Source organism: Leopardus geoffroyi, chromosome B2 (genome assembly GCF_018350155.1).
Source record: "Leopardus geoffroyi isolate Oge1 chromosome B2, O.geoffroyi_Oge1_pat1.0, whole genome shotgun sequence".
In the NCBI taxonomy this organism is placed as follows: domain Eukaryota; kingdom Metazoa; phylum Chordata; class Mammalia; order Carnivora; family Felidae; genus Leopardus; species Leopardus geoffroyi.
This window is the reverse complement of record NC_059332.1, coordinates 140,046,947-140,191,125: the sequence shown is the minus strand read 5'-3', so window position 1 is coordinate 140,191,125 and position 144,179 is coordinate 140,046,947. Positions and strand designations below refer to the sequence as shown.

General features: G+C 40.8%; 1 protein-coding gene across 1 annotated transcript; it reads left to right on the top strand.

Annotated features, from left to right (window-relative positions):
• Positions 1-80,028: 80,028 nt before the first annotated feature.
• On the top strand, positions 80,029-143,220 carry NOX3 (NADPH oxidase 3). The gene is made up of 13 exons (XM_045500121.1): positions 80,029-80,073; positions 80,705-80,800; positions 80,905-81,015; positions 82,058-82,142; positions 91,710-91,855; positions 95,120-95,301; positions 98,518-98,647; positions 103,929-104,021; positions 106,492-106,745; positions 114,109-114,268; positions 126,787-126,933; positions 131,293-131,417; positions 142,129-143,220. Exons 1-13 carry the CDS (start codon positions 80,029-80,031, stop codon positions 142,253-142,255), a joined length of 1,701 nt encoding a protein of 566 aa, XP_045356077.1. The 3' UTR covers positions 142,256-143,220.
• Positions 143,221-144,179: the final 959 nt, after the last annotated feature.

Here is a 144,179-nt window from a genome sequence, read left to right as displayed (position 1 = left end):
TACCAAGTTGCATGTGTAATAATAGGACATTTTCAAAAGCAACTTTTATAATGTAGCCTAAAAGCATATTAGTAAAAAATATTTTTGGTGTCATCAATATGATGAAAAAAATTAAGATGATTTTCTGATAATCGCTTCTAAGAGAATTACTGTAATGCAAGGATAATTAAGGCCAACCAGGGAGATAAAAACCTTCAGATTCAAGATGTGAAGAAATGTCAGAGGGTGTGAAACAATTGTTCTAATTTTTTCTCATTTGTAAATTCATTTTATGCCTCCAAGTGCAATATAAATTATTTACCAAAATTAGCTGTAATCACTTACAGGGACAAGTGCAAGCAGGTTCACACATAAACCTGTATAGTTGCTTTATTTGCATGTAAACTGTGCTAATGTCTAATTAGAAAGGTAACTATAGAAGTAAACAATGCTTAATGTTGTAAAAAATCTCTACTCGCCCCTTCCTCTGATTTAAGGAAAAGATAATGAGAAAATAGCCAGTGGCGCAAGGTTAAAAACATATTCTTATTTAAAAACATCTTCAGAAACTGTGTTTCAAGATAGAATCACATATTACTTTTATCCAGTTTCTAATTCTCTGCATCAATTATCATTCAGGTTTATGAAATGTGCTAGAAACGTTATTTTAGCCTTGAACACACACTCTGAAAAGTATGGCCACAGACAAAACACTGTATCTTATGAGTTTGAGATCTTCTCTTTTCCTCCACCTGAGCTGCTGGTCCCGTGTCTCCCCTTTGACATTAGGCACAGTCTCAGACCTTACGTGATGCTCTTGGACAAGGACAAGGACAACTTGTGAGCCAACCGATAAGGTACCATGAAAACTGCCTGAAATTAACCAGCTGAGCACTCCACTCAGTTATTTGCTCATTTATCCTTCCTGATCTATCTGCTTCCGAAGGAGCCTTCCCCCTTTTTCCAAGCCAGGACAGGTAGGAACGGTACCCAGTCTGGAATACATATCCATATGCATTCCTTATTTAATTGTTAGTGCATCTTTTATGTGAACATAAATGCAAGAGACTTGGAATCGTGGAGCATTGTCCATATGGCGTTGGAGGCAGATCTATGATGAGACGATGCTTTCTGAAATCAAACTGATATCTGATTGCATTACTCCATGGCCACATCTACAAATGCCCCTGGGAAACAAGCTCCAGGTACTGTGGTCAAACCTTGGAAATCTCCTATTGTAATAAAAGCAACTCCTTTGCCTGTCTCTCAGGGCAGTGCCCTACCAGAAGGGAGTCAGAAGAGATGGCATTGGAGAGACTGTTAGCACACCCAATGCACTTCTGCAGATGAGAAATTGAAGGTGTCTGATGTATTCTTGGCAAAGCCTAATTTCTAATCTCAGACGCAAATAGAGAAATCTAACCCTTATCCTACATTATATATGCTTCACATGCACCAGAACTTGATAAAGCTTGTGTTCAACGAGACAATTAAAATAACTGTTGTTATTTTTCGTGTTTGCCCTTGGATGTCCATTTTCCGAGGTCATTATGTCCGTGTGTGTATGCACACACAAACACACACACACACACACACGTACCCAGAACGTGTATAAATGCATACTTGATGTTGATGATGCTTTTGGTTGTTAAGCTCTTCCTGGTGACTATCATTCTCAGGATAACCTCAAGTTCAGCAAGCCGCAGACATACAAGGATGGTGGACCCTGCATGCAGCCAGTGTTAAAACCTAAGTCAATTTATAAGCACTGCCATGCCTGCGTCTTTAACTTTGCCTGTAGCTGTAGGCTAGACTGCATTTCAATCAGTTCGAGTTCAGCTGTCTGTTTTATTACACCCAGGCCAGTAACACTTTGGGGATTTTTAGTCCCTTCAATGACAAATGTATATTCAACTACTGCTGTGAGCAGCAGCCCTCAATGCAGGTCACCAAAGGACAACAAACTGAGTAGGTATGTCAGAGAAATGTTCAGAAAAATATCTCCATAGGCATCTGCAATTGCCTTACCTTCAATCTTTTCAATCTTCCAGAAGCATGTAAAGTTGTTTTATTTCTAAGCCTTATACCCCCAAAAAAATATCCTGCCTCTTTTAAAAAGGAGTATCTAGATTGCCGAAGACATTTCTAGTAAAACTTTATACAAATTTAACTCATTCAGATGACAGACAGAGACAAGAGTTTTATGCTACCTAATGTGGTGGTTGGTTGGGTGTGATGTTTTTCAATACAAATCAAGAAAGTCTATTCACAGATGCCACTCTGAGATTCTCCTTTCACAAAGCTGAAATAAATGTCCTTAAATGGTACAATGCATCAGCGATGCTTAGTGAGACACTGAGAGAAATTCACCCCCATTGTGTTGTCACTTAGCCAACACAATTGAGAGAAAAACACCTTCCTGGGAGAGAAGTGTCAGATGTGCTGATTCAGAAAAGACATTGACATGGCCCTCATACATTTTTACCTTGATGCCTGTGCCCATTGTGAAGGCCAGAACTGCACGGATATACCCGAGTTATCTTTGTGAAGTTCTTTTATTATATAAAGGAGCCGGAAATTTTCACCAAGTCTCATCAATCAACTGAAACTTTCTTTCTGCTGACCCTAGATCCGGCTCCATCTGTTATAAAATTCCAATTAATTTGTGCAAGATGCAAATTTTATTTAACTGGAAGAAACTCTGTGAAATTTTAATTGTTGGGCTTCACTTATGGTCCTCCCACCACAAAATCCCACCTCCAATTACATCTTTTGAGAGAGTTTAGCACAGCGATGACTTTTGACTTACTTATCTCAATCCTTCTGCCGGTAACACCAGGAGCTAATCACTTGACAGCTGATGTCAGGACATCAGAGAATAAATGTTTTTTTATGTCAGAAGGCTTTTTTTTTTTTTTTGACTAGTTTGTGACAGGCATACTTTTTCCTGTTCTATATTATCTCTGGGACCTAAGAAATAAAGCAGGGTATTTTCCACATAAGGTTTACCTTTAGGACCACTTGGCAAAAGCCACGTAACCAGATTTGTCTTAATCAAATCCAGATAAGGATCAGCCTCCTCAGAGTACAATCCAAGATGGTTTGACTTTCAAATATAAAATCCACGATGGACAGTAAGATCATAGCCAAATCGATACTCTTTAATATCACATTTGTTCCCAGCAATAAACATTAAAAGGAGGCATTGAGTGTTAATTTGTCGGAGCCCAAAATGAGTGTGTACATATCTGGAAGTGTTATAAATATGTATACTCTATGCGTTATCTGGTATTTGTCTTGCTTGTTGCTTTTGCCCGAGCTTGGCAACACTTCAAACAATTAGGGAAAGAAAAAAAAATCTCTTTAGGGAATATCCTTCAATACTATTTTGTTTGAGGCACATGCAATTCGCGTGACATGGCTTCCCTTCTTTTTTTAAAAAAAACTTTTTTAACATTTATTTATTTTTGAGACAGAGAGAGACAGAGCATGAACGGGGGAGGGTCAGAGAGAGGGAGACACAGAATCTGAAGCAAGCTCCAGGCTCTGAGCTGTCAGCACAGATCCTGACGCGGGGCTCGAACTCACGGACCACGAGATGGTGAGTCATTCACTCAACCGACTGAGCCACCCAGGCGCCCCTTGGCTTCCCTTCTTAAAACCTCTGCAGGACACAGTGCTCAAAGCTGCAGAGATAGATCTGTATGTTGGTGTATCGCCGTATCATTTAAAATATCCCTCTGTCTTGTGAATTGTTCATTGTTTTTTTTAAAGAACGCTGTGCACCTACTGCCTTAAACGCATGGTTGAAACCCCTGGAAACTCTTTACCATCATTCCATTTTGTGGTGGGAACCCCCCCCCGAAACATGTGCATCCTCATAAATAACGCATGCAGTGCCTAAATTAGACTTTTTATGTCATCACCCCTTATTCTTGTCCTGTCCCCCCAAAACTACCACCTTATTCCTTAGAAAATTCCTCTCTCTCTCAGCTGTCTCTCGTCACGGAAAAAATTATCTAATAAATTCATTTGTTCCATATGTTAGTTATTAATCTGTCACAACCATCAAGGACGTTTGCCCGGTTCATGCAGTTTTTCGAGAAATGTTACTGTAGCGTCCATTCTGCCAGGGATCTTGCTGCTCATCGAAAACAGAGCCCTGAGCAAGATTCACGAAGCTGATCTTCTACCGAAGCTATTCCTACACACATCTCGTCATTCCAAATACTCTCTGGTTTTGCTTTTCGCCTTCTCTTTCTTTTCTCTTGATCTTCCTTGCCAAGGTTTTTTCTATGTTGTTAGTCTTTTAAAAGGAACAGTTTGTAGTTCCATCAATGCTATCTATTTGCCTTTTTTCCCTTTTATTAATTGCAAATGTCATACTTTTTTTTTCCTTCTGCGCTCTCTGCATGTGCCCTACTGTCCCTTTGTTGGACTTGTTGGGTTTCCTGCTTGGCCCTTTAATATTCAGTCTTTCTAAGAGTCGTATTTGGAACTTGTACATTTCCTTCTAAGAGCTGATTGACTTGTATTCCGCAAGTTTTGATATGTGGCATTTCCATTAATTTTTTAGTGGTTTTTTTTTGGGGGGGGGTGTTGTTTGTTTGTTTATTTTAGTTATTTAGAAGGGCACGTTTTACTATCTAGCCTTTTTGAGTTCCAACTTGATCAGTCAGAGAATATGGCCCACATGATACTGATTCTTTAGTATTGGATGATGCTGTCATGTGGTCCGATGAGTGATGGTTTCACACATGTTTCATGTATGTTTGGAGGTATATTCTGTAACCATAAGATGCCTAAGGTTCTACACACATCCGTGACATGTAGCTTGTCCATTGGTTCTGTTTCAAGTTCTATGGCCTTATTAAGTTTTTGCCTCACGCGTTAAAACACCTCTGATGCATTCATTCCAGTATGATTATGGATATGTCCCTCTGGAACTTCTGACAGTTTTACATCATAAAATTGGAGGCTGTGTGGCCTGCTACGTACAATTGCAGGATCGTTATCTATTTTGTACAAGAATTTCCCTCTTACCGTTCTGGAACACTCATCACTATTCCTGATAAAGTTTTTGCCTTAAAGTCTGTATTGTTCTGATATTAACCTAGTCACTCTACCTTTATTCTTCTTAGTGTTTCCCTGCATGTATTTTCTAATTTCCTTTCACTCTCATTCTTTGTAGTGACATCTTAAATATGCTGCTTGTAAGCAGCATATCTGTGACTTTTTGAGAGAATCTCTGTGTTCTAACTGGCACGTTTTGTCTGTGTACATTTACTGAAGACTGCTGATACAGTAAGGGATACGGGTGGCTAAGGAACATAGATTTTATATAACAGTGTAGAAGTAGCAGAATGAAAGGGGGGAATAGGAGGACAACGGGGGGAAAGGTGAAGAGGTAAAATATGTTTGCTGACTGCCTCCTATTGTCCACTCAGAGGACCTAGAAGGATGGTTGCCCCAGCAGTAATGAGTTTCCTTTAATATAAGGATTCTCATCTTTAATATAATTCATGACTAAGAGAAACAAGGACCCTTGAGGAAATGGCTGAGCGCAAGCCAGAGTAAAGAAGGTACAATGTGAGCCTAGAATATCTTGTTCTTCCAAAAAGCAAAAGCATTTTCAAGATTAATGGGGTCTGTCAGAAGGACACAGGAGCCAACTTGAAGGGGCTGTTCAGTGGCCAGAATTATGTCAATTGGAGCATCAAAAAGAATAATGACTGTGGTTGATTGAAGCACTTAGCATCTATGAAAATCCATGTATCTAAAATAACTCTAAAAAAAGAGAAAAGAAAAAAAAACATTTGTTACCCATTGAGATCCCTCTTCAAGCAGCTCCTTGTTTTCAAAAGTGTTAAATAAAGGGAAGAAGCTAAGCATTTACTCTGCCTTTCAAGCAAGAACTTTCCTTTGGGATAACCAAATAGTCTCAGTTGAGGAAGCGGAAAACACTCTTTGGTAGAAGAATGCCAGATAATATATTTAGAAGAAATGATGGAATTCGGAATTCATCCCTTTACAACTTTAATTTATTCAAAACAAGATTATCGATTGTTGTTAACATTAAGTAAATGTTTGGCAGGAAATAGAATGTTTGTTGTTTTGTTTTGTTTTGGTTTTTGATGCCAAAGGAACATGAGACAGTCACAAAGAAAACATCAGATTCTATAAGGGAAAAGTAAAAAACAACTCTAAAGGACTTTTTGTAACAAGTAAGCAGAATGAGTATCAAGAGATATTAAGGAATCATTACCATGTGAGATCATGTTATTTGGATATATAGAGAAATGTTACCACTTTTTAAGAAGTATAAAAAATAATAAAATGATGACTGTATAAATGAAATGCAAGATATCCATCATGTCTTAAATTTGTCATATCAGTCTGTTTTGCTACAAGAGTAACTTACAGTTCTTTAGGGGAAAAAATGATTACTTTATGCAAATATATACACACACATCTGTTTCTTTTCTATTATTAGTTCTTAACGTTTTAATATTCACAATAAAATGTATTAAATAAATAAACATAACAAAGTCTAAAGTTAGTTTATCCACACTCTCACTCTAGCAGAAGCTTTACACTAATCGTAGCCCTTGGATCTTACATGCTACTGTTGCTCTGTATTTTTAGTTAAACTCTGTTTATACCCTACTAAATCAATTACCGTCATCATCATCATTGGTTTCCCACATGTTTACATTTTGCGGGTTTATCACCGCTTCTTGTATCCCACACAAGAGGGAGCATGCAATTCTTTCCATACTTCGTCCTTTGATAATTCTTTCAATTTTGTTCCATGAGTGGTAGATTTTCCCGATCTTTTTTTGTCCAAAAATGTCTTTATCTAACCCTCATTCCTAAATCATAATTGAGTTGGGTATAGAACTATAGTTGAAGATTATTTCTCAAACCTCTTTGAAATCTTAGTACTTTGTTTTCTCCTTGCTTTTGTTGCGATTGGAAAGTGTGCAGACAACTTAGTTGCTGTTAATTTGGAAGTATTCTCTTTTGGTGTTATTATTGTTTTTCTAGATCTGAAACTTCCTTTATTCTGCCATGGATTCATTGTGCTCCTTGAATCTAAAAAAAGTCTGGTAACTCTTTCATGTGGTACCGTTGAGTATTACCTTTCCCCTAGTCTCACTAGTCTGTTTTTCTGCATCTGCTATTTCATGTGTTGAAATTTGTCATTCTGATCTCCATATCTCTTAACTGCTCCTCATATTTCCATCTTTTTATCTCTTTGCACTGAACATTGCACCGTTCCTTCAAATATATCTTTTACTTCGCTAAGTCTATGTCCAGCTGTTTAACGTGTCTACTAGACTTTTTGCTTTAAAGATTGTTTTTAATTTCATGAAAATGTATTAGTTCCATTTTCTAAAAGGACTATCCTTTATAGCCACCAAACATATTTGCTTTATATTTCATATTATATGTTACAACCTTATTATCTCAAGTTTTGATGTTTAACATTCTTGTTTACCTTATATGCTAGTTTTCTCCCATCGGGGACTGTTGGATCTTGAGTTTTGAAATACTGGATTGTGCGCTCATTATTTGGCAGATGGGACCTCCGTCAATAAAACTTCTTATGGTCTGGGTTATAAAAGTATTTCTAGTGATTTTTTTTTCTTCCTGCAAGGAGCCTCAGGGCTATCACTAGCCCAGAACTATTTCATGTTAATTTCTCAATTTAAGAATTCCCAGGTAATTCAGAAAACGTAAGTTCAGTCCCCAAATTAAGGTAGGGCTATGTCTGTATGTATCAATTCTCAGAATCCAGGCTGAGACACACAATCATCATTGTCATCTTTCCCAACTGGTGTGCAGAAACTCCCCAAGATGCCCGTTTAGTGCACATGTAGCCCTTTGAGGGTCTTGGCTTACACACTTACCACAGTGGTTTTCATTTCACTGTTCCTTTTTGTCTCCCATACCATATGGTCCCATTGCAGTTCAGCTCTACATTTCACATAATTTGTATATTTCATCCCACATTCCTAGTTGTTAGTTGCAAGCGAGCTTTCGGATCGCCTGGTTTACCGTATTGCCACAAACGGAAGCAGTGATTCTTTTTTTCTTTTAAACCTTACGTGATATCACTGTTCCTCATCACCTTTTACCACTTTTACTCAAATTCCAGCAGAAGAAAAAATGAATTTATTCATACTAACATTTGAGTCTTCTTTCATGAATGTCTCTCAGGATAAGTTATGTTCCTCTGAAATTCCTGTGTGCAAACCTTCAAAATCTCCTACTGTTATTTCATTGACCTACATTTGGCCAATAAATTTATTCCTGAAGAAAGCAATTAGGCAAGGGGAGCACTGTCTTTCATTTGATATGTTCCTGGCTTTCATATGTTCATCTTTATTATTGTCAACTTTAATCTCTTTGATATTGCTGTCTTTTCTATTCCTTGGGAATTGTACTTGATTCGTCTCCTATTTGTCAGAGAGCTTCTCCTGTACCTATATGCTCTCTTATTCTTACCTATCCCACTGAAAGTTAGACCTTCTGGTTTCTTTTTGAGTCAATGATCCAGGAAGCTCTTTTCCTCTCCTGATCCCTCTCATGTACCTAAATGACCTTGTCTCTTCCTAATCCGTTCCTAATGGACTTACTGCCTCAGACTCAATATTTTTGACTTTTTACAGGACCCATTGCACTTTTTGTTCATCACCACATGTTTAAAATCCTGCTATTTCTTTCTACAGAATAGTAGCAACCATTCTAGGGTACCAATAAATTGTCTTTTGGAGACAGAGTCTTTGGATGCTTAAGGTCCTGAGGTCCCCACTCTCTTCTCTCTTCAATCTCTGCCTCGTGTGTGTACCAATGTGTATGATTACAACTTTCTAGGTTAAATTTCCAGAATTCTGAATTCAAGATTTCCCATTAATTACAACTTCTTCCTTTCCTTCTTTTTCCCTTCCCTTCAAATTCAGGCTTATAGAATACCTTAACACGATGGTTATTTTGATGTTGCCAAATAAAAAAAAACTTTTTTATTGGAAGATGTCACCAATATCAATCATTAGCACCATTCCAGAGCTAAATGGGAAGGAATAACTATGATCATCTCTTCTTCCCTATACCCTATCATAATTACATATCCCCGTCCTCCTTATCCCTGCCATATGTATAAAATTATTTTTATTATCTTTATTTTATCAGATAAGCATTGTCTAGAATAAAAGCAATCTCCATATCCTTAGTTGTATCAAGGGAGCATTTCTGAGAGCCTTAATAAAAGGAGATTCAGAAGACAAATCAATTAATAAGTATAAATTATAATTAATATTTGGCCAGCACCATGCTACCTAGGGTAGAATTCCTACCCTAAAGGGTCCTACAATTCTTATAATGAAAGGAATATGGCATGAGAGACAGGACAATGAATTACTGCAGGTGTGTGTGTGCACATGCGTGCGCGTGTGTGTGTATTTAAACAAATAGTACCATGAATGGCAATCAGAAACATTTTCAGAAATTTAAAATAAGGTGCATAAGACGAACACCATATGATTTCACTCATATGTGGAATTTAAGAAATGAAACAGATTAACATGGGGGGAAAAGAGAGATGCAAACCATAAAACAGATTTTTAACTATAGACAGCAAACTGAGGGTTACTGGAGGGGAGGTGGGGGGTGGGGGAAGGGCTAGACAGGCGATGGGTATTAAGGAGGGCACTTGCTGTGATGAGCGCTGGGTGTCATATGTAAGTGATGAATTGCTAAATTCTATGCTTGCAACTAATATCACACTACATGTTAACTAACTGGAACTTACATTAAAACTTGAAACTAAAAAAAAAAATGTATAAAAATACATTTTATTTTGTTTCAAGAATCCTGAAAACTTTCTAAATACCTTCTTGTATCTCCTTTGCCAGGACACTTCAGAGAGGTAACAGAGGACATTGGGTAAATGTTGTAATGGTTTGTTGTTGTGGAAATGAAGCAGAACGGGGCCAATGTTCATTCTGTGCAATCTCATTGTTACTGAATTCAGGTAGCTGCCCACTCTATATCAGTCATTCGAGGTTAAAAGATGATTTACTTTTTCTAAAATTGATTTTTGACAGGTGAGTATTCTTTGAGGCCCTGTGACTCCAATTCATCCTCCCACATTCAAAAGATGTATTTGAAAGGCTATTGTGAACATGGCCTCAACCTCACAGCTTGTTAATGAGCGCGCAGTCTGAGCCTGAACATGTCCCGTCATCCAGAATCCACAAGATGGCAGTAGCGGTCACTTTTTGTTTCCCTCTCTAAGAAGTTAATTTTATGACTCACTTATCTGGGTTTTTTTTTTTAAGAAAAAGAAAAAGATATCTCTTCTTCTGAGATATTCTTTAATATGATTAATAACAATCAATTTGATATCTCTGAAAATGCTTCAAATAATGGAAAAGTGCCTGCTTACATCTTATTCTTTGGGTCAGTGTTTATAAAGTTGATCGCCTCATTCCTCAAATTTCTCTATCTCAAACTTCTACTTTCAGATGCTGATACTGTGCAGTGAAGTACAGCAGTCACTAGTAGCCATGTGTGCAATTGAAATTTAAGTTAATTAAAGTTAACTAAAATTTAAAATCCAGCTCTTCAATTGCACCTGCCGTATTCTATGGGTTCAATAGTCGCATGAGGCTAGTGGCGGCCATATTGCGCAAGGCAGATAGAAAGCATTGCCGTCGCCACAGAAAGTTCTACTCGAGAGCACTGCCTGAGGGATAATGGCTCAAAGATATGAATGTACTTCCAGAAATTGATATGTACAAATTGTATCCCTTGTCAGTGCCTTTCTCTGTGAGGCTGACATTCTGAAATGGAAATAAAGGGGAATCGAAAATTGGGATTAAAATGCAGACTTTCACACTCATTTGTGTACGATGTGAACTGGGAATATTACTGCATCCTCTAAAATATTCACATGACGACCATGTGTTTAGAGTGTATAATTTTGGACATCTTCAGAGCAGCTATTAGCATCCTCTTTCTTTCTTTCTTTCTTTCTTTCTTTCTTTCTTTCTTTTCTTTTCTTTTTTTTAACTCTACTTACATCATTGAAGCCCAGTGTGGTCATGGCTTTCAGAAATACAAAAACAAAAGTAGTTGAACTGGAAAGGAACCTGGAGATCATCTGGTCCAGCCTCCTTGTGCGATTTAACAGGACACAGGACCAAAGAATGAGACAAGCTGTGTAACAGGCAGTCCCCTAGTGCAGGAAACGTGAAACAAATTTGATTCTGGGTGATCTTGGTTGAACTTTTCTTTACCTAACTTGCATTACAAGGAAAATGAAGGATTGGGAAAGGTCATATCCAAGTTTGCTTTCAGTTCTAAATTTCTCTTTTGTAACACATTTAGTATTAAGAATTAAAGGGGTTTCAAAGTCACAGGATAAAGACAGAACATCTACCTTGAGTATTAATTTTATTCAAAGAATTGAGGAGAAGGGATTTAATAGTTTGGCTGGCAAGTGATTTAAAAATTATCTTTTTATCTTTAAAAAATGCAGATACTATGGGAGAGATAAAACATGAAGCTACAAAGGAATGTGATGCCTGGAGTGGGCTATTTGAGATACACTCCCAAATCCCTGAAGGATTCTCATTCATTCTTTCTGCCTTTAAGGACAGTTTTTATGTATTTGAGAGAAGCTTCCATAGGCAACTGCACATGAGTGAAAGCCTTCCAATGTGACAAGTTTGGAGACCTGATCATGAGTTGATAAGGTCTGTTAAGTCCAGAAATGTCATTGGTGAAATCTGTGATAGGGTTAAAGTTAGTTCACAATAAAATACAAATTAAAAGTGTAATGCTTAATAGTGGCGAAGATGGTAATTATATCAGAAAACTGAACTAAGAAATATAATGAAGTTTTATAAAAGTGTATAATCTGAGATCCCTAAAGGCGAAGTAAAAAGTAAATAGAATGAGTGGTATCCTTCTCATTTTATAATAAATGAAGGAAATATTATATAAGCAAAGAAGGCAAACCGATCCAAATTTAGAAAAATCAGAGGGATAGAATGCAAGCTTTTTGTTTGTTTGTTTGTCTGTTTTAATCAGGAACATTAGGCTTATATAACAAACATTGCATTCAATAGCAATTTAACGAATGATGGAAAAGTACTCTTCATAAAGTCATTTCTTAGGTTGACCTTGGATCAAGATGAAAAACATGTTGCTGTTCTGGAAATTTGTCAAACTGCTTTTACAGAAGGCTGAACACCAATATTTTCTAGTTATATTATCTAGTTATAGTTTCTATTTCTAGTGACCTAACTTGATACAAGGTAGATCTTAGAGAATATGGACAAATGAATGTCTTCAGCGATCACTTCTTTTCTCAGTAGTACATGCTTTATTTTCTTATCTTGCATAGCAAAAGAACGCCAATTCCATATGAAAGCTATATTATACTAAAAGAAGGGAGTTCAGACATATCCTTAAATATCAGTTGTTTAAAGCAGAAGCGACATAAAAGAAGCATCTACAGAGATGATGTGTATCCCTCAAAAGAAACAACCAGCAAATATTATTTATCCACGAGCCTGTTGTAAACTAAGAGTGGAAATACCTTGTTAATTCTTGTCTTAGATATTCAATTGGTAATGTCGATTACATACCAATCAGTGGATGACTTTTCTCTGGATATTTTTTATTGCAGTAAAAGAAAACATAACAGTAAACTTCCCATCTTAACCATTTTAAGTGTTGAGTTCAGAAATGTCAAGTATATTCTCATTGTGCAACAAATTTCTAGAGCTTTTTTATCTTGCAAAACTAAAATGTTATACGCAATGAACACTAATTCTCCTCCCTCCCTTCAACCCTTGACAGCCACCTTTCTACTTTCTGTTTCTATGACTTCGACTACTTCAAATATTTCATATGAGTGGAATCACTTGTCCTTCTGTGACTGGCTTGCTTCACTTAGCATAATGTCCTCAAGCTTCACCCATGTTGTAGTTTATGACAGGATTTCCTGCTTCTTTGAGATTGAATAATATTCCACCATATGTATATACCACATTTTCTTTATCCATTCACCCATCGATGAACATTTGAGCTGCTTCAACCTCTTGGCTATTGTGAGTAATGCCGTAATAAACATGAGTATGCAAATGGCTCTTTCAAATCCTTTGAGTTACTTTGAATATATACTCAGAAGTAGGAGTGCTAGGTCATATGGTAATTTTTAATGTACCTAGTTTAAAATTTTTGAGGATCCTCCCTTCTGTTTTCCACAATGGCTCCACCATTTTACATTCCCACCAACAGTGCACAAGGGCTTAAAATTCTTCACCTCTTCATCCACACTGGACATTTTCTTTTGATAATAGCCATCCTAATAGACAATGATCACTTACATGTTGCCTCATTGAATTCAACTGTGACGGCCAGGCTTTTAACAGGAATCTTTATAGCAAGCAATTCAAGATGGAGGGTTGCTTGGATGACCTGAGTCACAGAATTGTAAGCGTTGCAACATCCTTACATCTTTATATTTAATTAATGAGTAATGTAATAATAGCGAGGAGTCCAATAGCAGTGCCCACAGTATGCAGCTGTAGTCTTCGCTGATGCAATATAGTTCTATCAAAAGAAGACAGTTTTGTTTCCCAATCTTGCTCCTGCCGGTATCAAATTGTGAATCATGGGAAAATACTTAACCGCTCCGAGCTCATTTTCCACATTTGTGAATCAGGAATAACAATATCTACTGCACTGCACATTATTGGCATGAGGATTAAATGAAAGGATGTACATAAAATGTCTGGCACATAATAGGCTATCAACAAATGTTAGCTTCTTTTCCCTTAATCCCCAAATTTATTTCTCATGCAACTTAATATATGGAGAGATCAAGACCTGAATTTTTAACAGAAGTCTGATGGGAAGTTCCAGGAGACCTTCAGAAACTACCCTAATTTTTAGGATTTTCTACAGTAATTTGCACCAAACGTTCAAACTGAATTACCCTACATGAAGAGAAGTCTACTACTCAAAATAAATTCAAGTAATGGTTTTTCCTAAACCATAAGCTAAATCATGTCACACCTCCACTCAAACCCTCCCATGGCTTCCTACTAAAAGCTGTTAAGCCATAGATGGCAGTTATTTCTGGCCATTCTGATCACTGCTGTAGACCCAGTACATAGAATAATGCCAAACAGATAGCAGGTCCTGAATAACTATTTACTGAAAGAATACATAAATGAGCTAAGGACTAAATGAAGTTGTCAAATTGAAGGAATTTCCATATGGTCCCCCCGAGTTCTGTCCAAATGTCCTATTTATTTTTCGAGGCCTTTCTTCACTTCCAACCAGGGTCCTTGAAATGGGGTCAGTAGACCAGTCACTCCCTAGTAATGGAAGTTGTCATTCGCCCTCTGATGTTTGGCTCTACAATGAGAACAGGTGGCTCTTCCGATGCTGTAAACTCCATTTCTCTTCTCCCCTGGAAAAGAGACCTCACTCCAGCTCATCCTTCACGGCAGTGTAAAAACTCAGAGCATTAGCATTAGAGGCTGAGTGAGTCTAAGACACAGTGAGTATTTTCAAACCCATCTAACGCACCCTTCTCACAGATGGAGGCACACAAGGGTCATCAATAATATTTGGCTCTTTCTATATAAATAAGGTTACCCTGAGACTTATTGTCATGGTTTCACTTAACTGTGTTGAGCTGTAGTTATGCATTTGAGCAAACATTTCTCTCTTTGGATGACATATCATTGTAAGAACAATGGCCTATTGGTAAACACTTTTCCTAAGCCAGGTAATCTAGCAATAAAATTTTATTAGAGCCACTTCTAATCTTTCATCCAGGTTCCTAAAATTACTGTGTCAATTACAGTGTGCCTCAAACATAATGTTTAACCAGACCTGTACTTGGAACTAGAAAACTGGATTTTCACATACTCAATGGCAGTGTGTGTGGCTGTGTGTGTGTGGGGGGGGGGGTGTATGGTAGACAGAGACAGGGAGAGACACAGAGTGCTGAGAACTGGTTTCCCAAATAGTCAACTAAGAATTTAGAAATAGATTCTCATTGGTTTGCATTCAGATATTTTCAACATGGTCTGATACTCTAATCAGTGTGACCAAGAAGTCCTGAACTCAACTAAATGTATGTGGTTGGGTGATATTCCCTCAAAGACCCAGAAAGAAAAAATATATATGTAAGGAGAGAAAACAGGTTACTAGATTGAAGTATTAATGAGTGAAATTTGGAAAAATAGACTTAATGCCTTAGAATATTGTTTTCAAAATTAAAGTGTATACATATCACCTGAGAATCCTGTTTAAAATGCAAGCTTTTTTTCATGAGGCCTGGACTGCGATCAAGATTCCGCATTTTTAACTAGTCCAAGGGGATGCTGAAGCCGCTGGTCCACAGTCCACACTGAGTAACAGCATTTTCAAACATGCTAACCAAAAGCCTAGTTCCTCAAATTGATAAAGAAGCCATCCACACAATGTAAGTAAATGCCAAAAGTGATTTTAGAAGGTTCTTGAATCATTGTTAGTTCATTGATGGGATCATGATCACATTATGGGAAGGGATCATTATTTTATTAGTGTGCTGTAACTCAAGTTCTCTTCATCCCACGGTGTGAATCATTGATGCGTACCCTGCGGTTGTTGCCGTGAGTCTTTACTGCTTGAATTCAAGAGCTACAGGATGAGTCTTGTCTTAAACACTTCCCACACTTGTAAGAAAATGAAACAGAATCATATGTGGCAACACTGTATCAAACTCAGTGATCGGAATGATTGACATAAATAGGGAGAAGCCGAGATCCAATAAAAGCTCTGTTAAAAGTTCATCTGTAGGGGCTCCTGGGTGGCTCAGTCAGTTGCGCGTCCGCCTTTGACTCAGGTCATGATCTTCCACTCATGGGTTTGAGTCCCGCGTCAGGCTCTGTGCCAACAGCTCAAACCTGCTTCGGATTCTGTGTCTCCCTCTGTCTCTGACCCTCCCTAGTTTATGCTCTGTCTCTCTCTGTCTCAAAAATATCTGAAAAATAAAATAAAACATTAAAAAAAATTTTTTTAAATGTTCATCTGTGGACAAGGTTTCTTTACTCAAGGTTTCTTTACTTAGCCTTGAACTTTAGGAAAAGCTCTAAAGAGTGATGAGGCATGTAGAAAGACCTGGAGATGCTCTGCATCACTTGGAGGACAGCAGCTTGCTGCTTACTTGTCTCCTCAGTCTCTGTAGTCCCCCTGCCTCCTCCTACCACCAGTGCCAAGAAACCATGCTGGGCCATTGTAAGCATCCACATCTCTCTCCAGGGAACATTCGGCGTCAGAGGCTAGGCATTAACAACATGGAACAAAAGAAAGGAGACATTATATGAAAAAGCCAGAGTGGAAATACCAAATAAGACCATTCAGTATGTGAATAAAATTCATTTACTTTTGAACCTTCCCTACAGAGTTCTCTGGGATACCCTGTTGTGCTGCATCCAGAAACAAAGCAAAGTCGGAGAGTCATTTTCCTAACTGAACAGAAATAGAAGTTGGAGTAGTTGGGAGTATATTCAGAAATAGCAGATTCATCCACCTACAGCAGAGAGAAGACTCACAGACCTTTGAATTTGGCAGTTCCATGGTTTGACTCACTTGTTTAAATAACAAAACATAATTTATGTGCCTCATAATGTCAGAGCTCTAGACAAAATGATTTTGGCTATGACACATCAAATTGAATACCAAGGAGAAAAAATGACTTATTCTTTACTCAACAGGTGTCAAGGTCAGTGTGACTTGCCTGAATATTAAAGCACACGTTTGGCAGGCAAGATGGGCACATTATGATGGGTTGAGCCATATTGGTATTAGAGTAAAATAGGTGTGAGATTGCGAGCCTAAGGGATGTAGCTATGGAAGAAAGTATAAAGAAAGGAAGACAGAGAGCCAATGACTTAACCATGGAGAAATTTTACACTTAGAGACAGGTAGAGAGAGAAGAGCCATGAAAGATCTATTAAAGGAGTCACAGTTGAATGTGTTGGCCAACGATAAGAGAATGGCTCAGGACAGGGATGGAGGTATCCGACGTCATTAAACGTGGGACAAAGTTCAAGAAGTATGAGCGCTGACAAAAGTCACTGGATTTCGCCTGTAGCTGATCATTGTTTTACCTTGGGTATAGCATAGCCAATGAAGACGAGATTAGAAAGTGTTAAAGCCAATGAAGATGAGGTTAGAAAGTGTTAAATTTACAGGATAAAGTAAATGGAAACAGAGGAGTTTCACCTTGTATGAAAAAAGATTAAAAACAGCAGGATAGAGAGAAGACACTTACATCGACATAACATGGGGGATCCATGCCTGGGCGTCAGTGTCCTACCCAGAGTAGATGTTGGCAGTGTCTTTTCTGAGAAGGGTAAGTGGAACTGAAGCTCTACAATAGTGTGCTTGTTCTGAAACGGTTGGGGAGGTAACATGAGCAGAACACAAAGACTTCCAAGAAAAACATAAGCACGTGTAAAGTTGGCACAGTTTAGCACTACGCTGATCTCAAAATTCACTTTTTAAAAAACCACTGCCCATCTCTTTGATGACTTTAAGTTCCTCATTTCCGTCCTGAGAATCCCTAGGGAAGCAAATTTTGCCACTCCAAGATAGGTCTCTTTGGCATATTGATCATTCTGCACTGGTCATTTTTAGGAAAGTGCAGACACAGGAGAAGCCCTGAAAACTGAGCAGAAGTCATCTTTTTGTAAGAGACATTTACATGTATGAGGGAAATCTCTATTTGTAAGGTTGTCTGCCTCAGTACCAGGAAGAGGGTGATGACTCTAAATCTCTAGAACCTGTTATCAGTGGAGAAGGCCTAAACTTAAATCCGCATGACCTGTGCTGACCACACTTTTCCTGGTAACCTCCCATAACTTGTCCCATACCCCCAACATCTTATTTTTCCTTTAGCTAGAGATGGTATTTAAGGTGATGGCTTCGCCTCTTTTGAGGAGTTATCCAGTATCTTCCATGGATACAGGAAGTAGACATGTTATTAAACTTGTGTGATTTTCTCCTGTCAGTCTACCTCATGTCAATTTAATTCTTAGACCAGCTAGAAGAACTTGAATAGGTATGGTAAGTTTTTTTTCCTCCCCAACACTAGTGGACAAAGAGCTGAGGTTCAGAATCCAAGTGAATAGGTCAAGGTGGTTTGGGCTGGCTGATCACTCAAAGCAAAACAACAAGGAAAATGTGCAGCCAGAAAGGAAGACAATAAGAGAGACATTTACAGGCTTCATAAGTAGCAAGGAGAATCTATGGCTGAAGTGGAGTTTCACCAGAGCTAGAAAGTTACTCCTAGGGACAGTGTCAATTTTTGCTGCAAAAAAACACATTAAAAATTCCTGGTTTCAGGCAATATCCATTGAGTATATAGGCCCATTGGGCAGTCATTTCTGATGATCTGAACCAGGCTCAGTCGATCTTGGCTGAGCTCCCTCATGTGTCTGTGGCCAGCTGATGTGTTATCTGAGGGTTGGCTGTTTCTTGGATGGCCTCACCTCGGAAGACTCATCTCTCCTCCAGATAGGTTATCTTATCTGTCCAGATAGTCTTATCTCTCCAGCAGGTTAAGCTGGGTATGTTCTTATGGTGAGATACCAAAAAAGAAGATATGCAAGCAATTTTTTAAGTCTTTGCTCACATCTAGATGACTGCTTCCCATTGGTCAAGGCAAGTCACATGGTTAAGCCCAGAGCCAGTATGGGAGGGTCCAACCAAAAAAAGGGTGCAAATTGAAACCACCAATGCAATCAGCATACCACAATAAGGAGCCCAAATCAGGGCATTGGTAGTTTGCAGCTAAGTGACAAGAACACCTTAAGTGCATATACCTTCTGATAAAGAAAAACCTGTGGACAAACACATAGAAAGGAAATATTTAGCCTGTAAACACTTGCTCAAAAGTAATTAAAGAAATAAAGACCATTTAAATCCTGGCCGCACGTTTCTACCTGCTAAGGTTTAAGAATTCAGTGTGGGAGCTTCAGGCTAGATATAAAGAAAATCTTGCTGACAATGAGAGTTGTTAAACACTGAAATGCATTACCAAAGGAAACTGTAATTTCCTTTCCTTTTATATACTTAAAATCAGACTAGCTACCTAGTTATCTGGTATGTGTTCTTGGACAGAAGCAGAAAAATGAACTAATTGACCTTTTAGAGTTCCTCCAGATCTATTATTGTCATGCCGAACCCATTCACATGGTGGAAAAAATAGTAACAGCTTGCCTTTTATTCCTACACTTAACACACATTTATTACAACCCTCTCTGTGCTTGGCACTCTGCTTGGTGCTAGGAATGTAATACCCACTCTTGAAGGAGATCACAGTCTTTGGCCAAAAGGGGGAACAAAAATGTTCCATCTACATAAGTGTTAACATATAGGGGTGATAGAAGATGCTATTTAAAACAGTGAATGTCTTCAAAGGACAAAGCCTACTGTGAAAGGGAAGATCCGTTGCCCTGGGTCTCTGCCTATCTTTTGAGCTGCCCAAGAGAACAGAAGAATCTTTTGTTCAACTGCGTCCATTGATGGGCTTGAGAGAAACATAGAAACTTAGAGCAGAGTTATAGGTTAGGGGCCAGAGAGAGCAGAGTTCTCTGCATAATTAACTGACAATGTGTTATTCTCTAGAAAACCTGGGTGAAAATGGGGGTGGAATAGAGACGGAAAAATGAAGGCAAGAGTCCAGACACCGCATAGCCAGTGAGAAATCCCTTGTTCTGTGCTAGCTAAAAAATATCTAAGAATCTGACAATCTAGCTTTAAAAAATCTAACAAGAGAGACTTCTGTCCAAATAAACTAGCTGGTATAGAGTAGTTGCCCTGTTCCCCCCCTGCTAAGTACAATATTAATCCCAACAATAATGCAGGAGAAAGTCAAGGAGAACTCTGAGAAGTGGTAAGAGGGAGGCAAGTTGATTAAGGAGCCAAGCTAGAGAAACAATATAATGTTGGGACCTTCTTACAAACTACCGAAGGCCTAATGGAATAAGGCAATTCAGGCCTGGCATTTCCCAGACCCCAAAACTAACAACAGAACATGACCCAGGTAGTCATAATAACAATGGGATCTAACGGGAGTTCTGTCCACAGAACTACCACAGGGGATGGCTCTGAAGTCCAGGTGAGAATAAGCCACCAGGGGAAACTCTCCTTCTCTGTGGATCCTGAGACTCTCCCCTTTTACACAAAGACACGACCTTGTGGGGACATTGAACACCTACAAGGAGGACTTTGCCACAACAAGCACCTGCACAGGGAGGGCTCTCTGTCCCCATGGCCAGAGACTCCGTTCCCTCACCTAGAGGATTACATGAGGTGACAGCCTGGTGTCATTTTTCCCAACTCTTCAAGCAGCACCAGAAGGGAACGGTTGGAGACCAGCAGTCTACCTTAAAAAAAAAATGGTTAAAGGAAGTTCCTCAAATATAAATAAAGTGAAAAAAGCACATATCCATGCCATGAAGAAGGAAGAAAAAAATAGTAAGGAAAGCAATACAACAGACAGTCCTTTTCCTCATGAGTTTTTGAAAATACATGCTATGATAGAAATAAAATTATGATACCATCTAATACTTAAGACAATGATATTTAAAAGTTAGAGAGGCAAAGGGAAGTAGGAGTGAGGTTTCCACATTTAACTTGAAGTGATGAAATGTTGACACCAGTAGTCTCTGATAAAGCATGTATGGATACTGTTAACACCCAGAGCAACCACTAGGAAATATACACTGTGATACTCTCAAATATGCTATAAATATATCAAGGAAGAGCCCTTAAAAAATGTTCAACCAACCCACAGAAAAGCAATGAAAGAAAAAACGAAGAACGGGAAACAGAAGAAATAAGCATAAAATAATATTACAATGTTAGATTTAAGCTCCAACATATCAGTAATTACTTTAAGGGTTAAATGGTTTAAATATGCCAACTGGAAGGCAGAAATCGACAGAGTTTAAAAAACAAAAATAAATAATCCAACTACATACTGTTTACAGGAAATTTACTTCAAATTCAATGGCATAGGTAGGTTAAAAGAGAAAGGATGAAAGCAGAGATACATTATTTTCTTTATAAAAAAGCATTCAGGGGCGCCTGGGTGGCTCAGTCGGTTGAGCGACCGACTTCGGCTCAGGTCATGATCTCGTGGTCTGTGAGTTCGAGCCCCGCGTCGGGCTCTGTGCTTACAGCTTGGAGCCTGGAGCCTGCTTCGGATTCTGTCTGTCTCCCTCTCTCTCTGCCCCTCCCTCACTCATGCTCTGTCTCTCTCTGTCTCAGAAATAAACAAACATTAAAAAAGAAAAAAAGCATTCACATACATACATAGGCCTGTATATATATTAAAATGTTCTAGAAGGTTACAATAAATTGCTAACAGTAGTTACTTCTGAGGAGGGCAACTGGGGATCTGGTATGAGAATATTTTTCATAGTATACCCTTCCATGCTATTTTAAAAAATTGACACATGCACTAATTAGTTTAAGTTTATATACAAATAAGTTGAGGAAAATAATTTTGGTTCTAAAAGGTCAGGGCTACCTAAAAGACAATTTTACATTATTTACTGTAATAATATGATGATGAACCCTCTCATCAAGGCAAACTACAAATCATTAGTAAAAGTCCTACTATATGTGATCAATCTACATTAATGTTGCTCTAGAACAGAGTAGGGATCAAGGAGAAGGATTTGTGTTCTTCTCTCTTGGTGTCAACACCAGGATTGCCACGTGGGAACAGCCATGAGGTAAAGAATGAAGAACAATAGTTCAGCAGAGGCAAAAATAGGGGCCAAGTTGACCAAAACACATGTCCCACTCACTCTCCTGCCTCCACCCAGTAGAGAGTCACAGAAATCTGGATGCAGTTGTTGGAACTCTACACAGCCCGTGTGGTTGTTCAAGCTCATTTCATTTGCATCTCAAAGAACAGAGTTCCCTAACTGCCCACTAGATGACAGCAGCATGACCTTGGCCTACGCCACTCATGTGACAGGATTAAATGGCTTGACCAAAAATTACATATCCAGGGTTCTCAAAATTTTCAATGATGATGCCTGCTGACAAGACTTATTATTTTAATTACTTAAGTATTATTTCTAAGTTGTAACAAAGAGTTCTATTTCTGACATACAAATTACTTAAAGTACCTACAGCATGTTTGAAACACAGCGGCCACCAGTTTCAAATCCAGAAAGGGAATGCCCCGCGAAATGAACCCCTGATGACAAATTTTGTTCCTTTTCTCATGACAGTAGCAGTGGGTGAGACAGATGACTCAGTGCTTTCATACATTACAATGTTCCCCATTAGCTATTTATAGGGAAATCTTTTAAAAATGTATATGCTTAAAAGTTTAAAGTGTGCTACTCAGGACGGTACATTGACAAATGGATATGCTGGAGGTTACTTAATTCTCCCACCCAAACTTAATTTTATTGCCAAAAGAAACAGAATATGTAGAATGTTTCAAGTTCCTGATCAAAACTCTAGAATTAAAAAACAAAAACAAAAACAAAAACCTAGATAAAATATAATAGTGTCCAAAATCCTTAAATAAAAGGACAGGAATTTTTCCCTGGAAATTACCAGTACAAGAAAATAAATTTGTAAGGGTGATTCAGATGTAGCACAGGAATGTTCTTTGGAGAGAGAGGAAGAATATTTACATTAAATGGAAGGCATGATAAGAAAAATTCCAAAAGAAAAGTCTTATGGACCCAGGTGGCTATCTTTGTCACCTGGTCTCTTTCTGTCTGGTGGCCCGAGCAGTGGCACAACAGTGAAGGGCTATCATAGTACAATTCCTTCTGTATCATTATGAAGTGAAGTTCATTTGATTCCTATGGATAAGTAAGGTGCATTAGTCAGCACATGGAAACGGAGAGGGGTTCTCTACACAGTCAAATGAACTGTTAATGACCAAATCATTATTTTATCCTCGACCAAGTACCTTTAGCCTATACATGTCTAACGATAAGAAAAAGCGGACCAGGTCTTGCACTGCCATTCACCAGAATCCTTAAGCTTCTTAGGATTGACTCCGTCTTCTTGGAGCCAAGAATACCGTCTTCCACTTGGCCTCCAGCCAGGAAAGCCCAAACTCATGGCCTAATGCTGCAACTTATTTTGAGTGATGGCCCTCTCCTTATTCCATACTTAAATTCCTGTACCAAAGTAGAGACAGGAGGCAGTTGGGAATATTTCTACTCTTGTAGATCATATCATTTAAACCTAGAAAACCAAAGTGCCCCAAACCGGTGCATGAAAAATATATACAAGTATTTGAAGATCCAAATTTCTTTTTTTTAAGTCAATGTATTATTTCCTTTTTTGCTTCTACTGTAGTACTAGAGACATCTGGGGAACCCCAATCTAAAAGAGTTCAGAAGAGCAGAACGTAGTAAGATCGCCTTTATTCAGCAGTTATGAGAAAAGTCTAAAGATCTGTTCCAAAAATTTTTGTATATACAAAACCGAACTCAGCTGACTTCCCAGAATATTTTCCCTATCTTCAAAGAATTTGTCACTGGGTAGTGTAACCAGCACAACACATTGTTCAGGGATACAAATGATTACAAGGAGAAGAACAGAGGAAAAGAAGAGTAAGAAACACGAATCACCACCGGAGAAAGGTAGCAATGAGGTACATGGAATCTTCGGCCTGGGGATGTCCTACCCTCTAAGACTGGCTGTGCACTGTAAAATCCTGTTTGAAGCCATGGCCTATACTCTGGAGAATCAGTCCTACGAAAAAGAATAGTGGATTAACAGCAAGGTAAGATAAACTTTGTAATGCTAGCTGACACTGAATGTGTGACCCTGTCATTCAGTTTTTTATGTCTTAATTTCCTCATCTGTTTTTTTTTTAATTTTATTTTAATTTCCTCATCTATTCAATGAAGCCCTTGGACTGGAATTACTTCTAAGTTCTACATCACAAGAAACAAGTTTTTGAAGTATTAAATGCCAAAAGATCTTAAGTATACATTTTGGAAGAAGTAACACATTGACTAAATGTTGCTTTCTTTGAAAATGTTTTTGATATTTTGCAAAAATCACCTTTATGAAATATAAGACACTTAGGATTTCTTTTTTGAAAAGATTCTTGTGTTATTAAAGTTGGAAAGGCAGGTGTGACTTTTCTGCGTAATGACTATCTCTAAGAAATTTTTTTTTAATTATCTAGTTTTCAAACATGCCGGTAGTAGTTTATCTTAAAAATATCTCGAGATGTGCTATCTGAAGACAGAATACCCACGAAGATCTTTCTTTCAACTGTAAGGCGATACAAAATATAAATATCACCATTGTTATTAGTGTTAGTGTTAGAAAATTCCACACATGCTGCCATTGCGTTCTTAGGCTTATGGCTTATGGCTTACTCCTTTTCATTTTTAGTGATAATAAAATCTAGATGTGAAATCGTAGGCAAGTTTCTAAGACGAACAATTCGTGGGAATGGTCTTTCTCCCTAGCTTTTAGAATATTTGGTAAACCCAGATCTGATTTATGATTCTCCCACAGTTTTATTCAAACACTAGTACTGATTTTAACTGAAGAAGCTATCTAGTGTCACTCATGTAGCTCTGGCTGAATGAGTTTTAATTTGACCCTCAAGAGTCAATCTAGCCAAATAATAACAATGAAAATGCATGAGAACAGCAATTTCAACCTGGCTATTTCACAGACAAGCTTATTTTATGCATCAATAGCAAATAAATCAAGAAATTGGATGGACTTGCTGAATGTCTTTCACTGCTCTAAGTAAATCCATCTAGCTAGCGTAACAAGCAGTTCTGAAGATTGGAGTGTAAGCAGAGAAGAAATATTGATTGATTGCTTTATTTAGAGGAGAACTGTAACACCACCTATGCAAGGAATTTAGCATATAGAGCTCGGCACTATCATCTTGTTGCTATAAACTTAACCGCAAGATAGATTAGACGCTGGTGTGGGGAGTCTGGTCCCATAACTTAAAGCCATCTCTGGTAGCAAAACAGCTCCTACTAAATGCATTAGCTTTTGGAACATGTAAGTGACCGCCGGCTGGCACATTCGATTTCCAGAATGCCACACTACAGGGTAGCTGAGCATCTGTGGGAATGTCAAAATTCACGTGCCGGAGTGCGCTGTTTCCCATCGACCTTGTAGACGGTTTAAGGAGGAAGAATGCCCTACATCAAAGACCTAACTTCCACATGTATGCTCCATTTTGGAGGCATAGACATTGTTATGTAAGCGTCACAAGGCACCCTCGAGAGAAACCTCTCTTCCCCTGCCGGCAACCCTTGTTGTTTTTGTAATTATTATTTCACAAATAGGAATAACACAGATAAACCCCGGCCCGCAGTCTGAGCCCTGACAGACATCCTACTGAGATGGAAAGAACGCTAAAGAATTAATAGGAAGCACCTGCTTCGGCAACATACCTGCCCTGGTGGCAAACGGACGTGTTTGCTGCGTGATCTGCAGCCTTGTAACGACAGCACCATGCCTGAAAACGCTGGGGAAAATATGTACCAAGCTCATGAATTTCTGGGTTAACCTGCAAGATTATCCAGATCACCACCCCCCCCATTTCCCACCTGATGTTTCTCTGGGATTTACCGTTACATATTTTGAAGGCTTGCCTGACCAGCTTCCAGCCAGTACTCCCCTCATGCTCCAACACGCATGCTGCGTGCCCGGGATTTTAGGGTACCCCTGATGCTCCGCCACCGTCACCCACATGCGTGGAGTTGATATCAACACTCACTCCTCAGGGAAACCCAACCATGGGGCCAAGAAACTTGAAGAGGAGACCATTTGAAAAGTCAAACACCTGGCTATTTGATGCTGAAAAATCAAATTGCCCTTAGTAATATAGTAATTCCCGGGGCACCTGGGTGGCTCAGTCAGCTAAGCTTCCGACTTCGGCTCAGATCATGAGCTGTTCGTGGGTTCGAGCCCCGGTTAGTGGGTTCGAGCCCCCGTTTGTGGGTTCGAGTCTCCGCATTGGGTTCTGTGCCGACAACTCAGAGCCTGGCGCCTGCTTCAGATTCTGTGTTTTCCTCTGTCTCTGCCCCTCCCCACTCACACTTTCTCTCTCTCTGTCTCTCTCAAAAATAAACATTAAAAAATATTTTAAAAAACGTAGTAAGTCTTGACATTCAGGGAGAGCTAAATCCCAACATTTGTGTCTCCACAAATCAACATAACAGCACTGCAGCTTTTAAATTCTTCAACGTGATGAAATGGGTTTTCTGTGAAAAAATCAATTCAAATGGCATCCTCAATCCCTCCAAAGAGAGTTATCTTGAATATGAAAACCAGTAGAGAAAAGCAAAGCAGTATGCAGATTTAGGGTGGTCAGCTAGACTCCCTCCGTCGTTAGATCACCTGCCCCGCAGATGTAACAATACATGCGACTTCCAGCTGCCTTTTTTAGGAAAATGACAAAAAATTGCTACGGATCTGAGGCCTGGAGGAGAGTCCCTTGGAAATGTGACTACTCACACTTCTTTTGCCACTGCGTCCAAACTTTTGGGTGTTTTTAGCAGAAGGAAGTTATCTATTGTCACAAATAACTTGATAAAAATCGGTTGTAATGTGATTCAGCAGTTGAACCATTCGTTATATTTGATGCAAAAATCAAGGGAACGTGTTCAAGTATGTGTGTATTGCAACCAAATCATAGTAGTTTTATAATTTTTAAAGAAGAATGTGATCATAATTCTTTTTAAGGGCTCACAGATTAGAAGACTCGGTGTTGTTAAAATGCTCACACTACCCAAAGCCATCTGCAAATTCAATGCAACCCCTAGCAAAATTCCAAAAAACATTTTTCAAAAAAAAAAAATTCTAAAATTCGTATGGAACAACAAAAAAAGAAATAGCCTTGAAGATCAAAGCAATCCTGAGAAAGAGGAACAAACCTAGAGGCATCACCATCTTAAACCACACACAAAAATTAACTCAAAATGTATTAAAGACTTAAATGTACTTGAAGCTATAAAACTAGAAGAAAGCATAGGCAATCAGCTCCTCAGTTTCAGTGTTGGCAATGATTTTTTTTAATCTGACACCAAAAGCAAAAGCAACAAAAGCAAAAATAAACAGGTGGGACTACATCAAACTAGAAAGATTCTGCCCAGCGGAGGAGACCATCAACAAAATGAGAAAGTAACCTACTGAAGGGAAGAAAATATTTACAAATCATCTATCTGATGAGGGGCAAATGTCCAAAATACGTAAAGAATTCAAAAAACTTACTAGTGAAACCAACCAACCAACCAACCAACAATCCAATTTTTAAAGAGGATAGATCTGAATGGACATTCCTCCAAAGACGACATACAGAGGACCAACAAGTACATGAAAAAATGCTCATCATTACCCGTCAGAGAAATGCAAATCAGAACCACCACAGGACATCACTCGACATCTGTTAGAATGGTTACTATAAAAAAAAAAAAAAAAAAAAAAAAAAAAAAAAAAAAAAAAAAAACAAGAAATAACAAGTGTTGGCAAGGATGTGGATAAAAGGGAACCCTTGTACACTGTTGGTGAGAACGGAAATGGGTATTGACACTGCATAAAGTATAAAGGTTCCTCAAAGAATTAAAAATAGAACTACCATATGATAGCTATTCCACTTTTGAGCATTTATCTGAAAAAAACAAAAACCCTAACTGAAAAGATACATTCACCTCTGTTTTCATTGCAGCACTATTTACAATAGCCAAAAAATGGAAACAACCTAAGCGCCATTGAAGAATAAATGGATGAATAAATTGTGGTATACACACACACACACACACACACACACACCACAGAGACACACATACACACAACAGAATATTATTCAGCAATTAAAAAGAATGAAATTTTGCCATTTGCAACAACATTGACGGACCTCAAGGGTATAATGCTAAGGGAAATAAGTCAGACAGAGAAGTACAAATACTATATGATCTCTCTTATATGTGGACTCTAAGAAAAACCAAGCTCATAGATACAAAGAACAGATTGGTGGTTGCCAGAGGTTGGTGGGGGGAGGGAAGGGCGGGTAGGAGGAAGATCTGGGTGAAGGGAGTATAAATTTGTTAAATAGAAACAAAAACATAAAGTCTTGGTTTACAAATATCTGATCCAATATCCTTCCGAGACTTTCCTGTGACTTGCTATTTGTCTACCTTTTACTCTGCAGTGACAGTGCTACAGCAAATCCATCCCTGCACGCCTTCTTTAAACACCACGGTTCTTCCACTGGAGGCTTGCAGAAATAAGTGATACATTCTCCTTCTGAATTTCACAGCTTTCACTTGGTTGCAGTGATATCAAAGCAGAGGAGGATTACTTTTATGGATATTGTGTAGCTATCTGGGGCATCTCTGCTCTGTGAGAATATGTCCCTCCTTCATGCTCTTGCTCTATCCTGGCACATAGCCCCCCAGGGTTGATATCACCTGACTACCATGAGAATGGAGAATAAGCTCCACAAAAGTAGGAGTTTTCTATTATTCATCTCGGTGTCCCCAACCGCAAGCAATAGCGCATGTCACGTAGAAGTTCATACAGCATGTGTTGACTAGTTACACTGAATAGTGACCAGGCATTTGGCCATGTTCACTTTCGATTTCCAATGACTGATAGTCTCCCACATTTTTTCTCATTTTTTCTCATTTGGTTAGAAGCATAACCAACCCCTTGGCCGCAGCTCATAAGACTCCTTGGTTCTCCGGTGACGGAAGAGAAAGCCTAAATGGAAGATTTTTAGCAGGGAAGCTGGTATAGCTCTACACACAATGCCTAAAGGCAATCTGAGTGCATCTCTGTGAGATGTTGAAATGAGAATAGCCTCGTATATCACCTCGTATAAACAGAAAAATGAACACAATTACTCTCATTTCTTACAGTGCCATATGAAAACAAATTGAATAAATACCCTTGATGCCCAAATCACTAGGTTTCATACTTGAAATGATTGAGTGAAAAGAGAGAGTCTCAGGAAAGGTATTTCTAAAATGGGACTGCTTAAGCAGCTTGCTTCCTCAAGCAAAACTACAAATTTTGATTTATAAAGTGCAAGTCGTTGTGAAGGCAACTTAGAAAAAGCTCCTTATACTCTTGGAAGAAGGAATTCGATTATGCCAGTTGGTTATTCTTCCAGAGAAAATGCTATCTCCAACCTGTTGAGCTTGTGCTGTCCTGTAGGAAACTACTTTCTCCCATCAGGGAGAATCTCCTCACTAAGTGAAAAGGAAGGAAAATTCAATTCTCTTGAGCCTTCCTTCTTCTGGCCTCAGAGAAGAGACCTCTAGAAGTCTGCGCGAAGCTGGTGCAGCTCTCCACTTCTCCCTGTGGTCTTGGTGGTGTTGGCTTTTGACTCTGAAGGAACAAGGTGTCCCATGGCCAGTCATTTCATCCAGGGTTTCTGTCCTCTAACGAAGATGAGGACAAACCCTTTTGTCTGTTCTAGATTTCTCTAGCAGTGATTTTCCTGTCCCTATCCTATTTGGATTGACCATTCTCTTCTTTCACAAAACATGCCATAGATTCATTTCTAAGGCCAAGGAGAAGAGTAATCTGTTTATATGAAATGGTGACTTTGATAATTCAACAGTTTTACCCATTTTATTTTTTTTTTTCAACGTTTATTTATTTTTGGGACAGAGAGAGACAGAGCATGAACGGGGGAGGGGCAGAGAGAGAGGGAGACACAGAATCGGAAACAGGCTCCAGGCTCTGAGCCATCAGCCCAGAGCCTGACGCGGGGCTCGAACTCCCGGACCGTGAGATCGTGACCTGGCTGAAGTCGGACGCTTAACCGACTGCGCCACCCAGGCGCCCCAGTTTTACCCATTTTAAACTCCACTCTACTTTATGAATTTTCCGGTCCCAGTAAAGGACTAAGTGAGCACTTTTTGCTTTTTAGCTTCATTTTGTAAATGGGAAAGAAAGGTTTTAAAGTCTTCTCTACAGTTGGCAGGAACATAAAAATAAAATCCGTTCAAGACACTAAAATGAAGAATAAATTAATGAGATTTCAGAAAACCTTTTTCAAGTTCCTTAAACAGCTCTAGCTAAGAAAAATACAGATTCAACTTTCTAGTCTGAAAATTCTTTCATGAGAAATAATTAAGGTTTGGAGAATGAAGTTTAAGAAAGGAAGAGAAAGTCATTCTTCCACTGTGGAGACTAATTTCTAAGGGGACATCATTCATTCACTCATGTACAAAATGGCACTAAAAATTTATATGGACAACTTCTATAGCTACATAATAAAGAAAGCATCATCAAAGTTTCCACTCATGAGGGATTAACTGCTATGGGAATTGCCACTTGCTATACATAACTGGAAAAAAAAACAGAAAAAATATAGAAAAAAAATGTTTCCAGACAGTGAAAAACAGGAGATGAATGTCAGGGGTTCTTCAGAGAAGGGGGAAATTGAAGTAAATCCTACAATTACCCCAGTTTACCACCTGCAGGCAGTTTCTAGGACCCAGCAGCGAGACAGAAAACAAAGAGAGGTAGGAGTTTCTGAGTTGAAGAAACAGAGTTTATAGTTGGGAGAAGCCAGAGTGTCTCACATTTGCAGGACAGGGTAGTGGACAAGAGGGAGCTACTCAGAAACAGCTCCGCGACCTGCAGATGTATCCACTCAAATTGTTGCCTGAACATTTATGTGTACCTGTGTAAGGTTAAACTCCTGAATGCCTGGGAAAGAACCAGAAAGCCGTAGGATAAGAAACTGAGAAAAGGCAGGGAAAGCAGGAGGAAAAAAAAAAAAAAAGATGAGACAAATAGATAACAATTCGCAAAATGGTAGATGTAACCCAAAACATATGGATAATTATGTTGAATAGAAGTAGTCTAAAGACTAATTAAGAAACCAATTGTCAGATTTAATAAAAATGCAAAACCCAGCAATATGCTGTCTCCAGGAAGGCAATTTTAAATATAGAGACTTAGGTAGATTAAAGGTAAAAGAATGAGAAAAGAGATATCATGAAAAATAATCAGAAGAAAGCCAGACTGACTGTATTTACACCAGGAAGACTAGACGTCAGAACAATGAATATTACCAGGAATTAAGAGGAACATTGCATCATGATAAAGGTGTATGTACTTGATAACAGACTCTCAAAATATATGAAGCAAATATTGATGGAACTGAAGAGAGATATAGGTAAATCCAAAATTACTGCTAGATATGTCAATAATATTTTCTCAGTAATTGAAAAAATAAGTAGAGAGAAAAATCACTAAAATATTGAAGGCCTGAGGAACAATATGACCGATCAACTTGACCAAATTGACATTTATAGAACACTCCACCCCAAAACAGAAGAATATGTATTCTTTTCAAGTGTATATGGAGCATTCACCAAGACAGACCATATATCAATCATGTCTCAATAAATTGAAATAGACTGAAATCATACGAAGTATGTTCTTTTATCACAGTAGGATTAACTAAAAATCTTAAATATATATATAATCCAGAAAATCCCTATTTGAAAATTTAATAACATACTCTAAATAAGCCATAGGTCAAAAAATCCAAAGGAAATGAGAAAATATTTTAAACTAAATGAAAATGAAAATATAACATATCAATATTTGTGGGATGTGGCCAATATAGTGCCTAGAGGGAAATTTATAGCTTTAAATACTTACAATAAGAAAGAAAAGCATGGGGCACCTGGGCGGCTCAGTCAGTTGAGCATCTGACTCTTGATTTTGGCACAAGTCATGATCTCAGGGTCATGGGATCCAGCCTGGTATCGAGCTCTTCACTGAGCATGAAGCCCGCTTGAGATTCTCCCTCTCTTTCTCTCTCTTTCCCTCTGCCCACCCCCATCTCTAAAAGAAAAAAGAAAAAGAAAGGAAAATAGTCTAAAAATAATTATCTAAGAAATTAAACCCAAAGTTAGCAGAAGGAAGGAAATAATAAGAAAAGGGACTACAAAATAGAAATTGGATAAACAATAGAGAAAAATCAAGGTCACCAAAAACTGGTTATCTGAAAAAAAGGAAGATATAAATTACCAATATCAGGAATAAAAGAAGCAAAATCACTACTGATTCCATGCACACTAAAAGAATGATAAGAAAATATTACAAACATATTTATATCATTTAATTTGACAGCTTAGATAAAATGGAAAAATTCCATGAAAGACAAAAAAAAATACAAAACAAAAAAAGTCCACTCAAAAAGAAATAAGCTTAAAGATCTGTATCTACTGAAGAAACTGAATTCGTGGTTTAAAAATCATCCCATAAAGAAAACCCCAAGCTTCCATGGTCCTATTGGTAGGACCAAATATGTAAGGTGAAAAAAACACCAAAGCTTCCAGAAAATAGAAGCAAAAAACCAGAATTATTCTGATTCTGAAATAAGACAAAAAGTATTATAAGAAAACTACAGTTGAAGATCTTTTATAAACTAAAGGCAAAAGCCTTAACAAAATATTAGCAAATTACACTCAGCCATATATAAAAAGGCAATGCATCATGACCAAGTGGGATTCATCTCAGGAATGCAACGTTCAAAAATCAGTATATTTCACCATATTAGGAGGCAAAAAGAAAATCAGCATAATTATTGCAACAGATGTAGAAAAAGTATCTGAAAAATTTCAGTACCTACTCACAATAAAAACTCAGTGAACTACCAACAGAAAGAAACTTCCTCAACTTGATAAAAGACACATACCAAAAAAAAAAATCTACAACTACTACCATAATCAATAGTGAAAAATGAAATAATTTACTCTTAAGATTGAGAATAAGACAAAGATATCTTCCCTTACCACTCCTACTCAACATTATACTGGATTCCTCATTGGTCCAATAAGGCAAGTAAAAGGAAATAAAATGCATACAGATAGGAAAAGGAAAAAAAAATAAAATTGTTTTTATTTTCTGACAACATGATCATCAATTTAGAAAATTCTAAGGAACCTAAGAAAGCTAAGAAATGGTCTTAGCAAGGTTACAAGAGGAAAAATCAGTATGAAAACACCAATTGTATTCCTTTGTATGAACAAGAGACTATTGAAAATTGATTTTTCAAAAGAAAGAAACACTACCACTGTAATACCATTAAAATTTAAACATTCGAGGATAAATTTAACATAATTTATATACGACCTATACACTGAAAACTACAAAACGTTGCTGAGAGAAATTAAAGAAAACTTAGATTACGGAAGAGGTACATCAAGTGAGTGGATTGAAAGAAAGACTTAATATTACCAAAGCAGAGCCATGGGTTCAACACAGTAAAAATCAAGATCCACAGAGGCTTTTCAACAGAAATTGACAAGCTGCTTCTACAATGTATATGGAATTGCAAAATCTTTAGAAGAGTCAAACCAATTTTTAAAAAGAATAACAAACTTAGAAAACTTACTGATTCCAAAAGTTGTTGTGACAGTGAGGTGTGGGTAAAAGGATAGATGTATAGCACAGTTGAACTAGAGAGTCCAGAAATAGACCATATAGATAGCCAATTGCTTTTCAACATTAATGCCAGGGTAATTCAATAAGGAAATGACATACTTTTCAACAAATAGTGCTACAACTGGATATCCATATGCCCAAAAAAAAAAAAAAAAAAACAAAAAACTTTTACTTTACACCACAGACAAAAAATGACTCAACGTGAATGATAATCCCATATGAACTTCTGCACTAAAGCACAGAAGGAAGTCTGTGACCCTGGGCTAGGCAAAGATTTCTTAAGACACAAAAAATACAAACCACAAGAAATATGTAAATTGGACTTCACGATGTTTAACAAACAAACATTGCTCATCAAAAGACACTGTTAAGAAAATTAAAAGATAACCTATAGACTTGGAGTAAATATTTCCAAAACATATATCTGATAAAGGACTTCTACCCAAGGACTCCAAAGAACTCATAATTCATACTAAGTCAAACAACTCAAAAAAGGCTGGGTAAAACATGTGGGCTCTTCTTAAAAATGTATATATACCAATGGCATGTAAGTACATAAATGGGTGTTCAATATCACTAGTCATTCAGGAAATACAAATACTATGACACCCGCTCAATTGGCTAGAATTAAAAAGAGGAACTCTACAAAGTATGGATGGAGATAGGGATTAACTGACCTTTCATACATCACTTCACTGTATAAATAAAATTAAAAAATGGGGCGCCTGTGTGGCTCAGTCCATTAAGCATCTGACTCTTGACTTCAGCTCAGGTCAGGATCCCAGGGTCGTGGGATTGAGCCCCACATGGGGCTCCACACTAGGCATGGAGTCTGCTTAAGATTCTCTCTCTCACACTCAAAAAAAAAAAAAAAGAAAAAAAAAAAGAGACAAATTGCCATGACCACTTCACAGGAAAGTTCGACAGCTTCTTACAACACTAAAAGTGCATTTACCATGCTACCCAGAAATCCCACTCCTACATATTTTCTTAAGAGAACTGAAAATATGCCATGCAGAGACTTATATCTGAAGGTTCCTAACAGTTTTATTCCTAATAGCCCCAAACTGAAAGCAAACCAAATGTGCCTCAGGTAGTGAATGAATAAACAAATGGCATAGCCCTATAAGGGAACAACTACTCAGTCATAAAAGGAAATGCACTCCTGATAGACTCAAAGCATAGATGATTCTCAAATGAATTTTATAAATGAAAGAAGCCAAACACAAAGAACTACATACTATATGACAAAGACAAAACTATGATAGTGGAAAGATCAGTAGTCGCCAGGGGCCAGGCAAAGGAAAGGAAAACTAAATGCAAAGGGTCACAGGAGAATTTTTAGGGCTGATAAAAACACTTTATATTTTGATTGTGGTGATGCTTACTTAGCTGCATCCATTTGTCAAAACTATGCATTAAAATTGGTTAATTTACATGTAAAATTATACATTTATTAAGATTATCTTTTAAAAAGATTAGAAGTAGGGGCGCCTGGGTGGCCCAGTCGGTTAAGCGTCCGACTTCGGCCAGGTCACGATCTCGCGGTCCGTGAGTTCAAGCCCCGCGTCAGGCTCTGGGCTGATGGCTCAGAGACTGGAGCCTGTTTCCAATTCTGTGTCTCCCTCTCTCTCTGCCCCTCCCCCGTTCATGCTCTGTCTCTCTCTGTCCCAAAAATAAATAAACATTGAAAAAAAAATTTAAAAAAAAAAATAAATAAATAAATAAAAAGATTAGAAGTAAATATATAAAAAGAAACCATCATCATTTATTAGAAATCCTGCATTGAAAGAAATCGCTCTGGCTTCCGATCATTCAGCGTCCTGATGTGTGTTGTATCTTCTAATGAGCAGGGAGAAATCAAGCTACTTAAAACTGAAGTTGACTATGTGGAGAGATCATCAAACGGTATGAATGAATTTATACTAAAATTAGCGAAATTTGTAGTCACTGGTAGTTTTTTAAGATGTATTTCAGAGTACAAAGAAGACATATGGATTCTTATCTTCATTGTGACTTATTAAGGAGTTTGAGGTATCTACACAAATGTCGTTATTTACTACTTTCAGTATCTCGTTTGAATTATAGCTCCGTTTAGAGCATTCTGATTGTTATAACAATAAGTCATTGCTCCTTACATACAATCATAATAAAAAAGCATCAGGATAGTATCATGTTTACCCTTTGGCAGTTTCACTCCTAGACTCTTTTGTCAAAATTTGAAAAACAAATTCATTGATGGGAATAGATTTTCCCTGCTTGGCTTTCAAATTCATTGTAATCAATCCTGTAACATTAGGCACATTTCCTCATCAATATGAAAATTAAACTTCAGGGACTGACCTTATAAATAGATCAGAGAAAGCAGAAGGACATTGAGAATAAGCTAACGACATTTCCAGATAATCAAGCCCAATAAAAATGTTGTGTTTAAATGTGCAATGTGCAGAATAAATCAAATTCTAAGGTGCATCCTAAGACTTTAAATACCCTGTGCTGAATAAGAAAAGAGCAACCTGATAAGCCCTGATCACCTTAAACTGGCAGCATCTTGAATGCCCTCTGCTGAAGGGGTAAGTGTTGAACACACACACACACACACACACACACACACACACACCCCACACACACACACCACACACACACACTCACACCATGAATTCATTATCAAATCAAGTATAATAATATTGAATTAAACAAAAGCCAGTTTCAGGACTTCTCAGAACCTTTAGTATGTTAATCTGCACTGTGAATCACGTTGGAGAAAGATACAGGCTCCACAAATGATTTGGCCATAAATCATTTTATTAAGGAGGAACTACTGAAATTTGTGTTTGAAAAACAAACTTTGGGAAAGCTGTCTTAAAGTGGTATTTATTTTCCCAGAGGAATCCTTTCTTAAATATGTGAGCATAGATAGTTCCCTAAACCACATCTCACTTAATCTTTTGATAGGTATGTTGCTTCATTTGTTCTGCTTAGTAAATGTCAGAAATAATTAGTTTGTTGCTTGTTTTTACATAATCTCTTGGAAAGTGTTTTTTTGTGTAAGTGTGTATATTTCTGCATTTATTTTCAATAAGTAAATAATTATGAAGTGAATGTATATAATTTTGATCATTATAAATGGCTCTAACTTATTTTCCAAACCTAGGCAAAGCTAGACTGGTTTATATCAGATAGGCATGCCCACTTATCTCCAAAAGGACACTTTTAAAACAAGAAGCAGTTGTTAGAAAGCAATTCTCCATGGGTCTCTTACATTTTTGCATGCCTTATGGCCAGCAAAGTGCTTGTAGCAGCTTTTTTTTCAGGACCGCCTTTGAATGACATTTGTAAACAGCCTCAGAAGATACAGAGCCTCCCTCTGGAGCACAGGGCTCCAGACAAAGGTTGTACAGGTTTGTTAGCAGCTCCCTTTAAGCCCCCTTGAAAGAATAGTTCCTGAGCTACCTTTAAAAGTTCAGGGCTTCTCGGAGCGCTAAGGTGGCTCAGTCGATTGAGCGTCCAACTCTTGATTTCCGTTCAGCTCATGATTTCACGGTTTCGTGAGTTCGAGCCCTGTATCGGGTTCTGTGTTGGCAGCACAACACCTGCCTGGGATGCTCTCCCTCTCCCTCTCTCTTTGCTCCTCCCCCACTCATGCTGTCTGGGTCTCTCTCAAAATAAATACATAGACTTTAAAAAAAGAATAAAATAAAACAAAAGTTCAGGGTTTCTCAGCCATGAGACAAACCCACTCATCCGCATCATACCCATGGGTCTCAGGGTACAAAGGAAATATCATAAGCATAAAGTTCATGCTTCTTGCTGTGCCGTGAGTAATAACATCCTCTGTCTCTGACCCAGGAGTCTCATATCTTCTGCAAGCATCCATAAAACTGTAACAGGCTAACTTATTAGCTTGCAAATAGGATAAGATCTCAGACTTTTCATAGTTCTTGGCAGCTGTAACATTTACAGTGAGGTGACACCTTCAGATAAATATCTTTCCATGTAATAGCAGGAAAGGTTTGAAGGTGTCAGTGGAGGATTGAATGACACAAATGGAGAAGGGATGTAGAGGCTTAGTCTTTTTGAAGGGACCAAATTCATAGCATTGGTTTCTAGGGACTGTCAATGTAAGATACAATGACAAAGAAAGAACATGATAGAGGCAGAATTTCAGAACACAGTGATTTTGTTTTCATGGTCCATACCCTCCACACAGTTTATGGAGTTCACAAACAGAAAGGGTTGGCAGGGAGCCAGAATCAGGGAGGGTTGGGACAAGTATATTTTATAAGTCTGCAAAAAAAAAAAAAACAAAAAAACAAACAAAATACACACACACACACACACACACACACTGTGACCATATAATGTCAATACCTTTCTAATCCTTTCTCCCATTTTTAAATTGCAAGCATGCAGTATATATTCTGATCATGCCAGGACATATAGATAGATATAGACATAGATGTAGATGTAGATGTAGATATAGATATATCTAAAGTAGTTCTACATGTAAACCATAACCTCTTTTTTATTTTGGTTGTCCTGGCATGATCAGAATATATATTGCATGCTTGCAATTCAAGAATGGAAGAAAGGATTAGAAAGGTACTTTTGTAGGGACAAACTGTAAAGCACAATATTCCAGAAAAATAAATGCTGTGGAATTGGAAAAATAAGTTGCACTGTCTACACTCATGATTAGCACCTAACAGGGTGTCCCTATATCATGTGTTCATTTTGTTCTTTTAAGACAAAAAAAAAATACCAAGATTTTGGATTATGAAACTCCTTGTCTTGTACTCAATACTATAATAGGCAGAATAATAACCCCTTATACATGCCATGCCTTAATCCCCAGAACCTATATAAAAGCTGTAATTCATGGCAAAAGAGACTTGCTAATATACTCAAGGTTTCAAACTTAAAAAAAAAATTTAATGTTTATTTTTGAGAGAGAAAGAACGTGAGCAGGGAAGGGGCGGCGGCGGGGGCGGGGGGGCGGGTGGGTAGGCACAGAGGATCCAAAGCAGGCTTTGTGCTGACAGCAGCTATCCTGATGTGGGGCTTGAACTCACTCACGAACCGTGAGTTCATGCCCTGAGCCAAAGTCGGATGCTTAACCAGCTGAGCCACCCAGGCACCCCAAGGTTTCAAACTGTTAAATGGGGAGATTATTCTGGATTATTTGGGGGGACCTATCTAATTGCACCAGCCCCTAAAAGCAGAGAACTTTTTTAGCTAGAGGCAGGAAAGATGCAACAGAGGAGAAGTGAAGGAGATTTGAAGCACGGAAGGGATTCCATTCATTGTTGCTGGAAAGGCACCGCGTGGAGCACTCAAGAAACAATGCGGGCAGCCTCTAGGAGCAAAGGCTGGCGAGGAGTAAAGACTTTGCTGAAAGTCAGCAAGAAAATAGAGACCTCAGTCCCACAACCACATGGAGCTGAGTTTAGCCATGAGTGAAACAAGTTCAGAAGTGGACTCATCCCCAGAGTCCCCAGAAAAGAGTACAACCCTGCCATCATGTTGATTTCTGCTTTATAGTACTCGAAGCAGAGGACCCAGCTACACTAAGCTTCACTGGGACTTCTGACCCACAGAACTGTTCGCTAATAAATGTGTGTTGTTTTAAGTGCTAGATTTGCGGGAACTTGTTATGGCAGCAGTAGAAACGCATACAAATACCAAATACAAGGACTCCCTCTACAACCGCTGGTACACAATTTGTATGAGGCTTTCATATTTGAGGGTTTAAGCAGTGATGACCCGATAAGCAAACCTACAGAGATGTTGCCAGTTTTTAATTCCAGTGTCATTTATTTGCCTACAGACATTTGTATAGTAAATGAAATAACTTGATGAATAATTGAAACTTTGCTATTTGATACCTTTTCAATTATTCAATAACAAAGGAGAATAAGAGTATCACTGCCAGAGAGTTTAAATAAATATTTCTCTCCTGAATTTATTTAGCTCTTACACTGTGACCATACAATGTCAAGGCTACTGCACTGGTAGTGAAGATTGGAAACTTCATTTGAATTACTCTTGTCGGCATTGAACATAAGGTCATTGTAGGTTAGGGGACCACATAAGTTAGTGTTTGCATCTTGTTCAGCAAATGACCTCATCCTTCTAAAAGGATCCTGTGGGGGTGCCTGGGTGGCTTAGTCGTTTGAGCGCCCGACTTCGGCTCAGGTCATGATCTTGCATTTGTGGGTTTGAGCCCCGCATCAAGCTCTGTGTGACAGCTCAGAACCTGGACCCTGCTTTGGATTCTGTGTCTCCCTCTCTCTCTGCCCCTCCCCTGCTTGCACTCCATCTCTCTCTGTCTCTCAAAAAATAAAATAAAACAGTAAAAATTTTTTAATAATAAAATAAAATAAAAGGATCCTGTTACTTTGAGCTAAGGAAGCTAACTTTACCTTGAGAATAAAATTCTTTGACAATCTAAACAGCCACAAGATTGGAGTATTGTAATCTGCACTGTGGAGAGATGATAATATAACTGATCATTAGTTAACTCACAGCAAGATTATCTTTACTAACATACTACAAGAATAATACTAAAGAACTGCAAAGAGAGGAGGCGTGTCTCTGGGGTGCAGTGGATGATTTGGAAAGATCACATTTATTTATTTGGTAACTGAGTGAATACTCCAGAGGAGGGAATGAATTTCTGGATCATTAACAAGGTCTTAGCTTTTCACATGGCTTATCCCCAGGCTTTGATTCAATATTAAGGTAGAGTGGCTAATAGCAACAAATACCAATTCCCTCCTTCTTAAGGTAAATATTTCAGAGGCAAGGAGATTCAGCCCACTTTCAGTCATTTGATATCAACAACCACCAAGCTAGAATAGAGAAAGTGCTGGTACCTCCCTAGAGAACATTCTGCGATAGCAGAACTCGCTAGCGAGAACTGCACCCCTGCAATGAAATCCAGTAAAGGAATATCAGAGAAATTTAGAGGGAAATTGTCATATTGAGTCAAGTATTTCTAAAATTTCACGTGGACATCAGTAAAGGGCAAACTCAAAGGGGAGCTTACGGACCGAAGTCATGTAATCCTTCCTCTTCTCCACAACACCGACACCATCTCAGGCAGATAAAAACTTTTCCTGTTTGAAAAAGCCCTCCAGAAAGAGGAATTTCACAGTGTCTTATGACAACCCATATATCAATATGGCATTTTCAGAATTTTTATTTTCATATATAACTCCTCTGTTGAAGTCTGCTGCTTCTTGAAAAGTCATGCAATAAATATTTATTAAGTATCTACCATGGTCTCATTCTCTCTTTCCTTTATTTTCACAACTTTATTGAACTATAATTCATATACCAAAAATTCACCCATTTCAAGTGTTTTTAAAGTGGTTTTAGTATATTCGGGGTTGTATAACCATCACCCATAATCTGCTTATGTATAACCATCACCCCTAATCATCGCTCCAGAAAGAAACACATTAACTGTCATTCCATCATTCTTCCCTCCCCCTAGCCCCGGGCAACAATCAATCTGCTTTCTGTATCTATACATTTGTTTATTTTGGATATTTGATAAACATATGAAATCCCACAAGATGTGGCCTTTTATCATTTTTTTTCACTTAGCCTAATGTATCAAGGTTCACCTGTGTTGTGGTACGTATCGGTACCACATTTCATTTTTAGAGCTGCATCACATTCTATTATATAAATATGCTACCTTTTATTTACCATTTATCGAATCGATGGGCATTTGGGGTAATTTCCTTTTTTGATCATTATGAATAATACAGCTGTAATCGTTCATGTACAAGTTTTGTTAGACATATGTTTTCATTCCTCTTAGGTATATACTAGGAGTGAAATAATAGATCATATAGTATGGCTAACATGTTGAGGACTACCACACTGTTTTCTAAAGTGGTTGCATGATGTGACATTCCCACCAGCAATGTCCTACACATTTTTATCACACCTGCTCTTATCTTTTTTTTTTTTATTATAGCTATGTTGGTCAAAAGGAAATATCTCATTGTGGGTTTAATTGGCATTTTTGAAGTTAATAATTACGTTGATCATCTCTTCATGTGCTAATTAGCCATGATATATCTTCTTTGGAGAACTGTCTATACCTTCTGCTATTCTGAGTTCCTTGAGATTCCATATGGGTTTTGGGATCACCTTGTCAACGTCTAGAAAATAAAAAGTGGTTTTTGATAGATTTTTGATAGTGATTACATTGAATCGATAGATCAATTTGGAGAGTATTGACGTTTAACAATATTAAGTCTTCCAATCCATGAATATGGGATATCTTTCTTCATTCATTTAGATCTTCTTCAATTCCTTTCAGCAGTGGTTTGTGGTCTTCAGTGCACAACTTTTGCACTTTTTCTGTTAATTTGCCTTACTTTAATTTCCCTAATCATTTTTAAGTTATTTATTATTTCATGTAATAGCCTTTTAAATCATCAGTCCTGTAAATTAACTGCCACTATACCAACTAGCCAGGTAGTTTGAAGTGTTATATATAAAAGCTCTTTAGGGACAAGAATTTTCTTTTCTATTGACTTTGAGTCTCTCTCTCTCACAGTATGCAAAGTAAAAGGTACTCTACAGGAAGCTAATTTGTAAGTGCTGAATGAATAATTTTTACTGAAGGTTAATTTATTATAAATTGCAGGAACTGAATGACTGTGAACATGGAAATTAAGATAATATGCCAAGAGATATGGGGGAAAGTCACCCCACAAATGGCTGTGGAAGACGTAAAATCTGCAGTCCCTGACTTACAAATGACCTTTGGCTGTATAGCAAGTTCTTTAGTGTATAAATCTCTTTTTCCCTTCCAGCAACATGCATATGCATGACAGTCAGGGGCTTAGTCACAAGAAGGCCCTTCAGTCAACAACAGTGAGCAGCATTTTCGTTTTCAGATAGCAAATATTTTAGACACTGTGGCTATCAGTTCTCTGTTACAATTACCCAACTCTGCCATTATATATGGCACAAAAGCAGCCATAGACAATATATAAGTAAATGAGTGTGCCTGTATTCCAATAAAACTTTATCTATGAAAACAGGCAACGGAGCCGATTTGGGCCACAGAACGTAGTTAGTCAACCTGGTCTCTTCAGGATGTGCCTATAACACCCTACGGTCCTTATTGACCTGTAGAACTAAATGCCACATGCAGGGGTGGTGTTTCAGGAAAGAAAAAAAAACTGTTTCATTCTTACAACACAGAGTATTAGAAGCACCTGTCCACCAGGCATCCAGCAGACCAAGAGGAAGACACACTGCCAACCCTATACATTTGGTGATGACCAGCTCCTGAGAGGGGAGCAGGTTCATGCGACCAGAGAAAGAGGAGTCATGTCTTTTCAAGCCCAGATTAGTCTGCGAGGGCGGTCATCGCAAAGTGCCACAGACTGCGGGCTGAAACAACAGAAATTTGTTTTCTCACAATTTTGGAAGTTCAAGATCAAGGTGATCAAGATCAGGGTGATCAAGGTGATCAAAGCGGTGTCTGTTTCTTCTGAGGCATCTCTCCTTGGCTCGTAGACGACGGTTTTTCTCCCCGGGACTTTACATGGTTTTCCCTCTGGGCGTGTCTGTCTCACAATTTCCTCTTCTTAGAATGACACTAGTCGTATTGGGTTAGGGCCCATGCTAATGACTTCGTGCTGATTTAATCATCACGTTTTCAAAGACCCTATCCCCAAACACAGTCACATTCTGAGATACTTGGGGTTAGCACTTCAATATGTGAATTTGGAGCTGGCACAATTCAGCCTATAATAGCCTTCTCTTAGAGACCACTCAGAAATGCTGAAATCTAAAGCCTAAGTTCCCCTTTTATTTTTGTTTCACCTGTCCCTGGACCTATACATCCCATGTCCCTTTCCATGGCCACCACCAGCTGTGTAGAATCGTGATTTCCTCCTACTCTACTCTGCCAAAGTACAGATACACCCTGCCAGCTTCCCTCTGATTTCTCTAGCCCATAAAGCACACTTAAGGCCATCTGAAGATTTTTAAAGGTTTAAAGTAGCAGGTAATAAATGCCCTTTCCCTCTTCCATAACTTAAATCTTGTTAGGATAGATACAGTCATACCAAGAGAGGTCATTCTATATATAATGGACCAAAGAGTTGCCTATTTTACTGCTAATGACAGTAATTCACATTAACGTAGAACATTACCACCGAAGTATGTATGTAGCATCACTATTGATCCTGTCAACCTAAAAATTAAAAGCAACAGTGAGAGATAAACAAGCATTTCTTTGGGATTAAAGAATTGTAATTCTTGGGGTGCCTGGGTGGCTCAGTCGGTTAAGCATCAGACTCTAGGTTTCAGCTCAGGTCGTGACCTCATGGTTTTGTGAGTTCCACCCATTTCGGGCTCTGCTCTGACGGTACAGAACCCACTTGGGATTCTCTGTCTCTTTCTGCCCCTCCCCTACTCATGCTGTCTCTGTCTCTCTCAAAATAAATGAATAAACTTAAAAAAAAAAAGAATTGTAACTCAGGGAACACAGACTCAGGTCGAAACCCAGATAGTGTCTTACTTATAGGTAAAAGCAAGGAGTTTTATGAGGAAAGGGTGGGGACAATCACCTGAGTTGAAGAAAAGGAAAAAAGTTCTCTATGGGTGTTAACAAGTTAAGCTACTCAGTTATACATTGATTGGCTGCTGATTTTATCTTCAGAAAGCCCACAACTATCAGACTCTGATCAGAATGTCTGTTCTCCTGCTGACTTCTCAAGCAGTGGCTTAAAAAGTTGCCACTTGGCCCAGTCCGAAGACTTTGGCCCAGTTCGAAGACTTTGGCCCAGTTCAAAGGAGGGCAGGGCAGGGCAGGGCAGGTTTTCTGCAGTGGCCCGTCCGCCATTTTAAAATGGCTCCATTCATGTCAGTTTTTCATAATCCCCATGGTAGCCGTGAGGAACTAGTAAATCGGACCTCCCCAGTATACCAATGTGAAAGCTAGCTTTAGAGAATTTCAGTGATTTTGCCCTAGGATATGCGGCTAGGTTACACAACCAGAAAGATGCAGGGCTCTGACTCCGATTTGGGGTTATTGGGTCCTGATGTTGCCCACAGAGTGTAAACTTCGGCCTCCTTATTTTAAATGACAGTGAGGGTGTGGCATTGCTAATCGGGATAAAGGAAATGAGGGTGGAGGGTAGACTCACTGAAGATTCAGTCCTTGGAGAAGGGAGAGAAGGTAAGTAAGGTAAGTAGGCTGAAATGTTCAGGAAGCACCAAACCCCAATCATGAGAGGGACAAGTGCTGTTCTCCTCCCTCCACATCTGCTAGGTTGATGGTCACCAGACAGAAGTCTGACATACTAGCTTAGAACAAAAGGTGGGGGAGAAGATATATAGAGCTGCCTGGGCTCCCCAGAACCATTCCCTGAGAGGAAAGATGACAGAAGACTAGCCCAAGAGGTAGCTGTCTGCATGACTACAGGAGAGCAGGCTAGGAGAGCTATTTCAGACATGCCCACCTAGCTAATGTTTCTTTTTTTTCTTTTCATTTTTTAAGTTTATTTATTAATTTAGAGAGAGAGAGTGCACGAGCAGGGGAGGGGCAGAGAAAGGAGGAGAGAGAATCCCAAGCCGGCTCTGCACCGTCAGCTCCAGGCTTGACCTGGTGCTCGAACCCCCAAACCACGAGATCATGAACCTGAGCCGAAGCCAAGAGGCTGTCGCTTAACCGACTGAGCCACCCAGGTGCTCCCCGGCTGATGTTTCTTAATGTGCAGCCTTCACAGGCACATGTTAGGCACAAGTCAGCCTGGGTCTGCCTGTAGCCTGTTTACAGAAGAAATGGTCTGTGGGGGACAAGACCTAAGGAGAAATCCTCACATCAGAATACCTTATGTCAAAAAGAAATTGTACAATCCTTCCCTCCCTATCTTTCAGAAAAGGCTTTTTTTTTTTTTTTTTCCTAAAGGGCACGATGCTTAAATCGTTCCAACCAAGACTGTGCAGAGCTCTTCAAAGGGGCTTCTATGGCTGCCCTTGGGAGATAGTGCCAAAACACATTAGATTGTGAAGCTCTAATTTGAAAAAATGTTTCTAATTCAGATCCTACAGTTTCCTTTAGTAAATTTCATGGTATTATTTCTCGTTATACTTCCTCTTGGCACTATATATAATCCTACCCTTCTTTTTACCCTTCAGATGGCAGTCAAGAGTTATTGTGTCTCTCCAATTCATCACTTAGCTAAGACATATAAAGCATATTGAGTTATTTTAGCCACCTTCTTCAGGCTTAAGCCCTTAATATGATCTCTTTATCGTCCCCAGCACTCTGCTGGCAAAAGATCTCAAAAATGTGGAGGAATTTTAAAGATCACCTCAGTCCAGCCACGTAATTAATATCTAAACCCTGTTCCAGCAGACCAGTAAAAAGAACCCCGAATAGCTATTCAGCCTGCAGGTAACTCAGAATCTTATGAGTCAATCTTTTCTTTATTTGCACAACGGAAGGAAATCTATTTTCTTGGGGTTTGTCATTGCTGTTACTTTTGTTCTAGTGGCAAAAAAAAAAAAAAAAAAAAATCTGTGGCTTCCAACTGTTGTTCTGGGTTCTCAGAGCAAAACAGATATTTAGTTTTCACATATGAAGCTGAGCAAATAGTGAAAATCACCTTCAAGTCCACTGAAGTCTCCAAGCCTCTAGCTATAGTCAGGGAGTTAGGGTATACATTAGGTTGAATTATGAATCAAGCAATTTGTTTCCCTACCTGCTCATCAGCTTGACCAGAGAACACAAAGAAAGCATCGAAGTGCCATTTCCTGAATTTCCATCCCACCCATGCCTTTTTCTGTCTCTGCCTTGCTTCTTCCTCCAGAAGAGCCCTTACTTTACACATTTCCCCAATATTCACCTATATTTCCCCTAAGATCCCACTAGGGGATTGGTGAAAACTCTAACATGTGAATTCAGACCAAAAGTGAACGGGGCAGAGGACTTAGCCTTTTCTGGCCACATCATTACATGTTCCAGAGACCATCGAGATATAACGTGACTAAGTACATGATGTTGCAAACATCAGATGACCTAGCAGTCTGAAAGGAGTAAGACCTTAAGATCTGGAAAGTGCTTTTGATCCTTTTAAAGTAAACTTTCTTTGTCTAGCCTAGGGCCCAGTGCTGGAGATTAATAGTAATATGTCTCGGATTCTAGAGCAAACCTACATTTCAATGTTGAAAGAATCGCTTATGCAATTTGTTTTGGGAGATGACTCAACACTTCTGGCATAAGCTGCAAATCAGCTCAGCTGAACTGCATTTGCATCTGGGAAGTAAGAAGCTTACCATAAGCGTTCTCCTGTGATTACTCATATATTCAAGGGAAGAAAATTCTTTACCCTCATTTCTAGAAATCCCTTCATTCTATGGATGGAGAGGCCCGTTAGCTCAGCTGTCTATCAGGGCAGAACCCCTAAACCCTTTCTGACTGATGAGAAGTTAGAGGTCTCCCAGCAAGGAAATGCCACTGTATCTTTTGTTTATTTTCACCAATGTGGCCGAAGACATTATTTAACATATCATTATTGAATAAATATTATTGAAAAATAAGGCACATCCCCCCGCCCTTCTCACCCTGATTCCAAACCCCCTGAGTCTCCCCGCCTTTTTCTGTTCTTCCAGGAATGACACTTTCACTCTACAGGAACTGTCAAGCCAGCACCGATCTGCTTAAAGAACTCCAGTGGTCACATGTGCTTCCAGAATGAAAGCCCAACTCTAAACTGGGAATCCAGGTTCTTCATGAGCCATCTGACTCCTCCTTTTCTGGGCTGACCGCCCACATTTCTTCCATAAACCCTCTGAGCAAGGCAAAGCTACGCATTGTACCCGCCTCTGCAAACACACAGAAACCTTTTCATACCAGCGTTGACGTCCGCTGGGTCCGCTACTGTTTCCAAATGAATAGGTCCTACCTTCCTTCAGAGCCTAACACAGGCGCCGCCGTGGAGATTTCTTTGAAACTGCTCATCACCCCTGCTTCTAAACTCTCTGGGAACTCGTGTGATTGCTCTCTTGTGGCGGTCGTAGTCTAACACGTACTGTGTTCTCATCTTCCTCCCCGCCCCTCGGAATGTCCTATGCCAGAGCCTAGTACCGTGTTCGACTCCCGCGCCCCTCAGTGTTTATCAGATGGCATCAAACCTAGGCCAGGAACAAGTTTACTCGTCAACTCACATGCCACTGAAAAGGAAACCAAAAGAGAACGGATATATACATCGCATCCATGGATATATACATCGCATCCATACACGTTCATTTTAGGCCCAAGGCCAGCGTTTTAGAATACTGACCTTGGGCACTTGATCCAAGGCATGTGGGTGATTATCACCGGGTCTTTTGTTATGTACGTCTGTTGCTCTTAGAAGAAAATGAAAAGAAAAAAAAAAAAAAAAAAAAAAAGCTCCTGAGTTGCTCTCATCAAGCTCAGGTCCTGATGAACCATCCTGGAGGCTGCTTTGCATTTCATTCACTGCTGGCTCCTTGACAGCTTTTATTCCACTGCAATGCCTCTTGCTTGCGTTCCTCCTAACATATCTGGGTCTTTCCCTTAAAGCCTTTGGAGTTGTTGCAGAATCTCATTTTGTCTTGTCATCTTGAGAAAAATGGGACGATTCAATTTCCTACCAACGTACCTGGGTAATCCCCCTTTGCCGCTAATTCTGAAAAGGACCAGAGAGCGCAAAGAAAACATCCAAGTGCTATTTCCTGAAATAATTTTGTTCTCCCCAGTGCCTTCTCAAAAGTGACAGCAGAAGCAGAAGAAACAAGGTGCGGCTTCCAGAAGCTAATGACAGTGCCGCCATCCAGGAGGCAATAATTGAGTTTTAATGTCCTGAGCCGTTGCTGGTCATAAATCCTCTATATGTAAAACTCAAGCCTCTGCTAGGCAAGATTGATGGTTAGCAGTGTATATAATATTTATTAAACCTCTTTTTATGTTGCTTGGCAATCTGTGCACCATCAAACAAGTCGAAATAATTGACATTTAGCACATCAACCTCCTTTTGACTGAGAAGCATGACATTCATGTAGATAGTAAACATTTGGCAATTGCTGTAAATGTCTCCAAATTTAACGTCATGACCTTTTCTCAGGTAAATGTTTTTGGATAAAATGTAAATAATGATTCACTGTATGTCAAATACCACAGTATGTCAAATACTGTGCAATGTCAAGTTTACTGTCTTGCTACCCTCCAGAGGTTCATAGATTGGTTGACCTGTTGCATCTTTCAGTGAGTTTTATATTAAGACTCGCTATTATTTATTATAATCCCTCGGCTTTCCAAACTTCCCCCCCCCCCCACACACACGATATTTCTGACTAAGAAGAAGTGTGGTTTGGGTTTCATTGTTCAGTTAAATGAAACTTGGCATTTAAAAAAAATCCATACTCCAGCGTGGAAACGTGAATTCTATTTACAGGAAGGACGCATAGATGCCTCAGCATCCCTAGAAGAGGTGGGTGGCTTCGAACCATCCAGTAGAGAGTGAGACTAAAGAATTCAAGGGGCCCACCCTTTCACCTTCCAACATCTCTGGGTTCTGCCACCACATAACAATTGCCAATGTTATCAAAGCGCAATATAACTGTGTCTCGTTGAGCTGGTCTGTAAAAATTCCTCCTCATTGATCAATGTGAAAAAGGATCACTCTGATTAATAATCCAGAAGGTCCTTCTAACTGCACCACTGCATTTAAATGGTTTCCCCAAGAGGAGCTAGACATCTCCAATGATATTCAGTCTCCACATGCCAAGTGCAGATGGAATTCTTCACGCACCCACCAGCTCCTTGACGTTCACCAGGTACTCTAGGCAGAGCATTTTGCAACTGTCGAAGTGGTTCCATTAGAGTATTTTAATATGACAGTAGAAAAAGATATGCATTGTTGTGCTAAGAATAAAACTGTCGATGTACATTTTTTCTGATGTTGACCGATTAGACATAAAGCTTATCTGCTGGGGGAAGCTTTATGTTATATGTGTGCCTTCTCTTTTTTTCCATCATATGCCAAGTCACAATCAGAGCTATCGGGAACTTAGAGACCATTTCTTCCAACACCGTCATTTGGTGCATAGAGAACGCAAATGTTCCCAGGATTTGTCTGTAGTCCCAGGATTTCTCTATGACTTGTCCAAAGCTGTATTCTTCAGTGACAGAGTGAAATTGAGACCCAAGTTCTCCTGCCTCCTAGGGGGTTTGTGATCCTCCCTCACACCACTGAATTCATTCTCCAGTTCATTTAAAATTAAATTACCAGTGTCGTTGCATACAAAAGTTTGAAAACAATCATCTGACTCTCATGAAGTTGCCACTATAGGCAAATCCAAACACTGTGTACATATGTGAATATCTCTTGGAAGAGTGGTGGATTGTGGTTAAAAATAATGACGACGATGATGATGATATCCAACCTGTTTATGATGCGTACTACCTTCCGGACACATTTCTAAGCCCTTTACCTATACGAACACCTTTAATCCTCATGGCAATATGATTATACAAGCGCTGTTATTATCCCCACTTTACAAATGAAAAAACAAAAATGAAGCACGGAGAAATAAAGGAACTTGCTGTTAAATAAAATGTTCATCAAGTTAATGAGTCATTGCAGCTATTAGAAAGAATGAGCTTTCCATGTATATTCATGCTATAAGGCTTCCAGAGAATATTTCTAAGTGAAAAATATTCATTTATCTGTGTTCGTGTATGCACACATGCATTGCTGTTGTTTGTTTTGTTTTATTTTATTTTATTTTATTTTTATTTTTTTTTTCAACATTTATTTATTTTTGGGACAGAGAGAGACAGAGCATGAACGGGGGAGGGGCAGAGAGAGAGGGAGACACAGAATTGGAAACAGGCTCCAGGCTCTGAGCCATCAGCCCAGAGCCTGACGCAGGGCTTGAACTCACGGACTGCGAAATCGTGACCTGGCTGAAGTCGGACGCTTAACTGACTGCGCCACCCAGGCGCCCCTGTTTTGTTTTAATCATTTGTCAAAATATACTTTCCACGGTCCTGATCCTAAACTACCAAATCAGGATATCTCTCCATAGGGTCTACACTATGGATTACAAAGAGATGATTGATATGAGCACTCTTGGTTAAGATTGCCTGCTTCCTGCTATTGAACTCAGCAGAGAGGCAGAGTTCTAATTAGCAGGTTAGAACAAGTTATGTTAAGTTGTGAAATCCAAAAACCTTAAGTCCTCAAGACATTTACATTTTTATAAAGGAACAAATATATCCCACCTCCTGAGCTGGCAAAATACACACGAGCAGGAGAAGAGCCTGGAGCCTTTGCTAACAGTAAGCATCCATGAAATCTCTCCTATCACCAATAAGCCCGAAAAACAGCATTCAGAATTTTAATTGTTAATCCTTGATTTAGACCATTGAACTGCAATGCCCTTTAAGGCTAAACCAAATTTTAAATTGAATTCACTTGAAGGAGTTCATTGGTGACCTTTGAGAAATCAATTGGATAGTATCCCAGGAAAATAGATGATCTAACTTCCCTATGAACTGATGACCTTAAGAGACATGAGCTGTCCCTACCAAATATGGGAGAGCACTTTTCACAGATTTTGATGACAGCCTGTTACGTCCTGATGGGAAACTTTGAGTCCCCACAAAAAGAAAGAGCAAAGGGATGGACAGCTCTGAATTTGGTAGTTGGCAGAAATACTGAGCAATTTTCTTAAGTACTTATTTTCGCCTTACCCACTCATTGTTTTGACTACTTGAATAAAAATTAAAGTCACTTTTGGGGCACTTGGGTGGCTCAGTCGTTAAGTGTCCGATTTCAGCTCAGGTCATGATCTTGTAGTCCGTGAGTTCGGGCCCCACATGGGGCTCTCTGCTGACAGCTCAGAGCCTGGAGCCTGCTTCGGATGCTGTGTCTGCCTCTCTCCCTGCCCTTCCCCTGCTTGCATTCTCTCTCTGTTTCTCAAAAATAAGCATTAAAAAAATGTAAAAAAGTTAAAGTCACTTTTATATGTTTTTATTTTAATTCCAGTGAGTTAACATACACTGTAATATTAGTTTCAGGTGTACAATATAGTGATTCAACACTCCCTATACATCACCCGGTGCTTATCTCATCACAAGTGCACTCCTTAATATCCATCACTTATTCACCCATGCTCCCTCTCCCCTCCCCTCTGGGAACCATCAGTTTGCTTCCTATAAAGTATTTTCTGTATTGAAACCTTTATTGTATTTTTAAAAAATATTTATGTATTTATTACTTATTTATTTTGAGAGAGAGGAAGAGTGCCCATATGTGTTAGCAGGAGAGGGGCAGAGAGAGAGGGAGAGAGAGAATCTCAAGCAGGCTCCATGCTGCCAGTGCAGAGCCCGACGCAGGACTCGATCTCGAGGTCACAGATTGTAAGATCATGACCTGAGCCAAAATCAAGAGTCAGATGCTTAACCGACTGAGCCACCCAGACACCCAAAATCTTTATTTTAAAAGCAATACATTTTCTTTTCTAAAAAAGATGGAAGGCATTTGTACATAGGCAAACACTAGAGGTAGTCATGGAAATGAAATTTTCAGAGTGTAGATACAAAACATAGTAGCTATCACCATGAATTGTCGTACCTATCCAGTGAATACACCTCCCATGAGTGGCCCTAGCCTGACCCTGTGTTCTTTCTGTCAGGGGCCCAGGATCCCTGAATATCCAGATTCAAGAGTCGCTTTCTAGTGACTGAACCTTATTTCCATTCTATTTCTCACCGATGGCGATGGACCTCTCTAAATGCTATACAACTTATTGCTGAAAATCCCCATCTTTAGAGACCCCTGACCTCCCAAGCAGCCCTAGATCCCTGGAAGCCCAAATCAGGCTCCAGTGCTTTAATCCGAGACAGAGGCGGGACTTCCAAATACCTCTGTGACTGACTGCAACCGTTGGTTCCTAATTTTTGTGACATTTATTCATTTAATATATTTACCAATAAGTTTAGACAGAACAATGAGTTGACTCTTGCCGATCTGTGAGATCAGCAGAATCTTGGAGGTAAACTGAGAACTTGTCCGGAAGATAATGACAGAGGTGTTAAGATGTCCCCCACTCCCTTGGCTTTCAAAAAAGTGTTTGTCAGTCACCCTCTGACTCTCAGTAAGCAACGACCCGGGTCCCAACTCTTATCTGCCTAGGCGGCAGAGTTAAACACTGCTTCTCAGGACAGCCTTATATAAATAAGTTATGGACAATATATTGCCAGCTTCCACCACCTAATAACATCATGTATTTTTTATGTATTGTTGGGATTGGTGAGTTGGAGGCATATCCATTGAGATGGATAATGGTTGTCCTCTTTTATTTTATGCACTTAAGCCTTCTTATTGAGAACTGCATTAATCTTGTGCTTTATAATGGTGGATGCCAAAGAGGTGTCTCTCCCTCTCTGTTAAAAAAATTTTTTGCTTTTGTTTCTAAAGTACTTGCTACTTCTGTTTATCCCCTGCTTAGACATTTTTATTAGTATAATTGTTTTTGGAAGCATAAAGCAAAAGCTGGAACCTACAGAGACCAAACTCCTGTGGAGCAGATTTATGATCCAATACAAAAAACTCCTGTACTTTGAAATGCAGTCCCCAAAGTCAAGAAGGATTTGATGTCAGAGCGTTTTTAAATCATTTCCTAGAGGAGATCTAATGCAAGCGCCTGGAGATTGCAAGGTTCCAACAAATGGAGTTAAATTTCCGATTAATTTGCATTGATATCAAGGAGTATTAGGTGATTTCACCATCATTAGCTTCAAATTGTTATACAGATTAAATAGCTATTTTACTCTAAATGCAAACACAGTGGCAAAACACAGAGCTCTGATTTAATTGGTTTAAATAGATTGTAATTTTGAGTATTTCTAGTATGACAGATTTTCCCAACCTGTCTCAGATAGGCGATGCTGCAAATGTGAGAGAGCGAGCACCAGTCAGTATAAACACACCGTTACACTGTAGGAGAGAGAGCCGGAGCAGACATGGGGAACTTGGCAACTGCAAATCTGCCCTGACTTTCTGACCAGTGTCCCAGCTTACAGGACATCGGCAGTACAGGGACCCTTAAAGATGCTGGAGACTGGCGCTTTTATTTTGTAGCAGACAAACCTGAGTAGGTAACTGCCTTACCACACAGCTGTTTAGAGGAAGAGGTTGGGTAAGAATACAGGGCTCTGTCTCCTACAATGTTCTTTCCACCAGACCGTACTAGATCTACATGACCTTAGAAAACCAAGGCAGTTGTGTGTGCATGACCTTCTCTGCCATCCCCGAATGACGATCTGAAGGATCCCATGATCACTACCAGGGAATCTCATGTTAATATTTTTTCAAAATGAAACTAAGTGATAAGCGAATTGTTTTTGTCCGTCACCATACAAAACCATACTAAACACTTTTTTCTATTTTTGGTCTTTTCATTTTTATTGATGGTGCATGGAACTTATTTTCACTGTTTCTCTAACCTTGAAACCCTCCTTTTTTCTTTTTTTTGAAGTTTCTGTTTTAATTCCAGTTAGTTAACATACAGTGTTATGTTAGTGTCACAATATACAGTGTTATGTTAGCGTACAATATAGTGACTCAACAATTCGACCCATCAATCGGCATTCCTCATCTACTTAAGCCATTCCCCCCACCCCGGTAACCATCAGTTTGTTCTCTGTCATTAAAAGTCTGTTTCTTGGTCGCTCTCTCTCTCTCTTTCCCTTTGCTCATTTGTTCTGTTTCTTAAATGCCACATGTGAGTGCGATCATACAGTATTTCTTTCTTGAAACCATCTTTAAGAAGTTGATGCTTTCTGCTCTTTGTCTATCACTTTGGCCTAGGGTGGAGTCATTGTGAATACTATTTTAAGATTTGAAAAGGAACATCAGTATCATTCTGATAAGGCTATGAAGAGCTGTCACATCTCTACCATCAATTACGTAGCCAAAAACATGGCTATGTTTTCATGCTAAGCCTAAGAATGTAATTAAGATCATCAGAATAAGGGTCTGAGAGGACAAGTCTCATGTTTATAAGCTGCCATGGTATGGCAATTCCTCAAAAATTAAAAATAGAGCTACCATAGGATCTGTCAATTCGACTTCGGAGTATTTACCTAAAGGAAACAGAACCGCTATTTCAAATAGATATCTGCACCTTCATGTCCCCCGTAGCATTACTTACAATAGTCAAGACACAGAAATAAACGAAGTGTCCACCAATGGATAAATGGATAAATAAAATATGATATATATATAATTACATACTTTATATTATAGATTTGTGTAAATATATTAATAAATAAAATATGGGGCGCCTGGGTGGCGCAGTCGGTTAAGCGTCCGACTTCAGCCAGGTCACGATCTCGCGGTCCGTGAGTTCGAGCCCCACGTCGGGCTCTGGGCTGGTGGCTCAGAGCCTGGAGCCTGTTTCTGATTCTGTGTCTCCCTCTCTCTCTGCCCCTCCCCCGTTCATGCTCTGTCTCTCTCTATCCCCAAAATAAATAAACATTGAAAAAAAATTTTTTTAATAAATAAATAAATAAAATATACATGTAATCATATATTGTATATGTAATATATCATCAAATAAATAAATAAATACATGAAATATTATTCAGCTGTAAGAAAAAGAAAATCCTGCCGTTTGTGGCGACATGGATGCACTTTGAGGGCGTTATGCTAAGGGAAATAAGTCAGACAGAGAAAGACCAATCACAGTATGATCTCACTTACACATAGAATCTTATAAAAACTCAACTCAGAGACCAGATTGGTGGTTGCCAGAGGCAGGGGTTGGGAGTGGGCAAAATGAAAGAAGCTGGTCAAAAGGTACAAACTCCCAGTCGTAGCATAATGAAGTCCTGGGGCCATAACGTACAGCATGATCGCTACAGTTAATTATACTGTATTGTACATTTGGAAGTTGCTAAGAGAGTAGAAAGCAAAAGTTCTTATCACAAGAAAAATTCGTAACTGTGACATCACGGATGTTAATTTAGCTTATTGCAGTGATCATTTCACAATATGTACATCTATCGGGGCGCCTGGGTGGCGCAGTCGGTTAAGCGCCCGACTTCAGCCAGGTCACGATCTCGCGGTCCGTGAGTTCGAGCCCCGCGTCGGGCTCTGGGCTGATGGCTCAGAGCCTGGAGCCTGTTTCCGATTCTGTGTCTCCCTCTCTCTCTGCCCCTCCCCCGTTCATGCTCTGTCTCTCTCTGTCCCAAAAATAAATAAACGTTGAAAAAAAAATTTTTTTTTAAAAATATGTACATCTATCACATCATCAGGTTATACACTTAAAACTAATACAATGTTGCATGTCAATTATCTCAATTTTTAAACATTGAAATGTGTATGTTTTGCAATAGCCAAAATGTACTGAGCACTCACTGTGTGCCATCCCCTTGCCAGCGTCTTATATATCTTTTTCCATTTGATTTCTAGAATAAAAACTGTAAGGTGAATAGCATTAATGTTCCTGTGCTCCGTTGAAGAAAAAGAAGTTTGGAGAGAACTTGGTCAAGATCATACTGCTGGCCAAAGACAGAATGAGATTCTGATCTTTGCAATCTGATTCCAGAAGCTTTGCTATTGACCACTGTGATCTAACTGCTATGGCATCCTTCCTGTCCTAGATTCTGTTGCGGGTAATTGACAACTCAAACTTGGTCAAAATAGCGTCCTGGGCAAATCTGACTCCAAAAATAGCATAATCAGAAAACAACAACATGGCTTCACTGAAGGGGTCCAAAGGCAATTCACTAGAGCAGATTTAGGACCTTTCCATCCTCAACTGTGCAGATAACAACTTCACAAGATTTGAAAGCTCTTTTTTCCAGTAGCCTCAATCAATTGCTTTTGATTCCTTATGCAAATGAACTTACAGATATGTAAATGCCAACTCACAGCAGAAACACAAACCTGATAAATCTGTAATGAATGCAACCCTTATTAACAGTCTATGGTTCCAATGAGAAATCTTTTAATTTACAGCAGTGACATAGTATTCTGTTTCCTCTAAACAGCTACTGTAGTGATCCCAAGTTTGTAGCCTGTCACATGGGTGACAGCACAAGTACATATATAGCTGTTTGTTTTAATAAGTCAGATACATTGATGAGTATACTCCAGCAATAACATTACGAAATATATTTGTGAATGTGCAGGAACATTTACTTCATGGAACAAATTAAAACATTAAATAAGAAGTAAACATGATAGACAATGAAATGCAGCATACAAATAAAATGTTTTTGTGTGTTTTATAATATTTGCCTGGTTACCTCTACATTTATCCATTTGTGCCATGTTTTTGGTTAATCTCAGGGTGACAGATGTCACCACAATCACATCCCATGCGAAGAAAACCAATCGTATCAATGTAGTTATAAATGGAACGGTAAGCCTACAACCAGTCAGCATACATAAGCACGTGTAGAAATATGCTGGAGTCCTATTTCTGAAATATCGCTACCAAATACCAAAGAATGACTGAATTATCTGATGTCACTGCTTTGAGTAAGCTTTCCATTATTTTACTTCCAAGTCTAAAATGCTGATAATGAGATGATTCATAGAGAGTGATGACAGTAATCTTTTACCTTTGTTATATCGTGAAAGGTCACTTGGTTTTATGGACTTTTATAGTCACTCCTTTCAAGTAATTGTGTACTATATATCAGTGAAATCAGATGTATAATGTCAGAAGAGAAAAAGATGCCCCAGCCTAATTTTACTCTCCATTTTCCAGGTTGAAGGTCACAGTGATGTGTTTACACAGTAACTTAGTCTGTTCAAAGAAATGCATCTTGGATAACTCCAGGACAACAGAAAACAATGTCATGAATCTTGAGTTAGTGATCCTCAAGCTTTCCCCATGACACCATGGGCTTTGTTCTGTCTTCTTGCTCTGTAGTTGTCTGTTTACTGGTCTCTCCCCTACCCTAACTTATAAGCTCCTTGAGATGGTTGATTGTAACTTCTTCCTCACTGAATCTTCACGTTCCTCTTTGGATCCCCAGAGCTGGGACACAATAGACATGTGATATGCATTTGTTGAACTGATAAAGGAGGGATAAAGGGAGAGAAAAAAGGAAGGAAGGAAGGAAGGAAGGAAGGAAGGAAGGAAGGAAGGAAGAAAAAGCCGGAGAGAAGGAGGGAAAGGAGACAGGATGTAAAGGAATGGGAAGGGCAAAGGAAGGAAAGAAAGGAGGGAGGAAGGGAAGACAGAGGAAGAAATTGTGTTCCATCCCCTTCATAAACTGAGAGACCCCACCCTTGAAGTCCTAGCAATGGCATAAATGTGAAGGAAATAGGAATTTCCAGATGAAGATATTCATATGCAGATACTAATGATGCCAAGAAAAAGCATCAACCCAGTGTTCTGCTGCTTGTAATTTAGAGGAAATTCCTCTGGTTACAATGTACTTGGAGTTCCATTCAATTAGGTTAATCAAGCATGAGATCATACTGATCATTGTTTTTTAATAATAATTTTAAAACACTCCAGTAGTGTTTATTAAGTGTCCAGTAAGGGTCCGATATGATGCTAGCCACTGAAAGAAAAGCAAACGAAGTTGTGCAATCGTCTATTCATTCAGCATTTATTGAGTATTTAGTAATTTGCCAGATGTGCTAACACTTTCTCTGCCCTTGAGATAATTACATTGTTCCTGGGAAGCCAGAGCCTGTAAAATAGAACACTATGAGATCACTGAGATAAATATAAGCATCTAATAACAAAGGTGGTATTGGCCAACATTTAGGAAGTACTTGCTATGTGTCAGCATGCTAAGCTCTGTACACGCACTATTTTATTTATTTCTCACTGTGTTATATACCCATTGTCATCGAAATCCACATTTTGCGGCTGAGAAAGCTCAGCTCGAAGCAGTTAAATAATTTGCCAAAGTCGTCAGCTACTCGATTGTCTTTCTGGCTCCAAAGTTCATGTACTTAAACATCATACACTACAACCTCTGATCAGCTGCCTAAAGTTTGGGTTGTAGATAATATATTCTAGTGAATAGATACTCTGTTTGGGCTAAAGTTATTGTTCTTAAAAAAGTTTCATGGAAGAGGGGCGCCTGGGTGGCTCAGTCAGTGAAGCGTCTGACTTTAGCTCAGGTCCTGATCTCACGGTTTGTGCGTTCAAGCTCCATATCGGTCGGGCTCTGGGCTGACAGCTCAGAGCCTGGAGCCTGCTTTGGATTCTGGGTCTCCCTCTGTCTCTATCCCTCCCGACTAGTGTGCTCTGTCTCTCCCTGTCTCTCAAAAATAAATAAATGCTGGGGGTGGGGGGTGGGTGATGGGTATTGAGAAGGGCACCTGTTGGGATGAGCACTGGGTGTTGTATGGAAACCAAGTTGACAATAAATTTCATTAAATAAATAAACAAATAAATGTAAAAAAAGTTTTTTTTAATAAAAAAAAGTTTCATGGAAGAGATAAAACTTAAGATACAAGTCTTGAAGTGTCGACAGGATGTATATTATTTGAATAAATAGAAGGAAAATGTGATGATATAAAGGGGAAGGCAGAGGATGGTAAGTTCAAACACGTGAGTGCAAGTTTATGCAAAATGATGAGATCTGTCAAGAAGCAGATAATTTAATTTTTTTTAATGTTTACTTCTTTTTAGACAGAGACAGAGCGTGAACAGGGGAGGGGCAGGGAGAGAGGGAGACACAGAATCTGAAACAGGATCCAGGCTCTGAGCTGTCAGCAGAGAGCCCGACGCGGGGCTCGAACCCACGAACTGTGACATCATGACCTGAGCCAAAGTCAGACATTAAACAGACTGAACCACCCAGGCTCCCTCATCACTCACTTAATGATACCAAATTCTGCTCCCTTTTGAATCCGTTTTCTGATTTGATTCACTGGTAGATTAATTTTAAAAATAAAGAAGCCCCTCCTATGTGCCAGGAAGTATTCTAGATATGTAACAACAACAGAACAAAACAAAACAAAACGACAATAGGCTATATTTTTAGGTCCTTTTGGTGAAGTGAAAGAGAGAGATCTCTCCACTCCCACCCCTGTATCCCCATTCAGCCAAAGGCTGAATTTTCTCTGGCCAGCAGTTTTCAACCCAGGCTGCTCAGTAGAACCGCTTCAGGAAACTTTAAGAGATAATGACGCCCAGGCCAAATGCGAAAATTTGTACCCAACTGATTTTGAAATACCGCTGACATCTATGTGGTTTTAAAGCTTCAAAAGTGAGGGGCACCTGGGTGGTTCAGTCAGCTAAGTGTCTGACTCTTGATCGCAGGGTCTTAAGTTTAAGCCCTGCACTGGGCTCCACACTGGGCTTGGAGCCTACTTGAAAAAAATATATTAAAGCTTCAAAAGTAGTTTGAATTTGCAGCCCAGATTGAGGAGTATTGTCATAGGTGACAGGGAAGGGAGCAAGTACAAAGCCTCCCTGCTGGCTCGTGGAAGAAATTCGTAGATTCCTGTTGCACGGCAGGGACTATCAGTAAAAATAACTAACATGTTGTGTGCATGGATGGTGCACTATACCCAGGAACTGATGGACACAGCCTGATGTACCTTTACTATCACCCTATAAGTATTCATCATCCCGCTTACGTGGCTGTCGAAACTGAGGGTCAGGAAGGTTGGTAGTTCAGCCAAAGTCAGCCAGCTGGTAGGAGCAGAGCCAGGAGACACAGGAGCCCGAGCTGTGTGCCTCAATCCGCTGCCGGTCGTGTTCAAATTACCAATCGCCCCACCAAAGTGCCAAGGCTGGCAATGCAGAACAACCAAATCATTAATGCCCGCAGGTACACAGACCAAGGGAAAAAGCCAGGAGTGGACATTTAGGACTAACGCAAAATGAACTCTATTATAGGTTCTACTAGAATATTCAGGAATGTCATGTTGTCAGTTTCCAAAGTTATCCTTACATCATCAGTTACTTGGCTGACGATGTACGGCGCAAATTTAATTAGCAGATCCAGCACAATCCAGATAAACCGCTAGACAGATAATTAATTCTGCTTAAACCTAACACTGAACCTGAATGGCATTTCTATTCTACTGTCCTAAGTGACCCAAAACTGAATGGGTACAATGACATAAACTTAAATAATGATTTAGTAGAGCAATTACCAAACATTTAAATTTTCCCCCAAATTATCTGCATGATAAAGAGTACTAACTTTGCACAAAAGTGAAAGTTTGTAAATTACTCAAGACAGGTGAGCAGAAGAGCATCACCAGCTGCCTTAAATTTGTAACTCATTGGAACTAAAATCCATTTCAGTGCACACACAAATAAATCATGCCTGTCCTCAAGGAGCAGACATAAATATGTTCATGTGTGTGTGTGGATGAAGCATGTTCCTTAACATGGAAGAGCTTAGATCAATCGCAGCGTCTGCAGTTGCACTGGCAGTCACAGCGTTACCGGATCTAAATAAACAATGGATACTTTTTTAATTTGCAAGTGACAGAATGAAGAATATTGTAGAGTTTCCCCAGCAGACTGTAACAATATTAAGGTAAATCAAATTTTGCACCTCATTTATTTAACAACGTTGTTTTTCACTTGCTATAGGGTTTTTTAGCCTCTCAGAATACAAGGCTGCACAAATTTCCCAGAACTTATTTTTGAAAAGAAAAGAAAAAACTGTTAGCTCTCGAACACTTAATTATAATTGGCTACGCTTCTTTTCTTTTATTAAGTGATAATTTATGAAAGACTACTTCAAGATCGTCTAAAATGCCTGCCTTTGGAAAGACTGAAGCAAGGAATATGTAATCACTATGTAATGTAATCAGAATATTTAATTAACATGTAATCATAAAAGAAGAAAATAGTCTCATAGCATGTGTGCCCCAAAGTCAACAACGGGACTGTATTTAAAAGGCTATATATGCTTTTAGAAATATTTTTAATGGAGATACCATGTTTTTTTAATAAAATGTTTGCTCAATAATTCTTTTATTTCAAACAGAACATAAAGCGCTTGACCTGGAACAGTATTGAAAGGCGACTGCCTCTGGTTCTTAAATCAGTTCACACACCCTTCCACAGTCCCCAGCAGCCACAGAGCTCTGATCACTGTTCATTTCAAACGCTCGCTCCACCCCATAAATTTCTTCCTTCTCTTGAGTCCTGGGTTACTCTTCGGGACTATCCTCCAAAACAAGTCTTTGTTATTTTTAGTTTCTGGTCATTTGTTTTCCTACTTAAAGATCTATCAGAACATAAAGAAATGTAATCACAGAAAATCACGGAGGAAAGAGGAGGCCACATAATTTTATATACCAAATCAGTGGCAAAATGCAGGTCAAGAGATGAATTTGATTAAGAATCATAAAGGCAGGGGTGTCCGGGTGGCTCAGTCGGTTCAACATCCGACTCTTGATTTCGGCTCGAGTCATGATCTCACAGTTCATTGAGATCAAGTCCTCCAGTGGGCTCTGTGCTAATGGTGAGGAGCCTGCTTGGGATTCTCTCCCTCTCCCTCTCTCTCTACCCCTCCCCTGCTTGTGTGCTCTCTCTCTCTCTCAAAATAAATAAACTTTTTAAAAAAGAATCATGAGGGTAATACTCAGAATCATAACAACAAAGGTAGCTCAGAATCAAGTGTGTTTTGTACATTCTCCTATCCCTGGACACCAAGGGGGCTTAAAGCGTATTATTTTTTTTTTTGAAAAGCTGCAACAAATGTCTTGCGTATGTCTCCTCGGATACATGTGTGCAAGTTTCTCTAAAGTGGGTACCTAGCAGACTTGCTGGGTGGCAGGGTGTGCAGATATTGGGGATAGCCATTACCAAATGGCTTTCCAAGGTTGTTGTAACAATGAACACACCCACCCACAGTTTGGGACAGTTCCTTTCCCCTTATCCTTGCCAACTACATACAGTCTGGCATTTTAATACTTGCCAATCAAGCAAGTATAAAAGGATACTTTGTTTCTTCAGTTTGTGTATCTCTAATTATTAATAAAGTTAAATTTCCTTTTACATGTGTATTGGCCAATTTGATTTCCTTTTCACATCCTCACTGAAACTCATTGTCCAGTTTCATTTGCCTAGTTTCCTGGTGGGTTTTTTTTTTTTTTTTAATAAGAATTTTCTTATATCTTCCTTATATTAAAGATACTAATTCTATATCAGTTATATATGTTAAAAATTTTTTCTTAATGTTTACATTTTTAAGTACATATTTCATGCATTATCATATCAGTTAGAACTTTAATTTCGATGTAGTCACACGTATAAATCTTCTTTAGAGTTGTATTTTTTGTACCTTGCTGAAGATGTCCTTTTCTTTCCCAGATGATAAATTTATCTCCTGTATTTTCTTCTAATGGTTTCAAAATTTTGTTTTTCACCTTTAAGCACTTAATCCACACAGAAGTGATGTGTGTGTGATGTGAGATAAGGGAACCGATTATATTTTTCCTGTCTTGAAAGCCATGTTAACTTCTTATCATGTATTAAATAGCCCATCTCCTGCCCATTTGCAGAAGGTACCTCTCATATAAGTTTTCATACAAGACTAATATGCTTCTAGACATTATATTCTGTACCGTTCAACAATTGTTCTTATTCTTAACCCCTTCTTTTTATATTGCTTTATATTATATCATAGGTTTTAAATTGAGCTTTATATTGTCTTGTTACCTGATACAGTAATTGTCTTATCTTTGTACCTGTTTCTTCTGTTTATTTTGTTTTTAGGATTGTCTTAAATATTTGGGGGAAACTATTTTCCATTTTAATTTTTGAACATCACTCAAATTCTAAAAACTTAGTGACAGGATTTTAATTGCAAGTGTATTGCACTTAAAAGCTGATTTGGAAGGACAATGGCATCTTCATTATTGTGAATCTTCCCATTCATGAAAATGGATATATTTTTTTATTACGCCAAGACTCCTTCAATGTTCTTCAACAAAGTTTTGTAATCTTCTCCATACCTTTTGTTAAATTTGCTCCTGGCTACCTTACAAATGATTTTGCCATTGTGGATGGGATTTTCTAATTGATTATATCTTAGAAATCGGAAATATATTAATTTGCATTTGTTAATCTTATATATATAAACTTTCCTGAAATCTTTTAGTAGCTATAATGTTTTGTCAGTTGATTCTCCCAGAGTATGTTTGTACATGATCATTTGTGTCTGCCTTTTTCTTTGCAATTTCTCTATAAATTGTAATTCTATTTCTTATCTTGGTAGCTGGGTTCATGAGAACAAGGTTGCATGATTATAATGAACACCTGTGCCTTATAAAGTATATTAATGGAAATGCTTTAAAATTGTAACTTTAACTATGAGATTAATATATTTTCTGTTAGATGCCCTGCTTTAGCTTGAAAACCCTTTCTACTCCTAGTTTAATAAGAGTTTTATCATAAATGAATATTTAATTTTATAGAATGATTTTTCTCCAATCACTGAAATGATTATATGGATTTTGATCTGAATTTGTTAATGTAGTGAGTAATATTTAGAGATTTCCAGATCTTTAAAAAAAAATACTTGAATTTCTTAAATAAACACTAGTTGGTCCTAACAAAATATTCTGTACAATCTTATATTCAATTTGCTAGTATTTTGCTTATGAATTTTACATCATGTTTCAAAACAAACGCCTATAATTTTCTTTTCTTTTACTTCCCTTATCTAATTTGACTGCCAGTCTTATACTAGAATGGGGTTGTTTTTATAAGATAGAGATCTCTTTTAAAGTTTCCATAAAACTTTCGGGGCGCCTGGGTGGCGCAGTCGGTTAAGCGTCCGACTTCAGCCAGGTCACGATCTCGCGGTCCGTGAGTTCGAGCCCCGCGTCGGGCTCTGGGCTGATGGCTCAGAGCCTGGAGCCTGTTTCTGATTCTGTGTCTCCCTCTCTCTCTGCCCCTCCCCTGTTCATGCTGTGTCTCTCTCTGTCCCAAAAATAAATAAACGTTGAAAAAAAAAAATTTAAAGTTTCCATAAAACTTTCTTCTAAGGGCATCTGGGTGACTCAGTCGGTTAAGCATCCGACGTTGGCTCAGGTCATGATCTCACGGCTCACGAGTTTGAGCCCCGCGTCGGGCTCTGTGCTGACAGCTCGGAGCCTGGAGCCTGCTTCAGATTCTGTGTCTCCCTCTCTCTCTTTGCCCTTCCCCTGCTCACACTCTGACTCTCTCTCTCTCTCAAAAATAAAAATAAATAAACATTAAAAAAAAAATTTTTAAACTGTCTTCTAAAACTTCTTGGGCCTATTGTCTCATCATTGTTTGGGGAAAGGAAAGGGTAGGATTTTGACTATTCATTTTATGAATCATTATTGTTCTACTCGGGTCTTTTATTTTCCTTGTGTATATTGCACTAATTTATATTTTCTTGGAAATCATATATTTTATCTATTTTTCAAAATTCTACATTTGTTCATAATAACTCTGATCCTTAAAAAAAATCTCCATTTTGTTTGGTTAGTGGCTTCAGTTTTATCTTTGTCATTTTGCTATACTTACCTTTTATCATTTCATCCTATTAGTGATCATCATCCCTTTATTACTTCTTTGTCTAGAACTCTTTACTGTGTTACAGATCAGAGAGGATAATATTATGAACCCCCCATGTCCCTGTCTCAGACTCAAAGATAATGCAACTCTTGGCCAATCTTTATTCATTTGTTGCCCCATTCCATCTTCTCTTACCCTTTGATTAGTTTGAAACAAACCTCAGATATTATATCATTGCATCCATATGTATTTCAGTATGTATCTCTAACAGTAAGGACTCTTTAAAAATATAACCACAGTAGCATGGTCATACCTAAAGATTAAAATGTATGTAATTAATGCCACCAGATCCACTCAGTGTTCAATTTTCCTTACTGGCTCATAAGTTTTATAATTTTATTTTTCTGTCAGATTTTTATTAAGGTCCATATACTGCAAATGGTTAGTGTCTCTTAACTCTCTTTTGATGTATAGATTTCTTCCAACTTTTGCATTGGTGTGTGAAGAAACAAAGTAGGTTATCCTACAGAGCATCTCTTGGTCTGGAATTTGCTAGATACAACCAGATATGAGTTTAAATAGTCCTCCATTTATAGCCCATATTTCCTGAAAATTGGTGGTTATGTACAGAAATCTAACCAAATAAAAGCTTAATATTTGGTTTGGTAAGTACTTCATAATGTTATGTACCATAAAGAGATTTGTAATGTCTGGTTGAATTTCTTTTTTCTCTCTCTCTCTCTCTCACTTTTTTTTTTTTTTAAATGTTACCAGCTAATGGCAAAATTTGCCTAAATCCATTCTTAGTTGGAATTAGCGTTAGAGTTACAGTCAGGGTGCAAAACGATAATTTAAAAATGTTATTATTTCCTTTGGAACCATAAACTTTCAGAAAACTTTTATGAAAAAGAGGAATTTTTCTTCATCAATTGTTTGGTTCCCCTCGGTACAATTTAAACAGAAATATAAAATTAAAATGTGAAACTGTTTGGGCGCCTGAGTGGCTCAGTCGGTTAAGCATCCAACTCTTGGTTTTGGCTCAGGTCATGATCTCAGTTTGTGGGATCGAGCCCCACGTCGGGCTCTGTACTGGCAGTGTGGGGCCTGCTTGGGATTCTCTGTCTGCCTCTCTCTCTCTGCCCTCCCACCTTCACTCATGCTATCTCTGTCTCTCTCAAAATAAATAAACTTAAAAAAATTTTTTTAATGTAAAAATGTTTGATTTTTTTCCCTCTATTTATCACTTTTCAAATGAATGAACTGGTGTTCCAACAGCTTCCAGAGGTGACCAAAAGGTGCTTCTTTTTAAATATCTTTTATGAAGTCATGCATTTAAACACATATTTGCTATTTTTATTGATCCTCAAATTGTCTCATCTCCGGCCAGTGGGAACTTTTCAATTTGGCTCTTACGTCTTCCTGACATGTCACTGGGAGTCTTTGAATAGATAGTTCCTTTGATTTCTGATATGACAAGATATTCTAGGCTCCCATAAGTTTCCTGCTCCAGGACCTGGATTCAGCACTTCTCCATGGATTTGTGGTTTCTCTTATCGGTAAATGGTATTTAGAAACCACGACCTGAGCCAACAGATGCTCATTGTCCATTGTCATGTCATTGTTCTTTTTTCCTCCTCTTAAGCCTTCTTAATTAACAAATGAGAAGATAACCTTTTAGATAAATACATAGCTTGACTTTATACGAATGCCTCTGGTTCAACTCCATAATTATAGAGTTTCTTCTTAGCCCCATTGGTCTCACTCTGGTGTCAGTTTTTCCTCACCATTGAAAGCCTTGGTTTTCAATGACGTCAATATAAATATTCATTTTCTTTATCCTTCATTACACACCACAGTCTCAGAATGATATTACCACTAAATGTGTATTTTAGTTATTTTTGTCTTTATGGTGTACACCTCCAAATGCAGTCCAGTTATCTTCTAAAAATAACTTGGAACAATCCCTCTTTGCATAGCTGTTGTTCTTTCATCTTAATAATTCAGACTGAGCCCCCAGGTGCACCAGGAGTGTTTAGAAATAGTGTCCTGGGGGACCTGGGTGGCTCAGTCGGTGAAGCATTCAGCTCTTGATTTCTGCTCAGGTCATGACCTCACAGTTCGTGAGTTGGAACTCCGAGTTGGGCTCCACAGTCGGCATGGGACCTGCTTGGGAGTCTCTCTCTCTCCCTCTCTCTCTGTTCCTCCCCCACTTGTGCTCTCTCTCTCTCAAGACAAATAAATAAACTTAAAAAACAAAAGAAGAAGAAGAAGTGATGGAATCCCCTGCATCTAGTAAGGTCACTGCCTTGACCAGGAGTCTCAGAAATTAAAGTCATACAGATACATATTCACACAATCCATAAAATCCAGATGAAGTTTGGAAGCTTTCTTCATCCAGATGTTTTGATATTTGCAAACAGCTGAATCACTGACTGAATTTTTTTACCTGGACACTAGAGTTCATGCAGGTAAACATTCAGTTTAATTTCTGGTGTTTATTTCAAAAGGTTTTTAAACGTTTAATCTACGTCCTGTAATATTTTGACCTTGAGCGTGATACTTAAGCACTGAGGCGCTCAATGAGGATGCTCTATTGCATTCTAGATCATGTGACTTGAACCGAGGTGTAAATGCACTGAAGAAAGCCTAATAGATCCGACAGGTTTCAAAGCTTTTTCTCTGGGTGTACATTAAGTGGTTTTTAGGGGCGCTATCTTTTCCAGTTCATTATTTAGTCAATTGTCTGATGGAGACTTCACAGCTCCTCAGATGCATCATTTTCCTTTATGTTATCAGGTTCCTCAAACTTAACGCCCATCTCATCCTAAAAGTTCTATTTCTTAAAGGAGAAAGAGTCATATGTTTCAGCACTTCCTTTTTCTATGTCTTAAACACATCTTAACACAATTTTAAAAAGATATTTAAAAATTAAATTTATCAGGGTGCCTGGGTGGCTCAGTAGGTTAACACCCAACTTTTGGTTTTGGCTCAGGTCATGATCTCACGGTTCATGGGTTTGAACCCCACATCAGGTTTGGTGCGGACAGCATGAAGCTTGCTTAGAATTCTCTCTCTTCCTCTCTCCCCATCCCTCCCCTGTCCATTCTCTCTCTCTCTCTCTCTCTCTCTCTCTCAAAATAAATAAATAAACTTAAAAAATAATGATAGGAAAAAAAAACTTCTTTAAAAAAATTAAATTTATCCCTTGGCAATTTGATTTGTAGGCTAAGGAGAGCAAAGTTTTGCAAATGGAATACTTTTAAATAAATCATAATTAATTAACTATGCAAATATATCAAATAAATTTGGATACATAGTTAGATGGCTAATTACAGTTCAGGAAGGTTAGAAATTGTAATACTATTTTTTAGGTTGGTTAATATAATATTATAATTGGGGTTGCTTTGATCATGGGGAATGTTGGAGACAATAATTTTCCAAGCTTGGCTGATTTTGAAATCATATGGTTATGAGTATTAGCAGCTTAATATAAAATGTGGTGCTGTCCACAGAGTTAAAAGAAATTATTTTTGTCATAATAAACTATATTAATTTAATTAGTTGTATGTACAGTTATATTTTTCATTTGAAAATGAAAACAGAATGTTAGTTGATAGATCTGGTTTCTAAAAGCGACAGAAATCTTAGATATTTTAAGTCCATAGGAAAACATTTCTGCTTCCTTAGGTTTTATTATTTCATATGTCCTAGAATTTGTAGATAACCAAAATTCCTGTATTCCTTCAGTAAGTGTTCATACGGGTCTTGGCAATGTGTTAAGGGGCTTCCCTCCTTGGTTTAACTTTCAAGCACACTCTCCTGGGCCATTGCAACAGCCTGCTACTTTACCTTCTGGTCTCCAGGCTCATCCATCCTCCACCCAGACACCAGGGTCATCTTCCGCTATAGCAATCTGGGGCCCGTACCCCTCTGGTTCATGCTTTGACATGGTTTGTCATCACCTACGGTGGCAGTTCTAGGCTAACAGTCTATGAGTCACTTCCAGCCAATGGATGTGTTTCTTGGCCTCATACTGTGATGTAAGTCCTGTTTTTTGTTTTTTGTTTTTAATTTTTTTATGTTTATTTATTTTTGAGAGAGAGGGAGAGACAGAGCGTGAGCAGGGGAGGGGCAGAGAGAGAGGGAGACAGAATCCGAAGCAGGCTCCAGGCTCTGAGCTGTCAGCACAGAGCTCGATGCAGGGCTCGAACCTAGGAACCGTGAGATCATGACCTGAGCCACCCAGGCTCCCCCTGTTTTTTGTTTTCATTTAAACTTGTTTCCAAATTTTAAAATAAGGAGATTTCAGGGGCACCTGGGTGGCTCAGTTGGTTGAGCGTCCGACTTCGGCTCAGGTCTTGATCTCGTGGATCATGAGTTCCAGTCCCACGTCGGACGGACTCTGTGCTGACAGCTCGGAGTCTGGAGCCTGCTTCGGATTCTGTGTCTCCCTCTCTCTCTGCTCTTCCCCGCTCGTGCTCTGTCTCTGTCTCTCAAAAATAAATAAACATTAAATCTTTTTTAATTTATAAAATAATGAGATTTCATATAAAATTCTAAAAACCTAACTATTCTTCAAAAATTAAAAAAAAAAAATCTGATAATGTTGGCCCACACTGCTTCTGGAGCTAAGCAGAGGCACTTGGGGCCCCGGGATCACTGACATCAGCTCCCTGCGATCTGAGTCAGTGATCTCTGAATGCGCACTCAGATCCAAATCTATTATTCTTCCTACAAGGCAGGAGTAGGTTGTATTGTGGCCCCCAAAGGATATGTCCACCTGGAATGTCGAAATGAGACTTTTATTTGGAGGAAGTGTCTTTGCAGGTGCAATTCGGTAAGTAATACAATAGAGGTAAATGATCTCAGGATGAGGTCATTCTGGATGAGGACGGGCCTTGAATATGATGACCAGTGTTCTTATAAGAGACAGAAAAGGAGAAGACAGAGACACCCAGGGCAAAGAAGGCCACACGAAGGCGGAGACAGAGGTTGGGATTGTGCAGCCCCACGCTGAGGACCATGAAGAGTCCCCACAACCACCAGCAGCCACGGGAGAGGCACAGAAGGGACCCCCCCTCAGAGCTTCCAGAAGAAATCAATCCTGCACAGGTTTGGACTTCGAACTTCTGATCTCCAGAACTGTGAGACAACACATTTCTGTGATTTGAAGCTGCCAACGTTATAGTACTTTGTGAAGGCCGTCCTAAGAAACTAATAAGGGCCTTCAGGGATCTGGCGTACACCCCCACTCCCCTCTCTGGCCCATTCTGTCTTCTTTACCTCTGTGAGCATGCACACTGCCTTCACATCCATGTGGCTTTGAGACTGTGTTTGACACCTGTCTACCTCCATGCCTGCCTTGGAAGACTCTTACATCTCTTCCTGCCTGGTTGAATTCCAATTTGTTGTTCGAGGCTCATAACACAGGACAAACTCCTTATAGAACTCCTCCCCCGCATCCCCCTAACGGAGCAGATCGCTGCCTCCTGCTGGCGATAGGGCACCTTGCCGTACAGCTCCTCCTTCTGCCGCTTACCACACAAGCTGAAATTATTCCAGGATAAGAAACCTTCCAGAGGAGCTCATATTTGAACTCACCATTGACGGGGGTTAAGGTCATGAGGGATGTGCTGGTTAATTTCATGGGCCAACTTGACTAAGCTGTGGCACCCAGTCGTGTGGTCACAAACCAGTTGGATGTTACTGTGAAGGCATTTTTTTAAATGTATTTAATATATATTTTTTTAACTTCCAGAGAGAGAACGTGAGAGTAGAGGAGAGGGGCAGAGGGAGAGGGAGAGAGAGAGAGGGAGAGAGAATCTCAAGCGGGCTTCATGCTCAGCGTGGAGCCCGATGCGGGGTTCGATCCCATGACCCTGGGATCATGACTGAGCCAAAATCAAAACTCAGATGCTCAACCGACTGAGCCACCCAGGTGCCCCAAAATGTATTTAATATTTAAACTAGTGGGGCACCTGGGTGTCTCGGTTGGTTAAGCATGTGACTTTGGCTCAGGTTATGAGCTCACGGTTCTCGAGTTCAAGCCCCACTTTGGGGTCTCTGCTGTCAGCACAGAGCCTGCTTCAGAGTCTCTGTTCCCCTTTTTCACTCTGCCTCTCCCCCACTTGCGCTTTCTCTCTCTCTCTCTCTCTCTCTCTGTCTCAAAAATAAATAAACATTAAAAAAATAGTTTAATATTTAAACCAGTAAACTTTGAGTAGAGTATATCACTCTCCATCATGTGGGTAGAGCTCAGTTGAAGGCACTAAGAGCAAAGCCTGAGGGTCCTCACCGCAGAAGGAATTCTCCCCAAGACGTCAGTGTAGAAACCCTACTTGAGTTTCGAGCCTGCTGCCCTATGTAACTTGGACTCAAGACTAACATCAGCTCTCGCCTGATTTTCCAGCCCGCCCGCCTACTCAACACATTTCAAACTTGCCGGCCCCCACAGTCACATGAGAGAGCTGCTTAAAATAAATAAACGTGTGCGAGTATGTGTCCCTGACTCATGGGTGTGCCCCTGACTGATTCAAGGCAGAAACGAGAGGGAAGAGCATTCCAGAAAGCCGGGACAAAATACAGATGTGCTTCTGAGTTCGCATGTGCCCGAAACATGCAAGGAGACAAAGCCGACGTGGGGGCTCCAGGGCCACCGGAGTCATTTCAGACACAGACACAGTCAGAACACAAGACCTACCTACACAAGGGGGAGAGGCGGAAGATGAGGAAGATGCCAAGGCACCACAGGGTGTTTTGCAGTCATCCAACAAAACCATCTGAACCCGGTAGGAGTTTGGCCACGTGGTTTTGAGAAAGGCCAAATTGCACGCTGTACCACCTTCATCACCTTGACAACACACCATCTTTCTTATGCCAATAATAGCACATCAAGAAACACCTAATACTTATTATAAGCCGAATAGTATATGGCTAAGACAGCTCTGCCTAAGGAAATGGGGGGTGGGGGGTGGGGGGTGGGGGGTGGTATCTGAAAGGGGTTTGTGCCACTAACCCAGAGTGAGACAAGGAGGGAAAATTGAAGTTATGGACACAAGGGGTAAAGTCCGAAGGACAGATGGGTTTTATTCACAACCGGTATCAATCAGTCAGATAATGTGCACCCGTGATTTGGGATCCATTGGATCCATTGGATCCAGTCACCTCGTGGAAGGGACTTTGAGCTGAAAACTAGAAGAGTGGCAGTCAGAGACTATAGCTGTTGTAGCTGGTATTTGCAGCCTCAAATAACACCTCCACTGGCTGGGAGGGTGGGGGGAGAGGCATGTGGGACTCAAACCAGCCTCAAAAGCAACAAGAGACTGATGTACTGATCTTCAGCTGGCTTACAGGAGGTCACCGTGCTTGACGAGCACTCTAAGGTAGATTCTGCCGTTATTTTGCTTTCTCTCCGTGGCCAAAAGAACTCCTAAAATATTGCAATGGGAAAACTACATCTTAGTTTTAAATGATCCACAAGGCATCTTCGAGAAAATTATCCTATCAAATGGCATTCTTCCACCGGGAAAACTACTTTGTAAGTATCGACTTTTAAACTTCGACATCAAAGGTACGCTCTCCCAAACGTTATGCTGTCAGTGGGGGAGGGCAGACTAGCACTAGACGACTGATCCTGTCTTTACATGTGCCAGAAACAGCTTAATGGCACCCATCTTCCTGAATAACATTTTTTTTCTTTATCGGTTCAAGTTAATCAGCCAGGCAATCATGAAATGCCCCCAGCTCTGAAGACCCATCAAAACAGAAGCATTCACACACATAGGGGAAGTTGTCATCGGTGGTGTGGGAAATTCCTCTGTGCATCTGTCTTAAAAGCAACATGGTCTTGGGCGCTTGGGTGGCTCAGGCAGTTAAGCATCCGACTCTTGGTTTCGGCTCAGTTCATGATCTCATGGTTGGTGGGTTTGAGCCCCACGTCGGGCTCCATGCTGACGGTGCAGAGCCTGCTTGGGATCTTCTCTTTCCCTCTCTCTGCCCCTCCCCTGCTCGTACTCACTCGCTCGCCCTCTTTCTCTCTCTCTCTCTCTCTCTCTCTCAAAAAATAAATAAACTTAAAAGAAAAAAAGGCAACATGGGACAGACATAATGGGCTTGCAGCTCAGCTGTGAGATGTACTAAGTAGGAGATCTTAGCATAGTTGCTGAGTCTCTGCCTCACCACACCCTCCTCCTCCGTGCAATGCATCTTATCAGACCTTCCACAGAGGTCTCTGTGTGGATTATGTATCACAAAGTATGAAATGTCTGGCACCCGGGAGGCCCTCTGGAAATATCCATTCCCTAGGCTTCTAGAGAGTGATTAAACCCTCCTTGATAGCACTTCCAGGTCCCAGCCTCTAGCATTGAGCATCCTAAAGAGAGAGCTTAGGAGATGGGTTTTGATAATTCCTTTACCCCATAAACTACAAAGATGGAAACAGAGGCGTAGTAGAGATGTAACAAAACAGCCAGTGGCCTGGGATATCCCAGGCTCTAGACCTGTTTCTCCTTTAACCAGTGATATGCCTTTAGACTAGTCCTTAACCTCCCCATCTCTGTTTTCTCCTTTGTAAAATGAGAATATCGCTCGAAATTATCCCTAAGATTTCCCTCGGTCCCTAAGTATTATGATTCTAAGAAACTGATTCACCGTATGGGGCTCTGCAAACCATCTCTGAAAAAGATCACTCAGTCTCTCTGAGTGTGCGTGTCCAGTGTGTTGGACGATGGTTACCATCATGACGGTGGACGCGTTTGTCCCAGTTTGTCAGTTTCTTGTTTGGTGCTTATTGAATACTCAAGAGAAACCTCATTATGGTACGAAGCAAGCCTACCTCCTTTCTTTCATTTCCTATTTTTTTTTTAATTTTGTGTTTAGTTGAGCTTCCTAATGTCCTTTATCAACACGATGAGTCTTCAAAGTTGCAATAATGCAACTATTGACAGGCAGAATGATAACAAATTGCCAATGAGAAATGAACAGCAAACCATTTCATCCCAGCAGAGAGACACCACCAAAACTGTTGAATGACATTGGCAAAAGTGCAATGCCTTCCCCAGCCTCCAGTTCATATCTGATGGTTTTATTTTTTTTTTTTAAATACCAAACCTTTATTTGATCTTCCTGTTCTTTTCTGAACTCTGATCAAATAGTCCCGCAGTTTGGCACACTACCTTCTAAGGTACTAGGAGCTGAAAAGTAAACTTTCCAGCTTGTCTAAATGGATCATGGAAACAGAATATTTCAGTAGGTGTTCATTTGCTTCCTTATCTGCTCCCAGAAAATTCATGGCTGTTACAAGAAATATTTATTTATAGGAAGCTTGTTTTATGTTACTTTGCCCCCCACCCCCGTCTATTAAATCAAATGGACGTAATTCATCTCGTGACTCCCCAGAACCCACCCTTACAGCACACCAGGGATCAGTGAGCACGCAGCTTGAGAGAGCAGCAGGGAGATGGTTTAGAACTGCTCTCCTCATCACAAATATGTGGCTTCAATATTTAGTTGTTGTGGCAGAAAAACGGCAACAAATACATGAACTGTAAACCATCTGCCTTGAAATATGTTCAAATATGAATGTTCATCTTGAAAAATGAAATCTATGGAATTCTGGCATCCACTTTGACTTTTGAGAGAGGAACAGCTTGAATATGCAAAGAACGGATTTCTAGACTAGCCTTCTTAAACTTTAAATTTCCGTGAACTCCGAAGTTAAATGATTCACTGCCTAGACAGGAAAACTGCCTTCTCGCTTTTCAACTTTAAGGGAAAATCCTGACTGCTTGAAAATCCGGGGACTGTATCTGTAGAGGGATTTGTACAGAATATTCTCTTATGTGTTAAAAAACGGAGGAATGATTGTGCTTCCGTGTTTATTTAACATCTACTAAGTTCCAACATATGGTAGACACACTATAAAACGTGTAAAACGCATGATAACTCTGGCTTTCACCAGATTCCTAAAACACAAAGTTTAAACCGGCAAAACTGGACATTTTGTTGCCACTTAGTCTGGGGTAAGAAACGAAATATTCATTCTGCTGACTTTTGAACCATTATCCAAAGGTGACGTGGGAGTCTTATTAAACTCATCTTTTAGGAGACACAGAAACTTAAACTTGTTTGCCTCCCTCTCGTCTTCACACCATGTAAGTTTGAACTTGATCCACCTTTAGAGAGAATTCTGTCTAGACTAAATCCTCATCTAGGTCTTTATGCTTCAGTGGGTCCCAGGTGTGCAGTCCCAACCACTCGAGGATGCGCTCACATTTCATGGTTCTTTGCTTACTGCACGTGCACCTGCAGCCTCCCACCTACATTGGAAGCTTCTCAATAATGGAATCCAGACCTTTTCTGCCCACTGAGCCCAGCACCAAGTGATACATGCGCTGGTTTCAGTAACTATTCACTTGAAATTATGAAAGTTGTGTATAAATTAGGGCTCAGTCGGTTGAGCTTCCGACTTCAGCTCAGGTCATGTTCTCACGGTCTGTGAGTTCGAGCCCCAGGTCGGGCTCTGTGCTGACCGCTCAGAGCCTGGAGCCTGCTTCAGATTCTGTGTCTCCCTCTCTCTCTGACCCTCCCCCGTTCATGCTCTGTCTCTCTCTGTCTCAAAAATAAATTAAAAAAAATTTAAATTTTTTTTTTTAAAAATGAAAGAATTATGCCATCAGTAGGGGAAAAAAGCTCGAACTGGATAAGGTTAACTACATTTGTGACCCGGCATCATTTTAAACTGATGTTAAGAGCGCACAATGTTTCCTGAAATAAAAATATGATATATTTAATGCAGCAAAAGGTGGGGTATTGATGATACATTTAATTAAAATTCATTTTATGATCAGATATATTTATTGTTTATTTTTTAATGTTAATTTTCTTTTGTGGGGGAGGGGCAGAGAGAGAGGGAGACAGAGGTTCAAAGTGAGCTCTCCACTTTCAGCGGGGCTCAAACCCACAAACTGTGAGATCATGACTTGAGCCGAAGTCAGACACTTAACCAACTGAGCCACCCAGGCTCCCCAATATCAGATATATTTTAATGTATGGGCTTGGTTTTTCTTTTATTCTGCTTTCCCTTTAAAAATGGAATTTATATAACATGTAATTTGTCTAATATAATTACATAATTATCACAACAAATGCTCCTCAAAATAACCATGTAAGGATTTGAGATGATATGTGTTTATGTCTTATTTTTTTATTTTTTTCATCTTTTTAAATTAATACTTACATGTTTACATTGCTTTGGGGAAAAGGCAAAAATATGTTTAGCACTTAGAAGAGGAAAATTTGGCAATGCTATTTTTATACTGTTAAGTACTCTGCTATATCTACCGGGAGCTTAGATTTTAGTATGCAAAAAAGTAGCAAAAGTTACGATCATCAGTCTTGCCCTCGAAGATCAAAGTGTTTCTTTGTTGGGTCAACTGTTCAACTAAGAAACCAATAAGGACCAAAATATAGTAGAGCAAATCCTGTCCTGGAATGTCATCTAGACAGAGTGGAATTAGTGTTCAGACACACAAGCAATTAACCTACCTTTATAAATATATTTGTCCTGTTTCCCTCCTACTTTTACCATTAAAAATAGTTTGTTATCGGTGATCTTCACAAAGGAAAAAACCCACATCATCTTTTGTGATGAACTGGAAAAGCCAGTGAGCGTGTTCATTTAATTAGAAAGACTGTAATCTGCTTTGGAAACAAACAATGCAAATTTCATTTTGTTTGTTTTGAGGAAATTCTCAGATGAAATGGGCACTTCTGATTAGCAATGAAAACAACTAGGTGAAACTAATTCTGAGCATTTATATCATTTTAGTGGATTTTTTACAATTTTCTGTCTCTTTATATGCAATCCCATTAACCTGGCCCTGATTCTAGGGAAATGATTCAGATAGCCTTGATTTAAATTGTAATCTGTACTTCACTGAAGTAAAAACGGAGGCAGTTTGGGGATGATAGGCATCCCCAAACTTTCCCCAGGTAAATTTAAACTAATGAGAGGAACCACATCTTATGTATCCAAACAGAAAGCTTCCAAGAAGGAGCCCAGAGGCTGAATGGAATTGGATGTAGGCGTGTGGTATGAGATAGCTTGAGTCTTATGAGATCTGATTCCAATATTGTAAACCAACCAGTGGTATCATCAGATTATTCTTAAATGTGAAAATAGAAAGGTTGAAATGAAAAGATACGTACATCCATTGCACAAAAGTGTTGAGCTCTGAATGAATTTGAATATAATTTGAAGTTCACATATTTTTCATATGAGTGAACTAAATATCAGTGCAAGTTCTACAAAAATAAAATGTCTGAAGAAAAACGCTGAAGTAAAGTCATGAGTTATACTCTTATAATGCAACCATGAACCATTTTTGTGGGCTCTAAATGAATAATAGCTATACACTTGAACACAACGTGCCTTTACATATTCAAATGAGGAATAAAACACATGGCATTTTAGAAATAAGGAAGGAGCCTGACAAGATGTGTTTTTACACCTAAGCCTTTACATTTTATTTTTACTGTAGCATTAACGATAGTCTAAGCAATTAACAAAAAAAAATGAGACTGCGCATTATTATTCAACAATACATGCCTCTCATTTGTAACGCTGTGTGAAGAGTACAGAAGGCTGGAAAGTTCCAGCCTTCGTCACACTTAGTGAATCTAAAATAGACAAGATAGTATAAAATTCTAGATGTATTCTCTCTGAATTAATTTTTATAACCCAACTGAATAAGGCCTCTAAGATATGTAAATCCTAAACACTTCAGAAATAACAAATCATTTCATCATGGAAGATTATTGGCTTAAAGAAATGAACATGAAGACTTTACATCTTTATACTGCTCACTATTAAACAGGCTCCTGAAAATTTTTTCACTCGGTGCACTCTAACCTCAGGTTAATGCTGCCAAAATACCTGTATTTTTATCCATTTCTAGAGGGGGAAATTCCTCAAGAATGAGGTCTTTTTCTCAAGAGCAGCAACGTTGCTAGATTTTTACTGGTAAATCTAACACTTCTCCTAAACAAGGCAACATCTCCCATGAGTGTGAGTGTGTGGGTTTGTGAGTGTGGGCGTCTAAGTGTTGGTTAGAGGAAGTGGGGGTGAGGATTGGCTCTATGAGGTAGATATGATCATGAGCCTGAGCAAACAAACAGAGAAACAGGCTCAAAAGACGTAACGTAGTCAGGGCTGGATGACAAATAGAAAATGCAACGATTCGTCAAAACGCTTAACCTGCAATACCAAGTTCAAGATGTCTAGAAATACAGGTGTTTGAAAATGTACGTGGGATTTGTTCCAATCTAGTATGGTAAGCTGGCAGACATGGAGACACCTGCCTTGAAATAAGACTTTCATCTTATACATTGCTTCTATATCTCGGCTATTGTAAATAATGTTGCAGTAGTCATAGGGGTGCATATATCCTTTTGAATTAGTGTTCTCATTTCCTTGGGGTAAATACCCAGCAGTAGGATTACCGGATCGTATGGGTCACTTTGATTTTCTAGAACTCATTATCATTATGTTGAAATAGACAACATACATAATCACATATAATAACTTGTTATTTGTAATTAATAAATTCAACTAATTCCTAGAACTTAAATGTGCCCAATTCATAGGGATGAAATTAATATCTGTATTTAAGTATGCTTGATGACCATATATTAGTATTTAATATATATTAGTATTTAATTTTTAAAAAGCACCGTACAAGGGAATGGCTGATAATAAAGTTGCTCAAGTCAGAGAGAACCAAATTCAAGTCCCAATGGTTCCTACTGCAAGAAACTTCGCTGGGCCAGTTTCCACATTTGTGTAATGGAGCTTTTAATAAGTACCCCATAGAGTTCATGTATGATTTAATTGGGCAATACTGGGATAGTTCTTAACTTAGTGCCTGGATTATTTATTTAGGATTTAGGGGGAGGAGGAGGAAGAAGGGGAGGAGGAGGAGGAGGGGGGAGGAGGAGGAGGAGGGGGAGGAGGAGGACTTAGGTCAATGAATACCAAACTATTGTTTCTACCAGGCCTAATTTTTTTTTTTTAATTCTTGTGGCACCCCTAAACAGATTCACCACAGAAAGACACAGAAGCTTAGACAATTGTCTCCTCCTATTTCATGTTAATTGTCTGAAATTTTTTAATGAAATACTTGGGCCAGGACTAAGCAGAAAATTGCTTCCATTGGAACAACTTTGTCTACCAAAGTAGTCATAGTTATTGTATTTAACTATGCATTTACCACAAAACCGTGGAATGGCCAGGTTCATGCACAGCCCCGCCTGGAATCACTAAGTATACAAGGACGTTCTCATCTATGTCATGGGTGGGCCCAGGGGGATTGGGGGAAACATAGGATTTATTCCATCAACCCCACAAATGTCATCCACTTCATTCGTCACAGTCACACCCAAAGATCTTTTCTCTTTTCTTCTCCATCTTCTGAAAGACTCTTTAATTTATATTTGTTTCCCACCATTCTCTATCTTCTATAAAGGAATGTTTTTTTCAGGGGGCGGGGGAAAGAAACAAAGTAGGGAAAACAAAATAGAGAAAGTTCAAGTGAAGTGTTTTGCTGTATCCAACCCTTGGCAATGAGGTTATTTCTCAAATTTACATAAAGACTCATTATCGTATTGGCTGCAATCATGTAGAAAATGAATGGGGTATAAAGTACATGAGGATAATTTCATAAAACGAGCTTTCTTTCCTTATGAAATCTTTGAGGAAGAGAATCATTAGACAGAGACTTGCCTTGTATTCACCCAGGTCAGGAGGCATGTCAGCCTGATGATGTGCCTTTGGCAAGAAGTCCTTAATTAGAAATTCCTCGAGAGCAGCTCCCACTAGGTGCTTCCTAAGACAAAAAGACAAAATAGTCTACCAGGGAAGCCCTTACTCGGGATACAACATCCAGGCTCAGGTGAATGAAAGAAATAATTTGCTGACAGCAAAAGAGCAAAGCTGTCGTGATGGCGTTCTGGATTTTGAATGAAAGTCTCTCCATCCTATTAGGAGTAAGTATCATTTTTGTTATTCAAGTTAAAATATATATATTAACTAGTCTTTGATTTTTAAGATAATTGTATAGGAATGCTAAATAGCTTGAAGTATTACTTTGCTAAAAGACTAAACCTTGTTAGAAAACATTCAGTAGATATATTTAATTTACCCTTACAGAATCATGTAAAGTTGTTTTTCGATTGAGTTCATTTTTAATTATTTTTAAAGTCAAGTAGTTAGTTTTTGCATAATGTATGAACTGTTTCTTAAATCAAATGAAGTCTTTGAATTAGACTATGAAATTGGAATTTTTCTGGAGTACTTTCTGAGTTGTTTTTAAAGATTTCCTCCTTTCGCCATCATTGACTTAAAACATTAGAGCAATGTTGATTAGGAAGGCTTTGTAATTTTCATTAAATGCCTTAAATATACCCATATGTGTTTAGAATTTTTTTTATAAAGTTAACAATTTATTACTATCGTAATCAACTGTTAAAATGAATATATGAGAGATAAGTATAGAGTAAGTCTGATTAATATTGAGAAGCTCTTCATTTCACCCTTTAAAAGAAGAACCCCAAGTGATTTTGAACGGAAGAAAGGATTGAAGATAGTATTGATTGGTCTCTTTTCATTCAACACTAGCTCTCGTGGCTGGGAGTGAATTTATATCTGTTTATCGACACATTCTCTTGGTATGAAGAGGAAGAGTCTTTCCTTTACACACGAGTTATTCTGGGCGTAAGTAGAGCTGGGGACTACACATTATCATTTCGGAAAACATTCCATCTTCCCCAGCGTCCTTACTCTCACTGCATCTCTCTCGTGTCTTTCTATGTGGACAGTCAACACTGGCCTGGGCGCGAGCGTCTGCAGTGTGCCTCAATTTTAACTGCATGCTAATTCTCTTACCGATCAGTCGAAACCTTATTTCATTCATGAGAGGGACAAGTACCGTAAGTACTAACCTACTTAAAATAATTTCAGTTGTTGTGATTTACCGGTGTAAGTGCCATGAAAGACAAAGATGTACTTTACTGTGAAAGTCCTGATAATTCACGTGGGGACTGAAGTTTGTTTCTTCGTAAGAGAGGACCCAATGGCAAAAACTAAAGCTCAGAAACCTGTACATTTGATTTGACTTTCGTTCTTGCCATTCACTCCCTGCTTGACATTGGCGTCTTTGCTCAGCCTTTCTCCGATACATTTGCTCCGTCAGAAAAAGATGGCTAATAAAATTGACCTGACTCACTAAGATGGATGTATTATAACAGTTTGAACTACCACGATTTCTAATTGAAAGGAACCAAATGAGCAGTGGAGTCAAATGCCACTAAGGACACATCTCTCTGAGCTCTCGGCCCAGGAATACACAATCATAGTACACAGAATTTCGTAGGTAGATTTAATGGGACTTAAATCTAGTACTTAAATCATAGTACACAGAATTTCGTATGCAGATTTAATAATTTCCTAATTATATTAGCTTCACTGTTTTGGATACTGTGTTTCCTGCTAAACAGCGTAATGTGCTGTACAGAAAAATGAGAATTTCAATAACTCTGACTAGATGAAATGATTACACAATCATCATCATAATTTTATGAATATTTAGATATAGATGAACATAATGCCTTTCTTTGTGTAATAAGGAATACTTTATAGACTACTTAAACCACATCTATGAGGATGTTGGTTTCCATCTTCATTTTGTAAACTAGTGGCCGCATGCATATTAGCAGGTTTATTCTAGAATTTTGACTTATAGCCAGGGAACTATACTTACTCACTCACTTCACTGAGTTGAAATTTCAGCAAAGCCAGTAATAACCATCTGGTTTGTCCTTTGGGCTGATTAATGGCCGCTACCCTCTGTACCCCCAGCCCCACCTTCAGGAATTTAGAGGCAGAGCCTGAGTCCTGCTCTCTTACCACTCAGGATGCTGTCATCGCTATGATTTTTCCTTAAAATGAGACTTTTACTTTATGTCACTCTAGTGCTGCAGAGGACCGTGGAGGAGGCAATTAGACAAAAACCTCAAATTCCACAAACTGGTCGCCTATGGGATAGCCATTAACGCAAGTAAGTGTTTCTTATTCTTCTTTGCCCAGTGGATGTTACCAAACCTAATGCTTAACTTGATAGCTTTGTTTTAATTTCCCCCTCCGCCAAAGGCTCACCCTTAAATAAATCTTTGCATTCCATTTGACCAATAAAACTTACATAAAAGGATTTTTTGATTTCTAATTTATACTCACGCAGTTTTCCCTACCAAGCCTTCGATTTGGCAAGGAAAAGTTTATGAAACTTCATTTTCATTTGTAAAGAATTAAGCTTGTTGGTAATACAACAATAAGTACCTGCTTGCAAAATGAATACTGTGCTATTCAATATAATCCATACTGGAAAGAAAACTGACCTGTCCTCAAAAACTCATTCACAGTCATAGCAAAATGACTATCAAATGGTATCATAGGCAGTAAAAGCAGAGAGAAAAGCAAGATCAAGTGAATAAGGTTCTGAATAGCATTGAGCTACTGGATATAAAGGGACCTTGAAAAGATATGAAGCTTTACAGCATATAAAGTGTTATTGTTATTTCTTGAATAAGAAAACAAGAGAATTCAAGAGAAAGGCAATAAAAATTAGCATCCAAGGCCAGGGTTAAACCCTGGTGAGGAAGAAAAGAAGCCGAGTGATAACCGACTCGTTTGTGGTTTTGTTGGACGACAAACACACTGAAATAAAAGGCTATCTGCACAATTAAGAGTTATGGTTCAGGACTGTTTCTCTCAAACTAATTTAACTATAAAATGTTTTCCTCATTTGTTTTCATCCTCTCATGCATAAAAAATAGCAGAGTAAAAAGAACACTCAACACAAACGTGGATTTAATTAAGCAACGAGACATGACAGACAGTGCCCGAGTGCCAATTAACACAACTTCGGGTGTGCGGAGAAGTTGTGGGGAGATTTCCCCATCGATTGTCTTTGGTGCCAGATTAAACCAACCCAGGAAACATCTGCGAAAGGTCTTTGTGGTTTGTTAAGAAATAAGGGTAAAAAGACATTGTGTCCTAGAGAGAAACCAGGCAAGGGAAGGAGAGCAAAAAAACGAGTTATGCATCTTTATATCCCAAGGCTACCATAGGGCTGAGTCCAGAGAGGGGTCAAAAACCCCCGACAAATGAGTTGACACATGAAGGAATGAAGACTCAGGGAAGCAGATTTCAGCCCAGACATGGAAGTCTTTTCCGGACCTTCCAAATTATCTAAAATTAGAATGAGCGTCCCTGAGAATACAGAGTTCCCTGTCACGGGTGGTGTCAGAGTGGAGTCCAGATTGCTCCTTGCAAGGCTCTTCAGAGAAAGAATTCAAGGAATCTCAAGGCTTCCTTTAAAATTGGGCAGGCTTCCTTTAAAATATTCCTAAGAATATTGGGGTGCCTGGGTGGCTCAGTCAGTTAAGCACTTGAGTCTTGATTTCAGCTCAGGTCATGATCTTATGGTTTGTGAGTTCAAGCCCCGCATCAGGCTCTGTGCTGACAGCGTAGAGCCTGCTTGGGATTCCCTCTTTCCCTCTCCCTTTGCTCCTCCCCTGCTTGCTCTCTCTCTTTCTCAAAATAAATGAATAAACTTAAATATACACATATAATCTTAAGAATATTTAATCCCTGGGGCGCCTGGGTGGCTCAGTCGGTTGAGCGTCCGACTTCAGCTCAGGTCACGATCTCACGGACCGTGAGTTCGAGCCCCGCGTCGGGCTCTGGGCTGATGGCTCGGAGCCTGGAGCCTGTTTCCGGTTCTGTGTCTTCCTCTCTCTCTGCCCCTCCCCCGTTCATGCTCTGTCTCTCTCTGTCTCAAAAATAAATAAACGTGGGGCGCCTGGGTGGCGCAGTCGGTTAAGCGTCCGACTTCAGCCAGGTCACGATCTCGCGGTCCGTGAGTTCGAGCCCCGCGTCGGGCTCTGGGCTGATGGCTCGGAGCCTGGAGCCTGTTTCCGGTTCTGTGTCTTCCTCTCTCTCTGCCCCTCCCCCGTTCATGCTCTGTCTCTCTCTGTCTCAAAAATAAATAAACGTGGGGCGCCTGGGTGGCGCAGTCGGTTAAGCGTCCGACTTCAGCCAGGTCACGATCTCGCGGTCCGTGAGTTCGAGCCCCGCGTCGGGCTCTGGGCTGATGGCTCAGAGCCTGGAGCCTGTTTCCGATTCTGTGTCTCCCTCTCTCTCTGCCCCTCCCCCGTTCATGCTCTGTCTCTCTCTGTCCCAAAAATAAATAAACGTTGAAAAAAAAAATTTAAAAAAAAATAAATAAACGTTAAAAAAAAAAAAGAATATTTAATCCCTGCATTAAAAGAGGAGATAAAACACAGTAACATGGCGGGAAGAATATTATCACTACGCAATAGGTTTAAGGCAGAACTGGACTCTAAGAGAAACAGAGAAGGAACCAAAAAACCTACAGCATCAAAACACATCAGAAAAGGAAGCAAAAACTAAAAGAAAATATGTTATGCAATAGTTCTCGCCTTAAACCTTTGGGTATGTATGTTTCTTTCCATGTAATCAGGTATCAGTAGAATAGATGCATCAGTGACGTATGTCGAATATCTCCCGTGTTCAAGATACACTAAGAGAAGCTGTAACCTGAAACGAGGGTAGTCAGTACTGTTTTCAGAATGGAGTATAATTTATTTTTTTTAATTTTTTAATGTTTATTTATTTGTGGGAGAGACAGAGTGTGAGCAGGGGAGGGGCAGAGAGAGAGAAGGAGACACAGAATGTGAAGCAGGCTCCAGGCTCCGAGCTGTCAGCCCAGAGCCCGACGCGGGGCTCCAACTCACAAACCGTGAGATCATGACCTGAGCCGCGGTCAGACGCTTAACCGACTGAGCCACCCAGGGGCCCCAAGAATGGAGTGTAATTTAGCAAGGGGAGCAGATGAGTGGAATCAGATGACCACATTATTTCATACCCCTGCTGCTGACTGGTCCTGTGATCTAAGTGTTTGTGTGCCTTTTCCTCACTGGAATTAAAAGAACAATAACACAATCGATCCATCAAGAGATGTGCAGACTGGTTGCCAGGTAGGCCCTCTTGGAAACCTACCCACTACAAGGTCAGTCAGTGGCCGCTCTTGCACAGAGAGTCAAACCCAAGGGTAGGATGGCCCACATGCTCCGTTCAGTGAGCGCTGCCTCCTCCTCCTCTCTCCTTTCTCTCCACGCCCCCCTCGCTTCTTCCCGTTGGCAATACACAGCCACTGGGTCCCTGAGTGGTCGGTGCCTTTGTCCCTGTTACATGCTCTTCCTTTCCTCCCTCAATGGCGAAGACGTTGCCGTATCCGGGCCTCCTCGCCCGGCCTGCCTCCCTCTGGGCCACCTTTCCTACAGACCTCAGTGATGCCTCCCTGCCACCTAGGAAAATTTCTCAGACTCCGACGGCCTGGGGGGCTGAGATGTGTCTTCTGCGTCTCGGCTTTCCCGGCCCCTGGCACGTAACAGGTCCCCACCAAGTTGGGTCAGACCCGAGGATGAGCTGGAGTCGGCCAGCAGGCAAAAGGGAGGAGGGGGATTTGTGAGAAAGGTACAAGCCGCGACAGCGCAGGGGCTCAAGGACCCAGCAGCAGCTGGGGCGGAGGAAGCCCAGCGTGTGGGCAGGGAAGAGATTCAAAATGATGCCGGTGGGCTCGTCCCAGATAAATTCACATTCTGCCGCAACCAGAAGAATCGGGACTCTCTTTCTCCCTCCTTCCCTCACAAATCCCTGGAGAGAAGGAAGTATCCCCTCGGGCCCTCTTCTGCTCGAACCCCCACTGCCTTGCAGGGCTCCCAGCCCCCTCCCCCCCCAGGACCTCCCGGCAGGGTCAGACTGCTTCTGAGAGCCAAGGGTTCGTCCCCCACCGCCATGGCAACCAGCAGCGCGGGGCTGTCTCCATCCCCGGCAAAGGCAGGAGGGTGGGGAGAAAGCTCTCTGCTTCTCCCAAGCCCTGACATAGCAATTATTACATTTCACACTAACTAAGAAATGCGGCTGGCAACTGCGCTTTTAGAAGGGAAAAAAAAAAAAAAACATGCTAAGCCCTGGTTTCGTAGATATCCCTGTGCTTTTCACATTTTGTCCTTCTGCTGTATTCACTTGGGAACAGCTGCAAATGTCCCCGTGCTTATTTTATTAGCATCGCCCATTATGCTGCTTTTCAAATAGCCGACTGGCTTAATAGAGGTGTGTAACCTTGGAAGAACTGCATCCACATCGAAGTTTGCATGCCAGCCCCTAATTTCTCACCCGTTCTTCTGTAAGCTGAACTGCAGGCTTTAACTGGTCGAATCATTAAAGGATGTAATTAGAGGCTGGTGGAAGGAGGCTGGGGAGGAGGAGGGGAGAGGCAAACTATCTATAATCAAGGGCATCACGGAAAACGCGGTGACAGGAACCCTTCTTTTGGCTTCCTGCCTTCCCGCTCGCCTGCCTATGATAAGAGCTGCTGGAGCAATTCTCCAACCGCTAATAAATCATTTTCAGGGACCTGTAACCCCAGTGGTATAAAAATCCCAGTATCACAGCCTCTTCGTTCTTATTAACGTGGATCTTTTTGGACTCTGCGGTCCACAGCAGACCTTGGAGATCCTTCCAGCTGAACAGTAGTACTGTGAGCCTGAGCTTCCTTCAAAGGGGTGGGTGTAAATACTGACCCAGGCGGCATACATCCAGTAGGCGCCAGGGGTGTGCAATTACCCACGGGCGGCTCCTGATGAGCTGCTAAAATTAGTTTACAAGCCTCAATAAACATAAGAGGTGCCAGAGGGAGAGGGGGACAGAGGATCCGTAGCGGGCTCCACCCTGACAGCAGAAAGCCCGATGCGGGGCTCGAACTCACGAACTGTGAGATCGTGACCTGTGCTGAAGTCGGAAGCTTAACTGACTGAGCCACCCAGGTGCCCCCTGTCTAACATGATTTAAATGAGTAGCATGCATGGGGTGCCGGAACCTATGTAGTCCTGCAGAAATCAGTCCACAAGCTTGAAAGTTTGGGGGGCCAAGGCTCTGGCTGGTAAAGCACAGCCAGGATTTGTCCCTGGGTCCTTATTTCCGAAGGCTGCTTAATTAGGAGGTGACTAACTCCAAAATGACTGTTATCACTGACAGGCAGGCAGAAAGATAGCAAGAACTGACCGCCCTTCCAAGATTCTCCCTCAATTATGCTTCCTTTGATCTCCTAAAAAATGAAAAGAAGGAAAGAAAGAAGGAAAAGAAACTTTCTCAGGGCAACTGGCTCTAATTGTAGCCTTTATGATTTTTTTTTTGTTGTTGTTGTTGTTGTTCATTCTTCAATGAAAGCTCCTTATTTGAACTCAGAAGTCCACACACCAATTAAATGTGCATTTTGTGGCTTGTCCAAGACCACTGCTCTCTTTTAACTGTAGAAGTACTTTGGCGAGAAAATAGGATTGTGGAAAGACCCGGTGACAGCATCTGTTAGCCTGGCATTTGGGCGGATTCTGGAAATGTGTGTCTTAGGCTCTCCCATGAGCTCAGCAGAAAGTCCTCAGAGGGGCCAGGGCGAGCACACCTGCATAACTGATGGTATCGAATGTGCCACAAAACTTAAAAAGTCCCTTTAAGCCAGTGTTGATTTTGAAAAATTATTAAAACATGCGTTTCGTGTTTGCATTGCTTTCACATTGGACTACAGATCCCTTTGGGATGATAAATGGTCCCAGTCAACTTCGAAGGAGACGCGGGAGCCAGAGAGCTGGCGGGAAGCTGAGCCTGGTTTCAATATTGCCTGGTTTCAATCAATGCACCCATTTTACAGATAAGACAGCAGGCTGAAATAAATGAGGTAACTGAGAGGCAGCCTTCTCGTGTCCTTCTGGCTGTAGCAAATCTAGTTTGAGTAGCCAATCTAGTAACGTGACAGGATTCTGATGAGTAAGAGAGGGGAAAATCGAACCATATCACTATTGGATCGCATACTGGAAGCAACCAGCAGATGCCATGATTACCCACATTAAAATAACTGAGGTGTGTAAAGGGAAGACTAGAAAATAGAACATACAATGTCTGGAAAAAAACACAGCAAAATCAGTATCTCCTGGGTCACCTACCAAGCCCCAGCAGCCATGGAGTTGGTAAGTGGGATACCTTAAGTTCCCAGCCAAGATCACAATAAAATTAGGGTCAGACCTAAGAGGAAATAAAACGTTCGGACAAACCAAGTGGCACAGGTAGTTTTCCCTCTGAGAGTTCCTGGGATAAATAAAATAAGATATTCTACTTTTTATCTTCTACGTGTAAAAAGAAAACGAAATGGAGGTAGTTAGAGCAAAGGAGCATTTAAGACATGAATTTTAAAGTACATGAAAACAAAAAAAAAAAAAAAAGCTAGAAAGTAGTTTTCAACATATTCCCTCAGGAGCTACCTCTTAAAAAGCATCTTGAGTTTTCTCATACTATTTCGTTAGTTTCTTCAGCTCTGTTATGGGAGACCTGGCAATAAGAGTAAATAACTAGTTCAATATCTTTGCTTATTCAATAAGTGTACTTAAATTTAGTTTAACAGTGTCAAATTCTCATGTGGAAATCAATCTAATAGAAAATAGATTGTGATCAACAACTTCTTACCCAGGAGAAGGATGTTATAGAATGCAGAATATAAAAGACACAGAAGCTATCCTGTATTTCCTTTCTGTCACAGGTGGATTATGGAATTGTAAGTGTTGTCACTTAATTTGGCTTGAAGCTCAGTATCTACTTCTGTAAAGTGGGGACAGCTCCTCTCTGGTGTGCTTTAGTCCATGGAGGAGAACTGAGGACAGCCAGGGGCAGAGGGTAAAGGGCAGAGAGGTAAAGGAGATTTTCCACCCACCTGCAAGGAGAACTCCAAAGGTTGTGATTATTCTTATGAGCTAGTTGACTCTAGATTAAAGACACCAATGAACCATTCAAAGAGCTTTAGCTAAGCCCGCAGGAGAAATTAGTTTTCTGTGAACAATAAAGTATAACAATTATGAATCAGTGAAAAGAAACAATATAACTTAAAGGTCAAAGATTGAGCTCTGGGGCACCTGGGTGGCTCAGTTGGTTGAGCATCTGACTCTTGATTTTGGCTCAGGTCATGATCCCAGGGTTGTGGGATTGAGCCCCGAGTCGGGCTCCACACTGAGTGTGCAGCCTCCTTACGATACTCCCTCTCTCCCTGTGCCCCTCTCCCTGCTCGTGGGCTCTGTTAAAAAAAAAAGAGGGGTGCTTGGGTGGCTCAGTCGGTTAAGCATCCAACTTCGGCTCAGGTCATGATCTCGAGGTCCGTGAGTTCGAGCCCTGCGTGGGGCTCTGTGCTGACAGCTCAGAGCCTGGAGCCTGTTTCAGAATCTGTGTCTCCCTCTCTCTCTCTGACCCTCCCCTATTCATGCTGTCTCTCCCTGTCTCAAAAATAAATCAACGTTAAAAAAATATATATTAAAAAAAAAGAAAAAAATTTTAATGGGCCCCCGATTCAGGCAAACAGGGTTTTATCCCACATTTGCCGTTAATGGTCTACAACTGCCTGAACTTCTTGAATACTGGTCTGTAAAATGGCAATAAAACTGATACCTGGGGATTAAATGAGGTAATACGCATAAGCATTTATAATGGTGTTTGAAGTATACCAAGTATTCAATATCTGCTAGCCATGAGAAGTATTACCTATTGCTTTTTTTAAACTTTAAGATAATTACCAGAAAACGGCAATTAGGAATACTGCTGAACATGTTTGTGTTCAATTTAGCAACTAGTTTCCATTTCATCTTGAGCATATTGGAAGAGATGGTTACTAGACAAACTTTCTAGCTTCGTGGATGCTGAGACTAAACAAGGCAGCTCCTTCATAGACACACCACATATAGTGACAAATGGAACACAAGGAAGAAACACAATGCCTTTTGGGTGCCACTCTCACAAAACCCATAAGGAGAGAGTCAACATCATTGACTCAGAAATACGATCATGTGCTTTGCCTTCTTAGATGAACTTCAGCCAAAAGCATATTCAAATTGAGTTCTGACGTGAAGGCTGCAGGAAAATGTTCACAAAACAGGTATTAGCACTACCCCATCCGCATCGGCAGACAACCTCCTGACCCTTTCTCTCTTTCTAGCTCATTATCACTCAGCAAATCCTTATTAAGTACATACTGGTAGTAAGCAACGTGCCCAGTGCTGATGTTTCGAGATGAATAAGCCTTGAGGCGTCAGGTCCGTGGGGCAACATAGATGTAAATAAATATTCATAACAATAATTCCTGGGAAATGTTATAGTCAAGGTATCATTGGTGCCTGTGGACCTGACGAGCAATTTCATAGAAAACAACTTTTGGGTTGGGTCTTAAAGCATGAATACAACTTTGCAGCCCAGAAAAGGGAATGGCTCTGATCGAAGGAATTCAGGGGGCAGGGAGAAAAGCTAAATAGCTGTTGGTATTTCTAAATAAATCTGCTGCTACAACCACAGAGACCAACATGCTACCAATATTCTCCGAAGTTTCTGCTGTTCCTTTCTCCTTCACTCCCCCACACCTCAACCCACCATGGGTAGTCATGAAAGATTCCAGAATTTGCATACAATGTGTGGAGACTATATAATATATTAGCCAATTCTACTTTGCATGGTGGACGGGGGTTCGGGGGCGGGGGGCAAGGTAGCAACTGGGTAATGAATTCTCATTTCACACTTGAATCTGATCCCAGTGGCTGGTATCAGCAGGTCACCCAGTAGGGCTTCCATTTGTAGGGAAAGCATCAGGAGATCCTCGTCTGGATGTTGTGACTGCTAGCTTCCCCCAGATTTCACAAGACGGGGAAGAGTGGCATTGAGCACAGTCTCCTCGGGCTAAATGATGCTGTGTTCCCAAGCTTGTTCTCTTCATTTAAAATTTAAACATCACAAATTCTCAGAATTAGAAAACCGAGTTTTCTTCTGAAGAGTACACAGAGAGGATTAGTTCTATAAATACCAGTTTATTTTGATCCTCTAGGAATAACACATGCAAATATATTGTGTATATGCATATGTGTAGGAGTACATATACATATATGCTAAAATGTATAAAGGAAGAATAGAAAATATAATGTCTGAAAGCGAACAAAAACTCTTCCCTGGAATCTATCATAGATGTCATATGCACACATGTCCATGTATATGATATACAGTATTCTAGGATAATGCTCTGTGATTTCTTGGAAACTATATTACACAAGATATAAAATATGGAATACATATGTGTGTGTGTATATATATATATCTCACAGGATATGTTCTATACAAAATATGGAATTATATATACAATGGAACATATAGGTAATTATGTTGTGATATCCTAATACCTATCCCACTTGCAGAATGAGCACATGTTTATAATTAAATTATGGTGACTTAAGATTGACTTCATTTCTTCTTATCATTAAAATGGATGTGGTGAATCATAGCATATCTTTAGAAGTAGCCAATCCACTCCACTCAAGACACAGTGAAAGATGCACAAATAAATCACTCTTTGGAGATTACAAACACCAGAACAGAGAAACTTGACCGTAGAGACATTGTGTCGTTGAGTAACCACAAAGGAAGAAATCCAGACGGCGCATGTCTGACGTCCTCTCCTCAACCATAGCCATCCACATCGTGGCACATTTGTGCAACCTGGAGCACTATCGCTGGAGCCAGTCCACGGAAGCAGAGGGACTTCTGGCTGCACTTGCCAAGCTTGGCAAAACCCCAAATGAGAGCTACCTCAACCCCATCCGGACCTTCCACACAGTAAGTCCTTGCAGGCTCCCGGGTTTCTCATCTGAAACACCCTTCCTCTCCCGATCCCTTGATCGGAAGCACTGTGTTTCAAAAGCTTTAATCAAAGAGCTGGAGAGAAGTTTCTGCCAAAGCTATCTTGAGGGGCACGTCGGTGCCTCAGTTGTTTGAGCGACTGACTCTTGATTTCAGTTCAGGTCATGATCCCAAGGCTGTGGGGTCGAGCCCTGCATGGGGCTCCACGCTGAACGTGAAGCCTGCTTAAGATTGTCTCTCTCTGTCCCTCTGCCCCTACCCCCACTTGCATGTGCTCTCTCTCTCTCTCTCTCTGTCTCAAATTAAAAAAAAAAAAAAAAAAAAAAAAAAAGATATTCTTGAGGCGCCGGGGTGGCTCAGTCGGGTAAGCGTCCGACTGCAGCTCAGGTCATAATCTCCCAGTTCGTGAGTTCCAGCCCCACGTCAGGCTCTGTGCTGACAGCTCAGAGCCTGGAGTCTGCTTGGGATTCTGTGTCTCCCTCTCTCTCTGCGCCTCCCCTGCTCACGCTCCGTCTCTGTCTCTTGAAAATAAATAATTTTTTAAAGGTATTTTTTTCGTAAATGTTGCTAAGAGTTTATAAGCAGGAAGAAAAACTGATGCCCCTTAATTAAGGTATATCAAAACATAATAAATAAACCCAAATAGGAAATGCAGCAACTTATTAGAACCCTGACATTTTACATTTTAAAGCAGCTCACGATTAGGTATTTTGCTGTTGTTGATGGTAGCATCATAAAGAATGTGAAGTGCCATCTAAATCCAGGGATTATAAATTGGACGTCTTCATTTTCAACTTGCAAATTGCTTTTGGATCTCTTCTCCTGTGTCATATTTTGGCACACATGTGCCTGGCTGGTCTGCCAAATCAGATACTGGGCAAAGCAGCTCATTTCATAATCAGACCTGCATGGCTAGTAACATCATTAATGCTAATTACCTGTGTGCCCAGAGTGGCAGCACATGTGAGAAACAAAAAGAGAATGAAAAACGTAACTGCAGAAACCCACCTATCGAGATTAAGACGATCCTCTCCCTTCCATCCGCCACCTACCCCTTTCTTCCCGGTTGACCAAAATATTTGAGCACGTACTGCCCTGTTGGAATATGTATCCAACGTGGTGACCAGGCTAACGAATCAGTATTGCCCAAGAAGACCCCTAATACAATGTACTCCCGCAACAGAAAACCCTCTGTTACCATCTGAGCCATCTCTTTCATGACCATTTTGCCCAGGGAACCTTATTTGAAGAAGCGAAATTCAAATTTTGGGGGGAATTCTTCCATGGCACGTCCCTAATTATCCTGAGATGATTTCCAATATCAGGCCATTGATTAAGTAGAGCTACATTTTCCTGGCTGACAACAATTAGAAGCACAAGCTTCAAAGTTATAAGTTAAAACCAACGATGGCCATAAGCCCGTAGGAGGGCTTTCGGGGTCACTCACTGGAGCCCTAGTATTTATCTTAGCACTTACCGGGGTTAACTCTTTTCCCCCGCCAAGGCTCTGAAAAGCTCATTGTTACAGACAACCAAGAATAAGCCTTAATATTTTGAAAAGGCTATACAGTGAATAGTACTTATTATGAATGCTTTTAAAGCAATTTAACAAGATAATCAAGTTACTCCAATATAGTCATCTCAAAATTTTAGAAGCAGTATACTATGTAAGTGCTCCTTAAGTTCAAGTAATACCTTAAGGTGAATAATACCTACCTTGGGGTATTTGGAGAAAGATCAATAATACAAATTGGTACGTTTGGAGAAAGTATCAATAACACAAAGTGTACGTTATAGAGTATTTCTAAACAGATGCAACGGGGCTATTTGAAGAGATACACGGCAAACCAAACCAGTCTATAAAAATACGTTGCAAGAAAAGGGAAGTGGGGATTTGCTTTAAAAAGCAAAGAAGAGTGATTTGAAATTAGCACGTCCTATGATATAAATGGATTTCTAAAATGCCTGAGTACTGGGTGGCTCAGTCGGTTAGGCGTCTGACTTCGGCTCAGGTCAGGATCTCACAGTTTGTGGGTTCGAGCCCCACGTCAGGCTCTGTGCTGACAGCTCTGAGCCTGGAGCCTGCTTCAGATTCTGTGTGTGTGTGTGTGTGTGTGTGTGTGTGTGCCCCTCCCCCACTCACACGCTATCTCTCCTTCAAAAATAATAAACATTATTTTTATATATAAATAATTATATATAAATATATAAATAATAAATACATAAATATAAATAAACATTAAAAATTTTTTAAAAATTAAATGCCTGAGTACACTTGAAAAAATAACATATCTTTTCAACGTTTTAGACATGCCCTTTCAATTTTATTTCAACTATTTGCTCCATGAAGTAAAAAGAAACAAGGAGAAGTCCCTATCCAAATTACCTTGAGGTCTCACAGCAGCCCAAATTAATGAGATTTTACTGACAAAAGATACAGTGTGAGTTTATTGAGCTCATGGTCGGCTCAACGATGGTAACACAACATCTGAATCCCAATGACTTGGCAAGAATATGGAAAAGTCACAGCAAATACAAAGTGCTCTGTGATTCATATTCTAAAAGGCTAGGTAACCATCCTCTGCACTCACAGGTCAGAACTCTGGCCTTTTGACCGTGTCTCCCAGAGTAGAATAGCTGTATATTTATTGATCACCTAGGATTTACAAAGCCTTATTCCAAGCCTCCCTGAGGTGGCATGAAAGAAATGCAAGTCATGGCCCTTCCAATTAAAAAGCAAGAGCAAGGAATAACTACCAGGGGAACAGAATGTGCAGCTGCTTTATTAGGAGCGCCCCTGAGGGATCTCTCAAAAAAAAAAGTGTTTATTAATGTTAACATGCAATTAAGCATGGCAATCCACACTTTTATTTTAAAAATCAAAAACTTGACACTTGGATTTATTTGCCAATATTTTATCTTAAAATGCAGTGTTACATATTGTCTTAATTTCAATTCACCATAATAACTTTGACCTGAAAGTTGATTTATACAGATGGAAAAAATGTAAATGATTAAATGGCATTTGATGAAATTTGAGCAAAGTGAACGTATGCCATCAAATGGAACAAAAGAAAAGAACGGGGAAGCTCCCTTCCTGAGTCATAGGGGGACCTTTTTGAGGCTAATATGCCCCTGATTCGAATGTTTTGATTTACTCCCTGCTTAGACTCTCGAGTATTGACCCTAACGTGGAAAATAGAACCAAGATATCAATGTCCCGGTGCTTGTCTCTCTTAGAACACCATCACCGTGTTGCTGACGACAATTGCTGGTGTCACTGGCCTGATCATCTCTCTGGCTTTCATCTTGATCATGACCTCTTCCACCGAGTTCATCAGACAGGTCTCCTATGAGTTGTTCTGGTACACACACCATGTGTTCATCATCTTCTTTATCAGTCTGGCTATCCATGGGGCAGGGTAAGTCCATACTGCGCTCAGAGTGTAAGATTTTATCTCTGTGAACCTCAAAAACCATCTTAGAAAGCCCTTTGGATAGGGAATCATAAATGGCAGCGACTAAAGGAACATTCACCAAGGCAAGCGCCTTCTTTTGGTAACTGGAAAGAAAGCAACATAGATGGTGAAGGATGTTTATTTTTCTTGCTAACTCTGTTGCAGAGACTTGACATGTTCATAAGATGCAGAAATTTTAATGAATGCTGGAAAACAGTAGACCTGTTTCGCTCAGGACAAATTTCTGTGATCCAAATTGCATGCGATTAGTCAAGATATCTATTTTGGACACCCAGATTCCACTTCTGCTTAACCAGAACCACACACTAGGAAGCCCTGTGTTGGGGAGGGAACGGTGTGTGAGATGACGGTCAGACCCAGGCTCTGCCCCTAGTCATCAGGGTGGCCACGTGCAAGTCCCTTGTATTCTCTGGACCGCAGGGTACCTGAGTGGCTCAGTCGGTTGAGTGTCCAACTCTTGATCTCCACTCAAGTCATGATCTCATGGTTTGTGGGATGGAGCCCCCCATCAGGCTGTCCACTGTCAGTACAGAGCCTGCTTGGGACTCTCTGTTCCCCTCTCTTTCTGCCCCTTCCCCGCTAGTTCTCTCTCTTTCTCTCTCTCAAAAGTAAATAAACGTTTTTTAAAACTTCATTGGACCTCAGTTTTGCCATCTGACTTCTAGGATTCCTTCTCGCCCAAACATCCCATACAATGGGATTCAACACCTGCCTGAAACTATTACTCTCCTCCTCAGGAAGCTAGAGCAGACCGTGAAGCACGACACCCTCAAATACAATGTTTTCAGTTCTTTGAATAGTCTTAAAATGGCTCTGGACAAACCCACCAATGAATGTCTATTAGCTAGTTTCTTCCAACATTAATTATTCCATACAACTGAGGCCTTTTTTTTTTTCCATTTCACAATTTTCAAAACACATCCGTGGGCACGATCCATTTGACCCCAACAACAGTCCTGTCCAGTAAAGACGGTGATGTTATCCCCCACTTCATAAGGACGAAGCAGGTTCAGAGGGTTAAGTGATTCCCTCAAGGTCCCAGGACAAACAAATGCCAGGGTCAGATGTAGGGCACCAGGCTTCAGACAACCAAACCTTTTCTGGTCACAAGCCCCGCAGAAGAGCCCTTCACTTCCTCACGTTAAACAGCCCTCCACACCTGCAGGAATGTGGCCGAGGAGGTCGCAAACGCCCTGCATGGCTTTCCATGAGCTCTTCCTCTGCTTCCCACACCAGCAGACGCCCTCCCCTATACAACTTTTCCTCCCATCACTGCAGCTGCTGAAGCACGCCCCCCAGGGATGTCTTTTACCTGGAAAACCCGTCCATCTCTCTGCTCATCCTTAGAATCCTAGTCGTCAATGTTCACATTTACGTGCTATCTGGCTAATGGCTTTCTAGTCTTTAAAATTTCAGCAGTTGCCTCTTCTGCACGTGTGATCCCTCACCCTGACTTTCTGTGTTTTGGGGAGCAGGATGGATGGTCCCAAAGGGCTCCCCCCTCAACGACTGTCGGTCCCTCTCTTTCTCTATGGATTCTCCTCCTGAGGCTGGGGCAGTTACCCCGAAGCACATTTGAGAGGCTCTTCATAATCCACATGTGTCTAGAATTCCTCGTCCCCCAAATTACACACACAGCCCCCTGATCCTGCCTGCCAGCCTTCACACAAGAGGATTTCAATGGGTGGTGTTGCGTTGGAGATACTTTTTAATATCCAAATAACATTTCATAAGATGAAATATTTTAGTCATTTTAACTTAGTTGAAAGGCTTATTTTGGGATAAGGGTCTCATTTAATCCTCTCAGCTTGAAGTATTCTACAGCTACTGTTTACAGCGAAAAGTAATTTGCAAATTCTATACAAAATGCCAAGTAAAGGAGGATTATTGGAATGTGTTAAAGCCCACTAATCTTTCTATTATGGGATAGCATAGATGAAGACATAAAAAATTTTTTAATTTTTAAAAAGATACTGCATCTGTGAAATGTTCTGAGGTTTCTTTAGGTAATCTAGGCAATGTTACCTAGAGCTTGAGAATGATGGTGTTAAAATCTACAGAATCTTTTCCTCGGGTCCCATTTATTATTCACCCTTCCTGTGTCTGGGCATCATGTGATCACGGGAGATTCACAGATGTTGTGCTCTCCTAGCTCAAAGGGAGGTTATCAAGTTTGGATGACTTTCATGAAACAGACCGGGCCAAAGGCCAAAACATCAGTTCCCTAGGCTGACGTGTAAGGTCCCTAAGGCCATTGCCTCTCTCTCCTCCTGTACCCAACGGTGCAAAAGGAGACATGCTACTTCACATGTTACTGCCCATGACGTGAGCCTGTATGATGCTAGAGTTTCTCAGCACCCTGTCCCTCAAAAACAAGTCAATGTATTTTCTTCATAAACACCTAGGAATTGAACAACCTCCAGATTACATAGCCTCAATTCTTAGACTTTGTGGCCCGGTGCACCAATGGGGGTACCGAAGCGGCTTGTCAAAGGTCAGTCAGTACTACGTTTGGGGCGAACGTAGCGTAGTAGGATTACAGGACTCTTGATCCAGTGCTCCATTCACGAAGGCAGGCTTCCTTTTCTCTCTCAAATTCATCCAGGTAGTTCTGAAGACCCACTTCACACTGACCTATTTTGACCCTGTCAAACACTACGCCTGCTCGTGGTCACTGGGGAAAAGAGCATCATTATTCAGGACACTTTTGCGACTTCGCTTGAAAACTTCTAGGTGCGCAGACACAAACCAAAAAGGGCAGAAGTTAAATAAATCTGCAAAAGACCCAAATAGTACAAAGTTAGCCAATTAGGCCGAATCAGCAATCAGGACGCGATGTAACCTAATTAAATTCAACAGTCTACAAAAGGGTGTGTTCAAACAATTTCCCTTCATTATGAATTCTCTAATATAGACACTTTCAATTTAACACAGGATACCGCAGAGGGGCACTTCTTTTCTGGGATCTTCAAAGTTACTTGAAGCTTCTTAAATTCCTATTTTTAAAGATGCTGAGAGAAATGAATGACAGCCCAAGTTTCAAGACAGTTGAAGTGTTATTTCAGAGCCCGCTGCAGAGCATATATCTGTGGTATCACAAGACTGCACAAAATCAATTTGAAATATTTAGGTTTTGTTTTGTTTTGTTTTAATGGCAAGTCGGATTGTTCGAGGCCAAACTCCCGAGAGTCAACTGCTCCACAATGTCACCTTCTGCAAAGACCACTACGCTCAGTGGCAGACCGCTGCCCAGTGCCCCACGCCTCAATTTTCTGGCAAGGAGCCTTCGGTAAGAATGAACCCAAGAGCTTTTAAAAATAGCTGTCGCCACAGTTAAAATAACTAGAGCTTTGTGTGCTTGAGAAAAGAACAGCCCATGTCACCACTAGACAAAGCCAGCTCTTTATTAAGCGTGCTAATGGAGAAATCTAGTTATGGATCATTGTAAAAAGAGGTTTACTGCCAAAAGGGTTCTGTCCGTTTCGAAATGTGCTCTTGCGCTCCCACGTCAATGGGGGTGTCTGATATGGCAGAATGAGCAGCACTGCAGACATGAACGACCCTGTCTCCGGCTTGCCATCCTCTCTGCTCCGCAAACTCAGCCCTCTGCCCCCCTGCGGAACTGCCCTCTCCATTCTGGGAATTACTAGCCGCACTCCTCCAATGAACATCAAGCAACAACCACGTGAGAAGGATGCCCTCCTTATTAAAGCTTACCTTCTTGCTTCCTACAGCTTTGGGGATCAAAAAAAAATTGGGGTACTAAATGCACTTACTTCCTATTCTAATTAAGCTCCCATAACTGAAATAATGGTGTTAGGCAAAAAAGAGAAGGATGCCCTCTTTATTAAGCTTGCCTTCTTGCTTCCTACAGCTTTGGGGATCAAAAAAACTTGGGGGTACTAAATGCATTGACTGCCTGTTCTAATTAAGCTACATAACTGAAATAATGATGCTAGGCAAAAAGAGACCTAATTCATTAGAGTCGATCATCATGTCCACAAGATCTCAAAAGAAAGATTTCCTGGGCATGCTGCAATGCCTTTGTGGCATAGGTACGTAGAAATAATGATTCTATTTGGTCTTCTCGGGTTTCTTAGAACAATGCAAACCTTGGGGCACCTGGGTGATGCATGAGAGCAAATAAATGAGGCCAGCAGATTAAAACAAGAAGGAAACAGGGTTCCCAAACAGGGATAATAGTATATAAATGGTGGAGATTCAGGAAATTAAGTCATCAACTTATGACGACTCTAATGATTGACTTTTTCTAAACTCTTCAAATACATTAAATGAAGCCCTGGATTTTAAAAGTGAAAACTGCTGGGAGGAATGCTTAAAACCGAGAGAAACGACATAGATGTGCCCGTTAGACTGTGGTTCTTTTAATGGTCAGTATAGATTCTCTCTGTCTTAAACTCAACTATCAGTAGCCACTACCCAGCCTGCATAGTAATGAGGAACAGGAATGCCTCTCTAAAATCTTCCAGCTACAGCGTCTCCATGAAAAAAAAAAAAAAAAAAAAATCAATACTCTCCCACACCTCATGAATACAGACCAGAGCCTGCACCAGCAGTGTGCACTGACATTAATTACTATTAAAAGGGGGGAATCTTACCCATCTGTCTGTTAACTCTCCCCTGCTACACCGCCTTGCACACCCAAACTCATGTTGTCACTCTTTCTCATTATTTTTAATGGATCCTGGTTCAAAGCATGTGTGGGCTGTGCAATTACTGCTTGGCTGAAGGTGCAGTATTCTCTCTGATGTCTCATAGACACTGAGTCCGGGAGGCATCCCAAGGACGAGGAAGGGTTCCGGCGTTTCACTGCACCGCATCTACCCATCGCTTCCTCTTGGCCCCTCCTAACTGCATTTTCACGGTACTTTTATCAATGGAACATTTATCAATTCACCTTTGGCGGGGCACTGCTGTCCGGGTTAGGACGCAGAATGCTTTGCACACCGCCCCGTGGGCACCGAACTGATCAAGGGAACCAATTACCCCTGTGGTCCCCTTCTGTCTCGGACTCACAGACGCATCCAAGGCTCCAGACTCTAGAACTGCTCGTGCAATCTATTCTCCAAAGAAGCCTGGTCGTTCTCAGTCGGAGAAGCACCTTATTTTATTTACCTATGACATCGACAAGTGACAGCAACAACAGCAATAATAATAAGGCTAACGCTGGTTTAAATTATTAGGGAATGATGTCAACCGTACAGGAGGAAGCTTTACCTGAGGTAGAGTCAATTCAGCAAAACGTTTTCTAAAAGGCTGTTACATTCGTGCCGCTGCACGGTATGGAAGCTTCCGAGACGTGGTTCCTGCCCCTGGAAATCTTATTGTCTAGACAAAGAGGCCATTTTTAAACACACACATAAAATAAAATCAGGGCCAGCATGTTCTTATTTTCTTGGGGGAATGAAAAACCAGGAGGGAAAGTGGAAGAAACAAGTTTCATTACTGCAGCTTTTAAATCAATGTAGCTTTATTTCTATCATAAAATATTCACTGTAGCATGACTTTCTGAGTATTTTTGGAAAAGAAAAAGTAAAGCAAAGAAGCCACGGAGTATGTTAGCATTAAAGAAACTTAGATACCTAATAGCCCCGCCCCTTAATTTAGCAGACGGAGGGCTAGCGGCCCAAGATTTAGCTTCTGACCTATGGTCGCAAAGGCCATCCCCAGGAAAGCCACATCAAGAAGCCAGAGCTTCAACTCTGTGGCCGTGAACTTGCATCCCTACACACTTCAACATTCATTCTGAAACTCCAGCCTTCTCCCACCCCTCATTTTGTCTGCTGTCTGCTGCTATCTATGTGCACGTACCCCTGACGCTGTATTTATCTCTGTGAATAAAGCTAAAACATTTAAGAGACTGGAGGAAACCCAGCCAATAATTTTCTCTACCTGTCTCATTTTACAAAACAAAAGATTTGAACACAGAAGGCCCAAGGCTCGGGGCGCCTGGGTGGCTCAGTTGGTTAAGCGTCCGTCTTTGGCTCAGGTCACGATCTCACAGTTCGTGAGTTCGAGCCCCACGTCAGTCTCTGCACTGACAGCTCAGAGCCTGGAGTCTGCCTCAGATTCTGCATCTCCCTCTCTCTCTGCTCCTTCCCTGCTCACGCTCTGTCTCTCTCTCTCTCTCAAAAAATAAATCAACATTTTTGTAAAAGGCCCAGGATTTGCCGCAAGGCATAGGGGAAGAATGGTCACCCAAGACCCAAAGCCAGGGCTTCTAAGACCTAGTCCAAGTTCTACCTCACACACGCCCCTCCTGCTCTGGGGCATGGCCTCCTTCTGTCTTTACTAATTCTTGTCTATCCAGGTTACTGCTGTAGGTAACCTACTGTTCACCTCTGGCCACCCCCATCCCTCACTCCTTAACTTCTAGGGGCTCCAGGAGCACCATCACCGTGTAACCAAACTGGGCTTTTTCCTCCCGGAACATTTTATATACTAGAGTAGAGATAGAGCCAAGGATTAATAGCTTACATTCTCCTTCCTGACTAACTGTACGAGGAAAAACAATCCACTCCATTTGATCAACATGGAAAAATCAGAGCCCGAGACTGATGTGACAGCACCAAAACGAAGTGTGTGATGCTTAAAACGTCCCAAAGTGGGCATGCACGATTATTTGTAAAAATACATAGAGACTATGTGAGTGGTTTTGCAAATCTCTCTCTAAGCTTATACAGAAAGACTTGCATTCTTGCTATTATTTCTGTAACTATCCACACCAATTCTCAAAACGCTTTCTGGTTCTTTCAAGCAGGAGAGACCTAAGGACTCACTCCTTTGGTCCAACCCCATCCTTCTTGTCTACCCCCTTGCTATCTTCTCCCTTACTCTGTGCATCATATTGCCTCACCCACAGCATAGGTGGACAAAAGGTTTCGTTCCCTCTGCTATTCTGAACACGTTGCTGAACCCCACTGAGGCAGAAAAGGATAAGTGGGTCAAATTGCTTTGTGTTGCCTGCATAAATTGAGCCTTTATCAGGCAAACAAGAGGCTCCCGGGGAAAAAGCAAGGAGGGTTGATGTAGGTGAGAAGAGCTGCCATGCAAACAGACCCAGCAGTAAACAAAAGAGAAATAGAAACACAAGAAAGATAACAGAAGCAAAAATAACACTGAAGGGCTTGTGACCTGTCAACGCAACAGACAGAGCAGGACAACGGGTAAGAGAGTAATGATCAAGAGAGACGGTGAGTCAGCCAGAGAGGGTCTAGCGAACCTGAGTTCAAAAGAGTGAGACATCCTTCCCACTCCCAAGGCCGTGTGCTAGGAGGAAGGTGGTGGTGCATTTAGAATCCCAAGCAGGGAATTTAGGGGAATTATGAAAGACTTGAGTTCCAGTCCTGGCTCCCCAGGATCCAGTTGTGTCTCCTCAGGCAATTCTACCCATTCCCACAACCTCGGGTTTTTTCTTCTTTAGATGAAGGATTGGACTAGACTTCAAAGAACTCTTGACACCCTCAAATTCAATGAAGACTGAGCCTCTAACGTTTGGTAAAACAAGGGTCAGCACCAACGCCAGCATTAGACAGAAAAAAGCATGACTACACGGCAAGTACACAGGCCAGGCGGTCAGACCCCTCTGGAGTCAGGTTTTTCTGGTGCACCTAATTGCCTTTGCGACCCCGGAAAATCTGCTTGATCTTGCCGGACCTCAGTTTGCGCTTGTGTCAAACACCGAGAATAACCATATGCCTCGTGGGGTTGTTTGGTACCCGACCTAGTAGAAGTCTTCCACCATTTTAAGTTACGTCCCTTCCAAGGGAGGAGGACGCCGTATGTTATACACACCCACTGGTACAAGACTAGCCTGCTGGCAAACCGATCGTTAATAATGCAGATGATTCTCATAAGAGGTTGACATAGGATGGGATTTATTAAGAATTAAAATGTTCACTGTCTCAACTGCCAAGAAGATAGTGGTGGATTGTGTTCTGATTCTGTAAATCTCGATTTAAAGTTCTGAGACACTCCTTTTATGTTTTATTCCTGATAACACTGGATATGCATGCCTGTGCGGGTGTGTGTGGATACGGTTGTGGATTTGGGGGCTCCTTCAGGCAGACCCCCACGTTGTGACGCACTGCTGGCCCCCCAAAATGACTGCTCAAAATGCTTTTATTTAATTTCCCATGTCCTTTGTTGGCTCACGAATATCGCTTTGTAAGCCTTTGACTTTGGCCGAGTTGGGAGCATTTATGACCCTATCATATGTAACGTAAACATCAATCTGCTTTCCTATTTCTTTGCAAATTCAATTATTTCTAATTACATAAAGGCATCATTGATCAAGTAAGCATAAAAACCAATACAGAAGAGTTTAATCTCTTAAATAAGCTTGTACACTTCAAGGAATAATTGAATGTTATAGTATTTAATACAAGGAGATATCTTTATTGTTGATAACTGGCCCAAAGTTAAAGGAAAATGTCTGAATCCCATCATGTTATGTATTGATTTCGTTCAAATTGAAAACATTTGGATTCTATTTTCATTTCCTTTTCTTCTCTCTCTCTCTCTCTCTCTCTCTCTGCTACTCTCTGCAGGCTTGGAAATGGGTTTTAGGCCCTGTGGTCTTATATACGTGTGAAAGAATAATTAGGTTCTGGCGGTTTCGACAACAAGTTGTCATTACCAAGGTATGCATGTAGCTTTATGTCTGAATAAAAGCCTGAGTGTAGATGGAAATTTTTTATTAGCCCAAGTTTTTAATTTGCCATTTTTATTGCAGAACTGTCTGTAATTTAGAGGCCCATCTTCTGTTCTAATAATTGCTTGTATCCTGCGCATCTTTTAGTGTGACTAATTTTACTGAGGACAGGGATCAGGGCTCCAGACTGGTACACAGAATTCTGATAAAGGTTTACGGTGCAGCATAGAAATCATCTCTTTTTCTCTTTCTTTCCGTTTCTCACTAGGGGACTTGTTTCGGGGGGTGGGGGGGGGGTGGGGACGGGCAGGAGGACTAAGCTTTACATTGGTCATGGTAACTTACAGTACAATCATTTCCTTCAGCACACGAAGTCGGGGATTTTGCAAGCACACAAATAATAGAACTACATTTTCAAGGGCACACACTCCCACTTGGGGCTACTGGCGGAAGATCGGGGAACAATCACCCTCAGGTTCAGAGTGGAAGTATAACACGGAGCCCCACCTAGTGAGTGAGGGCTCTGGGATTTTTTGCAAATTTGCACCCCTCCGCACAGCTCTCCAGTTTTACCATGTGCTGGAGGAAGATGTGAGTACCTAAACTAGGTACCTGTCTAGGAGACTGAAAAGTACCAAGTACCTGCCCCCGGTGTTTTAAACCTCCAAGAAGAAATGCTGTGCTCACCAAACCTATATTGCTAATACAATATTAACAGAGTACTCTATCTCCTTAACTGTCTTCATGAAAACAGATGCATAGAAATTGCTTCATATTTCTCTTTTAAGCTCTTTCCATGTTGCTGCTTTTAAGTTAAGCACCAAAGGATATCAGGCTACGTCAAAAGCCAGACAGTAAAACTTCTGGAAATCCACTAGAGCCGTTACTAGGGAGACAATTTAACAGCAGAATCAGAACGAATATCAGTAGGGAGATGGGAAACAGAACTAATGATTAAAATGCTGTGAGATTCTCTTCCGAATGGGAAAATACTGTCACAGGATCTAAACGTTTGATTTTGTTCTCTCCACCTCCTGCCACAAAAGAGGCCATGGGGGCCTAGAGAGATTGGTTTTTTTTTTTGTTTGTTTTTTTTCTTTTTTTTTTTTTTTCAGAAAACGATGGAAATCGAGGAAGGGAAATTAGTTCTTTCCTTCCGGTAAGCACCAAGTTGCAAAGCTCTTTTTTGCTGTTGTTTAAGTTTATTTATTTATTCTGAGAGAGAAAGAGAGAGAGAGGTAGAGAGAGAGAGAATCCCAAACAGGCTCCAATCTGTCAGCACAGAACCCAACGTGGGCTCAATCTCACAAACCATGAGATCATGACCTGAGCCAAAACCAAGAGTCAGACGCTTCACCAACTGAGCCACCCAGGTGCCCTGCAAGGCTCTTAAAAAAGTGATTAAGAGGGGCGCCTGGGTGGCTCAGTAGGTTAAGCATTGGACTCTTTGTTTTGGATGGGGTCATGATTTCATGGTTTGTGAGTTCAAGCCCCACGTCGGGATTGTCACTGACAGTGAGGAGCCTGCTTGGGATTCTCTCTCTGCCTCTCTCTCACAGAATAAATAAACTTTAAAAAAAAAAAAAAAGCAGTAGGAGGAGTCCACCTAAAACTCAGAGCCTAAGCAGGACATTGGAAAAGACCCAACTAAAACAAAACAAAACAAAACAAAACATTTCACAGTGAATTTGAAGATTGGTTTCCACCTAGAATGAAAAAACTCACAGGGTTGGGGCGCCTGGGTGGCTCAGTCAATTAAGAGTCCGACTTCGGCTCAGGTCATGATCTCGTGGTTGACAAGTTTGAGCCCTGTGTCAGGTTCTATGTGGACAGCTCAGAGCCCCTAGCCTGCTTCGGATTCCGCGTCTCCCGCTCTCTCTGCCCCTCCCCCACTCATGCCCTGTCTCCCTACATCTCAAAAATAAACATTAAGAAATTTTTTTTGAAAAGAAAGAAAAAAATCACAGGGTTAATCAACCAGAGATTGAGAAAATGTACAAATTGTTGAAAACAGTAACAAACTCAGACCTACATTTTAAAAACATGGAGATAATTCTGTAAGTATTTTAAGAATTCTGTAAGTATTTTAAGAATGCATAATTAAGTGCAATGGCTGATAGGCTAGCTTCTATTCTCTTAGTCTGCTCAACTGTGCTACCCAGAGCTTGGCCATTTGAGACCTAAAGTCACAGGCCAGACACCACATGGCACCGGGGTGCAGCTACCCACATCTCCTCCGACAGTACCCCGAAGCAGACGAACGTCACGCTTGCTAGAGTTGCCCAGCCAGATATGAAAGGGATGGCCAAGATCCTTGGAAGTTGACGGCAAATGGTATACGTACATTATACCTCAAAAGAGCTGATTTCAAAATTTAAAAACGTCTGACGGAGCAAAAGCCAGTCTCCTTTAACCTGAGGGGGTAAGAAAAAACAAATGATTCTCTTGCTCTGATTTAGGTGGTGAGCCACCCATCTGGAGTTCTAGAACTTCACATGAAAAAGCGAAACTTTAAAATGGCGCCGGGGCAATATGTCTTGATACAGTGCCCGTCCATATCGTGGCTGGAATGGCACCCCTTCACCCTCACGTCGGCCCCTCAGGAGAACTTCTTCAGTGTGCACATCCGGGTTGCAGGAGACTGGACGGAAGCTCTGTGTAAGGCATTTGGGGCAGGGGGACAGGCCCGGAAGGAGTCCTGGAGCTTGCCAAGGTCAGAGCCCGTTTCTTTTTTACACACAAGTTAGCATTGTAGAACAAATAAGGCATTTTAGTGTATCGACGTGCTTACCAAACCCAGCAATATCTTTATTCTAGAAGGGCAAGTTTTAACCCATTTTTTAACTTTGGGAACCTATATAAAAAGTATAATTTAGTAGATTTCCAGTAGAGGCAAGTACATTTCTTATAAAAAAAAAAAAAAAAGTTCGACAAAGGCAGGCAGCGATCCAGGAAGAAGGAGCATTTTGCTTCCTCAGCTCCAAAACCACCCTTGGCTAATTATATGCAGCCTGTGATGAGTAAGAAAGCCCTGTGAACTTTTCTGCTCTTACAGTCGGAGGTCTTTAAATTATATTTGCCATTTTGGTCTTCATAAGGAGGACACGTCACGGTCAGAATGAATCCGGTGGGCCCCATCCACTGGAGAAGGTGCTAAACAATTACAGATGGAAGTTCACAGAAGGACAAAGTGATCTGAGAGTCAAGAAAGGTAGTTGTGCCCCTTCATTCAGTCAGTCCTGCGTGTGTGTATACAACAAGTGTCAATTAACCTCCACCGTGTGTCAGAAATAGGGAGATGCCCAGGCGCTGCCTCCATTTTGTAGGACGGGGGGGGGGGGGGGGGGGGGGGGGGGCGGCGTTGGAATCAGCATCAACCTGCACGCAGAGGAGCTCGTTGTGCTGCAAGGGAGATGCACAGGGGGCGGGGTCTGAGAAGGGTAAAGAACACCAGTAGCACGTGCACTCATTTCCTAGGGTTGTGGTAACAAAGGAACACAAACTGGGTGGCCTAAAACAACAGAAACGTATTCTCTCCCAGTTCTCGGGGCTCCCGGACTGAATCTAAGTGACAGCAGGGCGGAGCTCCGTCTGAAACCTTTCGGGAAGAATCTTCCCTTGCCTCCTCCCGGCCTCTGGGGGTTTTCCAGCAATGCACGGTATTCCTTGGCTTGCAGCCTCCAGCAGTTCAGCCTCTGCCTTTGTCGTCACGAGGTGTTCTTCCCTCCGTGACTGTGTCTCCGTGGCCTCTTCTTATAAATCCTGGTCATATCGGATGAAGGGCCCACCCTCCTCCTGTATGACCTCATCTTAACTTGATTAATTACATCTGCAACAACCCTGTTTCCAAATAAGGTCACGTTCTAAGGCACCGAGGTTAGAACTTCAACATATCAGCTGGGAGACACAATTCAACCCACAATGACAGCCTATTCAGACAGGCCTGGGCACCAGACGGAAGTCCCACCGTAAATTACCAGGCCTTGGCCTCCGTTAGCAAACAATGGCTTAAAGTCGATTCCCACTCTTACAGCAGGATTACCAATAAGCAGGCAAAACCCACGTTTAAGGCCCCCGAAAAACAGGGACACACACAAAAAATGTTGAGAAAAACAGTTGGAAGAATTTGACATTTCAAAAGACGCATCAAAAGATTCCCTCTTCTCAGGGCGCCTGGGTAGTTCAGTAGGTCAAGTGTCTGACTTCAGCTCGGGCCGTCATCTCATGGCTTGTGAGTTCGAGCCCGGCGTCGGGCTCTGTGCCGACAGCTCAGAGCCTGGAGCGTGCTTCGGATTCTGCGTCTCCCCCTCTCTCTGCCCCTCCCCTGCTCTCTCTCTCTCTCTCTCTCAAAAATAAATAAGCATTAAAGAAATTTTTAAAATTAAAAAAAAGAAAAAAAAAGAGAAAGATTCCTGCCTCCGCCATCCTTGGATGGTGTCAGGAACTACCAAGCAGTAGCCACCAGCGTAAGAAACTAGGTGGCTAATCCTGTCAGGACACACTTAGGATGGGACTTTCGGAGGGCAGGGCATTGTCTGTCCCTGCCTATATGTCCGGTGCCTGGCACAGTGTCTGATATGTATTGGGTACATAGTAAATATGTAATGAAGAAATTAACGCATACCCGGACCCAATAGGCATGCTTCAGCTCATTTATCTTAACAAACATTTACAGGTGGCAAATTAGGCACTAGAATAAACATAAGGCTCAGAACCTATTTAGCCAATCGTCCCTCTTCCCCCCTCCCCATGAGACACTGAACTGTAACCGTGTAGCATTGGGCTTGGTCACGTTCACTAGGTAGGAAGAGTCACATGCCTTCATTTCAAAGCCTGGAACTGAAGAATGGTGTGATAACAAACCAAGTACGGTAAAACCTCGGTCTGCGAGCACAATTTGTCCGGAACATGCTTATAATCCAAAGCACGGGTATATCAAAGCGAATTTCCCCATAAGAAATGATGGAAACCCAACCCAATTATTTGGGTTCCACAACCCAAAAATATTCATGTAAAAATGATTCCGATACTGTAATATAATATGAAATAACAAAGAAAACACACAATATTAAAAAAAATAATAAACAGATTAACCTGTACGTACCTTTGAAAACCTCCGTGGCTGGTGTGAGGGAGACAAGAGAGAGGAGGGTCGTTGTGTAGGATGACTTTCATTATCACTAGCAGAATCACTGCTATCTGTTGGCTCAACGGGATCTTTTTCTTTTCATGCAACTTTAACAAAGAACCTATCCAATGACCTACAATGAAGCAAAGCGTTCCTAAGCTTACCCTGACGTGGAAAAGCAAAGGACTGTCCATAGGGACTCTGAAGTGACAAAAAATACCCTAGTGCCGGTTGTGGGCACTGTCCAATGTTCTGAAACATCAAGGATTTCTGCCAAACACCACAGCCTGAGACCGAGCACCTTAGCATGGGAGACGATCACCCAAAATCGTTGTGAAGAAAGAGAGAGAGACACACAAGACCTATTAGCTCAGTTGTGATCATGTGATCATGTGACATGCGATCATGTGACATGCAGCGTCACATACTGCTCATACTGCAAGACATCACTAGTTTATCAAACTAGAAATGTTTGCATGTCTTGTGGAACACTCACCCAACGAGTTACTCGCCATCCAAGGTTTGACTGTATAAGCATCATCTCTGGAGACAAATCAGCTGACAGTACCTAACTACTACTCCATTTAAGACCTTCTCTTTTTTAATCATGGAAAGGAAGCAATGTAGCAGAATTCTAAGATTCAGAATGCAGTGCAAAGGCCTAAAATCGGGAGTAAAACTAGACACACAGAACATCCCTGCCCTCCTTTTGGCGTTGCCCAGATCAGTGCTTTCATCCTGTCTCTAGCCTGGTCTCTGCTGTCAGTGTATACAGTTGCCTGGTCTATCAACCAACCTTCCCTTTCGTCCACCAGCTGGCATTTCAGCCAATACCCCAACAAGAACTCAGTCATGTTTCTCGGTAGTCAATATGCCTTCTATCTGTGGAGTGCATCGTCAGCTCAAGGCCCAACATGATATGTCCTCTCCCCCACCCCCCCCCAGGTCTCCCTGGGCTTCTCTGCCCCACCTCCTGCCTCCCCCGCCCCCCCCACCACCACCACCTTGCACTCAGCCGTTCTTCCAGGCTTCCTTCTTGTTTTTCTCTTCTGATCACCTTTACCACTTCTATCCCCTCCATCTGGAGCACTCTTCCCCAGATCTCTGCTTGGCTGCTCCCTTACTTCCCCCAGGCATTTGTTCAAATGCCTCCTAGTGAGGTGTTTCCTTCCTGCCCCGTCTGAGACCATGACCCCCAACTGAAGCTCAATAACCACTTTGTCCTGTGCCCTGCTTCATTCTTCTGCATGGTACTTATCACCACCTGACACACGAAATATCTGCTCGTTTATCTGTTTACCAGGTATCTTCCCACGCTAGAATGGAAGTTCCATAAGAAAAGGGACATTATCCATTTGGCTCATTTTGTTGCGTTCAGTGCCTAGAATAGGCCCTAACTCTTAGTTGGTACTCAATGAATATTTATTGAAGGAATAAAAACGAGTTGTTGGAAACAGAGCAATTTCCCTTCATTTGTTAAACTCACTGATCTCTGCCTCTATACACGTGTAGGCATATTTGTCTAACTTCAATACATGAAGAATCAGAATTTTACTGGATTTCCTTGTTCGATTTTATCTATTAACGTTATTTTGTCTTTGAATTGAATCAAACACATGGGAGGGAGAAGTATAATTTTTCACTGCTTTGGACCCAGAAAGGATTTTTCTAAGTTTGTTTATTTATTTATTTTGAGAGAGAGGGAGAGAGAGAGAGAGAGAGAGACTGAGAATGAAAGTGGGGAACTGATAGAGAGAGAGAGGTAAAGAGAGAGGATCCCAAGCAGGCTCTGCACTGTCAGCATGGAGCCCCACTTGGGGCTGGAACCCATGAACTGTGAGATCATGACTGGATCATTACATTTAAAAAAATTTTTTTAATTTTTATTTATTTTTGGGAGAGAGAGAGGCAGAGCATGAGCGGGGGAGAAGCAGAGAAAGAGGGAGACACAGGATCTGAAGCAGGCTCCAGGCTCTGAGCTGTCAGCACAGAGCCTGATGTGGGGCTCGAACACACAAACCGTGAGATCATGACCTGAGCCAAAGTCAGACGCTTAACCGATTGAGCAACCCAGGCATCCCCAGAAAGGATTTAAACCAGCCCGAGGAATCTGTGAGGCCCAGGCAAGAAGCAAACCTAGACAGAGAGCTGGGAAACTTCTTTATTCTGTGCCCAGGAAAAGGGAAGAGAATGGGAGCTATTTTAAAGCACTTTGCCTTCTGAGGTAAAACGGAGGAATTTCTCAGAGTTGATGCTAGAGATTTCAGTGACTAACCTGCTTCCTAGAGCCAAGGATTTCAGTTCTGACAGCCTGGGTTCAAAGCCCAGTTTGTCATGTGCTCTTAGAGAGTACATGTCACTGTGTGCCTCAGTTTCCCCATCTGTAAAATAAAGATGATAATCATAGTACCTAAGAGTTTGTTTAGGTTTAAAGGTGACAGTCCTTTAAAAGCCCTTAACATGATGCATAGTAAAAAAAAAAAAAAAAAAAAAAGGCTGGCTATTATTATTAGCAAACTCTGAAAGGTCACCGACCGCAGAGATGCCCATGACAGCAATGACCACAGGGAGAACGTGTCTATGAGCAAAGGCCATGGGTTCAGAGAGTCGAGGGTGGAGGTCGATGAGGCGGGTGGGTGTGCCGCGGACCAGAGCAACAAGGAACCGCACGGTGTGGATGCCGGAAAGGCTCATCGTTTTCCAAGCGGCATCCTTAAACTCTGGATCCAGATCGAAGAGGAAGTAGCTGGGTGAACTCGATGAACAAGAATTTGGGCAAAGAGAGTCGATTCAGGATTGCGAGAGGTCTCCAGAAGTGGAGACGTTTTGGTCCAGAAAAGAACAATCAGGGCGTCACGATAGCTACCATCAACCATTGAAAGATCTGAGACAAGAAAGGGAAGAGAGCTGGTGCGCGTTTCTCGGGAGTGTGGTCAGAAGACAGAGGTCGGTGAGACGTGCGAAAAACTGTCTATTGCTTTGAACTGCCCCCCTCCGCCCCCCGCAAGTTAACAGCAGAATGCGATCAGCTGTCGGGGTGGTGGAAGGAAGGATGACTATATTATCTATATTATCATGGCAGTTGGACTAATTATTTTCTCCTGCCTCTTCCAGCTTAGATGCACAATTCTGATTATGAGGAAATTTAGCTATTGTGTATTTCTGTGGATTGTGTGACACAATTCTTCTTTGGGTTTAATTGTTATCTTTTCAAATCAGTGTCAGAGAAGTCCCAAATACAACTAATTATAAAAACAATTAACGGTAAGACATTTTAATCCTTGGACAGTTTCATTTTTTCTCTCTCAATTCCCCTTATCTAATTATTTATAAAATAATCTACAGTGGGCTGAGATACTAACCCTTTCTGGTTAATGACCTTTTATTTTTATTCTTCCATTTCCATAAATCAATATGTAATAAAGCCTTATTAATTAAGATTAACTTGAAGAGAGTTAATTTGAATTATTAGGAGGTCTGGCATATGGAATATTTAAAAATAAAACCCAATTGAACTTTCATGAACACAAAGTAAGCCCAAATGGGCCAACCTCGGGTGCCTTCTACAGACACCCCTTAGGGAATGGTTATGAATAACTTAGAAGCCTTTTAATTAGCATATCTCTGTTCATATGTAAATGTGTGCTTTTGGAATAGTTGAGGTTATTTAATACATTCTGCTGACTGAAATATTTTAAACATTCCCTTTACAATTTATTCAACAAATTGTTACTGAACATCTCCGTGCCACAGAGCATGCCAGGCGTTGGGACGCAGTGGTGAGCAAGGACAGACCAGGCCCCTCCCTCCGGAGAACTTGTTGTCTCGTGATCAAGAGAGACACAAATCAAATCACGCGCACACACCCCAAAAACTGTAAAACTACAACCGTGATGTGGACTACAGAGGAGGGGTACATGGGGCTATAAAGTATATAAGAGGGGATTTAGCCTTAGTGCAAAGGATCCACGAAGCTCCCCCAGGGATATGATGATTGAGAGAAGACCTAATGAAAGGGTAACTATGAACCAAGACAGGGAGAGGGGAGGAATTGGGACCGAGGATTCCTAGTGATTACTTGGATTATCACATGCAAAGGTCCTGTGGCAGAAGGGGGGTACTGTGTATTTTGGGGAAGGAAAGAAAAGCCAGTGTGGAGAACTGGTGTTGAGAAATGGAGTCGAATCCGGGGGCCAGTCTCTTCCGGACCATGTTAAAGACCATCGTATTTATTCAATAAATATGCTTCATCCTTACCAAGAAGAACTTGCTAAGCAAAGACAAAACGTCAGTGCCGTTCCTGGCCTGATCATCACAGATTTTGAGCTCATGTAATCTGAAACAACAAGTTTTAGAAGTTCCACATACCTGACAAATGATCTCAAAATTATACTTATTCCAAATGAATGGCTTCTATTAGATGAAAATGATATGAACGCACTAAGATGTGGGACTGAATAAGTAAAAATAGAGAAGAAGCATGTTAGCAAAAGGACACATAAGCCTTCTAAACCACCTTCTGCTTTATTCCTTTGATGGTGGAAGAAAGGAGAGGAGGGAAGGGGAGGGAAGGGGAGGGGAGAGGAGAGGCGAGGTGAGGCGAGGAGAAGAGATGGCCTCTTCTACCAGGGCCAAAACAAGCTTCTAGAAATTGTAAGAAGAGCCGGCCACGTGGAAGAGGAGTGGGCTCAAGCCAGAAAAGTCAGGCTTTGTCCTACCATGAATGCACCTGGGCTGGCCTGTCTGCTCGTCCCCCCCCACCCCCGTGAGTCCAGGCCCCCAGTTCCTCAGGTTAAGTCTAGGCTCTCCAGACAGGACATTCTCAAGCTCAGAGCCAACCCCCCTGCACCCAGTTACAAACATCTTGCAAAGAGCCGTGCTTGAGGGTGGCTTTGTTTTCGAGAGCGTCGCGTCTGAACGTCACCAAGGCCACATTCTGTGATTGCAGGCTGGCGGTGGACGGGCCGTTTGGAACCGCACTGACGGACGTGTTTCACTACCCGGTGAGCGTGTGCGTTGCTGCAGGAATAGGGGTCACTCCCTTCGCCTCTCTCCTGAAATCCATATGGTACAAATGTGAGTCGCACACCCAGCTGAAGCTGAGCAAGGTATGGAAAAAATCATTAGTTCACACTTAACGTGGATTAAGAGGTTCCACATCCTTCTATCTATCATCTGCCAATTCCTGGGGAGGATTTTAATTAACTATGAGGGATAAATTCAAGGATCCTTAACTATACTTATGTTCTTAAAAATCTCCATTCGGTATTACATTTATGAGAAGGGTTATGTCTAATCTTGTTAAAGATGACAAGACATAAATTTTATTGCTTCGTTGCCATTACAGGACATGTAATTGCTCATGTCAGTAAAATATGGACAGGCTGCAAATGGCTTTGTGACTGGGCGACAGTTAGTGATATTAACAGGAGGCCTTTCCCTTAGTCTCTTTGGCCTGATACTATGGTTGCAGGATGCAATTCAACATCTTCCTTTCGTGCGCTCGTAGCCTTAACAAGAATGCCACGGTTGGAACTCACTGGCCTGCTTACTTGATATCGCCAAGCTCAGAATCTCTTTTGTCATGTCTGATGTGTTCTCTGACTAGACACCTCCATGGTTACCTTCCTTCCTTTGTCCTGCCCAGAGACTGTCCGTACTTTAACCCTCCGAGGCCCAGCCGTAGACACCAGAACAGCAGGAGAAAGGGAGCCATGTTGACGCCAAGGGGTGTCGATTCAGGAGGACTCGGGATATTAGGCGAGCCCGGTTCTGGTCCTGATTCTGTCACTTCTCGGGTTCACACTTTGGCTACACTTTCCCACCTGTCAAAGGAACTCACTTAATTCGATTAGCATGTCTGTCTAACATAGTTGGATATGAACATTAGTCTTATGATATGGCCCACAAAAGAGAACTCTGTGGTCATAAGAACTTAAAGTACTACAAATCTCATTCTAGGAGATTCACATCATTTCTTGCCCTATTAAATAAGTTCTATACAAAAGAACCTCATTCGGTTTTGCTTCACCCACTTTTGTCAAGCTTAGTTAGCCATGGAAACCTTCTCCACCTAGCATTTATTGAGCAAGAACATTCTTCAAAGCACTGGGGCAGTATGAGACTAGAAGAGCTCTAAAGTTGGGGCTTTCCCAACTAAGAAATAAGAATAAGATTAGCTATCATTTCGTGAGTTTCCAATGACAGGTGCTTGACATACACTCTCTCATTTGATGGTTATAACCTTCCCAACAACTTTATAAAGTAGATAATACCAAGCTTGTTTTCCAGATAAGGAAGCTGAAGGTTAGAGAAACCAAAGTGTGTTCCCTAAAAATACATGGGTAGTAAAAGGCAGAATCAGGATTCAGATTAGATCCATCTGGCTCTTTCCATGACATAACCAACATATGGTAGATATGACTGCCACCATTGTGATATAGGCAGACTGTGGGACTCCTGGCCAGAGAATCCACCCCAGCCTCACTCCACCCTCACTAAATGCATCACCTTGAGTGACTCAAGTCACCTCTCTGACTGGGTTTCCTGATCTGCGAAGTGGAGAAATAAGGGCCCATATCCCATGGGGAGTTTTAATACCAAAGAAGACAAAGAAATAATGTAATGTGTGAATAATGTAACGTAAATGTGTACAGAATGATATAAAAGTTCATTATCACTGCCAAAGATGTGGCTCGATTACCACTTCTACTACTAATAGCTTAGACCCATCAAGCCTTGACTACCTGGCAGATGGGAAGTTAGGCGTTTTACACATACTATCTCACATCATCTTTTTAAGGAACTTATCATTTTTATTCCCATTTACAGATGAGAAAAATCGAAGCTGATCACAAAGCTAATAGGAACGATAGCTTGTATTATCAAATTGTCATAATTGCTCTTTCAGATAAGTGACATCCTCAGTTTAGTCCTGAGGAACCCAAAGCACAGAGAGCTGGGAAATAGTAGAAGGAGAGTCCGAATCCAGACTCTTCTTTTGCTAAAGCCCATCGCCTCTCCTCTCTGCCACAGTAAGTTCCAACAAAGTGTCTTAGTCTGTTGGGGCTCCTATCCCACGATACCAACAGAAACGTATTTCTCACAGTTCCGGCTGCTGGGAAGTTCAAGGTCAACGGACTGGCTGACGCGGTGTCTGATGAGAGCCTGCTTTCTGGTTTACAGATGGCAGTCTTCTAGCCTATAGCTTCCCTGGCAGAAGGGGGTGAGGGAGCTTTTTGTAGTCCTTTCTTCTTTTTTCATCAGCGAGAGTCCGATTTGTTGTCTCACAGTTCTCGACTCAATGAGGAAAAAAAAATAGACACAGAAGTCTAGAAGTCTGGAGTCCTTTTCATAAGGGCACTGGTCTTACTCCTGAGGGTTCCTCCTGGATAAACACATCACCTCCAAAATACCCAACTTCCCCATATTATCGCTTTTGGGGATTAGGTTTCAAAATATGAATTTTGGGGGGACGCAGACATTCAGTCTATGGTACAAAACCAGTAAAACAGCTACTGTTCTATTTATCTGGGCCTCACGACAATGCTTTGTTATGGTTTATGAGGATTTCTCAATCCCCTAAGCTTTCTCTTTCCTCTTGCTGTCTCCCAAGTAAAACTCATCCATACAGGCAGCTTCTTCCTTCATGGTTTTCCCAACACTAAAAATCATGTTATATTTCACATGAAGATGGTGATGGTGGGCCTGACTTTCGTTGACTTATTCGCTCAGTGAATAACTATTCAGCACCTACTACGTGCCAGGCCCTTGGATACAGACGTGACATGCCTCTCACTTTCCTCACACCAGACTTAGAGCACCCCACCCTTCTCTCAGCATTCATTAGCCTTATGCTTTTATGTCATGTTCACAACGGATCTCATTTCCCCTAACTGATTCTGAGCTCCTTGAGTGCGGCTTCTTTGGATATGCATAATGAGATACACACACACACACACACACACACACACACACACACATGCTATAATTTTTTAATAAATCACCTAGTGAATAAATGTCTCCATGCCAAAACGAATGAACAAATGGCTTCTATGCCATTTTTGATAAAATCCTAGTTTACGAAGATTAAGTCATGTTTATTTAACCGAAAAAGCTATCTGTTCAGTAATGTTATAATTCAAATAATATGTTTCAATTATTTTACTACAAATAGGAAAAATTTTTAGAAGAACCCACAAAATCCTGACACCACCTCCTCCTTCACTATTTCATTGTTATTTCTGGGCTCTGTGTTTGGGGTTTCTCAAGGCTGTTTCAGCGGGAGGGTTAAGCAGTTACCACAAAGCTATAAAACAGGGACATTGATCTCCATCCAAAAAACCCCCCCCCAAAAAAAACAAAACAAACAAACAAAAAAAAAACAGAAGCCAAAGGATTGGAAATAAAAAAAGATGTTTTTATAACTTACAGAAACTGGGGGCAATATTGGGGCAATAGTCCACCAAAAATAAAGGTCAGAATAATGGTATATGGCAGAAGAAAGCGAAAAGCATAGAATCACAAAATAACTTGAGAGGTCTTAACTTCCCAGTTTTGCATATGACCATGAAAGGTCAGAGTCTGTACTTAGACTGGAAATGAGGAAATGATTTGTCTGAAGTCCCCCAGCTGGTTAACCGCTGAATCAGGATCGGACCGTGTGTTTCCAATTTCCACATCAAGGCTCTTTTATGCAAGAGGTGAGATTTCATGCTATTGAAAGTTTAGGCTGCAAATTATGCTTAAGATCCACCTTGTTAGAGTCTACATGTAGCAGAAGAAGTTTAAAGAAGTTTTTCTGTTTTAAAGCCACTCTGTGCTTGTTTGAGTACAACTATCATTAGGCTTATGTAACTAATATTTGTCAGGGCCGCCTACATGTTTTTGAAATATAAATACCCTTTCCATGAAACTGTCAGCATCTATATAATTTTTAAGTGCAGGGGAGCACAGCAGTACATATTTATCTAACAAGCGTCCTCACAATTATAGATCTGGACTAGAGTTTTCAGATTGTTCTCTTCTGTAGTAAGGAAAGGGGAAAATGCAGCCTAGGGGTTCTGAGCTGGAATTTTAAGCCTAGATGGTTAACTGCAATGAGATGTGATTTCCTCCTCCCTGTATAAAAGACTGGTTGGCATAAAGGCATACATTTTTACATACAACCCTGACTTTGCAAGTCTACAATAATAACAAAACCGAAAGTTTTGTTGGTTGTTAACCATTGCGAACTGTTATCTCTTCACCTTCTCCTCTGCCACATTATTCTAGAACACTTCTAAGTTAAATGCAGGAGAATAGCCAATAGGACGCCTGCTGCTTCTTTAGGATCGTGTGTAGCGTTTTCTATTTGAAGCCGGGGTTTTAAATTTTCTAACTATCTTTTATTTTTAAAGATGGTGGGGAGGAGGGGGAGAAGTGGTTGGGAGGAAATTTCCCAAGAAGGCAAAGTAACAGCAAGGAGAATGATGGCTTGCCAGGGGGGAAGGAAATGGGGAAAGGCTGTAATATGTGAAAAGAGGTGTTCTCAAAACAGGAGTAGGAGTCAAACTTCACTTGGTGGAAGGCAGATGCGCCCAGGACACACCTTCGGGATGAGGGGAGGAGGTGTGGGTGGTTGAGGAGTCCCTGATACAACTTGAAGGAAGCTGAGTGCCGGGCGTGTAAATACCCCCTGGCAATGAATGTCCTCCAACGCCTGCCTAACGGGATGATTAATTCCACATCGCACTCGATTTGTGAAGACAGCTTTTGAAAAAAATTAGGACAGTTTGCTTGTGCAAACTGTCAAAATGATGAATGAAATAGGTGTGTACAAATGGGGAAGGGGGGATTGCGGGCATCAATATATTGGCTTATACATTTTAGTTCCCCTAATGTCACGGCCGTGTAGACAGGGCTGAGAGAACGGCCAACTGGAAGATTTGGTTCATTTTCTTAACTGCATATGTAATTCAGACTATAATAAGATAGATTACCAAAAAACTGAGATAATCTCATTTCTTCATAAATTGTCTTCCTTCATCGCCTCAATAATACATAACCATGATAATGGGTATTTATAGTGTGTCCCATGCAAGATGGCCTTGGGTTCTTAACCTAATATAATAAACAGATAATTCAAATAAAAAGACAGCATGGGCCAGTGGGAACAAGGCAAGGCGGCCAAGAAAGGCAAAAATCCATACTCTACTTAAATATATTAATAAAACAAAGGAGGGCCTGCTCTCTTTTCTAATGAATGAAAAATGCACTTAATTTAATCTGTTTAGTTTGAGAAATTATTTGCTTTCCCTTTTCCTCACACTGGAGCTCTGGCCACTCCTGGAATTGATCACCTCTGCTAACCACTCACAGTGCTGTAATAAATTGAACTGGGACACACGAGGCCACGTTTACCTCTCCAGAAAACACCCGTGCCCCCCCCCCCATCGTTCCCTAGACAGCCTCAAAAGACTTCAGTCCCCTATCAGGACTCACCCTTGCCCTGTGGGATAGTGACTAGTATTAATAGTTTTGATATTGCGGTTTATTAACCACACAAGCCATACGAGAGTATAATGTCCTTGTAAAATATTCAAATAAAATAGTCAAAAATCTCCCTCCATTGGCCTTCCTCCCCAAAGTAACCACCACCACCACTTTGTTCTCTAAGGGGTTCACCATTAAACATGGGGGTGTGTCTCATTCCCTTGCTTCTCCATGCATCTGCGCACGCACACCCACCCGTGTGCATATCACGGTGTTATTTTATTCGTACGTAAACAGAGATGTGGGTAGGGAGAGACAGAGAGATGTGCACTTTGTTTTGTTGTTTTTTCCCTTTATATAACATGGCTCAGCGTGCCTTCAGCGTCAATACCTAGTAATTGACTATCATTTTTTTTTCAATATCTGAAGTTTATTGTCAAATTGGTTTCCATACAACACCCAGTGCTCATCCCAAAATGTGCCCTCCTCAATACCCATCACCCACCCTCCCTGCCCTCCCACCCGCCATCAACCCTCAGTTTGTTCTCAGTTTTTAAGAGTCTCTTACGCTTTGGCTCTCTTCCACTCTAACCTCTTTTTTTTTTTTCCTTCCCCTCCCCCATGGGTTTCTGTTAAGTTTCTCAGGATCCACATAAGAGTGAAACCATATGGTATCTGTCTTTCTCTGTATGGCTTATTTCACTTAGCATCACACTCTCCAGTTCCGTCCACGTTGCTACAAAGGGCCATATTTCATTCTTTCTCATTGCCACGTAGTATTCCATTGTGTATATAAACCACAATTTCTTTATCCATTCATCAGTTGATGGACATTTAGGCTCTTTCCATAATTTGACTATTGTTGAGAGTGCTGCTATAAACATTGGAGTACAAGTGCCCCTATGCATCAGTACTCCTGTATCCCTTGGGCAAATTCCTAGCAGTGCTATTGCTGGGTCATAGGGTAGGTCTATTTTTAATTTTCTGAGGAACCTCCACACTGTTTTCCAGAGTGACTGCGCCAATTTGCATTCCCACCAACAGTGCAAGAGGGTTCCCGTTTCTCCACATCCTCGCCAGCATCTATAGTCTTCTGATTTGTTCATTTTGGCCACTCTGACTGGCATGAGGTGATATCTGAGTGTGGTTTTGATTTGTATTTCCCTGATGAGGAGTGACGTTGAGCATCTTTTCATGTGCCTGTTGGCCATCCGGATGTCTTCTTTAGAGAAGTGTCTATTCATGTTTTCTGCCCATTTCTTCACTGGGTTATTTGTTTTTCGGGTGTGGAGTTTGGTGAGCTCTTTATAGATTTTGGATACTAGCCCTTTGTCCGATATTTGACTATCATTTTATTTAGTGCCTTCGGAGCATCCCAAAGTATGGATAGCTCACAATTTATATAATGATCTTATTATTAATGAACGTTTTGGCTGTCCAACAAGTCATATGAACTATAACGGGAACAAATGGAGGCACAAACAAGGAGAGTCCTCACTCATGGGGCAAAGCAGTAGCATAGCCATGAGATAATTAACGTTAAAGATCTTTCAAAGAAAAAGTCTTGGAGACTAAAAATGGTTGACAAAGACTGGCCTCCGTCATATAATGGTTAATCAGAAAAATTATTCTGTAATTATATTTCCTTAAAACAGAACATGGAAGCCACATTAAGGAAGTTTCTCAATAAGAACAAATATTGCTTCAAAATTTGTTTGCGATTATATTCATCCAGAGGACCTTCACGACAACAACAACAATAACAAAATAAAAGCCGGGACAATAATAGCTACCACTTTTTGAGGATAACTAACATTTATTTATGTTTTCTAATCAGCCACAGTCTTTATCTTTTTGGAGAGAAAAACTCTCTTTTTGGAAAATGGTACTGATTCCCTCAGTGGCAAGTCTCTGTCACCCTAGTTGTTTAGAGTTTCTGATGGTCCTGTATTTTGTTTTTGTTTTTGTTTTTATTTTTTTAATGTTTATTTATTTTTGATTCAGAGAGAGACAGAGCATGAATGGGGAAGGAGCAGAGAGAGAGGGAGACACAGAATGTGAAGCAGGCTCCGGGCTCTGAGCTGTCAACACAGAGCCCGACGCGGGGCTCGAACTCACGGACCGTGAGATCATGACCTGAGCGGAAGTCGGACGCTCAACCGACGGAGCCACCCAGGCGCCCCAACGGTCCTGTATTTTGTACCACATGGGTATCTGAGCATATAGCATATAGTTCAGGCTGCTATAACAGAAATACCATAGACTGGGTGGCTTAAACAGCAGATGTTTATTTTTTTCACAGTTCTTGAGGCTGGAAGTCTAAGATCAGGAAGCCCACATGATTGGGGTCTGAGGAGGCCTCTTTGGCTTACAGATGGCCACCTTCTGGCTGTGTCCTCACATGACAGAGACAGAGAGAGCTCTGGTCTCTTCCTCTTCTCAGAAGGACACCAGTCCCATCATTGGAGGTCCCATTCTCATGACCTCACCGAAATCTAACCTCCTCTCAAAGGCCCCACCTCCAAATACCATCACATTGGGTTTCAACCTATACTTTTGGAGACAACACAAACATCCAGTTCATAACAGTGGGGAACAGAGGGCGCTGTCCGGAAGGAGGCAATGTCACAGTGTAACCCACTGGCCTTCTCCTGGGTGGAGGCCTTGGTCAAGGTCAAGGTCAACGCTGGCACTCCGTAAAATGCCTCCTGTGGGCTTTGCACACGCAGAGCCTGGAATGCACTTGGCCAGTGAAGGGGTTCCTCTTTTTGGACCACATCCTACAATCATTGCTGATATTCACAAACTGGCACTGGAGATAAAGCGTAGTTTCACCTCTTCTCAGTGATCACTGCCTCTATAATTCACAAGTGACCCATGGGAACACAGACCCCACAAGTAAAGCCGATGATTCCCTTTGCTCTCTCTAATATAGACATGTGGTGTGCATTCTGGAAGCTCCTCCAAACAGCAGAGAAGAGAACAGGGGTCGCAACTGACAGGTCTGAGCACTTAATGCACATGTTAGACACTGTGCTTCCATGACCACAGGCACTCTCACCCTCACCATAATCCCGTAGGTTGTTGTTCTAGAGGGTGGTGGGCTTTCTGCCATTTTATGTACTTGGTCATCCAGGCTCACAGTAAATGACCTGCCCCCAGTTACCCACCATGGGGATGGTGAAGCCAGGAGTGTAGAACAGGTTAGAGGACTCACGGGCTTACAGTGTCCAACTACTCTGCCTCACCACATCATCAAACTCTGTCCTCAGGTACAATCTCCTTCTTTGAAGAGGAAATAAATAAAAAATTGTTGGCCCCGTTCCATCCTCGGGGAATCGATGTGGGGTCTGAAGAAATAGAGGTTGTACCTGTGGAGGTATCCTCTGCCTGTGTTCAGAGATGACTCTCCAGGCTGTGAGAGAGGATCCTCTCACGGGGGGGGGGGGGCACCAGTGGACCCCCCTGGGAAAGTCGATGGGTAGCTTTTCTTATTTCTTTTTCTGAGATTGCTTCTCCAAAAGCGGCGCAGATCCATTTCCTTCTGACCCCAGAGTACCTTGACCTGGTCCAATGCAATTCTGCAGAATTCGAAGAGGAGCCCAGTTTCAGAGAGCGTGGGTGCGCTCAAAAGAGAATACAGCTCTGTGTGTCGCTCAGACCCAGGCCCTCCGAGGTGGGGGTGGCTGAGTCCGGGACGGTGGTTCGTTCCAGGAATGATGTGACATGAAGGCTTGTGACAGGCCACGTGCACACAGAGTGCTCTAAACCCATTGTGGGCTGCCGGAGTGGCCTCGCGAAACGTCTGCGAATGCATTATACCTCTAGAAATGTGTGGGACGAGTCCTGTAAAAGCAATAACTTTGTCACTGTGAAAGTCCTGAACTTGCAGCTCTCTCCTGAGGATGACTTTCTACTTAACAAAACTTTTTAAAGTCGCCTTAAGTATTTGGGGCCCCGATACCAGCTACAGAGTTCTGGAAACCGCGCTTTAGACAGGTAACTGATTTGGGGTGGTTTTTTTTTTTTTTTTTTTGGAGACTGAGGAGGGGTGAGTGTGGGAAAGATCACAGAGGTGTAGCCTGTAGTTTGGGATATTTGTTCTACCAGCGACCAGGTCCTTTCTACTGGACGAAATGCAGAAGTCGAACTATCCTGTCCCTTCACAGTGAGTATCCCTCACCGTTAGAAGGATGAAAGAGAGTCAAAGTAAATAGCCTCTTTCTCCGTTCAAAGTCTCTTTTCTTCTTTTTCTGCCTGAAGCACTTCTGAGCCTATTCAGCTTTCCTTCATTGCCTCTTGCACCAAAGCTGCCCTGTGTCACCTGTAAGTCAATTACAGAGGGAAAAACACACAAAGCCATTAGAAGGAAGTAAAAAGTATAAAAGGCCCGGCAAGCCCTAAGAACGCTGACACACTGCTAAGCCACAAGAAAGCAAGAACAGGCATGATTTCTATTTGAAAGGATGAGGGTCAGAGTGTGCAGGAAGCTAAGATGTGGGCATTTTTCAAGTAAGGATGATTGAGACTGGATTTGAAATTGACAGGTTTTCAAAAAAGTAAACAGGGTATTTTTCCTACATGAATGCATGCTAAGCACGTTCCTTAAGGAGTGGAAATAATAGAAAATAAATCAATGATGTTTGTTTTAACCTGAATGCCACCATGAATGGTCCTGGGCAAAACAACCTACTGAGAGCAGGAAGCAAGGGGAGGTGCGTAAGCAAGAATGGTATTAAATTCAATCAATAGGTTTTCTGTTCCGCCACGACCAAAGCAAGGAAAGAGGAAGGCTAAGGTTTTCAAAGAATAATTTACTTTTTCTAGGTTTATTTATTTATTTTGAGAATGAGCGCTCCTAAGTGTGGGAGGGGCGGGGACAGAGGGAGAGAGAGAGAGAGAGAGAGAATCCCAAGGAGACTTCACACTGTCAGCCCAGAGCCCAACGCAGGGCTCAATCTCAGGTTCGTGAGACTATGACCTGAGCCAAAATCAAAAGGCGGACCCTTAACCGACTGAGCCACCCGACTGCCCCTCAAAGAATAATTCAGATTAGGCACTACACAAAGTGAAAAGAAAGAGGATAGCAGTATTCATCACCAACCCAGGATGTCAAATCAGCCTCCCGTGCTTCATGATCCGTCCTCAGACCTGCTAGACACTCCCCAGTGCTTTCCCCTCTCGCGCAAAGTCAAGGTGGCCCCAAGCCCCATATCTGTGCTTCCCGGCCTCCCCCTCAGACCTCATCTCTTACTGCCTCCCCTCCTTCACAACTCCAGCCACACCAGCCCCCTGGCTCTTCCCCAGAGGTCCCACTCCTTGCTCCCTCCATCAGTACCGTGATTCCCCTGCCTCCTTTATGTCTTTGCTCAAATGTCCCCTTCCCTTGACCATCTGACGTAGTATCGCAGCCCTTTCCAGCCCACCTTGTGTTTCTCCATAGTACTTATCACCCTCTGATGTATTCCGTGTTGTGCTTTATCGTCTTCTTCTGCATCTAAACGCAAACTCTAGGAGAATGGCAAATTTTTGCTCTTTTGTTTGCTCTTAAAGTGCCAGAGCCGAGAAGAGTCTCGACGTAGAGATGTAGGACACATTTGTTGAGTCAACAAGTGAGTGAATGAACACAATCGCTGTACTTGTGTGTTGGGGGCGGTGGCGGGGGGGGGGGGTGGTCATGGGGCACTCACCAGAAGGAACCATGGCTCAGATTTACAACTGCAAAGAAACAGGCACTCCGTCGGGGGGGTACCGCACTTAGAGATTATTATCGGAGCTGTAGTGGTACCGTCTGACAAATATTGGGCTCTAATTCTTTTTTTTTTTTAACGTTTATTTATTTTTGAGACAGAGAGAGACAGAGCATGAATGGGGGAGGGTCAGAGAGAGGGAGACACAGAATCTGAAACAGGCTCCAGGCTCTGAGCTGTCAGCACAGAGCCCGACACAGGGCTCAAACTCACGGACCACGAGATCATGACCTGAGCTGAAGTCGGCCGCTTAACCAACTGAGCCACCCAGGCGCCCCTGGGCTCTAATTCTTAAGAGAAAAGGTGTTATCCTCTAGCTTTTTTGCTCTTACTGACTTCATATTAGAAATTCCTGAACAAACCTGGGGAACATGGGCAAGATGTTTAGCCTTGAAATACATTCTGTGATCTTTTTTGTTTCCTCGTGAACTTGATCTGTTCATTAAATCTCATCTATAATTTCATCATGTTTGTGAGCTTGCAGGCTGGCTGGTGGAGAGAGGAGTCAGGGAACACCACCTATCAGAGGAGATGTTTGCTGATGGAGGTCAAGGCCAGCCCCCTGGTAGATCTCGTTAAGTAACAGAGATGTCTCTTTGGTGGGGGGTGCAGGAAAACAGTAATGAGTAACAAGGAACAGGGCTGTGAGAAAAATCAGGAGAATTAGCCGATCTTTCTCCTGTGGTTTCTTCCAGGCACAATTATCTAAAACTCAAAGCACAAAAACTAAGCCTTTATTTCAGCAAACCCATAATACTTCTTGCCACATGCCGTTTGCTAAACACAGAGAGTTAAAAAAAAAAAATGTTCCTAGACATAATTTCATTATAGTAGTTGACACACAAACTATTACCACCACCCACTAGCTTTCTTGGACACTGATATGTCTGGCTGAGGGGAAACTTCTGGCCCGTGTGGCTTCCTTCTGCAATTACCATAATCTCCCCCCTCCGGAGGTCACGATGCGGAAGTGGATTAGCGCACAAGCCTTTGGGGTCTCTGGAGAAGAGAGTTCAAATCCCGAGCTTAGGTCATGAGTAAAGATGAAGGGGGTTGGTCTAACGGTTTATTCCCCTTGGGGGGCCGTGAAAGGCACAGCTAGTTATGATTATTAACCTCACTGAAAAGAAGCACAGCCAGGAATGTGAATTGGTCCTCATCCAGTGAAACTGGCAACAGCCCACAGACTCCTGACTCTGAATTCACTCTGGACTTTTTCAAACACAATGTGAATTTTTTCAAAAGAAATCACAGTGTGACTGTTCCCTGGCAGAGAGAAGCATGTCATTTTGCAGAAGTGCCCATTTGAGCTCAAATAATTTAATGGAGATAAAGCAGCCTGTGATTATCAGCACATTATGAAAAGCGGGACAGATCCACTCTCTTGTCTTCTCTCTTGACAGGTGTATTTCTACTGGATTTGCCGGGATCCAAGGGCTTTTGAATGGTTTGCTGATCTCTTACTCTCGCTGGAAACACTCATGAGTGAGCGAGGGAAAGCTCACTTTCTGAGTTATCATATATTTCTTACCAACTGGGATGAAAATCAGGTATTGATAAGACTCTTAAAATGATCAATATTACATACATCATTTAAAAATAGAGCAAAGGGAAGAGAAACAATGTCAATAATGAGCTGTATGGTTATCTGGTGGCATGAAAGACTTATTTGTCTGTTCTTAAAAAGGAAAGAAGGATAAAATAAAACCAGATTAGAAGAGTTATTCAAATCATAGCAATGGAAAAATCTACAGTTAACTTGCTGAAGAATAGACAAGCAGATTAGAAAAGAGGTTAGTTAATGGAAGATAATCCCAAGCGTGGAAATCCAAGAAAAATTATGTCACCAAAAGTTGCATTTGTCATTTCAGGGACATCAAAGCGCGTATTATTGGTTAACTGTATTGTCTTGTTCAGCTCCTGATTGGGTCTAATTCTATGCTTTCAGCTATTCAGAGTTAAATAGAAAAAACTCGCAAGTGTTTACATTCAACCTTTTGTGTTGTAAAGTATGTGAATGTCTACAGAAAATCATCATTACGAATACATGATTTATCTAGAGACTTCTTTTTCTTAAGGCATTCTTAGAAATCGTGTGCACATATGTTTATTCACCTAAGATCAAGGTGGTCTTCTGTTGTGGCAGGTGTTTGGAAGCATATTGTATTAATGAAATATTAAGGTGGAGCTTCCCAAAAATAGTGTATATCAAAATATCACGCTAGGGTAGTATTTCAGTGTTGGTAATATTGAATGATAACTACTAAGTTCTAAATTTTTTTTAGCTCCTCAAATATGGAAGCTAACAATGAAGTGATCCCTAGGTTTATGAAACTTTATGTTCTAATCAGCACTTTCATAGCTGCTTGGATTGATATTTACTTTAAGGAAAGTATGTTTGAGCCAAGATTTGCATTAATCACTAAATTTACAAATGAATGTGCTCCTGAGGGTGGGTGTTGGGCGCTCCTGCCCTCTGCCTCCCAGTCCTTCTTCTCTCCCCCTCCTTCTCTCTCTCTCTCTCTCTCTCTCTGTCACACACACACACACACACACACACTCACACACGCACATGCAGACCCCACAAGAGATCAGTGAAATTTGACTCTGAAATTCCAGTAAGACCGAGCTTGAAATTCAGTAGCTAAATGAGTTTTTAGGGTCTTATTTGCAGGAGGCCTTAAATATTTATTCCTCTGGGGTGGTTTGAAAGACAGGTTCCTTGGGAACTAGGCCTAAAACATCTTAATGAATTAAATAGTGTTAATTATGTTTTCCAAACAAACATTTTCCTTATTCAAATGGGATTTTTGACTAATGATCCATTTGATGAAGTACAGACACGGCCTTTGTTTTTTACTTTCAAGTACCGTGCTTGCTTTCAGCTTCTAAAGTGAATTGATTTCGGGGCGCCTGGGTGGCGCAGTCGGTTAAGCGTCCGACTTCAGCCAGGTCACGATCTCGCGGTCCGGGAGTTCGAGCCCCGCGTCGGGCTCTGGGCTGATGGCTCAGAGCCTGGAGCCTGTTTCCGATTCTGTGTGTCTCCCTCTCTCGCTGCCCCTCCCCCGTTCATGCTCTGTCTCTCTCTGTCCCAAAAATAAATAAACGTTAAAAAAAAAAAAAAAAATTAAAGTGAATTGATTTCAAGTGTCCATCCAGGAATTTCTAGTCATTTGGGAGTCTTGAGACTGAGGTTCTGTTTGATTTTTGTGACAGTACAACTCTGCCCCGTCCTATCTCTGCCTCCTCTAAAAGTGTGCTGTAAGATACACTTTTTTTCTGAATACAAGTAAATTAAAATAGACGTGTTCCTAAATTTTTGTCGTGACATGTTGAAACTCTTTAGATGCTCAAATTCCAGGAAAAAATAATTGGTCCATTCTGTCAGCGAGGAATCAAAAGGCTGTTTTAGAAGTAGCCAATTGTTAAGCTGAATTCAACAACCTCAAAGTGGCAGAATGACAAGAACAGAAGGGACAGATGGAAAAGGTATTATGAAGGGCAAATCAACAGGGTTTGGGAGATTAATTGAACGTCGGGCTGAGAAATATGGAACAAATATAATTCCAAATGTTTGAACATCACCGATTGGTAGTTCCACAGTACCACTAACCTAAGTAGAAAAGGGCCCTTTTTTCTATTAAATAATGCCCAAGCTTCTTAGCAGCTGCTTGAAGGCCCTTCCTGACCTGATGGCAAAGGACTTGTTCCATTCCATTCCCATCATGCCCCTCTGGGCTCCTCAGGCATGGGAGCCACTGAACAATGGCTCGTATTTGCATGCCTACAGGTTTTCCCTCTCTGTTCCCTCTCCCTGGCAATCACTTCATGTCTTCTGTCCTCCCCGCTGCCTACTGAGTGGCATGGTTCTTTAAAGCCCCACTCCCTGTATGGCCATCCCCAGTCGTCTTGGTCAAAGTGACTCGGGGCTTCAGCAGGGTAATTTGTTTACTTCTCCAGAGCACTTTGTTTCTGTCTCTAGTTAAACAGGATTGTGGTCTGACTTATGTCGTTGTAGTTGTGCACTTGGGCTTGCCCTTCCTTTGATGACTAGTTCCTCACAGAGCATAGACCTTCTCTATTTCTTTTTGTACCGCCCACTCATTCCTGCTTATAGCAATCGCGCAACAACTGTATGTGGAAGTAAATTGAAGTCACAAAATATCTGAAGATTCATTTTTGGCTACAATGATCAGTTTGAAGGGACACAAAAAATTCTACATAAAAATATGCTTGGGGAGTTCAAGTCCCAGGACTCTACCCAGACAGGAAGATGAGGGCATGGGGGAGAAAGTTTGGAGTGATCTTTATAGACTATGCTAATTGGGACCATGAAAATGAAAGTTCTTTGGAGAGAAGTGCCCAGAAGTGACTACGGACTGGGAAGGCAGCTGTATTGTGAGGCAGGAGAATGTCATAGGAAAACAAATGTAACATTTCATCTTTGAATGAAAAGAAGAGTCGGAGAGAAGTAGAAGAAACAGGATTATACAATGCATATAAAATCAAGGAGATGTTCAGCCATGTGGTTGGTGGAGAAGCCAAGGAGCGCAGCCCAGGGTTGGTGTTTAGATGTGGCACCTGGTCAAAGGTAAATTGGTTGCCTCTGCCTTCTTATTTGCTCACAGCTGAAACCAACTCACTATCTGGCTCCAGTCAATCCTACTGTTAAGCAAGAGGGCTGTGGGGGGTGCAATGCTGCCACTCTAATCCGGAGGCTGACACCGCTCCCTCTGACCTGGAGTTCCAGTTCTGATAACAGGGCTTCTGCGAGTTTTTGAGGCTCAATCCCCAACTACCACCTCAGTTCTCACTCCTGAGCTCTTCCCTAATACTTCATGCTTCACTCCTCCTCTTAATAAACCTGCCCCAGAAGAGGATCCCACCATCCTCTCATTATTGCTCCCTCTCCTGGAGTGGCTATTCCCAAACTCGATTCCAATGGGATCCCGGCCACCTGGAGTCAGACTTGCCTGATGGCAACCTCCTGCAGCCGGGGTTTCTGCGATTCTACCATTGTGGGCCATCCACCTACTGGCCCATTGGGGTGCCTCCATTGTTTTCTGCTCACCCACCCTATCTCGGGCTGCTTTCCTAGCCTGATGAGGCCAGCCTGGGAGGCCAGGTGTGCAGCAGGAACCTGGGGTAAGCACTTGTTAGCCAAACTGGTGGGGAGAAATCCTCAGTAGACGGTCCTGTGCCCCAGCCTCTTATTTATCGACCACTACTTACCCGATGCCTGGGTGCATCTAATTTGAAGATAAACGGTTGGGCACAGAGCTCCAACCAATGCACTTGCTGTGCTTGGCCATCGTGGTTCGTCTGCCAGACTCAGCATCCTCCCAGCATTGAGCCTGGATGGTACACTTCAAACTATCTCAACCCGGTAGGCGAATCTGATTGTCAGATCCAGCTTCTTCCTGGACATTTCCCATCATTTTAATCTGGAAGGGCCATTCTCAAATCCTGAGGTTTAATAAGTAAGTGAATGGGGACAGGGGTAGAGATTAATTTTTGAGAAGTTTGGCAGAAAAAAGGAAGTAGCTTAACGCTTGCTTTCCTTTACCCATATTTACTGTATCGCTCTCAGCCTTGCAAAGAAAAATCTTTCCAGGCTCACGTTATCGCACATTGACCATGGCGAAGGCCCTGTGTTTCAGTAGCGCCCCAGGCAGAATACAAAGATAAATGAGATGTGATGCCTATCCCAAAATGCAAAAGCAGTGATTTCTGATAATAATGATAAGCATTTCCAGCCCCATGAAGAAATTTTTCGAGTATTACATCTGCAAAGGAACATAATTACCTCATCTTTAGTAGCACGTTTCCATGGGGTTTTTTTGTTTTTTTGGTTTTGTTTGTTTGTTTGTTTCGGTAAGTGTCACCTGATAGCATAATTTTTCTTTTAGGCTGTTCACATAGCTTTACATTGGGATGCAAATACTGATGTGATCACGGGGTTAAAGCAGAAAACGTTCTATGGAAGACCAGACTGGAACCACGAGTTCCGGCAGATGGCCTACACCCATCCCAGGTAAGGCGCTCTCTTTCCTCTGCCTGTGGGAGCCTCGCAGGAGGTTGCTGCTCAAGTGGAAAAGTCTAGGGTGCAGGCTGCTTCAGGCGCAGTAGTGGGCACCTTGGGCACCTTGTTTAGAGATAAACATCAACCTGAGAAGTGGTGGTCATAGGGTTTTCCAGGAACCACGGACCTCTGCTTGACTGGCTTACAACATTTAAATATTAGCAATTGCGCTGAAATTTTTCCCACGTAAACTCAATGAAAGATGGTATTTCTTAAACTACCTACGTCTTGAAGAAATGTCCAGTGAACACGGTTGATCTCAACTTGCCCAACTGGAGAATTCACGTATGTCCAACTGTAAAATGTATCTCATATGTTTAGCAAAGCAGACAAAAAATGTTATGAGACCAAGCAGAGATTTACTATGGCGGTGAAAGACTCGGGATCTGGAGCCTGAGATCTTGGGTGTAAATCCTGGCTCTGCCATTATCACCTACTTAGTTGGACGAGTTATTTATCCTACCACGGACTTAGTCTCCTGCGTAAATTGCAACTATTAACAGTGCTTACCTCCCAGGCTTCCGTGAGGGTTAAGTGTGTGAAGACATATAAAGCATCTAAAGGAGTGAATTCAGCAGTGTTAGCGGCTATCATAATCATCATCATTATTATATTATATACATATATATTATTATATATATATTATAATATATATTATATATATAATGTTAATATATATAATATATATTATATATTTAACATATATAATTTATGTTTATATGTTTATATGTTATATGTTATATAATTTATATTATATATATATAAATTTAACATATATAATTTATATGTTTATATGTTTATATGTTTATATGTTATATAATTTATATTATATATATAATATATGTTATATATTTAACACATATAATATATATTATATATGTAATATATAATATATATTATATATTAATATAGTAATTAATATTAATATATTAATATATATTAATTAATATTATAATATTAATAATTATAATTATTATAATAATATAAATATAATTATAATATAATTAATATTAATTATTAATATATATTGTATATTAATTGTAATATATAATATAATATAATACATAATATATATATTATATAATAATATAATATATATTATAATATATTATAAGAAATAACATATTATATTATATTATATTATTATCATTACGTAATAAACTTCAATGTAGAGAAGGACGAGCATTTGCTCTGGGGCCACAAGATGGTAGTGAAGTCTCTGTTTTCTGATTCTAGAAGTTACTGGCTCTATGACCTTAGTAAACCATGGACAATACCATGCAGTCACAGTATTTTTTTCAGAATTTAAAAAATATATAGCTTGGTAAAATGCGAAGCACTAATGCAAATAGTTATCATTGTTATTCTATGTCCCGTAAGTTGGTTTTTGTTTTGAATCCCCATCATCTATGGCTCTTGAAAGTCAGTACGTCTTCTAACTGTCTTTGTTTAAAGAGCAGTTTCCACATTTGAGGAAAGGCCAAGGAAGTGAGGGAGTATGCCATGTAGCTAACAGGGAAAGAGCAGAAGGACAGCATGTGCCAAGACCCTGAGGCAGCACTGTTCCTGGCATGATCCATGAGGCCAGTAAGGGTGGAATAGAGTAGGTAAGAAGAAGAGTAGCAGAAGGCATATAGGAGAGGTAACTGGGGGACTTTTACAGACCATTGTGAGGCTTTGGATTTTATTCTGAGAAGAGAAGTCACTTAAAGGTTTCAACAGAAGAGTGACATGATCTGTCTTATGTTTAATGAGATCACTGCTGGCTATTGTGAGAGAATAGATTGTAAGTGCCCTCGGGCAGAAGAGGAGAGCCCCGAGAGGAGGTAAACAGAGGTAGTGGCTTGGATTAGGACAGAGCAGGTGCTGAGAGGCAGTTGGATGCTGGTATTTTGTGAAGGTAGAGCTGACATGGCTTGTTGGTGGATTCGATGGGAGACTGGCATGACCCGAGCTAGAATGGAGTTACCCTTACTCATTCGGGGATGACTAAGAAAAGCAACTTTGAAAGCAAAGGGTATCAAGAGTTCCTTTTTGTGCCATGTTAATGTGAGATCCCTATTGTACATCCAAGTGGAGATTTCAAGTAAGCAGGTGAATATGAGTCAGGAGTCAGAGGAATTCAGGCTGGAGATACGCACGTGGAGATGTCAGATGCGAACTGTGTTAGAGCCATGAAACTGGACGAGATGGACAAAGAAGCAAATTCAGAAGGACCAGAGTTCAAGGAACCGCCATATTTGGAGGAGAGGACAATATTTTCTCTGTGTGCACATCAGAGAGTTTAATATAAATAACTCATAGCTATCAGATTAATCATGTCATTTACATCTTCTACACCCTGACCTTTCTTCTGTCCACTTTATCAGTATTGAACCATGAAGAGTAAATTAAAATCTACTGGCATCTCTCTGACTAACTCCTTGTTTCCATCTCTCCTTGCAGTTGTGGTCTTCTGTCATCAGGGTCATTGCCTCATGAAACCTTCTCTAATTCCCTAGAAGGTTTTCTGCCCTTTGGAATACTCTTCTGGTGAATATTATTCATCTTTTGGTCAGTTTGGTTGCTCTTTCTTATACTCTCTTTGTGCCAGAGCTGTTCCACTTTCTTTTTTTTATTAATTGTCACTGAATTTGTGAGACTTCCCCCAGACCAGCTGTTTGAAGAAGGTATGATAAGGAGGGGTGTGTAGAAGGGGTGACCATGTCCAAGGTTCATAACCCATCCAGTTCAAACTCTGAGACCCCCAGCCAACCCTCTATACCCTGTGCCATGGCAGCCTGCCCTATAACCCCAGGCCCAAACCAAGAGCAGTCACTGCGGAGGCTCCGGACTCCTACCACACCACGCCTGCATCAGCCCAGGAAGGAAGCAGTGGGAACCTTCTCCTGACCTTGAATCGTGCTGAGAGTAAAAGATTTCCAACAAGAGAGGCAAGGAAAAGCTTAACCTTTAACTTCAGGGCTAAGGGAGAGAGGGAGGTGACCAGCTGCGCAATCACTTCTACCCTCAGGCTTGGCCTCAGCTGACCGGTAAGAGCTGGACAAGGCCACAGCAAGTGGTCTTGGGACTCTCCAGGCACCACTCCTGAAACCCACCAGCTCCATTTTACTACTTGCCTTGACTTTTGGCCTGACACTTGGCCTACAATCCAGTTCCCGTGCCCCATCCTCGCTAAACGTGGTGCTTTGAACCCATCCCAGCTTCTGGAGCCTCAGAATCTGATTCGTGTGAGCTGCCTACTCAACGCCCAGTCCCCCCTCTTAGACCCCCAGCCTCCTCTGAGACCTGAAAATCACCACTTTTCATCTCATACCCACTGGGTGCTTGTCCAGAGGCAAAGATTGGATCATTTTATCTGTGGGTTTTTAAAAAGATTATAAGTAGAAAACTAACAAAATGTTACAAGAGCATATGTTACAATCATGACCAGATTTTTTTGGTTGGTATTTTCTCCTTTTGGAGAAAAACATCTATTCATTTGATAAATGTTCTACACTTTGTTTTCAATTATAGGATGAATGTTCCTACTTGCAGGCTTTTGACACAGACACATATATCTTTGCTTTGAGTTCTTATAGATAAGACCACTCCTTGTTATGATTGCCCCTTATTGACTTGTTACGTTGTATTTCTTTATTTTTGTTATACCTGAAGTTTGCGGCCCAGTGGGGAAGACCTTTCAAACCAAACCATTTAACTATCTCCCTTCCCTCAGAAAGGTGTGAGCCAGAAACAGCACCAGGAGACCAAGAGCAGAACTGAATTTGCACAAACTCTGCCCAAACAATTATGGCAGGCAGTGCTAGGAAGTGAGTCTGTCCAGGTGTCAGAGAGTGAGGAGTAGAAAACAATATGGAGGCAGGAGAACCACGTACTTGGCACTTCTCTCGTTGCCCTTGGGAGGAGAGTGCTCGTTCCTTTTCAGAAGCTGTAATCAAAGTTTAGTGTGTAAATGTACTTAAAACCCAGTTGAACTTTTCAGCACATGAGCTATGTAAACTCTTCCTGATGGTTGACTTCATCTCCCCCAGAGTAAAAGAGGCCACCTAAGGCCTTGTCACTGAATCAAGCCTCTACAGCACACTTCCCAGCCCCAAATTTTAAAAATAGTGTATTTGTAAGAGCCTTAGACACTAGAACACAACTTGTTATATCGCTTCAACTGTCAATGTAATTAACATCAGACACACGTAGGCAAAGATCAATGATCATTTTTTCCCTGGAATGCCAGCTCCTCGGTCCAAGTCACCGGTAAAGAGCTTAGCACCCTCCTTCCAAAAGGCTTTTAAAATGACCTCCTTAAAATAATTTTGCTTTCTGCTGTGTAAAAGAAGATTTATGTTTAATGAAGCTTTTAATGAAGAAATCTCAGAAAGAGAATGCCAATAAAATCTAATTTTTAAACAAGAAAATCTAATTTTGAGAAGTATTTCAATATCCTGGCCTTTGTCCAGATATAAATGAAACACACAATCCAATTATTGTTCCGCACAAAGGACAAAGTAACATTAATTTTCTTCAGGATGGTTATTAAAGAGATAAACAGTATGTTTTTCCTCGATTATGTCAAGGATATGTTTGTTCCCAAGCCTCGTTGGCTACTCTTACAAGACAGGCTTTTCCTGTCATTAGCTCATATCTTTTGGCAAAGATGGGTCAGGAAGAATTGGCCTCAGAAAAGGTTCTTTGTTCTTGAGGGCCTTTGAAGTAGGCTCTCAACCATTTCTATTCATCAGCACGAAGCCAAGGATTCTTAGGGCTTACTCTTTTAAAAACATTTACCTGTTCACTCAAAGCTGGAGTTCATTCTGGTTCTAAGAAGAAGGAGTTAAATCAAAAGAAGAAAGGGAAGAGGGGCAAAAATATTTTTTTTTACAGAACGTGAAAAACAGCACCAAAAATAAAGCTTGGAGGGAAGCAGATCAAAGAGAATAGTGCAAGTTCCAAAGGAACCAGAAAATTGCAAAAATAACAGTAATAGAGAAACAAATTGATGGGCGCCAAAATGAATACAAATAAGGAAGAGGGAGGAAAATATTAAAAAGACATCAAAGACCGAAAGTAGAAAATGCAAAAGTGCGTTCTATTGTTTTTTACCTGCAATGAATTTTTGTAATTGTGTCAGCTATATTACAGAACACAAGCATAGTTTCAGAGGAAGAGCAACAACTAATACGTGGATGTATAGAAAGGAGACCTTTGATTGATGTGCCCAAACTCATAGGCATGTGACACTTGTGTCCACTGCTTAAGCTGGACAAGCACAGAAAAGCACTTCAACCACAAACCAGTGAAAACCATTCTCCCAACTAAAATAGGGTTTGTTAATTAAACATGTGCATTGAGGGGCGCCTGGGTGGCTCAGTCAGTTAAGCGACCGACTTCTGCTCAGGTCACGATCTCACAGTCCGTGAGTTCGAGCCCCGCGTCGGGCTCTGTGCTGACAGCTCAGAACCTGGAGCCTGCTTCAGATTCTGCGTCTCCCTCTCTCTCTCTCTGCCTTTCCCCTGCTCATGCTTTGTCTCTCTCTGTCTCAAAAATAAGTAAAATGCATTAAAATTTTTCTTTAAAAACACATGCATTGATAGTCATGTCTTAGTAATCTATAGAAATGTGTCTCTTTCACAAAAATGGAAGCTGTATGTCAATTTTTGTAAACATTCTCAATATGTTCCCAAGTTTTAACAAATATTCAGAAAATCAGGGAATCGTTTCCAAGAAGGTACAAAGAATGAAAATAAATATATCTTTGCCGCATCTAGCTACTTTTTTGATAAACACACATTGTGCGCATACTAAACCGTCTGGGTTTCTGGACCACTCGTTTTTTAATTAATTGGGTAAAATGATTTTCCATAAGACTTCACTCTTTGCTCTTCCATTTCACATCGTATTTATCGTTTGCCACTTTTGGCTTATCTGCGGATAACTCCCCGTGCCATGGAGATGTAGAACTTTATGTAATTAATCATCATAAAAACTTTGGAGATTCGGCCATTTCTTCGTAACTTGAGTAGAAGTGTTTCTCTTATCTGGAAGGAATAAATAAAGAGTAAAAGAGCACTACCATTTGTTAGAACTGTTCAATCCAACCCAACGATAAATAAAGAAAGGTGCCGACTTACCATATGATTGGGAGATTCTAATCCATATTGCACAAATGTATTTTAGACCACCCATTGTTTTCAGAACTGTAAAAATACCTTTAGACTAAATTGAGTAAATGTGTCCATCTGGAACCACATTTGCTTGTGTGCACACTCTCCAATTCTCATTTGTACATGCATATGTGCAAAATGTTTTTAAATGATATTTTTAAGAAATTAACATTCTGATTATAGCATACAGGACCCTCTATCTAATAGGATATTCTAAACATTCATTGTATGACTAAAATGTTCAGAATACCCAAAGGAAGAGGCTTCGGTGGAAATCCCACTCATGATAAATTATAGCTTTATGAGAAGAGTAAAGCCACCATTAACTTATGACTGGGATGTTGTTAGCATATTTCAGTCGTACCTTCCCACCAGAGGACATCCAGCCATATAGTCAAGTGAAGATTCAGTGGAAATCACTGGCTTTACTCTATTCGCGGTAGTAAAGATTAGGGAGGGGGGTGAGTACAAGTGGATCTGTCATTCTGCAAAGTGTCTTTGATGACGTTGCCTCGAAAATCATTAGATATGACGAATATATTAGGATATTTCTGGATGAAGGTATATATACTGTAGTGTTTTATCTGGAAGGGTTGGCAGAAAAATAGGTCCACCCTTCCCTGGAATCCAATGCTACGAGACGACTACTTTTATCTTTTATTTCACTTTCTACTTGACCATGGCCATCCTCAAGGGCAGCAACTTGATCTGTGCTCTGCAGAGCTGAACACAGGAGCCAGCATCAGCAAGAGAAGGGACGAAGAGAAGGTTGTGGAAGCTGGGACCGAATTCCTAGCTCTTTCCAAAGAAAACGGAGCTGGTGGGAACAGCAAGTCAGTTCTCAGCAGTGAGCGAGCACCGTTAGGGACCTTCGTAGCTCCTGATGAACCACCGAGTAATTAGGATGCGGAGAAAAGTAACAGAGCAGGCTGCTACAAATCAACCGGGAGATGGGTTTTCAAAAAAGCTGGCCAACACAATTATCATCTGTGGTTGTGAAAAGAAGGTGTTGTAGAAAATATAATTATACAATGAATCATTTGGAGGAATTTCTAGTGAAAAACACTCACGAGGAAAGATTAACCAGAAGTCGTGTCCATTGTCTGATACCAAGTTTGTAGCCTTCCTTGTCTTCTTCCTAAGCCTCCATAAATCCACGGGAAGCTTCTGTTTATCGATTTTATTTGCAGAATGCACTCAGGGTATAAAGTAGTTTGATTTTTTTTTAAATGGGGTTTAGGGTCTGCCCCTACAGGGTTATAACTTACCAAGCATAAAAGCCAACACATAAAAACAAACATACAATTTAAAGAGAGGAGGGCTCAAGGCAGCAGAACCTGGGAAGCCAGCAAGACGGTGGGATTACTCCCAGGCACACCCACTCTCCCATTTATCTGCTGAGCAGAAATCTCCTGGTGGGTGACATTTTGGATGCCTTTCATGCATGGCGTCGCTGAACTGTTTTTGAAAAATGCATCAACCCCACAGAAAAGAGCACAACAGTTATTTAGCAAATAAGAGGGGGACAGAAGGATTTTCTTTACTGTTTATCAGAGCTAAAAATAATACTGCTAATGTTAACCATCCTTGCAGCTCGTGTAAAATTTGTCCTTTTCGCATCAAAGTCAGCAGCCCAGACTGATCGATGCCGCTAATGTTGTCCTGGATCCAACCCCTCATTCATGTGCAAGTTCTACAGCTTGAAGGCTGTAAACTGGAAAATAATGCCTTGTGTTTTTATACTTCTTTTATGGAGAATCTCTCTCCCTTTTTTTTTTTTAATTCTAAGCAATAGGGGGTAATTAAACTTTATAGAAGAATTTTTTCTTTACCAACCCCATTAGGGTTCTGTTGCACTTGTCCATTGCCTCATAAAAGAAAAAACAACAACAAAAAAAAAATACTGCCACATCTGTGCCTGAACCACTTTGTGCGGCTTCTCGGCTCTGATTCACACAGTGTGCATTCGTGACCAGAAATCTCCATACTGGAAACCACAAAATGCCGAGAAGGGTAAGCACGGCAAGCGCAAGACTGTCATGTGTGGGGACAGTGACGCACAGAGTGTTAGTGAAGGGCTGGCCGTTCTGCCTCAGCAGAAGGCAGATAATGAGTGGCCTTTGTGAGACTTCTTGGCGACTGCATAACCATGACGGCTCCATGAATACAGAAGAGTGTGTACTTAGCTGTGCAGAGTAATAGCTATAACTTCAAAAGAGGCAGCATTGCTGTGAACTGCTGGGGACACCAGTGGTACACCTGGCCACTGGCGATCAGAATCCTTTGAAATGGAGTCTTAAAGGCAGAGCATCAAAGGATGTCCTCGGGACCTGCAAACAGTCACTGTGGCTGCAAACGAAAGGGCAATGTTAGCCTGTTGGGAATGGGCCAGTGGGCAATCTCTTTGGTGACGCCTCCATGGACAGAAAAATATCACCACCCATAACAGAGCCTTTGAACCTAGATGCAAGGATACCTCTGGGCATCAGACACAAAGCCAAGCTGTGACTCCTCGCCGGAAAGAGTTTTGCCTGACCCATCTATCGTTCAAAATGTGTCACTCCAGAATTCAAACAACCCAGGGCTGGAGTGCCGATCCAGGAAGACTGTCATCATCGTTGGGATAACAGTCCACATCACCTCTTCTGTTCAGCTCTGCGGAGCCAACCCAGACACCCGTAATGACGACGGTCACAGCGTAAGCTGTTACGGAAGTTCACCTTGTGCCAAGCACGGGGTGGAAGGCTGGATCTGCCATGTCTTGTCTGATCCCCTCCGAGGTTCTAGGAGCTACGTATCATAATGCACCCCATTTCACAGATCAGGAAATGGGCTTTGAGGAGATAGTTAATGTGCCCAAGTCCCCTCAGCAACAAAGTGGTGGAACCAAGAGCGTTCTTAACCAGTGCCTTCAATTCCCACAAATACTGTAAAGTTGCTTCATTAAGTCATAAACTCGTATTTCTCAGTGGAAAATATTTTCTAAAAAGGCACTTTCTTAAATGTAGCCATGGGAATAATGCCTTCAAAAATACTACTTAGATATTTTAAACATATTGTCATTTACAAATGAGTCCACTTGATAAGTTCCTTTGAAGCTAGAGTTTGAAATGTAATTGAACCATCAATTTCTACCATGGTTATTACGGTCCTGGAATGCATAATTAAAATGTGGATTGGTCACATGGCAGAGAAGCATGTTAACATGCAAGCTAAGGAGAACAAGGCTATAGGCAAACTTCCCAACAAAAGGCAGCTATGAAGAAGGAGAGGTATTCACTGGGCTGGACCTAGAGCCCCAGGAATTTCTCCAAGCCAGTGTTTCTCAAAGTGTGGCTCATGGGAACATGTGCTTCGGGATTATCTGGGGGCTTTGCTCACAATGCATTCCTTGGATTCAAACCTGGGAATCTGTGTTTTAACAATCTGCCTAGGTGATTTTACGCAAAGTACGAGAACTTTTGCTTTAGACTAAAGTAACTAATTCAACTTGTGCCAGAGACTGGAAAAATGCTACAAGGTGTAGAACATTGGAAGACAAAGGAAAACATGGCCCATAAGTCCCTTGAGAGACTGTCTGCACCTGACTTTCAGAGACAACCCGAATCCTTGCACCGGTGGGTTGTTTGTCTACAAGCAAAGCTGGCAGTCATGGTTCCAAGGGATTTGAACAACCCCGGGACGGCCACTATATGCAAAATACCTCTTCAACACAGTTTTCTGAAATGCCATGACTAGAGATGACGACTTTTGGGTGACTCCATTTTCAACAATGTCTCTTCTTCCTTTCCGATTCTTCTCTTTGGCCTTCTTTGAAAACCAAAGGCATCCCAACAGCAGAAATAAACTAAGTTGCTATCACTTTAGCAAAAATCTTATTATCTATATAAAAAGGCAGGGCTGAACAAGATATTCATAATAACTAACACTCCTAAAACCTTCTTGAATGCACTATCCCATTTTGTTCTTAAGAAAACATGTGATGTAGCCATTAGCCTCTTTGTTTTACGCATGCAGAGACTGGAATCCCGGGTCTTACCCAAGACCGTGCAGGTGATAATCAACAGAGCTCAATACTCAACAAATGTGTATTTCCTACTATATGCCAAGCAGTATTCCAGGCTCTGGGATGACAGTGATGAGTGAAGCAGAGCAGGCCCCTCACATTCCAGCCACCCATCCAGGAGGAGGTCAATCAGGGTCACCTGACCAGAAATTCAAGAGACAGCACCTCTGTTATTGACACCCTCTCCCCAGTCAGCAGGGCCCTGCTCGTCAAAGCCTCTTGGTTCCAGCCTGTGTGACTTAGGGTCTAACAAGATTCTGGAAACTGTGGGGAAGCATGGTACCGAGAGTAGGAAAGAGATCTAAGGAAAAGGAAGTGAGCAGAGAAAAGGAAAGTCACAACCCCAACCACTTCCCTAGCTGTGTCAGTCCATCATAGTTTCTGGCCAGCCTTGCCTCCGCATAACACACTCTTTCCTTGTTTTACCCTACTACAGCAGCAACATTGGCGTGTTCTTCTGTGGACCCAAGGCTCTCTCCAAGATGCTTCAAAGGATGTGCCGCTTGTATTCCTCAGCCGACCCCAGGGGGGTCCATTTTTATTACCACAAAGAAAGCTTCTAGACTTCGGAGAAAAAATTCCGTGTATTACATACGTGGCTACAATCACATAGGTCAGCGCTCAGGAAATGTTTCCTGTAAAGGGCTATATAGTAATTATTTTAGATTCTACAGACCATATGATCTCAGTAACAACTACTCTACTCTGCCATTCTAATGCATCAAAATAGCCACAAACAGTACGTCAAGGTATGGGCATGGCTGTGTTCCAATAAAACTTTATTTATGGGCATTGAAGTAGAATTTTATGTAAGTCCCTTTTGTCATGGAACCTTCTTTTGATTTGTTTCTAATGATTTAAAAATGTAAAAGTCATTCTTAGCTCATGGGCTGTCCCCAAATCAGATGATGTTCCAGGTTTGGCCTGCAGGTGGTAAGTTTGCTGACCCCTGATAGACGTCATTGTTCTCAAACTTGTTTTCATGTTCAGCAGTGCATCCAATATGGAGACTGATATGGCTGCCTGGCTCAGAGTCTCCTTTAGAAGTTGTTTCATATTTCTGTCACCCTGATGGCAGAGACATCTGCCTTGTATCCAAACGTGATCTTTTCTGCTTAATCTTAAGCTTCTTTGTGCTTTCTTTTCATCCTCTATAGACCTGAGAAATCACCAATGGGGGTTACCTTTCACGAAAACCCTTTATATCTTGAAAGTGATAAAATCATCTCTTACCTATCCCTTTTCTAGTCCAAACAATACTAAATTCTTAACCTTTCAGCCTAGGATATATATTCTAGTCCTTCAATCATTCTTGGTGCTCTTCTTCAAATCTGTTTCCATTCCTTCACATCCTTTTGAAATGTGTTGCCTAAAATGAGACATAATATTCTAATAGATACATGACTAGTATTGGGGGGAAAAGTGAGTTTTTTAGATCTCATGTGCCATGCTTTTCAATACAACTAAATTCTATATTTGCCTCTCTTTCCTTCCTTCCATATTTCTTTCTGATTCTCTTTTAATGCGGACTTTTTTTTTCTTTCTCTTTTTTCTTTTTTCTTTGTAAGTAAGCTCTACACCCAACCTGGGGCTTGAACTCACAACCCTGAGATCAAGAGTCACATGCTCTACCAACTGAGCCAGTCAGGGGCCCCTACTGTCACATTTTGATCTATGATCATCTTGACACTTAAGCCCCAACTCAACTTCTGCCCCACAAATATACTGGGAATTTCTTCTTAATTGTATACTCCCACTGAAGCAATCTATTTTTACCATGCAGCTATTTTCCCGCCAAAATGTTCCCAAAGTATTCCCCACATCTTACAGTTTTCTCTAGTAGTATTGATTAATCTTTTAGAATTTTTCTAATATTTCAAGATTGTTTTGAAGTTCAGCCCCAGACAATAATACTAGTATTTAGCTTCATGATATCCACAAATTTAATTAGCAAAATCTCAAATCTTTTGTTTAGGTTTTCAACCAAATTATTGAATCCAAAGAACTCCACCATGAATTCTTACAACTACCTGATAATACGAGTTCCCAGTTGGGAAAAGGTTAATGATAACTAGCCATTGAGAATTGTACACATCATACTCTCTTAGTTTATAATTAACATGTCATACACAACAGAACAAAAACATTTCTTGAAGTTAAAATTACATTTTACAAATGCTTCTTATCTTTGTAGACCGTCATTCTGCCAAAAAAGAGGATTAAATTGGTCTGACATGATTTGTTTTTACAAAGTTAAGCAACCAGTTAAGCTCTTTCAGAGATTTCTAAATTATAAATTGATCATTTCTTTAACTTTATCCTCAGATACTGACTTTGATTCTATGATTTCTAGGGCCTATTTTAATATACACTCCAGGAAAAAAGGTGGATATATTTCCTGATGTCTCAAAAATTATTTCTACTGCCTCTGAATTGGAATTTCTTAGTATCTTTAAGTATCAGTTGATAGATATCACTCAAACCCTA

Bases quoted from the DNA above. Each gene is read 5' to 3' on its own strand.
- NOX3 (XM_045500121.1), top strand. From the start codon at position 80,029: ATGGCGTTCTGGATTTTGAATGAAAGTCTCTCCATCCTATTAGGA. The intron at 91,856-95,119 runs GTAAGTCCTTGC...TGTCTCTCTTAG, and splicing joins CCATCCGGACCTTCCACACA to AACACCATCACCGTGTTGCT. The intron at 98,648-103,928 runs GTAAGAATGAAC...TACTCTCTGCAG, and splicing joins TTTCTGGCAAGGAGCCTTCG to GCTTGGAAATGGGTTTTAGG.